Genomic DNA, 128064 nt, shown 5'->3' with positions numbered 1-128064 from the left:
GGCAGTGAATCTGAACATCAGTTAAGAGTCTCAACTCAATTTTGTTACTCATAGAACTAAGTCTAATGTGCAGATAAGAGATATCAATGCCCCAAGATGCAATTGTCTGATTTTTCCAGTCATTTTGTTAATGCCGAGGCAGAGATGTCTATGCCTTCAGACATGCCTGCCTACGCCCTATACTCCCCCTCGCTACAAGCCATGAAAATAGGCAGTTACAGGAATCAGTCGTAATGATTACTGTTGGATAAATTGGATAATGAGTAGGACAATGAATTTCACTGGTTTGTCTCTAAGAGTTTTGGGTAATTTTGATGTTTGACTCCTGCCCTGTGTAACAACTGGTATGCTTAGAGTGACTTTAAAAGGGAGCTCTTGAACTGAAATTTATTCCAAAATAACACTTTTGTGTAAATGTTTGTTCTGTATTTTCTAATAGAGGCCACACTCTCTTCCTTCAATAAACAGTTTAATGTCTTATTTGTGAATAAAAATATGAGTTGTTAAGGCCTCATTTTCCCCAAAAGTATGTGGCACCCAAAGAAATACCTGCCCAGGAGGCACCTCTTAGCAGAGGGGCGTCATCTGAGCTCACTTTCTGAAGGGGTCTCCTTTGTTTTCTTTATACATATATAGTCCATGGGAGGTGGTTTTAACTTGATGGTGTAATGGCCACACCGGGGAGGCACTGGAAGCCCATTCCTGCGATGCCCAGCGGGGCAGGGGTGGCCCAGGTCTCCACGCCCATGCGATGCCCAGCGGGGCTGGGGTGCCCAGGTCTCCATGCCCATGCGATGCCCAGCGGGGCTGGGGTGCCCAGGTCTCCACGCCCATGCGATGCCCAGCGGGGCTGGGGTGCCCAGGTCTCCACGCCCATGCGATGCCCAGCGGGGCAGGGGTGCCCAGGTCTCCACGCCCATGCGATGCCCAGCGGGGCAGGGGTGCCCAGGTCTCCACGCCCATGCGATGCCCAGCGGGGCTGGGGTGGCCCAGGTCTCCACGCCCATGCGATGCCCAGCGGGGCTGGGGTGGCCCAGGTCTCCACGCCCATGCGATGCCCAGCGGGGCAGGGGTGCCCAGGTCTCCACGCCTATGCGATGCCCAGCGGGGCTGGGGTGGCCCAGGTCTCCACGCCCATGCGATGCCCAGCGGGGCAGGGGTGCCCAGGTCTCCACGCCCATGCGATGCCCAGCGGGGCTGGGGTGGCCCAGGTCTCCACGCCCATGCGATGCCAGCGGGGCAGGGGTGCCAGGTCTCCACGCCCATGCGATGCCCAGCGGGGCTGGGGTGCCAGGTCTCCACGCCCATGCGATGCCCAGCGGGGCTGGGGTGCCCAGGTCTCCACGCCCATGCGATGCCCAGCGGGGCTGGGGTGGCCCAGGTCTCCACGCCCATGCGATGCCCCGGGTGGCCCAGGTCTCCACGCCCATGCGATGCCCAGCGGGGCTGGGGTGCCCAGGTCTCCACGCCCATGCGATGCCCAGCGGGGTGGAGATGCTGTAACTTCCCAGGGGCTCTGCACACCTGGGCCTCCCACGTGATCCAGTTACCTCCGGTTACCTCCAGTTAGTGGAGCTGAATCCTAACTTTGTTATACGGTGCTCAGGCTGAGACTGGACTCCAGTGTCTTTTGGAAACTTGGGGGCTCCAAGGTGAAGAGAGGGCAAAAGTGGGACTGAGAAGGGCGTGCGTTTGAGCTTGCAGCACTGCGCAGCCCTCCGGAGGCTGCGGTCGGAGGTCCTGCTGGCGGGGCCACGGCACCCTCCGGTGGTCACTCGGCGCCGCTGGGCTGCGATCCCCTGGCTTTCTGCTGGCCCGTTTCCCGTCTCTCTCCAAGTCCCCAACCAGCTGACTCGTTTAGGAGACACTGTCCCCAGTCAGGGCTGATTCGTACCTCAGGCTTTCTCTCTGGGCACAGGAAGGGGACAGCCAAATGCTGACCGAAGTCTGTCCCTAGGAGGCTTCCTATGTCACAGTCACAAAATGGTACAAGCTTCAGCCGCGCGGAACCTGTGGGTGCCCCTGGGCCCCGCGGACAGCGACAGCGGGCTCAGGCTTGGCTGGCAGCAGACATCGGCCCGGGAGGCCTCCGTGGGGACCTGGGGTCTTGGAGTGAGCGTGTCCATCGCCACTTCCCGATGTGTGTGTTTCGTGTGTCTTTCATGTGTGTTTGATGTGCGTATTTCGTGTGTTTCGTGTGCGTTTCATGTGCATGTGTGTTTCATGTGTGTTGTGTGTGTTGTATGCATTTCATCTGTGTTTCATGTATGTTTTGTGTGTATTTTGTGTGTTGTGTGTTTTGTGTTTCGTGTGTGAATGTGTTATGTGTGTGTTTCATATTCATGTGTGTTTTGTGTGTTGTGTGCGTGTTTCGTGTGTATGTTGCATGTATGTTTTGCTTGTATTTTGTGTGTTGTGTGCGTGTTTTTTGTATGTGTTGTTTTGTGTGTTTCACGCGTGTGAATGTGTTATATGTGTGTGTGTTTCGTGCGCGAATGTGTTTTATGTGTGTGTTTCGTGTGTGGATGTGTGTTTTATATATGCGTGTGTCGTGTGTGTGTTGTGATGTGTGGGGGAGTGGGTAGATTTATTTATTTTTGTTATCACTAAGCCTTCAGCATTCAAATGTTTATGTTTGTTTGTTTTAAAAGTCCAACACAGCCTTAACACATTGCGGATCAAGGTTGGGGATACTGTTCCCCAGTTCATCAGGGAAGAGGTGAAGGAGCTGAGTGAGCCGGGGTGGGGTGCCGGGAGGGCAGCAACAGCGCAGAGGAAGCCGGCGAGGGGCGAAGCAGCCCTGAGCCCGGCCCCAGCAGAACGCAGGGCACACGGGCACCGTGGACCCGGCCCTGGGGCTCAGGCTGGGTGGTCAGGGCAGGAGCAAGGGCCCAGAGCCGGCCTTGGAGCATCTGGTGGAAAGGCGAACGGGCTGTCCAGGGACCAGATATTTACAACTGTTATGTTGGAAAAGGAAAGCATATTTGAATGGAAGCCGTTTGTTTGATTTAATGTTCCCAGATATTATATATACATAGGATTTGTTTAAACATACTATAAATTAAGTGCACTCTGCCCATCTGCTGTGATTGTAAAATGGATCAGAGAGGTATAAAAGTGCCATCTAGTGGGAAAATGGAGAACTGGGTTGAAATATTTACCAGCAGGTTTGTCTTGTCTCTCTTTTCCACCTGTAAAACACATGGATTATGTTATAAAGGGAATAATAATAATATCTTATTGCACAGTGCTGGTGAGAAGGAGAGCCCACTGCATGGTGCACAGCGCGTCGCAGGATCCTGAAAGACGTGAATATGGCGATAGTCTTATCTGTATTCTATTTCCTATTCTTGTTAATCAAGATGATATTATTATTATTAACTATAGTAATCACTGCTGATTGGACCCACTGAATTTTATGTCCATGTTATGCATTTAACAAGCTGTTCACTTAACTCTAGAATGTCCATTTAACTCTTTTTGGATAGAATTAAATGATAATGACATGAGTGACGTTCTTATGATCATGCCTCTGCGGGGTTGTTAACTAGGCTGCCCAAGAAACTCCTAATGATGTCCACATCCACTGTTCCTAGACACTGCTGGCAGCTGCTGGGCTTCAGAGGAAGCAGGAAGGAGAACCACAGGTCCTCACTCCGAGGATGGCAGCCTACCATTGCTGTCAGCAGTGAGCACAGACCAACAGCAATACAATGAAAAGGGCCTTTAAGTGATAAGTGTGGCCTCAGGAACATGTCTCTTTCTCATAGGCGAGTAGCGGCAAAGAGAAACACAGGCCTGATAGAGGAACTGCTATTCCATGGACTCACTACCCAACTTCCCTTCTCATTTAAATTGTCCCCTGAAGAACTGAAGAGGCACAGAAGACCTACATTTCCTGGGCTCAGCATCTGCCCTAACAGGCCTTGTGAGCTGGGAGAGGTCACACCCCCACCTGGAGTTTCATTTCTATGGAATGATTGCTAAAGTCTCTTTCAGCTCTAACAGCTTATGGGTCCCCAGTAGGTCCCCAATAATCAACGTGTCAAATAACATCTTCCACAGGTCTCGTTACTTCCTGACCTTTAGCACTTTGGTCAATGCAAACAAATGAAGGAGTAGATTTGACTGGATACTAGAGCAGCGTTGAACTTATGTTATTCTGATCTCCAAGGGTAGCAGAAAGAACTCTTCACATGAGGGATATTTATTTATTTATTTATTTATTTTGGTTGTTGTTGTTTTGAGATGGAGGTCTCAATATGTTGCCTAGGCTGGTCTCAAACTCCTGGCCCCAGCCATCCTCCTGCTTCAGCCTCTTGAGTAGCTGGGACTACAGTCATGCACCACTGCACCTGGCAACATGAGTTTTAATATCCCGAGAAGGATGAGGGAGAAGCCTGGAACCTCAGATACAAATGCATAATACTCAGAATTCAGCGAAATTAGAATGAGCAAACTGAGAATCTAAGCCTTTAATTTAGCTGTATACTGAAGCAACACTAGCAGCCGACCCTCCTGGCTAAAATGGTGAAACCTCTGTCTCTACTAAAAATTCAAAAAAAATAATTAGCTGGGCATGGTGGCGTGCACCTGTAATCCCAGCTACTCAAGAAGCTGGGGCAGGAGAATCGCTTAAGCCCGGGAGGTGGAAGTTGCAGTGAGCCTAGATTGTGCCACTGCAATCCAGCCTGGGTGATAGAGTGAGACTTTGTCTCAAAAAAAAAAAAAAAAAAATTAGCTATATACTATTTTTACAGACACCAGCACAGCCATAAACATGTTGATAAATCCATCTACTGATTGTCAGATAAAATATTAAAGGCTGCCCATCACATCACAAACTGCTCATTTATAAAATGGAATCTGAATTAAAAAAACTAACTTTCAAATCTGAAAAATAGACCTATCTTGATTTTTCTTGCCAAATAACAAACACAATGAAATATCTATCTATATGTATATATATATATTGCTGAAAAATTATTTTTAATGCCTTTATTTCTTCTATTTATTTATTCTATTTTTATTTTAGATTCTGGGCGCGTGCATGCAGGTCACTGTATTGTGTAACGCTGAGATTTGACCTTCTACTGATCCCATTGCCCAGGCAGAGACCATAACACACAACAGGGAGTTTTTCAACCTTTGGACCCTCCCTTCATCTCCCCTTTTAGAATCTCCAGTGCTGGGCTGGAAGCTGCTGGAGGTGACAGGACGTTCCCATCTTGATGTCCATGAGTACCCAACGTTCAGCTCCCACTTAGAAATGAGAACATGCGGCATTTGGTTTCCTGTTTCTGCGAAAGTTTGTTTTATTTATTTGTTTGTTCGTTTGTTTTTGAGACAGAATCTCACTCTGTCGCCAGGCTGGAGTGTAGTGGTGCGATCTCGCCTCACTGCTACCTCTGCCTCCCGAGTTCAAGCGATTCTCTTGCCTCAGCCTCCCAAGTAGCTGGGACTACAGGCGCCGCCACCACACCTGGCTAATTTTTTGTATTTTAGTAGAGACGGGGTTTCACCGTGATGGCCAGGATGGTCTCGATCTCCTGACCTCATGATCCACCCGCCTCGGCCTCCCAAAGTGCTGGGATTACAGGCGTGAGCCACTGCACCCAGCCCACAGTTTTATTTTTAATGAAGCAATTAATTGAGAAATACATTCAGATTCACCCAAATCAAATATTAATTTGCTCAAGTATATAAATATTTCTGAGACAGTCACTTTTTGTCTTGATTTTTTCTTTACTGTTTTCTCACTCTAATAGTGAAGATAATTATTTCAAACGGTGGCAGCAGAAACTTATCAAAAAAAACCCCCAAACTCCCAAACCCATACTTCTGTGTCGTGTTTGATAGTGTTTTCCATGGGTTGACAAAGGTTTTCTAGTCTGTATTGTTTGTAAAGGTGCCTTCCCAACCACGCTCTTGGGAGCCACTCTGACTGCCGTTTTGACAGTGTCTGGGCATTGAAGGAACCCACAGAATCACCACAGCACGTGAAAACTGCCACCTGTGCACGGCATCGTCCTTTGAAAGTTCCCGGTGGTTACAAAGCATGCGCATGTTTCCTGGGGAGTGCTGGGCGCAGTAGAAAAGCTGCACCCGTACATATAAGATAAATTTTGACCCCTCTCTGGGTAGATGAGGTAAGACAAGCACAAACCCGAACAATTCTCTCCACCAGTGAGTCCACCATACGCTGTTACATTTGTAAAGACAATTGCCTGATACCCAAGGGCAAAAGAGAGGGAACTAGTTTGCTGAACACTCTGTGTGCCCATTGTTGTGGGAGGCAATTTGAATAGAGTCTCTTCTCTGAAAGTTAGAATTCAATGGAAAATGACAGTAAGCTATGTACTATGTGCCACATATAGCACACACTGTAAACAGCAGTTTGGGCTCTCAACCAATATTACTAGTTTTCTTATGAGAAAGGGAGAAGAAACATGGGAGAGGCCCAAGTGGAGAAGGAGGCAGCCAAGGAACGAGGAAGAGGCGAGGCCTGGACGGGAGCTGGGCTCTGCCGACACCGTGGTTCCAGCGTTACAGCCTCCAGAACCAGGGGGAGAAATCTGGGCTATTCGGCCACCCTGGTGGGTTGTGGTAATTTGTTACAGAACCCACAGAAAGTAACACAGCATCTAAAGGTGAGGAAACCCCGGGACCAGAGAGGCAGTGAAGCTGGAGTGCCCGAGCACTTCAGGTATCAGAAATGGTCGTTTTCATTTTCATTCTCTCTCTCTTTCTGTCTCTCTCAAACACACACACACACACACGGACATTCCTCACTGAAGAATTGCTCTAAACAGTTATTTGTGGTTTATGGGATTGCCTTGGAAAGGAAGAAATGCTCTCCTAAAAGAAGCTTGGCCTGCTGTGAATAATGAACACGGGTGCCTACAGCAAGCGGGAAGCAGGTGGGACAGTTGGGGTGGGGCCCACAGGGTGCGCCAGGAATCCCTGATACTGTGGCCACCACCTCTGCCTGGACAAAGGGAAGCCCTCCCAGGTGACAGGTGGCCTCACAGACGTCTTGTGGAAAGGATATTCAAAGAGAGGATTGCCCTGACCACACAGGGCCGGCGGAGCCTCCGTGCAGTCGGGAAATTCCCTACACGTGAGCTCTGGGACACTGCTGGCTGGAATGTTAAAAATCCTCTCACACCAGCCAAGGGAAAGACCCATTCTTTCTTTCCCTTTTCTTTTTTTTTTTTTTTTTTTTTTTGAGACAGAGTCTCACTCTGTAGGCCGGACTGGAGTGCAGTGGCGCGATCTCGGCTCAATGCAAGCTCCATCTCCCGGGTTCAAGTGATTCTCCTCTCTCAGCCTCCCGAGTAGCTGGGACTACAGGTGCCCGCCACCATGCCCGGCTAATTTTTTGTATTTTAGTAGAGACGACATTTCACTATGTTGGCCAGGATAGTCTTGATCTCCTGACCTCATGATCTGCCCTCCTCGGCTCCCAAAGTGCTGGGATTACAGGTGTGAGCCACCGTGCCCGGCCTGGGAAAGACCCATCCTGAATAGGACCGGTGAATGGAGTGGAAAATCACCGAAAAAAGCCAGGATGAAGGGAGAAGTGGACCCGAACAGGTGAGATGGAGACATGCCCCTTAGCAAAATGGGGAACATTTCCTCTAATGCTTTCATGAGACAGGCCAACAGGTAAGGCCATAAGTGGGTCATGTATAATGTAAATGTATTATTTCTGAAGCCTTTCTTAAGTATCTTAAACATATGATTCTCATTCCAAAGTTTAGTTTCCCTCTTTAGGGTGTAGAACAATAACCAGCCACTGGTGCCCCGGGTGCCGCAGGTGAGAACCGCAGCGTCCATCAGGAGCAGGTGAGAACTGCAGCATCCATCACGAGCGTGGCCTCATTGCTGGCTGGCCAAGAGCACCGCTCACGTCAGATGAGGCAGCTCTGGAGAGGGTCACAGACAGACTTTCTCTGAGGGTTTAGGATCAAAACTATTCAAGAACATTTCCAACTTTTAAAATTGGAAAAAACAAAACTATGTCCCCTGGAACACTACGGTAAGACGTGCCTGATCAATGTCAATTACATTTCCCTGACTGGGCGTTGTGACCAATAACCCGAGCCCTGGCACACGGGACGCTTCACTGCAAGCGGTAGGAAACCCGTGGCTTAAACACGAAACGGGGCCGTGGCTGAGGAAGAGGGAAGCCCAGAGCTGGTGCAGACCTCAGCCCCTCTATCTGGACATCAGTGACCTCGGGCGGCTTCTCACGATTAGTGCCACCACCCCCAGGGCCAACGCTTCCTCATTCACGTGGAAGGGAAAGAGAAAGCGTTTGTTCCAACAGGACATGCAAATGCTCAACCTTTGCCCGGGATGCTGACTCGGAGCCAGTCACTGTGGTGGGGTGAAGGTGCGTGCCCGTCACTGTGGTGGGGTGAAGGCGTGTGCCCGTCACTCTGGTGGGATGAAGTTGTGTGCCCGTCACTGTGGTGGGGTGAAGGCACGTGCCCGTCACTCTGGTGGGATGAAGTTGTGTGCCCGTCACTGTGGTGGGGTGAAGGCGCGTGCCCGTCACTGTGGTGGGGTGAAGGCGTGTGCCCGTCGCTCTGGTGGGATGAAGTTGTGTGCCCGTCACCCTGGTGGGATGAAGTTGTGTGCCCGTCACTGTGGTGGGGTGAAGGCGTGTGCCCGTCACTGTGGTGGGGTGAAGTTGTGTGCCCGCTGCGTTGGCCTGCACCGACAGGAACCGATTCCCAGGGCAACGAGGATGTGATTCCATCAGGGAATGTGTGGGAGTCAGGATCCACCCCTGGAGATGAGGCCACTTGCACCCCAAATTTGTGTCCCTAACACACAGGGAGAAGGCCAGACAGCCAGTATGTCTGCCACACTGAGCCACTACCAAGGTTGACTAACGTAATCTCGGAACGTTTGTTTTGTTCTTTTGGCAAGAACTCTTACCATGTTTACATGACTGCAAGGAGCATACTCTATTTTTGTCTACGTGATAAATACCAAATTAGTATTTAAGTAAAAAATGAAGTGGTGAACAATTTGGTGACTTTATACAGCAAATTAGCATAATGTCATTTATATTAATTTGTCATAGTAAGAGAACTGCAAAATAAACCACAGTGAGCTACCTTTTCCCGCCTATCAGATTGTCAAAAATTCCTAATTGTGGTGTTATGGTAGCCGGAATGTGACCTTCTCTTCCATTGCTGGTGGGAGAGACAATGGCTACAAATTTTTGAAGAGAAATTTCTTCAGTAATTCTACATCTGGACTTTATCCTACGAATGTTCCTGCATATGTGTGAAAGAGAGAAAGACTGGAAACAGCCCAAGTGTCCTTCCACAGGGGACTCTGGTTAAACCAAGTGCAGAATCCCTGCAGTGAACACCAGCCTTCCATAGTGGACAGAGGCAGCCCCTCTGTACGCACCAGAAATACCCCAAGATAGAGGAAGCTCTCTCAGTACCCGCCAGAAATGTCCCCAGACAGAGGGAGCCCTCTGCATGGCAATCAGAAATGTGCCCAGGCAGAACGGAAGTCAGAAAGGTGCCACGCAGTGTGTAGAATGGGCACTCTCCTGGCACAGAAGAGGAGATCTTCTCATTGTATATTTTATATCTTATAGTATTTTCATTAACAAATCATGGGCATATACCAGCTCTTCAAAAATTGAGACATTATACAAAGTGAAATGCTAAAAACAACAATATGTGTTTTTCTCAAATAATATGTTATCAGGAAAGACTTCACAGAAACATCTCTTCTTATCAGAAATTTCATCCAAACCCTCTTTTGTGTGACGTGTTGCTTCCAGTCTACTAAGGTAATTAGCGGGTAACAAGATAATATCGTTTGCTACTCTTGAAGGCACTCTGATTTTCAATTGCAATTTCGTTTGAACCTGTCCGCATTTTGGATCTGGCCCCGTTATGCCCTACCGGCATTGTGCTCTTTTGGGCTTTTTGTTTGTTGTTGTTATTGTTTTGTCTTTCTCAGGACAAATTCCTTTGTATCCCCAGTCTTTGAACTTTGTGACAAATGTCCTTCTTCCTTTCTCATCTCATAGAATCTGGTGCAGCCGCTCATTTCAGCTTGAATTTACATATTTTGTGTGATTATTTTATTTTGTTGCTCCTGTTAGCTAGAGTATAAGCTTCATGAAGCCAGGACATATCTGTTTGCTCACCACTGTATCCTCAAAGCTCAGCATGATGCTCTCGCGTAATTGTGCTCAGTAAATATTTTCCAAGGCCAGGTGCAGTGACTCACGCCTGTAATCCCAGCACTTTGAGAGGCTGAGGTGGGTAGATCACAAGGTCAGGAGTTCAAGACGAGCCTGGCCAACATAGTGAAACCACACCTCTACTAAAAATACAAAAATTAGCCGGGCATAGTGGCATGTGCCTGTAGTCTCAGCTACTTGGGAGACTGAGGCAGGACAATCGCTTGAACCCAGGAGGTGTAGCTTACAGTGAGCCGAGGTTACACCACTGCACTCCAGCCTGGGCAACAGAGTGAGACCTCGTCTCAAAAAAAAAAAAAAAAATTCACACTTGATGAATTGTATAGTTGTTGGCACAGGTTGAAAGCTATGTGGTGACAGTTCAAATTCTAGGTTATTGGACTAGATCACAGCAATAATGAGATAAATATTTGCACCAAACAGAAAAGCCCAGTACTTAGAATACAGGAAGCTGCTTGCTGAAGACTTCACTGTAACCATCCATTTGTGCCCAAGTTGTTTTTCTCTGTAGTACGGATGTAGTCAGTGGTGACTTTTGTCAAATAAATATGCGGTCTAGCTCTTTGGGGGCCACAGTCACAGTAGCAGCTTGTCTTATGGAGGCTTCAGCTTGCCTCCCTATCGCCATCGGCCTCCCCCTCCCAAGATATTTTAAATAAATATACGATCCATCACAAATCATTTTTTAGGAAAGTGTATCTTTAAGATTGGTCCTAAGGTACCACTCCTGGGTACATGGCTGCTTGTAATCCTCTTCCATACAGAAATTCTGGTATCTTCACATTCACTCTTAGCTTGTGTCTACTCAAACTGATTTTTTTAAACATATGTTTTAAAATGGAAATGACACGAATTCCTGACTATTCTGAAAATCTGCCATTAAATGTAATCAAATTCTTTCTTTACAAAGAAATGTGTTCACACAGGCAGAGTGCAGATTCCTGCAAAATGGTGAAGACTGTCTTTGTTCTCCTTTCTTCCAGTTTTCATTTTTCATTGAACAAATCTATTTATGGTGGCTTCTTTTATCAGTTCTTCTACCTGATCCCTGCTGCCACTACTTGGTTATTTTCTGGTATATCTGCCTATATAGTAATCATCAGAAATATTGCCCTTATGGTAATTCTTGGACTCCTTAGAAGCGTGATCAGAAACAAAGAGACTGGGTGCTGAAACAAACTACAATGATCATAGAACGGGAGTTTTGGGCATAACAGCTTGTGGCAGTTTGTTTTCTTCTGGCATTTTCCTACCAGCACCAAGCCCCGTCAGCGTGTTACTGTGGAGGAAGCATGCCGGCACAACGAACTCAACACCCTCTCCCAGCAAATCCTCCGTCCTTCAGGGACTCCTGTGGCCCCTGGGAACCCGTTCATGCTGCTTGAGTTTTCTCCAGAATCCAGTCCACGTACTCGACCACGTTGGTGTAAACGCCTGGCCGCTCCCTTTGAGCACAGCCTTCTCCCCAGCTCGTGATGCCCACCAGATGCCAGACCTCATTGTGTTTGCAGGACAGAGGGCCTCCCGAGTCTCCCTAGAACGAGGGGAGACAAGAACAGGTGCACAGATCAACTCAGACGCTTCCCATCTTCAGCACATCTTGCTCAGGCTGATTTTGTGTAAATGCTGTCTTGGACTCTTAATATACTGCAGAGAACCTGGGTGCTTGCGTTCATCCAGTCTCCTCATTTTTGCCAAGTGAAGCAAATACACTGTGTTCCCTGCTCATTGGCAGAAGACTGCTTTTTAAAATGCATTAAGCGGCCTGGCACGGTGGCTCACACCTATAATCCCAGCACTTTGGGAGGCCAAAGTGGGCGGATCACGAGGTCAAGAGATCGAGACCATCCTGGCCAACACGGTGAAACCCCGTCTCTACTAAAAATACAAAATAAATTAGCCAGGTGTGGTGGCGCACGCCTATAATCCCAGCTACTCAGGAGGCTGAGGCTGGAGAATCACTTGAACCTGGAGGTGGAGGCTGCAGTGAGCAGAGATCACACCACTGCACTCTAGCCTGGGTGACAGCAAGACTCCTTTTCAAAAAAAAAAAAAAAAATGCATCAAGCATTCCAATTTATGTATATTCCATTGGCTAAGAACACTGCATTACCTTGCAAGCATCCTTCCCTCCTTCCCTGTAGCCAGCACAGATCATCTTATGGGTTATTTTATGTCCTCTGTATCTCTTCTGGCACTCTTCACTGGTCACTAAGGGTATCTTGGCTTTCTGGAGAGTATTCTGTATTTTGTCTGAAAAAAAATTTTTTGGTTTGTTTGTGGAATAACCATGTACAATACACATAAACGCATATGCATACACACACACACACACACACACACACACACTTTTTTTAAAATTGAGACAGAGTCTCTTTCTGTCGCCCAGGCTGGAGTGCAGTGGTACGATCTCAGCTCACTGCAACCTCCGCCTCCCAGGTTCAAGCAATTCTCCTGCCTCAGCCTCCCGAGTAGCTAGGATTACAGGCACCTGCCATTATGCCCTAATGTCTGTATTTTTAGTTGAGATGGGGTTTCACCGTGTTGGGCAGGCCGGTCTTGAACTTCTGACCTCAAGTGATCCACCCATCTTGGCTTCTCAAAGCGCTGGGATTACAGGCATGAGCCACCGCGCCCAGACGCATATATTTAAAATAAAAATCACGGCCGGGCGCGGTGGCTCACGCCTGTAATCCCAGCACTTTGGGAGGCTGAGGCAGGCAGTTCACAGGGTCAGGAGATCGAGACCATCCTGGCTAACATGGTGAAACCCTGTCTCTACTAAAAATACAAAAAATTCGGCCGGGCGCGGTGGCTCAAGCCTGTAATCCCAGCACTTTGGGAGGCCGAGACGGGCGGATCACGAGGTCAGGAGATCGAGACCATCCTGGCTAACATGGTGAAACCCCGTCTCTACAAAAAAATACAAAAAAAAAACTAGCGGGCGACATGGCGGGCGCCTGTAGTCCCAGCTGCTTGGGAGGCTGAGGCAGGAGAATGGCGTAAACCAGGAGGCGGAGCTTGCAGTGAGCTGAGACCCGGCCACTGCACTCCAGCCTGGGCGGCAGAGCAAGACTCCGTCTCAAAAAAAAAAAAAAAAATACAAAAAATTAGCTTGGGGTGGTGGTGGGCACCTGTAATCCCAGCTACTTGAGAGACTGAGGCAGGAGAATTGCTTGAACCCGAGAGGCAGAGCTTGCAGTGAGCGAAGATCGCGCCACTGCACTCCAGCCTGGGCGACAGAGCGAGACTCCATCTCAAAAACAACAACAACAACAATCATGCCTATATAAAAATCTAGAAGGAAAAAATGTTCGATTTACTTCACGGACCTTTTATAATTACAAGTATGAAGAAGACATTATTCCCACTATTGCATGTACCATTTTGTTAATGTTCATTAAGTTCAAAAATTAATTATGACACTAACTGGAATGACTTCACAGAGAAAGGAATTGGATAGCAGGCTAGAACATTTACTGAAAAGTGCCAGGTTTCACATTAAACTTCATTAAATATAATTAGTCTTTAAAGAGATGTAGTCACATTTAAAATTTCCAATCGAACAGATGAGGCACCAGCCTCACTTGGGTGCTTTTGCCCCTCCATCTGTATTAAGCCGCTTCCTGCAACTGAGTAGTGTGACTCGACTTGTGCTTCAGCTACATGACTTGACAGGGCAGAAAAGTTTCCGTTCTTCATTTCTAGGCTGGAGCACATATAACAACATCATTTTTACCTCTTAATTTTCTGTACCCCCATCCAGTCACCCAGCAGTCAGTGTATATTACATTTCTATCTCCTTTTGAAGGCAGGCATATGGGTCGTTGAGAATCTAAATTTAAAAAATCATGGTTTAAATATGAGATGCAAAATAGATCCTCTTTTTCAGAAGACACTCTTCTTCCACTGTACATTATCTGTGTTTTCTTTGTTTACTATATTCATTTTTGCCTTGTTGTCATATATTTTCCTCCCTCAGGTTCAGCATGATATCGCACAAGTGCCAGGATGAGGGGGCGAGAGAGAGACAAGCCCCACCCTGGCCACTAACTCCTCATCCAACTCAGTTTGTGATCCTGCACGAGTTGCTTAATTTTCCTAACCTTCAATCCTTCATCCCTAAATTATCTTTACGAAATTATCTTTAGACTAAATTATCTTTACTATTTCAATGTATTATGAAATTATGTCATTCTATGCACCTGAAGAAGCCTCAGGAAAACGTATCTCTTCACTCACATTCCCAAAATAAGTTTCAATCGCCAGGAAAGTGTGTCAGCCTTAACAGAATGAATGACTAGTGTTCCAGGCTCTCTACTTTTCGTGATGATAACGCACGGAGAGATTGGCAGGGTCAGGTCGTAAATCTAGTAGTGTTAAACATTTCATCCAGTTCACCATTGGAGATAACTTTCCAGATAAAATTCTCCATACCTGTGTAATTCACTGTGGTTTCCAGTTTCAACAAGGCAATATCATAGCCACTTTCTGCCATTTTATATTGATCATGGATTATTATTTCTTGAACCCCAAAGAAAGATGTATCCTCTTTGATTTCAGATTGATTTAAAATGCCAGTGTAGACACGCAAAATCTTAGGTGACTCTACCCTAAGAAGCAAACAACAGAGGAAAAGAAATTTCCTTTACTGAAAATAATTCCCAGACATTGTGAAGTGTGTGACTGTTTAACTATTACTAATATTTTCTGCCAACGATGAACATTTAGGTGGAAAAAAGTGATTTTTTCCTAAGATTTTTCAGGATAAAAAACATATTCACCCTATAAAGAAAATCCATTATACACAAAAAATGAATGAGCACTCTCTCCATGCTCCAACACACACGCACACAAGCACACACAGGCGCACACACACACAAGCACACACATGCACACACAAGCACACACACGCACACAAGCACACACGCACACACACACACAAGCACACACAAGCACACACAGGCACACACAAGCACACACAAGCACAAGCACACACGCACACACGAAGATCACTGGACTTAGTCTCAATCTCGCCAGTGACTAGCTGTGACACTGAGAAACTCAGGCAGCCTTTCTGCTACTCCGTTCCCATATGTGACAGGTAACAGGGACTCTTGATTTCACATGTGTTCTTGAGTTTAATATGAGTGTGCTGCAGACTGATTAAAAAAGTAAACTAAAACTAAAAAGCACACGAAACTGTGTCTGGAAACAACTGGGAGGATACTAAAGTAGCAAACAGAAAGTCTGGCTGACTTAACTTCCCTGGAATATATATACCCCCAGCTGGAGCCTTTATGTTTGGCCAATGCTGAAAGTGGCCTAAGGAAGGAACCCAGTTTGAGGATGCACACTGAACTCTTTCTGTATTTTATTTATTTACTTAGAGACAGGGTCTCGCTCTGTTGCTCAAGCTGGAGCGCAGTGGCACTGTAGTAACTCACTGAACCCTTGAACTCTTGGGCTCAAGCGATCCTCCTACCTCAGCCTTCTGAGCAGCTGGTGCTACAGGTGCACAAACCACTGGGCCTGACTAGTTTTTAAATAATTTTTAGAGACAGGGTCTCACTATGTTGCCCAGGCTGACCTCAGACTCCTGGCATCAAGTGATCCTCCCACCTCAGCCACCCAAAGTGCTGGGATTACAGGCATGAACCACCACACCTGGCCTCTTTCTGTATTTAAACACACACACACATGCACACATGCACACACGCACACACACATATTAGCAATTTGATTCAGAGAGTGGTGAATCCTCTGTGAGTTTAGTTCTGGCGCAGTGCACAGAGCGAGGCACAGAGGGAGGTATGCTCTTGCAGGGAATAACATGAAGGCCCCTGGGAATGTGGATGTGGTTAAACGGGAAGCAGAATTGCAGGCAGTCAAGAGGCCATGTACCTGCACCTGCTCTGATGCTGGGAGACCATGAGGGACTCTTTCTGCCTTTTTTACCACTGAAGGAATTAATTAATTTTGCAAATAAGACAAGTTAATTGATTAAAGTATTTCCTAATATGCTAGCAATATTTTTTATAAATGTGTGAAGAAGATGAACTAATAAAAGCAGTCATGGTACTGACCCATAGAAACAGTGAGCGGCCGTTAATATCCACTGGTTTCCAATGATGGAGCCTCCACACAGGTGTCTCTGAGTAGGTGAGGTGGTGTGCAGAGTCACCTGCCATGGCCACTCGCCACGAACAGATGCAGTTCCTCCAACGATCCTGGGCTTGATTTTGGTGGTACACTCTGCAACAGAAGCACTGCGATGAGCAGCTTCCTACAACTTCCTTTCCATCAGTAATTATGCTCTTTCCGGAACAAGAAGAAGAAAACCGTCCCTCAAGTCAGTAGTTTATCATGACCCTGAGTTACAGAGACTTCATAATCAAGTTGCCAAAGCAAAACATGCACATGAAAAATGGAATTAACTAATTCATCTTGTAATGACACACCCCAAAGGATGTGGCCCTCCTGTGTGGTACTACAAGGCTGTCTCACCCTTCTTTAAATGATAACGCGAATGTTTATTTTAAACCAGTTGTTGTCAAGTGCAGTCTCTAGACCAACAGTGTCACCTGGGAACTTGTCAGAAATGCACATTCTTCAGCCCCACTTCAGATGCAGTGAATGAGAAACTCCAGCCTGGAAGCTCAGTCCTCTGTGTTTAAACCAGCCCTGCTGGCGTTTGAGAACTACTCTTAGAAAGAAAAGGCGAGCACCTTGCCCTCAGGCTGCAGCCATTGTCCAGTTCCTGCCCTGATCCTGTGACTCTGCTGACCATGACTCCCAGTCACTCCTGCTCCGTCCACGTCCAAAGTAAGACTGATCTGCGAACTTCCTCTGACCTTTGGCCTTGTGGACAATTTGGGATTCTCTGGGGTCCTTGGTACTTTTCAGGGACTTTGACTTAGGTTCATCCTGCATTTCTTTATTCTTGTGGCTGCCTAGAAAGAACAGTTCCCTCTCTTTCTAGTTACTGGATGCGCAACACAAGAACCCATCCTCCAGGCTGGAACCTTGACCCAGTCTGCCATGGAACACAGATGGCATGGGAGTGGGGTGTTCATACTCTAGACACGCACACACACACGGAACACAGATGGTATGGGAATGGGGTGTTCATAGACAGCAGTGTGCTAGACACACGCACACACGCGTGCACACACGCACACACACACACGCACACACATGCACACACACGCATGCACATACACACGCAGGCACACACATGCACACACACACACGGAACACAGATGGCATGGGAATGGGGTGTTCATAGCAGTATGCTAGACACACACACACACACACGTGCACACACACGCACACACACACACACGCATGCCCATACACACACACACGCACACACATGCACACACACGCACACACGTGCATGCACACAATTGCACACACTCACGTGCACACACATGCACACACGCACACACACGGAACACAGATGGCATGGGAGTGGGGTGTTAGAGTTGACACATGCACACACAAGCACACATGGAACACAGCATGGGAGTGGGGTGTTAGTAGACAGCAGTATTCTAGACACACACCACACATACATGTGTGCACACACACGCACGTACCCACATGCACACACACAAGGAACAGAGATGGCATGGGAGTGGGGTGTTCGTAGACAGCAGTATTCTAGACTTACACATGCACACATGCACACACAATGCACACATGCACACACACGTACACACACGCACACACACATGCACACATGCACACAAGTACACACATGTGCACACACACAGAACACAGATGGCATGGGAGTGGGGTGTTCGTAGACAGCAGTATTCTAGACACACACACGCACACACAATGCACACATGCACACACACGTACACACACGCACACACACATGCACACATGCACACAAGTACACACATGTGCACACACACAGAACACAGATGGCATGGGAGTGGGGTGTTCGTAGACAGCAGTATTCTAGACACACACACGCACACACATACACACATGCACACACACGCACACACATGCACACATGCACACACACGTACACACATGTGCACACACACACGGAACACAGATGGCATGGGAGTGGGGGTTCGTAGACAGCAGTATTCTAGACACACACACGCACACACATACACACATGCACACACACGCACACATGGAACACAGATGGCATGGGAGTGGGGGTTCGTAGACAGCAGTATTCTAGACTTACACATGCACACACACATACACACATGCACACACACACACACGGAACACAGATGGCATGGGATTGGGGTGTTCGTAGACAGCAGTATTCTAGACACACACATGCACATACACATACACACATGCACACACACGCACACACATGCACACACACGTACACACATGTGCACACACACACAGAACACAGATGGCATGGGAGTGGGGTGTTCGTAGACAGCAGTATTCTAGACACACACATGCACATAAACATACACACATGCACACACACGTACACACACATACACACATGCACACACACGTACACACACAGAACACAGATGGCATGGGAGTGGGGTGTTCGTAGACAGCAGTATTCTAGACACACACACACACACACACACATACACACATGCACACATACGCACACATGGAACACAGATGGCATGGGAGTGGGGGTTCGTAGACAGCAGTATTCTAGACTTACACATGCACACACACATACACACATGCACACACACGCACACATGGAACACAGATGGCATGGGAGTGGAGTGTTCGTAGACAGCAGTATTCTAGACTTACACACGCACACACATGCACACACCTATGCGACTCATACTTTTATGTGCCTGTGGGTCGCCTGCATGGCTTTTAAATTGCAGGTCCTGACTCCATAAGGTCCGTGTGGGTCCTGAAATTCTAATAACCTCCTGGGTGATGCCAATGTGCTGTGCTCAGATCACACTTAGAATAACCCGGCTTAGATGCCAGAGAGGCTCCGTGTCCCAAGCTAAGGGAGGAGTCTAAGTTAACAGAAGAATCACTGATGAGAAGCCGGATCCTAGAAGATCCACTCACTAGTTTTGTGGGTATAAAACAACCTTACTAGGCCTTTTTTTCCAAGGTAGGAAAATGAGTGTATAATTCTGGGGCGGATTTCAAATAGAAGGAGAGGAAGAGAGGAGTTTGGAAGGAAACGGCAGCCAACAGCCACTGAGGTGAGAACGAGCAGGATGTGTCTTTGGAAGCCTGAACAGGGGCTCTCATTTTGGAGCTGGTAGGGAGAAAATTTGTTTTGGAGGGCCCTCTATTCTGGAATTTCTGGGAAACCTTTATAGTTTGCAAGGTGGGAAATGTCATAAAGGTAAATTTTAGGAAAATTAATAAGTAAGCAGTAACTGGTGTATGTTAGAAATAACTCACTCAAGACACTATTAGGTACAGGTGAGAGGCCTTGATGTTCATCCTATTTTGATTCTCAGTTTAAACGAAATGCTAAAAATATGTGTTTAGAATCATATTTTGGGTTAAGAAATGTTTGTTTTAATGGTGCTGCTATCTATCTTCAGAAAGTTAAGTTACATTGTAGACCATCAACATCTCAAGACAAGACACCACCAACCTCTCACATAGCTATTCCCGTTAGGGAGTTATTTCATCAAATACAGTGCAGCAAAAACCTAGTTATCTAATTCACTCCCTCCAAAGGTGCACTGAAAAGACATAAGACTTTATTTTCCTTTATCTTACATTTTCTCCTGCAGCTATCAATCTTTATCTGGTATATTCTGTAACTTCTACAGGCCAGAGTCTATAAATCCAACGAGAAAAGCATAATGAAGAAGGAGGGGGGAAACGCAATCTGCAATGTATTAAGGTATACGTGCTCGTTCCCATTTTTTAAACCATGTCAACATTACTTAACAACAACATTCGCTAAGCATCCCTTCTAATGCTCAGAAGTAGAAGAAAGACAACAGAATGGTGCTGAAGGCTCCTTCTTGTCTTAGGGAAATTTATTGTGAGGAAAACAGAATGTATGGGATACAACTTAATCGACTTGCTTTTTAAGGAGGCTTGAGCCATCCAAAGACTCTCATCGGAGCGCCTCTGAGCTCTAGGAGGGCACAGTTTACTAGTTAGGATATCAGTGTTGGAGGCAATATGACATCTTTATGTTCTACAAAACAAGTTCTCAGAAATGAAGGATTGACTCGCCTTCTCAGTACAGCAGATAATCTGACACGAAAGGTTTTTGTGCTTCTAAAACTATTATGAAGCATGATTATCACTTGCATTTTATTCATTAAATCTCAGTTGCATCTTATAGTGTATTGGAATATTGGACATTTAGCAATAAACAGTCCAAGAACATGCAGCTTTCTGTAAATCAGTATATAGTAAAGCCATCCTAAGTTATGACGGTAATTTAGGCAGGAGTGTTTGTGGTGTGTTCTTTCCGGTTGGGGATTTTGTCCCTTAGAACAATTCTGTTTGCCTACAAACCATCTCTTGCGACTATGCTCAGAAATTGGCCACTGGGTTGGAAACACTGCTGGTTGGATTTTTCTTGCAACTTTTATGTTATCATAGGTCTTGTATAATCTAAACACTCTTATTTCCACCCTACCACACTCATTGTTATTAGTAAAGTTTTACCTTAACCTGTGCCAATTCCTAAGTCTCCAGAACCCTGCACGGAATCTGAATAAAGACCTCTAAAAAGGAGGTGTGCCAGTATTTCTTGAATAGATACATATTTTTTAGAAGAAAATGAGTAATTTGACTAAACAAGGTATTGATCGATATTTCCCTTACAAAGGATAATAGGAAAGATTACTGGCCTTGATAACAGGAGTGTTGGCAGAGTCTGGGTCTCATGAAATACCAGTTGTGGCTGGGTACAGTGGCTCAAACCTGTAATCCCAGAACTTTGGGAGGCCAAAGTGGGAGGATCGCTTGAGCCCAGGAGTTCAAGAGCAGCCTGGGCAACATGGCAAGATCTCTACAAAAAATTAGCCGGGCGTTGTGGTGCACGCCTGTAGCCCCAGCTACTCAGGGAGCTAAGGTGGGAGGATTGCTGGACTCCAGGAGTTCAAGGCAGAGGCTGCAGTAAACACTGACCACATCACTGCACTCCAGCCTAGACAACAGAGTGAGACTCTGTCAAAAAGAAAGAGAGAAAGAAAGAAAGAAAGAAAGAAGACAGAAATGCCAGGTGTATAAATGTATCAAATTAAAACATAAATTTAGTTAATATTAGGCAATGTAGAGTTTGGTCAAGCCCCAGTATTTACCTTTAAAACATGGTCAGCTTGGGTGATAGGAGTGAAAACAATGGAAAATGGCAAAATGTGTTTATTTCATGAACGTTCTCCCCTCTGCAGCTGGACCTGACAGTCTTGGTTGTGATGGATTCCGTATGGAATAATTCCTTCAGCTGTATTTTTTCAAGTAACATTATACTCACCATTATCCATTTTACACAGCCTTAATGTGTATCCAGAGATGCCTCCTCTCCCGCGAAGTATTTTAGTTGGAGATCCATTTGAAGAAAGCTTTAAGTAACATTTGCCCCTGCAGTTGGAAACAAAACTGTATAAACATAATGCGCCTCACAGGCAGACGAGACAAGGGTATCTGCATAGCGCTTCACATGGCTTACTTCCCTTCGTTGCAAGATGCTTGAGCTGGGGCATAGGTAAAAAACTGGCAGCGGGCGGCATCAGTGCACAGTTTCTGGCAGGCCTCGTGACCTTTCACAGCAACAATATCCAGTTCTTCTCCCAAGAAATCAGTGTCATGGTAAAATGAAGAATGGCAGAACACTAGACAGCAGACCACATGTCAGAGCGAGACCCTCCCTCAGCATGCTTCAGCCTCCTCAGGGCTGGTCACTCTCAGCCAGAATGCAGAACTCAGTTTACCTGGGATGCTGTGCCTGCAGCTTTGGAGACTGAAACCAGAAAGAGCTTTGCTCTTTTTAATGCGTGTGCTGGGCAATCCACTCTCAGATGTTTTAAGGAGACAAAGATTTCTAACAAAAACAAAAGGGAAGTAGAAATATATCGTATCAGACACATAAAAACATTTTTACAGCACCTAGAGAAAGTAAAGTCAGCTCATGCTGGCACTTAATTGTGAAGATTTTCCTATTTTGAAAGTATTCTTTGTAAACCATGGAGTCATACTCATAAACCACAGAGTCACACCCATAAACCATGGAGTCACACTCATAAACCACGGAGTCACACTCATAAACCACAGAGTCACACCCATAAACCATGGAGTCACACTCATAAACCACGGAGTCACACTCATAAACCACAGAGTCACACCCATAAACCACGGAGTCACACTCATAAACCACGGAGTCACATTCATAAACCACGGAATCACACCCATAAACCACGGAGTCACACCCATAAACCATGGAATCATACTTATAAACCACGGAGTCAAACTCATAAACCACGGAGTCACACTCATAAACCACGGAGTCACACTCAAACCACAGAGTCACACCCATAAACCACAGAGTCACACCCATAAACCACAGAATCACACTCAAACCATGGAGTCACACCCACAAACCACAGAGTCACACCCATACACCACGGAGTCACACCCATGAACCACAGAGTCACACTCATGAACCACGGAGTCACACCCATAAACCACGGAGTCACACCCATAAACCACAGAGTCACACTCATAAACCATGAAGTCACACTCATAAACCACAGAGTCACACCCGTGAACCACGGAGTCACACCTGTGAACCACAGAGTCACACTCGTGAACCATGGAGTCACACCCATAAACCACAGAGCCACACCCATAAACCATGGAATCACATTCAAACCACAGAGTCACAACCATAAACCACAGAGTCACACCCATGAACCACAGAGTCACACTCATAAACCACCGAGTCACACTCAAACCACTGAGTCACACTCAAACCATGGAGTCACACCCATAAACCATGGAGTCACACCCATAAACCACAGAGTCACACTCATAAACCACGGAGTCACACTCAAACCGTGGAGTCACACTCATAAACCATGGATTCACACCTATAAACCACAGAGTCACACCATAAACCACAGAGTCCACCCATAAACCATGGAGTCACACTCATAAACCACGGAGTCACACTCATAAACCACAGAGTCACACCCATAAACCACGGAGTCACACTCATAAACCACGGAGTCACATTCATAAACCACGGAATCACACCCATAAACCACGGAGTCACACCCATAAACCATGGAATCATACTTATAAACCACGGAGTCAAACTCATAAACCACGGAGTCACACTCATAAACCACGGAGTCACACTCAAACCACAGAGTCACACCATAAACCACAGAGTCACACCCATAAACCACAGAATCACACTCAAACCATGGAGTCACACCCACAAACCACAGAGTCACACCATAAACCACGGAGTCACACCCATGAACCACAGAGTCACACTCATGAACCACGGAGTCACACCCATAAACCACGGAGTCACACCCATAAACCACAGAGTCACACTCATAAACCATGAAGTCACACTCATAAACCACAGAGTCACACCCGTGAACCACGGAGTCACACCTGTGAACCACAGAGTCACACTCGTGAACCATGGAGTCACACCATAAACCACAGAGCCACACCCATAAACCATGGAATCACATTCAAACCACAGAGTCACAACCATAAACCACAGAGTCACACCCATGAACCACAGAGTCACACTCATAACCACCGAGTCACACTCAAACCACTGAGTCACACTCAAACCATGGAGTCACACCCATAAACCATGGAGTCACACCCATAAACCACAGAGTCACACTCATAAACCACGGAGTCACACTCAAACCGTGGAGTCACACTCATAAACCATGGATTCACACCTATAAACCACAGAGTCACACCCATAAACCACAGAGTCACACCCATAAACCATGGAGTCACACTCAAACCACAGAGTCACACCCATAAACCACAGAGTCACACCCATGAACCATGGAGTCACACACATAAACCACAGAGTCACACTCCATGACCCTTAGGTTGCAGACACATTTTCTAACTAAATCACCTGGCTCCATAACAATTTTCTGAGCTTGCTCTATTATCAGAGTCTTGCCAGTATCTTCCCTTTCCATTTCCTTCCTTTCAACACTCCCAGCCTGTCTTAAAGATTCAAGAGTCTTCATGCTACCTAGAAACCTCCTATCCAGGATTGCAACAGGTTTATAAGGAGATGGGTGAAGTACATCGTTGACTCTACACCCTGGAAGCATCTTCCTGGAAAAGAGTGACTTTTCCTAAGTAGACAAAACCACAGTCTAGAGCAAGGCTGTCCCTAGAACTTTCTGCAGTGATGGAAATAGTCTATGTCTATGCCATCCAATACAGTAACCGCCAACCACATGTGGCTGTTGGGCACTTGGAATGTAGCTAATACAGCTGGGAAGGTGAATTTTTAGTTTTATTTATTACTTTTTTTTTTTGAGACAGAGTCTTTCTCTTGTAATCCAGGCTGGAGTGCAGTGTCGCGATCTCGGCTCACTGAAACCTCCATGTCCCATGATTCTCCTGCCTCAGCCTCCTGAGTAGCTGGGATTACAGGCACATGCCACCATACCAGGCTAATTTTTGTATTTTTGGTAGAGACAGGGTTTCGCCATGTTGGCCAGGATGGTCTCGAACTCCTGACCTCAAGTGATCCACCTGCCTTGGCCTCCCAAAGTGCTGGGATTACAGGCATGAGGCACTGCACCCAGCCAGTTTTATTTAATTTTAATAAATTTAAATTTAAATTGCCAAGTTTTGGCTTATAGAAGCCACGTTCCTATCACATTCTGTATTAAAGGTCAAATGTGTTATTCCTAGTCTAGGAATTGGTCGGTAAGGGAATAAGACAAAGAAAAAGAGCAGTGACTAACACAAAATTACAAGTGACAATGGCATCTTTCTTATTTCTGAACTTTATAACGCCCCAAGGCTCCATCTTTGGACCTACTTTCTTCCCTGTCTGCATTTAATTCTTTGATAATTTCACTAGATTTTAAAAAATATCAGCTGTATATTGGCGACACCTAAACACAGATCTACACATGAACCTCTCTCCTAAATGTGACTTCTATTTCCAGCTGTCGGTTCAACCCTTTCCTCTAGATGTGTCATGGGCATTGCTTCTCTTACACTCTGCCGCTTGTGAAACCTTCCACATCTCTGTCATCAGCATTTCCATCTTTCCAGTTTTTTGGGCCAAAAGTCTCAGCGCTATCACTGACTACTTAACACTCCATGGTCCAATCCATCAGTATATCTTATTGGCTCTCTGCTCTAACACATATCAATCTGGTCACTTCTCTCTCATCTCCACTCTGGTCCAATCGGCAAGGTTTTCATCTATTTAGTTCACTAAATGGTATCCCCAGTCTTCAGAACAATGCCTGATATATAATAGGTACCAAACAAATTCTATTAAATTTGTTTAGTAAGTGATGGTAAGAGATATATTTTCATGTGACAGACCTGGCACTTCTGAAATTATAGCCTCACTCGGTGGAAAGTGAGGTTCGTGTGATGGGCAAGGCACACGGGGCTCCCCTTGGCTGAATTGTCTGGAGGACACCTTTTCATCAACAGGAGGCCAATCAAGCACGTGCTGAGGGCTCTGAGAGTTCCAATTCAAAAATATATACAAGCTAGGTTTTAAAACTGACTTAATTTTATGGATGTTTGTTTGTTTGTTTAAGTGAATGTTGTCAATGAAGAATAGCAAGCATGGTGGCTCAGGCTTTTAGTCCCTGAACTGTGGGAAGCCAAGGCCGATGGATTGCTTGAGGCCAGCAGTTCTAGACCAGCCTGACCAACATGGCTGTCCCTACAAAAATACAAACATTAGCTGGGCATGGTGGTGCACACCTGTGGTCCCAGCAACTTGGGAGGATGAGATAGGTGGATTGCTTGAACCTAGGAAGTGGAGGCTGCAGTGGGCTGAGATCACACCCAGTGCACCCAAATCTGAGTGACAGAACAAGACCCTGTCTCAAACAAATAAATAAAAGAGGGATAGCAACCTTAGCTAATGTCCTTTTGATAATCAAATAAATTTTTCATGCTGTTTCTGATTTCCTATGTTAATTTCCATTGGTAAGGAAACAGGAACTCAATTCTCAAATCTCCCTCCACCGCCATCCTAACCAACTTGATGGAGACATTCATTTCCACCTCTCTCTCTCCACTTTGGGTTTGACATTTCACTGACATTTTCAGCTCTTTCTGCTCCTGGTTCAATTATTTTAAACAAAGCATTGGACTGAATTGCCTTTTAGTGGTCATGAAATGGAAATGGAAATGGAATCTCTTCATTTCATTTAGAATTAGACAACTCTCCCTTTGCCAAGGTGGAGACCTCCAGCACTACTGGGTACATGTCCAAAGGAAAAGAAAGAAAAAAAGTCATTATTTCACAAAGATACCTACACTCACATGTTTACTGCAGCACTATTCATAATAACAAAGATATGGGTCAACCTAAGAGTCTATCAACAAACGAATGGATAAAGAAACTGTGGTGTGTAGAACATACTATAGAATGTTACTTAGCCATAAAAAATCATAAAATCATGTCTTTTGCAGCAACATGGATAGAACTGGAGGCCATTATCTCCAGTGAAACAACTCAGAAACAGAAAGTCAAATATTCCATGTTCTCACTTATAAGTGGGAGCTAAGGAAAATGTACACAGGCACAGAGAGAGTGGAATGAAAGCTATTGGAGACTCAGACAGTTGGAAGGATAGAGGAGGGTGGGGCAGTAAAAGCCCAGACTTCACACTACACAGAATATCCATGTAACAAAACTGTACCTGTACCTAAAATTTATTTAGGTAAAATAATATTTATTTTAAAATTTATTGACCAGGCATGGTGGCTCAACCCTGTAATCTCAACACTTTGGGAGGCCGAGGCAGGCGGATCGCCTGAGGTCAGGAATTCGAGACCAGCCTGGCCAACATGGTGAAACCTGTCTCTACTAAAAATACAAAAAAAAAAAAAATTAGCTGGGCATGGTGGCCCATGCCTATAATCCCAGCTACTCAGGAGGCTGAGGCAGGAGAATCACTTGAACCCAGGAGGCAAAGGTTGCAGTGAGCCAAGATCACACCATTGTACTCCAGCCTGGGCAGTACAGCGAGACTCCGTCTCAAAAAAAAAATAAAAAGAGTCCTCGGTAATGTCGGGTTTGTGGTAAGTAAGCAGGGAATAGAAAGGGAGAGGGGCTAGAAATTCTTTGCAACTTTTATCCTAGACTGACATTTAGAGTAAATTTTTAGTTACTTGGAGTTTTTAATGATGGATTTTGATCAGCTGTTTTTAAAAGATAACAAATTATCCTTACTTGTTAACTCCTTACCTTTGAGATTCTTTGGGCCATTCCTGGGAAAAGAAGGTAAAAAACAAGCAACCGGGATGATGAGTGCAGATTCGGCGACAGACAAAGGCATCTGGAGCCATGACACTATCGATGTTGCTGTCTGCAAACACTGTATTGGGGAAAATGTCCCTAATACAAGCTGCACAACAGAAGAACTGTGTTAGGAACTCAGTTCACCAGCTATCAGGAAAATTCCAGTCACAGTATTTGTAAATTCCATATTAAAAAATTTAAGTGTATCCCAAGATCTTTTAAATTTTTTTTTATTTAGAAGAAAATGACATGATTATTTTAAATTTGAAATTTAAATAGAGGATCTAACTGTACAAGACATGATGACATCTACCACATGAAGAAGGTAAAGGTCTTTGGGTCCATTCCATTGTGAGCATAAGCTGGTATCCTGAGTGAGATCTATTGTCCTGACCATGAGCATATTTAATGGTTGAACTACGTCATCAAGAAGTCAATAGTTACCCAGATTAGAAAGTGCACAGGATTTCAGTGAAAATCCAGACACCACTTTATCGAGCTTCATTATTCTGGTTGGTGTCCCCGTTTGGGTGTGCTTCAGTAGACAAATGTTACTGAATAAAAAGAAAAAGGAAAAGTGTCTTATTCTTCCAAGTGCAAGGAGGAGAAAACATGAGACGATAAGAACATCCCCTTTGGAGAGAGGACCTGCGAGACCCTGAAGCATCCATCTGGGAGGCTGAGTGGCTGGGCGTGGTCCCAGCAGTGCCGCTAAGCACCTGTGAACTGTGTAACTTTATTTCTTCTTCAGTACAGTGACAACTTGAGAGAGTGGCCACATGAGGAAGGAGAATGCATGAATGAATGACTTCTCAAGCCCTTTTCACTTTTTTTTTTTTTTTTTTTTTTTTGAGATGGAGTTTGGCTCTTGTCGACCAGGCTGGAGTGCAATGGCGCGATCTTGGCTCACTGCAACCTCTGCTTCCCAGGTTCAAGCGATTCTCCTGTCTCAGCCTCCCGAGTAGCTGGGATTACAGGTGCCCACCACCATGCCTGGCTGATTTTTGTATTCTTTTTTAGTAGAGACGGGGTTTCATCATATTGGTCAGGCTGGTCTTGAACTCCTGGCCTCAGGTGATCTGCCCACCTCAGCCTCCCAAAGTTCTGGGATTACAGGTATGAGCCACCGCACCTGGCCAAGTCCTTACTTTTAATGATTTTACTTTTTTTATCTTGCTTAGAAACCTCCACTTTCTTGGCTTGCAGTTCACATTCTGTTAAGTCTTAGACATAAAAGCTGTCATCTGAACTGAGCTACAGACAAGGGTTGCAAGTCAAATGCCTAAGTTAGGGGTTTGGTGTGTGTGTGTGTAACCACTGTTGTTTTTGAAATAACTTGTTGATGCTTTGTTTGCTTTCTGTTTACTCCTCTTTGTTAATGTGGTAGGCAGAATGTTAAAATCCAATGTTGAAACAGAAATATTAGGCCAGCTGCGGTGGCTCACACCTGCAATCCCAGCACTTTGGGAGGCCAAGGCAGGAGGATTATCTGAGGTCAGTAGTTCGAGATCAGCCTGGCCAACATGGTGAAACCCCATCTCTACTAAAAATACAAAAATTAACCAGGCATGGTAGTGGGCGCCTATAATTCCAGCTACTCAGGAGACTGAGACAGGACATTCGCTTGAACCCAGGAGGCTGAGGTTGCAGTGAGCTGAGATCGCACCATTGCACTCCAGCCTGGGCAACAAAGAGCGAAACTCTGTCCAAAAAAAAAAAAGAAAGAAACCCACAAATACTAGTACTTAGAACGTTTTTCACTTTTCTGTTGATTCCAGATAATTGCAGTTTACTATGAAAATCTAAATCATCCCAGTATATTTCTGAATATGCTGTATATTGTATAATGTATATTTCTGAATATACAAATTAATAATCTATTTCCCACGGAAATTTTTAAAGATGAGAACACAGATTTGGTCATTAGAGATCAGATCATTTTTAAATCCTTACACAATAGATTTATCCTTGAAATATTTCAAAATCCAGTATGCAGCAGCAGGATAAAACTTTTTACAAGAGTATTTTGTCTTAGGTAAGGAACTGTTATTTAGAGGGGGAGAGAGAGAGAGAGAGAGAGGGTTAGATTTTTATTTGTATTCTGTTAGACTGTAACATTTTTTAGACTGGGAAGGGCATTGACAATCAGACCAATTGTAGCTGTTTCAAAATCGCCAATTTAAAAGTGTAGCACTTTTGAAATGAGCTAAGCGTATATATTTTTCTGACAGTGTTATTAAAAGATAAACTCCTTACCACAAATGAAATGCATCCAAATTAGGCTTTAAGTGTGCTTTTCATGAAGAAAACCAGGAGTACTTTTATTGAAATGCCTTTTAGGGGTTCAAAATAAACTCTGGCATAAAGTTGATGACAAAAACTTTTTAGTAAATCACGATTCTGTTTATCACTGGCCACTCGAATGCCCTGAGGTCACTCACCGATGCTCCAGGCTGGGAAACTGCCTTGTGGCATACGTGAAAAAGTGGCAGTGGATGTCATCCGTGCATCTTTCTTGGCATTCTTGAGCACTCTTGGCAAGTGAGCTGTTATAGTTTACGCCCTTCATGTCCAGGTCCAAATAAATGTCTTTGTTGCAAGCTGGAAATAAAAGCAGAAAACATGAGTACCTTCCAGATTCCAGAGGCACTGACCTAAGCAACTGTCCCTCCTGACTCACCCTGAACTTTTTTACCCACCTTTCCTCAGAAGTCTTTTGTTACATGAATCTGCAAAATTCTTATTCTTGAATGAAAGCAGTAAAAGAATGCCAATGTCCTTCTTATATCGTAACAATTTTAGACTCGTAAATTCACATTTTGATCTTCTGACCTCGCCTCTCTACTCCCTAACTGCACTGATTATTTCACTAATTAACTGATTCAAGTGTCTGCTCACTATTAAGACAAGTGTCACTTCAACTTTTATATTTGCCCCTTTTGATTTGGATGAATATGTTTAATAAAGAATTTCAACTGGGCACCATGGAATCCCAGCACTCTGGAAGGCCGAGGTGGGTGGATCACTTGAGGCCAGGAGTTTGAGACCAGCCTGGGCAATACAGTGAGACTCTGTCTCTAGGAACAATTAACAAATTAGCTGGGAATGGTGGTTTGTGCCTCTGGTCCCAGCTACTCCAGAGGCTAAGGCAGGAGGATCACTGGAACCCAGGTGGTTGAGGCTGCAGTGAGCTGTGATTGCAGCACTGCACTCCAGCCTGGACAACAGAGTGAGACCTTGTCCCCCCCCCAAAAAAGACTTTCATTTAAGATTTTAGGCTGGGAAGTAGAAATAATATAAATAAATGATGAGAAGTGAGGTAGTAAGATATGTCTTTCTATGAGGTAAAGAAATTTTTAGTGTGTTGGAGGGCAGGCATGCATGTATGTTAGTTTATACTGTACACTGAAGGAACTTCATTCAGGGGGTTTATTTCCACATAGCCGTGTTTTATTTCATTGCCATAAAACCATACCTGATGTGACTATATGTATACGGCACAACTGCTATTTGTTGATTCTAACAACACATCTTACCACTTATTTGGTGTGAGCATTGCTTGAAAGAATACCCAGAAATCGCTCCTGTCCTATTCACTCTTGGCAGTGTTTCTGTAACACTGTCCTTCAGGACACAAGTAAACCTGTTTTTTAAAAAAATACATATTACTGAATAGGAATTTATGTTTTTAAACTAATGGGTCTTAAAAGTCAGCACGCAGAAAGCCAAAGAGAAGGAAACAAACTACTTTATCTCATGCCAAAACAAATATTTTCTTAGCAAGATTCTGAGTTTGCTTTTTACTTCAACATCCCTACACTTAAGAGACTACGTGGAATACTCCTTCCTAACAGGAACAAACAGGAATGGGTGAACTATGGCCTGTTGGGAAAATGCAACCAAAAATCTGTGTGTTTTTGTTTAGCCTGGTAGCTCTACAAAATGATTTTTATATTTTCAAATGGTTACATTTTAAGTGGTGACATAAATACTTATATAATATCCTTGGCTTTACTGCGGGTTTTGCCCACAAAGCCTAACATATTTACTCTGCTTTATTAAGAAGGCATTTTCCAAACCCTGTTCTAGATTCTGGAGTAGTAAATTTTATAAGTTCAGGGTGCTATATAAATGCCTGTGAATGTAGCAATAATACACAAAGATGTTGAAAACTTAATTCTACAGAAAGGCTTATTATTACAATTTCAAGCTCAGGATGGGAACACAAATGGTTGGCTCACTGTTTAAAATATTTTAAGCCTGCCAAACAACCCAAAGCAGTGTGTGACTCTTGGTAAGATTCTGGTTAATTACTCTAAATTACATTTGAGGGAAAACTGAAATAATAGAAAGGAATTCTTGTTAAATTTCATATGTCTTTTGTGTAGGATAATGCATGTTGAAGTATTTGGGGTAAAGTGCCATGTTTTAAAATTATTTCAAATGGTTAAGCATGTGTACAAATATAGGTATTGTATACTGTATTATATATTATATTGTATATTGCTATACAAATATAGCAAACATTGCAGTCTTGGTGGTGGCAAGGGATCGTGGTACTGTACTATTTTTTCAAATTATCTTTTTAAATATTTAATTTTTTTCTAATAAAATAGTTGGGAGAAGTTCCAGTTTCAAGCACAAGAAAAATTAATAATCGATAGAAAAGCAAAGTGTGAAATGTTTAAGAGCATGAAAGTTGAGACAAACAGAAGAAACATACCGTTAACACTGGGACTAGAAGAGAGGCTGGAAAGCCTACACTTGGAGGCATATTTATTCTTTTCTGAATTGCCTAAACACCATCCCTTCTTTCTGTAAGAATATTTCAACTGAAGGACAATTTCTCTTCCAGTTGTCAATGTTAAATTGTGTAAAACGGTAGATGGAGATGTGTTAAGAACAGCAGTCTCCCTGTAAAAATCTGTCTCCTCGATGTGGAAACAGAAGCATTTACCACTGGGTAGGATCCTCAGATGGAGATTCCGCCGTGAAAGTGAAGAGTAAACATCGTGGGTGGTGAGTGCAGACCACCTGGCAGTACTTGGCGCTGGGTGTGAAAACCGTAGTAATGTCCCCTCCTTCAAAGTGGATGTCCTTGAACAACCGAGTCACACATTCTGTGATGCAATACATGGCATGCTTTATTTTGGATTTCACTGGGCATATATCTAATTAGGTAATAATCTCATAAAGGCAAGGCAAGTAGCTCTACTTAACAGGAAATACACCTGAATTTGGAAATCAAGGCAATTAACACTTTTATGTGAGTTTTTTGAATGAACAGCCTCAGGTGGAAACGAAAATTACAAAATGGTACATTAGCTTCAATGGAATTGTGCTTATGAGTCATTGTCTTGGAGACAAGGAGTGCTTTGAGAGTGATTGAATCATTTCAAGGATCTTTACTGGCAAAAGCGGCTGCTTTTCAGGATCTCATCCAGGTTTGGAATGAGCCTTCTGCTTTTTCCTTTCCTAACTGTGTCTCTTCGTCCAAACCCTGTGCTTACTTGAAACAAAGGCTCCAGAGTGATCACTTTCTGATAGTATCTGATGGCCTGGGGGTGTGATAACATACATCCTCACCCCACTGAGAAGAATTTGGAAACCCCACCATGGAAATCCCCATCTTTTGCTGAAAAGCAATCTTGCTACATTAAAATACTACTTTTAAGAAGAATATTAATTGACGAATCCAATAAATGTTCTATATTTAATCATGTGGAGTGGGCGCAGTGGCTCGTGCTTGTAATCCCAGCACTTTGGGAGGCTAAGGTAGGCCGATTGCTTGAGCTGAGGAGCTCAAGACCAGCCTGGGCAACATGGCAAGACCCTGTCTCTATAAAAAAATACAAAAAAAAAAATTAGCTGGGCATGGTGGTTTCCACCTGTAATCCCAGCTACTCGGGAGGCTGAGGTAGGAGGATCTCCTGAGCCTGGGAGTTTGAGGCTGCAGTGAGCTGTGTTTGCACCATTGCACTCCAGCCTGGGCGACAGAGCAAGACTCAGTTTCTCTCTCTGTCCCTCTTTCTCACGTGCACACACGTGCTCTGTGTGTGTGTGCATCATGCACTGATTTTCTTAGAATATATCCCCCTCCTAATTGGATTATTTAATTTTACAAGACAAATTGATTTTCAATATGCCACAGGTGGGAGGATGGGAGTGAGTGAGCGTTGAAAAATTACCTGTGGGTTCACTACTTGCGTGATGGGTACACGAAAAGCCGGCACTTCGCCACTGCATAACATATGTGTGTAAGAAATCTGCACTTACAGCCCCTCAACACATAAACATTTTAAAAATTTTGGAAAATCCACATGCAGCTTCTAGTGTCAGTAAAAACTAGTTAATCTGTTTTGCGAACTAGCAAGTGCTTGCCATTGTATATTGACGTTGTATCTAGACTTCTTACTAATTTAATTAATTGGCTCAAATAATTTATGTGATGGTTAATTTTGGATTTTTCTGGGTACACGATCATACCATCTGTGTAAAACGAGAGCTTATGCTCCTCCTAATCATTTTCCTTTTATTTCCTTTTCTTACTGCACCAACTAGTACCTTCTTATAACATTAAACGCAAACAATGGGAAGTATTCGTGTCTTATTCTCAATCCCTTGGGAAAGCTTTCAGTATTCCACTATTATGTATTATGTTTTTGAAAACTTTTGGTTTGGATTTGTGTTTGCTTTTATTTAAAATGCCCTTTAATGGTCGATGAAAGTTCTCTTCCATTTCCAGCTTACTAAGAGTTTTGATCATTAACAGAATTTTAGCAAGGATTTTTCTGCACATATTAATATTTAAATTATTTTTATTTTTTATTGTGACAGATAACATACCATGTGCCATGTAACCATTTTGAGTGTACAGTTCTGTGGCACTAAGTGCATTTACATTGCTGCGTAACCGTCAGCACCATCCGCCTCCAGAACTTTCCAACTTCCCCAGCAGATGCTCTGTGCCTGTTAAACACCAACTCTCACCCCTTCCCTCACCCCTCAGCCCCTGGCAACCTCTGTTCTAGTTTCCGTCTTGATGAAACTGACTACCTTAGGTACCTCGTATCAGTGGGATCCCACAGTATTTGTTCTTTTGTGACTGGCTTATTTCACTTAGCATAATGTCGTCAAGGTTTATCCATGTGGCAGCATGTGTCAGAATTTCCTTTCCTTTTAGGGCTGATCAATATTCCATTGTCTGTATGTATCACACTTTGTTTGTGCAGTCACCTGTCTGTAAACCCATGGGCTGCTTCCGCCTTTGGATTAGTGTGAATAACGCTGCTATGAAGATGGGTGTACAGGTGTATCTGTGTGAGTTCCTGCTTTCCCTTTTTTTTTTTTGGTATGTACCCCAAAGTCACACATCTATTGATTTTGAATGTTAAATCAACTTTTCATTCCTGGAATAAGCCTAATGTTGTCACAATGTCACACTGTAATCATCCTTTAATTTGTTTAACATTCTGCTGGGTTAAGTTGGGTAATATTTTGTTAAGGATATTTAGATATGTTCATAAGATAAAAGACCTGTGATTTTATTTTTCCCCTCAGAATTATTTTCCTATGAGATTTTGGTGTTAAGATTACACTGACCTTATAAAATGGGTTGGAAAGGGATTATGTTGATCTCTCAAATATGTTTGTCTTCCATTTAATTAATTTCTGCGATTTATTCTTTCTGCCTTCTAGTTTCTTAGCACTTAAGTCGCTATTCTCTATCTTCTTGTCATCTTATATCATTAATTTTTACCTTTTCTGTATTCTAATGTATACATGTAAATCTATACATTTGATCTCAACACTGATTCAGTTACATCTCCAAGTTCTGATATATTGTATTTTCATTATTGTACAATTCCTTTTGTAATTACCATTGTGATTTCACCTCTGACTCATATTAATTTAAAAAGGTATACTCAATTTTCAGACACTTGGGGATTTTCAGTTCTCTTTTTATTATTATCTTAGCTCCCATTCACGGTGATTGAATAACATGTTCGGTATAATTTTAACCCTTTAAAATCTGTTGAGACTTGTTTCAGAGGCTTGTGTGTGGTCAATATCTGTAAATGTTCCGTATGCATGTATAAAGGACCTATATATGTACACTATCATTCCTTGATATCTGTGGGGGATTGGCTGCAAGACCTCCTGCAGATACCAAAATCCGTGAACGCTCAAGTACCCGATATAAAATGGCATAGTATTTACATATAACCTACTCACAGCCTCCTGTGTACTTTCAATCATCTCGAGATTACTTATAATACCTGCTACAATGTAAATGTTATGTAAATTGTTGTTATACTATGTTGTTTAGGGAATAATGACAAGAAAAATGTCTGCACATGTTGAGTATAATTTTTAAAAAAATATTTCACTCCAAGGTTGTTTGAACCCATGGATGTAAAACTCATGATTCAGGGGACCAATTGTTCATGCAGTTATTTGGTCCAGTGTTCAAAATATATCCAATTATTTAGCACTGACATGTTTATCAATGAAATAACAACACAATTTCCAGGTAATTATAACAAGTAAATAGTATAACTTGAGCAGTAATCTTGTCACAGAGAACATTGAACTTATGAACTGTGTAATTTAATATATTAAGTGGAATTTATCTTTAATATCTTCACCTAGATTTACCTTTTTTCACATATGCCAGAAAAAAAGAGTTTACTGTGCTTAAAATGCTAGCAATAGTATCAGAAATTAAATATAACATGTATACATAAGCTATTTTTCTAAAAGAATGCTTCAGCTTTCATTTTAAATAAAGAATGGTCGTGGAACTAAACAATACTTGTACTGATATATCCTACTTAATATTGGCTAAGTAATTTATAAACAAATTTAGCAGATGTGACATAGGGTGGAGAATTAACAGGGTAGTTAAATTATTGAAATGCATAAACTATGTATGAATATTTACATAACATTTTTCAGTACAAAATTCCTATTTTATGTGTGTGTGCATGTTCCATTGAACTGACTGCTTTATGAAAAATCAACTACTTAGTGAGGCAAGTCAAGATTTCTTCTTTTTAATATTGCTTTTAAATACCATTTAAATGAATGATGTACATAGGCATGGATGTAGATATGGTATACACAGAGACACAGATTCCTACCAATACAAACAATTTTTTCACCTCAGTTCCTACCCTGCTTTGAACACCTCTGGAGCCTTAATCAGGAAGTAAAGAAAACCATTTTATTTCCTTCCCTGGCATAAACGGTGTGGGATTCTCCCACGTGTGTGGCGACTGTAGTGTGGGTTCCCTCTCCCAGTCCATAGTTAAGATAACACTCTACTTACCACCAGAAACTGAAGTAAATAAAATGAAATGTACCATTTGATATAAGAAAATCATCCTGCAATGAGAAAAAGGTGCATGTTTTTAGAATATAAAATGTAAATTTAGAATTAGTTTACTGACACTAAGATGTACAAGAAATAGGGAGAAAGGGGAGTAGTTAACTTAATGTTGAATGTTATCTTTCCCAATCCTGGAGCATTTCTTAGTGTGGCTGTGTGTGTATCGTTCAACACTAGCTTCTGCAGAAGCTAGAACCCACCGGGAAGCAGCCCTCTCCCTCCTCCCTCCTTCCCTGCCAGCCCCGCTGCTTGCCATGATCAGATCCTTCCCACCGCCACCATCTGACCGCTCTCCCTGCCACAATTTTTCATCTTTGTTTCCTTTCCCAATTTTTTTCCTTCCTTTCTTTCCTTGAGGCCTCTCCCTATATCTTTCAAAGAGCTATGAATGATTTCCTACTTAGAAAATTTTCTATTTAAAAGAATCTGTGGCTAATACATTAATAGATTGTCTTGGTCACCTATAAATCTATTTATCCCCACTAAGCATTAAACAGGCTCTAGGAAAGACGGAGTCATCAGTGAGACAAATCAAGACTTCCGATTTTTCAGGATTGCATTTGGATGCCTTTTTAACTCATAAAACACTTGCTACTGAGTAGACAGTATTACTAATCTTCTTTCGTTCCCCATTTCCTCTCGAATTAGTTATGGATATTAGCTGAACATCGCTACAAAGCTCAATCAGACACATTTTAAAAATCGGTCTTTCTCTATTGTAAAGTGTTTTTAAATTCCTATGATTTACAAAAAGCATTTCAAGGCATATTTGCTTGACAGGAATGTTAAATAATAAGTTCTGAAACTGTACCTGAAAAGACCTTGTTGGCTTATTTGCTGCAACTCTTAATAAGGGTGTTTTTCTTCTTCCAAGATGATCTTCATCCTCCTCTGAATGAGCTTGTGTAGGAAATGGTCACTTAACTTTAGTATTTACTTGTACTGGTTCTCAGTGTTATGTAACATTGTCTCTCGGTACAGCGTATTTGTGAAAGTCGTTAAAATCTTAGTATGTCAGAAATATACCTTGAGATAATTGCTTGCTTTCTCAATACATTGAATTTATATTTTAATTTTAATTCGTATTCAAACATGTGACATACACAGAGTCAGCTGTAGAGCTTGATTTTGCCTGTGTGCCTTAGCAGTCACACAACGTGCCTGCTAGCCAAAGCTGCATTTAACCACACTTTCACCTATCGGCTGTTAACCATTAATTCCAGCTTACCTTGAATCCCAAAGTCTAAAAAGAAAACATGGAAAGTCTAATGGATTCATTGATTTGCAATATAGTGGAGGGAGGAGATTTTGGCTGCTGGGGGAGACAGGACGGGTGGGAAACAAAGTACAGACTGCTCCTAAGTGCCTGGCTCCTGTGGAGTCAGTTTTCTTTCACGGAAGGCTGCCTCTCAGAGGCCTATGCAAACAGGAGTCCTTCTAAGGCCAAGCTTTTTTTTTTTTTTTTTTTTTTTTTTTTTTTTTTAATTCTCACTTGTGAACACTAAAAGTCTATTTTCTAAAACAAACAAAAAAAGCTCTTTTAGCTTTCTCTTTCTTTCTTTCTTTCTTCTGTCTTTCTTTCTAAGATGGGTCTCTCGTGATGCAGGCATGAGTGCAGTGGCGTGATCTCAGCTCACTGCAATCTCCACCTCTCGGGTTCGAGCGATTCTCCTGCCTCAGCCTCCTGAGTAGCTGGGACTACAGGCACGTGCCACCATGCCTGGCTAATTTTTATTTATTTATTTATTATTTATTTATTTATGTATTTTTAGTAGAGACAGGATTTCACCATGTTGATCAGACAGGTCTCAAACTCCTGACCTCAAATGATACGCCAGCCTTGGCCTCCCAAAATGCTGGGATTATAGGCATGAACCACCATGCCCAGCCTCTTTTTGGCTTTCTTTAGATCCTGGGACACAGACTCAAATAGAGGGCTAGGAAGTGACATGTCTAGTGGCTGCATGACAGTCAGCAAAAGCAGAGCAGGTCACATCCCGGAAGGAAAGGGTGGTTTTGTCCTGGAGGGAGCCTTCCAGTGGTAGGAACTGTCACTTATAGGCAGGAAAGTTTGTGAAAAAATTTTGGGGGGTTTCACATAATTATATTTCCATGAAGCCTTTCCCTTTGGCCTTGAAGAAGGTCTGAAAGTCTATGGAGGGCATGTTCATCCCTGCCTGCTGTTACCCAGACCTGGTCACTGGCTGACGAGTCATGTGACTTGAGCGGAACCAGCCTGTCCACTGTCACCAGCCACCTGCAGGCTCTTGGCTTCAGTTTCCTCATTTAGAACATAAGGCACTAATTAGTGCTGAGAGTTTCTGTGCGGTCCCCTAAAAAACCTCACAACATGAGCACAAAACAGTTTTCAATGTGCCTGATTTGAATACATTTTGGAGAAAGATAATTTTGTGGTTCAGAGAAGGCTCTCAATTTTTCCTAGAGAAGCAAAATATGATCTTGTGTTTATAAATGGAATCATAATTAAAAAAAACATATTTGGAAGATCAGGGGAGAAATGACAGGGAATTAAGGGAATGTGAACTGAGAACTGGTCTTTTTGTAAAGTGCTGAAGAACTAGGGTGATGTTCTATCTGGAAGGCATTTACTCAGATATTTTTATTTGATCTGTTGCCAGTACATTTGACCTGTCCTGGCATAAAGAGTTCCTAGCTGTTTTCTTGAGTTTCCCATTTAAGGTTAAGTACATTCCAGCTACCCAAAAAGTGCATATTTATGATGCATTGCCTTTTATAAGGCTCAAATATAGAATGGCAAATTCATGCCAAGAATGGCTTTCATGGAAAACGGATATGTGAGATTATATGAGGTCCTTATATCCTTGTATTGTTTACTCCATGAAACTTCATCTCTCTTCTGAAGCCCCAACAAAAAAAAAGATAAGGATAACTCTTCAACCCTATTGAGAGAAACAGAAAGGGTGTAAATAAGAGAAATGCTTCATTGGAAAACCAAATAATATTTTATTAAGTTTGATTTAGCTAGTTAGTGAAATCTTTAAGGTCTTTGAAATAGTATCAGGATTCAAAAACTTTGTGTCTATTCAAATAAAAGTAGAATAAGAGTTTTTGTTTTGTTTTGTTTTGTTTTGTTTTTTAGACAAGGCTTCACTCCTGTCGCCCAGATGGGAGTACAGTGGTGTGATCTCAACTCACCGCAGCCACCAGGTGATCCTCCCACCTCAGCCTCCTGAGTAGCTAGGACTACAGCCACACGTTACCCTGCATGGCTAATTTTTGTACTTTTTGTAGAGACAGTGTTTTGCCGTGTTGCCCAAGCTGGTCTGGAATGCCTGGGCACAAGCGATCCACCTGCCTCGGCCTCCGAAGTGCTGGAATTACAGGCGTGAGCCACCGTGCCCAGCCTAGAATAAAAGTCTTGACTACATAGAAACTCTTTGAGATTAAATAGACCTTTCTTTTAAACTGACCTAGATATTCTTTAAAAATTATTTTCAACTAATGCATTGCAGTTTAAAATTCTGATATCAACTATTTTTATCTTAATTTTTTTTCAGTGAAATGAAAGGTTTTTGAATATTTGAAGCCTGATGAAAATCAGGAATAACTAGACAAAGTCTTGGGAAGAATCTAGAAGTTAGTCTGCAGAAACCCAAGTACAAGTCAGAAGTTAGCATTATAAACCAAAAAGTATCTGAGACAGTTCTCAATCAATTTAGAAAGTTTATTTTGCCAAGGATAAGGATGTGCCTATGACACAGCCTCCCGAGGTCCTCATGACATGTGTCCAAGGTGGTCAGGGCCCAGCCTGATTTTATACATTTTAGGGAGACATGAGGCCTCAATCAATCTATGTGAGATGTACATTGGTTTGGTCTGAAAAGGTGGGACAACTAGAAGAAGGGAAGGGGGCTTCCAGGTCATAGGTAGATAAGAGACAACAGGTGCATTTTTTCGAGTTGCTGATTAACCCTTCACCAAATATGCAATTTACAAGAACAGTCACTCATGCCTTAGTCTGGCTCAGTGAAACAATATGGCAAATGAAGCAATCAGATACCCACTTGTCTCATGTCAGCAGAGGGGTGACTCTGACTTCTGCCTGTCCTTTTTCCACAAGGAATGTCCTTGTGGGCAAATTGTGAGGAATGTAGCTTTTTAAAACCTTTTTAAAGCTTAAAAATGGTTTATTATAGCTTTAAAAAGCTATCTCATTTAGGAATAGAATGGGAGCAAGGTTTGCCCAATGCAGTTCCCGGCTTGACTTTTCCATGTGGCTTCGTGATTTTGGGGGTCCCAAGGTTTATTGTCTTTTCAGTGGATCATAGGTGGGAGATGTATTGGACATATTGTGACCTAAAGCCTTCTGCTTGGGACAGGAGTGACCACGATGGCATCAGTTGACTGAGACCCCTTCTCAGGCATGGCCCTAATCAACTCTCAGAGCCCCTTCTCTCGCCTATCAAAACCCGCTTTGAAAACAGACACAATAAAAAAAGAAGGAAATCATTCCATTTGCAGCAATGTGGATGGAACTGGAGGTCATTATGTTAAGTAAAATAAGCCAAGCACAGAAAGACAAAGACAAACATCGCATGATTCCATAAAAGATGATTTCATGGTGGTAGAGAGTATATGGTGGTTACCAGAGGCTGGGAAGGGTGTGTGGGTTGGGGGTGGGGGCTGGGGGCGAAGAGAGGTTGCTGAATGGGTGCAACCATACAGTTAGACAGAAGGAATGCATTCTAATGTTTGGTAGAAGAGTAGGGTGACTATAGTTAACAACAAGGTAGCACAGTTTTCTAAATAGCTAGAAAAGGACTTGAAATGTACTCAACACATAGAAATGGTCGGGTGATGGGTATGTATCCTAAACACCCTGCCTTGATCATTACACGTTCCATGCATATAACCCAATTTCACATCTGCCCCATGAATATGTACAAATATAATGTATCAAAAACAAAGAAGAGAAAGAGCACAGCCTGCCAGGCCCTACGACCTCTTTCTTGCTGTTCCTGAAATGTCCTCTTCTCATTACAAGGTCTTAATGCTGGCAAGAGGTCAGGCTTTCTCAACCCTGGCATTACTGATATTGGGACAGGATAACTCTCTTCTGTGAGGGGCTGTCCCACACATCTCAGGATGTTTAGCAGCATCCCTGGCCTCTCCCCACTCCAGCCAGTTGCACACCCTCTCCCGTTAGGACCACCAAAAAGGTCTCTAGACATTGCCAAATGTTTCCTGAGGGGAAGGGAGGGCAAAATCGCTCCCGGTGGGGAAACACCAGTGTCAGATGTTAATGAAGACAACAGATGGCGGTTATAAATGCTCCGTCATCTTTCCTCCTTCTCCTAGTGAGAAGCAGCAGGATATCGGTGAGAGAACGTTGTCTGGGACAGGAATGCTGAGCTTTGTTCCAGCTCTGTCCTTGCCAGTGACCTTGAGCTAATCATTCTACCTCTTCAAGTCTCCATTGCCTTATTTTTGTAATAAAGGTATATCATCATCAGCCATTTACTGAATGCCCATTATATGCAACGTGAATGAGACAGCCTTCCTAGAAGCGGCTCACAGTCAAGTAAAGCAGACAGACAGAAACAAGCATTGAAAGGAAAAGTTCCGAATTTTCAAGAGGGGTTCCCATGCCGTGGCAGGGACTGAGACAGATGTTGGAGCCCTTGGCCGACCTTGGAGCCAGATGACTTGTGCATGTGCTTGCATGCCACGTGTACACTGCCGCCGCAGGGGGGCAAGGCCAGCTCGCAGGATTGGCACTGCCACCAGCCTTTGTGAAGCAGAACTGCCTGAGACCCACACCTCCTCCCTTCACTCTTCCTGGTGAGAGTGAAGTCATCCCAGCCTCGTATTTTCTTAGCCCATTTCATGCTTTTCAGTCCCACAAGGCTGTAACTGTGTGAAGGGCTCCTCAGTTTCCCCTGGGTACGAGCACACAGTGAGTCACTGAGACACCATCTCGGTCCTACTGGACTTTGATTGACAACTTTACAATGACCGTTTATGCCTCGGGAAAGTTCCATATTTCAAAACTCTCCTCTGTTTTACCAAACTAGGTCATTCCCTGCCTAACACAGGCCAAAGGTTTACCCTGCAGGCATTCCAAAGTCCTGCTCTGACACCCTATGGCCAATACTCAAAGACTGAGATAGAAGAGTTTCATTGCAAACCATGTTTTCCCTTTTAAACATAAAAAAATCCACATGAACAAGGACTAATGTCTTCATTGCATGCAAAGGCAAACGTTTAAATAGTGCATTTTTAAAATAATTTCATGGAATCTAGCCAGATTTTACAAAAGCCATTCCATTCTGAAATAAATTTTTAACTCTTCAGTTTCCTACGGTCTGGTTTGTGGATAGCCCAGACCTCAAGTTTTCCTTTAGCCTCTCCACCTTTAACCACTCCTACCACCCGGTGTGTCTTTGAGAAGGGGTTCCCAACGCCTGGGGCACAGACCAGTACCCGGTCCATGGCCTGTTAGGAACCAGGCGGCACAGCAGGAGGTGAGTGGCAGGCCAGCAAGCATTACCGCCTGAGCTCCGCCTCCTGCCAGATCCGCGGCAGCAGGAGATTCTCATAGAAGCTCAAACCCTACTGTGAACTGCACATGAGAGGGATCTAGCTTCCTTATGAGAATCTAATGCCTGACCTCTCCCATCACCCTCAGATGGGACTGTCTAGTTGCAGGAAAACAAGCTCAGAGCTCCCACTGATTCTACATGATGGTGAGTTGCATAATTATTTCATTATATATTACAATGTAGTAATAATAGAAATAAAGTGCACAATAAATGTCATGCACTTGAATCATTCCAGAATCATCCCCCACCACCACACTGGTTCGTGGAAAAACTATCTTCCACAAAACTGGTCCCTGGTGCCAAAAAGATTGGGGACCTCTGTTGTTGAGCATTGAAGGAAAAACCCAAACTCTTTCAGAAAACCTCACTTTTCTATTTTTCTACTTAACTTATGTAAGATTTTGTAAATGGCCAATTCTGTGTAAATGTTAAACTGAGCTGAATCAAGCGAGCTGGTATCAGTTATGGTGAGCCCCAGCATACGAGGAATTTGTGTGACATAAGGATGTCTATCATCCATTCCAAAGGCTACCATAAATTTACAAGTCTGAATGTTATGAAATAATGTATACCTAACAGGGCCGGGCACGGTGGTTCAAGTCTGTAATCCCAGCACTTTGGGAGGCCAAGGCAGGTGGATCACAAGGTCAGGAGATCGAGGCCATCCTGGCCAACACAGTGAAACCCTGTCTCTACTAAAAATACAAAAAATTAGCCGGGCGAGGTGGCGGCGCCTGTATTCCCAGCTACTCGGGAGGCTGAGGCAGGAGAATGTCGTGAACCCGGGAGGCGGAGCTTGCAGTGAGCCGAGATGGCACCACTGCACTGCAGCCTGGGTGATAGAGCGAGACTACGTTTCAAAAATAAATAAATAAATAATAGTAACTTATACCAAACAATGCTTCCCTTTTTTTTGAGACAGAGTCTCACTCTGTCGTCCAGGCTGGAATGCAGTCATGCGATCTCTGCTCACTGCAACCACACTCAAGTGATCCTCCTGCCTCAGCTTCTGGGGTAGCTGGGATTACAGGTACACACCACCACGTCCAGCTAATTTTTGTAGAGATGGGGTTTCGTCACATTGCCCAGGCTGGTCTTGAACTCCTAGGCTCAAGTGATCCACCTGCTGTGATCTCCCAAACTGTTGGAATTACAGGCATGAGCCAACGCGCCATCCTTAAAAATGCTCCTTGAATTACTATTGCAATAGCCCATACCCACTGAGCCTCCAGGGCTAACGCCCCTTGCAAAGCAGATTCCTTGCCTACCACGAAGGCTGTGCAATGCTGCAGCCCTCGAGTTCCTCCGCACGTGCAGCCTGGACCCTCCTATCCATAACCCAGTAGCAAAGTTAGGAGGCCAAGAGGCACACATGCCCGATGGGTTCAGATAACCCATCTCTTTCTTATGAAAGTGGGTGTGACGCAGGTGTTCCTTCCACTCGGCAGAACGAAACCCAAGCCTGCTAGCTCTTTGCCACAAGTGAAGCAGGAAATCGTGGGTTTCAGTGGCTAACCAGGTGCAGCAAGGAGAGGAAATAACATCTTTGAGATAGACTGAGTTCCAGAAGAAGTAGTGGCATTAGAGGGATTCCAGGCACTCTGCTAGAACCTCGACCACTTACTTTCAGTTCTGTTTCACAACCAGAAGAAAACACTTGCTAATTGTGATCTTTCACCATTTTATTTTACAACACACAATCATGGAGATGCCGGTTGCGACTTCACATTATCAGCTCCCAGTTACTGAAGGCTGAAAGCTGGCTTCCGCAAACATCGTCCTCAGCAGCTCTGAGTGCACTGTCTTGTGTCCTTATGACAGGATGCAAAGTAGATGCCACTCTCCATGCTTTGCAGATGAGGACCCCCAGGCTCAGAATTTGACTTGAACCCAGGTTGTAAAAATCGCCCAGACGCTGGGCTGCTCCTCACGCTGGCGCCTGCATCCGAGCGTTTCCATCACTGCTCTGTGTTTTCTCTACAATCCAGTCCATGTACTCAGCGACTTTGGTGTAGACACCAGGTTGCTCCCTGCGGGCACAACCTTCGCCCCAGCTGGTGATGCCCACCAAATGCCATATTCCATTGTGTTTGCAAGCTAAGGGACCCCCGGAATCTCCCTGAGTCACAGGGGAAAAATAAAATGGTCAAAAGTTATGACAGTGGGATTCAAATAAGTGACCACCTCTAAAATTCTGTAGTCCACTACACAGCAACACACACACACACACACACACGCACACACTTTCTTAAAGTTCTTCAAGTATCTCATGTGCCTGTATTTTTTGTATCCCCTCTTCAATTCTGAAATAAATCTAACAAAGAAATCTTGATATCATCATCCCAATGACAAAGAAATCTAATGTTTTTATATTTTAGTGCAATTTTTGTATGTATTTTTGTCCCTCTTAAATTAGCACATGCATAGATTGTGACATACATCATGAATAATATAAATATGTATTGTATCTATTCAATTTGTTAAAAGTTGCTTATAAATTTATCAGATCATTTGTCTCTGAATTTTTTTAAAAACTATAATAAGTTATGCTATTGGAAAATATATTTTGAAATGAATTTTCTCAAGCAGCCTATTGTGTTTTTCATAATCTCATGCATTACCTTACAAGCATCTTTTCCCCCTTCTTTATAGCCAGCACAGACCATCCGTTGGGTTATTTTATAATCTTGATATCTTTTCTGGCATTCTTCATTTGTTACCAAAGGAATATTTACCTTTTGTAGAATATCTTGTATTTCACCTGTGAAGTAACCAATATATAACTTCAGAGGGAGGAAACACAATAAATAGTAAATATGGAAATAAGTTTTCAAGTGAATCAGAGCAGTGTAGTTTTTTATAAGGGCCGTATCTTTGAACACAAATAGTAAAAATTGGGAAGGTAGTGTTACACACAGACACACACACACACACACACATACAGAGAGAGAGAGAGAGAGAGGAAGAGAGAGAGACGGGGCCCTGCACTGTCCTCTTATTACCTATGTGGTGTTGGGACGAGCCCAGCACCCTGGGCTGGCCAGAGACCTGGCTTCCATGTCTTCTGCCATCCCCTCATCTCGGTAACAGTCCCCCAGAAATCCCATTTTATATTGATCACCTACAAAAATCCAAAGCCTGGAAGTTCTCACTTTTCATTTTTTTGTTTTATGTATTCAAAATTATAATTTAAAACCCTATCATTTCTGAAAAGCCCTCTGAGCTGTCGCAACAGAGGGGTCTTGGGGTCTTTTGTTTTTGAGTAAATGCAAGTGAGCGTCTCTCGTGGGGGAGAACAGTATTGGGAGCTTTCGTTGCTTGGTGAAGATTACTTTTAATTTCTTCTTGTCTCAGATTACCAGTAAAAAATCTAAAACTGTGAATTACTTGAACTAAGGACTGAATGGGGAAAGATGGAGAGAGTTTGGCAAGCTACCTTCTTCTGTAAAGAATGATACAGATATTATTCTCCATAGTGTCTATCAGGAACATAATTTTGGAAAGGGAGACTGGTCTGTTTCCTAAAAAGTTCAAGGACAATTGGAACACTCCAGATACCCACAAGCAGGAATTGCAAACCTAAGGTCCTCAGAAAGAATTCACATGGTTCATAAATTTGTGTAGAAAAAATGTCTTCATTTTCACAAACCTCCAAATGAAGCCTACCACTCCCTTCGATTACGAATGCAGACAACAAACACAGTAGTATCAGTGGTACCTATGACTTTGCCATCAACAGAGATTACAGATATTTTCATATCACTTTTCAATTGTGGCAGATAAGTGAAAATGCCATTTATGCTCACCACTGTTTCAAAAGTATGTTTGGTATTAGAATAACTTGCTATGTAGAGGACTAATAAAGGAGGCATATATATTATTGTAGTACTCTTTGAAAGTATTTTGAGAACTGTCTTGCCCTCCACTTGGTTTCTTTTGTAATCCTGTGTATTTTATTTAAGCATTTAAAAGCATTATTAGAGAAGTGGTTCCTAGGCCCTGGAAGAAGATGAAGAACTGGCCACAGAGAGAGGCAACACACCTGCCTGTGCTCCTGGCCATTAGCATCAATGGGAGAACATGGTATTGGGAGACGGGAATGCTGCTAACACTGAGGACTAGATGGTCTTGCACAGGCTCGTCAGCCTTAGATGGGGACAATCCTTCATGCAAAGTCAAGCAAATGATCTTTAGAATGAAGTAAGATGCTTAAAAGTCTCCCTAAAATTTTTTTTCAAGCCAAAGCAAAAATACATTTTTAAAGAATAACTGAATAAATATTTGGGAATAAATAGGTAGGAAAGATAAAGGGGTTTGATATAATTTCAGACAGAAGCCGATTAAAACAACCCACTCCATGTATTTTAACATGTAAGACTTGCTCTAGAAGCAATATTTAAAGCATCATGCTGTACCTTTTTCCCTCGAGAAGCCCCATCCAGTTACCCAACAGTTGGTATAAATTGTGTTTGTGTCACCTTTGGAAGGTAGGCATATTGGTTTTTGGAATTCTGAAACATAATTTTAAAATTAGAGTTCGGTCAAATAAAGTTATGGATATAGACTTTAAAAATACAACTTTTTCTTTTTCTGTCTTCTCTTTCTATAGAGTAGCACCAAGAATAACCTTTTTGCTTTCTGCCCAACTTCTAAGGCTAATGATTCAAGAAAATTTGTCACCACCATTTTTCACATGACTTTTTTGGTATTACAATTTCCTGAGTTACATTCTTAAAACTCAGAACCTAAATCTATGGTCAAAAGCATTTAGAAGTTCCTACGTCTTATTCCGTGTATGCTATCCTTAATAGTCATAGCAGGGTGTCTTCACTGTTCCAGACATGAAGTGCTTTAATGCATTAATTATTACAACAAACCCAGGAAGAAATTATCATCCTCATTTTACAGATGAGGAAATTAAGAGGTGCAAAGAGGTAAAGCAACTTGCCTGAGGTCACATAATTGTGTGCAGAGGCACGATCTTGGCTCACTACAGCCTTGACCTCCTGGGCTGATGTGATCCTCTTGTCTCAACCTCCTGACTAGCTTGGACTACAGGTGCACACCACCACACCCAGTTAATTGGTTTTTTGTAATTTTATGTAGAGACAGGGGCTCACTGTGTTGCCCAGGCTGATCTCAAACTCCTGACCTCAAGCAATCCTCCCACCTGGGCATCCCAAAGTGTGGGGATTACAGGGGTGAGCCACCATGCCTGGCCATTAATGTTATTGGATACAGTGGGTACGCAGCTCCTGGCAGCAATGAACCTCCAAAGGCAACACCTCTGATCACGATGCTCCGGCCTTTCCAGGGCTTCTTTCGGCATCAGTCTCTTTCCTACCCAAATTATACCTGGAAGTAGATATCTAGTCCCACTGGTCCTCACACATTCTAATATCCCTATGCCCGAAGCAATGACAGTTCTGCTACTCTTGTCAAAGGAAGCACGGTGCCGCTCAGACTGCACAGACGTCTCCTCCGCCCGTTATTTCCATCACCTGCACACAGCTGTGCTCCTCCCTAAAAGAACTAATTCACATTTCTTGCTCTATACGTAGAAGAGATTTCATGGCAAGTCGTGGGATCTTCACTTCCCACGCAACCCTCACCTTTCCCTCAACTCCACCAGTCAGAAAATAACCACAGTCTCTCTAGGTCTGCCCTCTTGTTCAAATTGATATGAAAATATCATCCAGTACAATTCTGCTGTCCACCTTCTTACATACGCTACATACCAGTGTCATTCAAAGGAGCCTGGAGTTTTATTAAGGCGATATCATGATTCCCTTCTGAGATTCTATAGTTTTGGTGAATAATAATCTCTTTGATTTGTGAGAAAGGTGTTTCTTTTGTAATGTCTGACAGATTTAAAATGCCACTATAAACGCGCCAAACATCCGGTAAGGGAAGCCTAGGAGAGAAAAAGAAACCCTATTTGGAACTGGGAAGGCCTTCCTTCGATACTGGCCCTTTTTCCTATCACTCTCTTTCCACGAGAACTGGGAAGGAAACACTGCATAGGACGTAGTTTCTCCTACGCAATTCCTCCTATGGGTCGTTTTTCATCACCCATAGCGGCAGACGTGAATCTCTGAAGATTCTATTTAACAAACTGAGAAGTGTACATGTATGTAATTGTATCATGCGTACTTACTGCAAGCGAGAACACCAAGAATGTTGCTGTCCCGTTTTTGAGAGACACTGTCGTGGGAAGAGACTAGCAATTGATCATGGAAAAATTAAGCTCATTCACCAAAGCTGCACCTCATTGCTCCATTAAATTCAGAACTATCAAGAAGTCAGACTGATCTTCTAATGCTCTTCTAATTAGGCAGAGTAGGAGGACTTTAGTGTTGTTTAAAATATCTCTATACGGCTGGGCACAGTGGCTCACACCGATAATCCCAGCACTTCGGGAGGCCGAGGCGGGTGGATCACTTGAGGCCAGGAGTTTAAGACCAGCCTGACCAACATGGTGAAACGCCGTCTCTACTAAAAATACAAAAATTTGTCAGGCGTGGTGGTGCATGCCTGTAATCCCAGCTACTCAGGAGGATGAGGCAGGAGAATCACTTGAACCTGGGAGGCGGAGGCTGCAGTGAGCCAAGATCCTGCCACTGCACTCCAGCCTGGGTGACAGAGTGAGATTCCATCTCAATAAATAAATAAATAAATAAATAAAATATTAAAATAAAGTGTGCGTGTGTGTGTGCGTGCATATATATATAAGTATGAACATTTAAATTGATTCTTTAAAAGATGAATACATACTAAGAACATCCAAAATTATGATCTAAAGCAAAGCCTAGATCTGTGCAGATCTAGAAATCTTTATCATCACCAAGTGGTGCAAGGCATGTGTGCACAATATTCTAGCAAAAATAATGGAGATATCATGTGCAAAGGGGCCTTTTTTTTAAAAAATGAAATCATTGTACTTTTATGTCTATTATCTCTTACAAATTTACAATACTGAGCCTTCAAGAATGAAAATTCCTGGTCTCAAATTGGAGTGCATTTAGTAAAAAAGACACCTACTGTTTCCCATCTTGGGCCTTTTCTTCCAGGTCAACCACCTTTAAACCACATGCAAGATCATGTATGGCAGAGCCCCTTCACAGTGACAAGGTGGAGGGGTCTTGCTCCACCCACGTGTACCACCAACTGCTATATTTTGGTGGCTGTATGTTTAATCCTAGTACACAGCATCTAAGCATGAATTTCACTAAAACAAAAACATTTTGTGTTTATTTTTTAGAAAAATCAAGTGTCTTCTAGTATTTCTTTTGCTTTTTCATATGCTTTGTCAATTTCTACATTTCTTATTGAATATAGAAATCATAATTTACATTTGTTGAGCAGTGTTCATGTTCTACATACAGTACTAAGCATTTTAAATGTGTCACTTAATCCTCCCAATAATCTTACAAATTAGGTACTATTATTATTTATATTTTAGATAAAATAAAGCTCAGAGAGATTTACAAATCTCCTAGGGCCACACCTCTAATAAGCAGCAAAGCTGTCACTCAAACCATGTTTTGTCTAACTCCAAAGCCTCAGTGTTTTAAGACTTACCTAACATGTCTACTATTTGACCAATAAAACTGAATAGATCAAATTATATATGTTGAAATATACGGAGTACAAAACTCTCACTTTAAAAAATTATTATTAGTATATTTATGAATCAAAAAGCAAGAAGTAACATTTCTATGGGCCTGAGAAATAAGTCTTTGAAGAACACATCAGGGATTGGTGGTGGGTGGTGGTGGGATTGGTGGTGGGATTGGTGGTGGGTGGTGGTGGGATTGGTGGTGGGATTGGTAGTGGGTAGTGGGATTGGTGGTGGGATTGGTGGTGGGTGGTGGTGGGATTGGTGGTGGGATTGGTGGTGGGTGGTAGGATTGATGGTGGGATTGGTGGTGGGTGGTGGTGGGATTGGTGGTGGGATTGGTGGTGGGATTGGTAGTGGGTGGTGGGATTGGTGATGGGATTGGTGGTGGGTGGTGGTGGGATTGGTGGTGGGTGGTGGTGGGATGGTGGTGGGATTGTGGTGGTGGTGGTGGGTGGTGGTGGGATGGTGGTGGGATTGGTGGTGGGTGGTAGGATTGGTGGGGTGGTGGTGGGTGGTGGGATTGGTGGTGGTGGTGGTGGTGGTGGTGGTGGTAGGATGGTGGTGGGATTGTGGTGGGTGGTGGTGGGATTGTGGTGGGTGGTGGATTGGTGGGTGGTGGTGGTGGGATTGGGGTGGTGGTAGGATGGTGGTGGGATTGTGGTGGGATTGGTGGTGGGTGATGGGATTGGTGGTGGGATGGTGGTGGGTGGTGGGATTGGCAGTGGGATTGGTGGTGGGTGGTGGTGGGATTGGTGGTGGATTGGTGGTGGGATTGGTGGGGGTGGTGGGATTGGTGGTGGTGGGATTGGTGGTGGGATTGGTGGTGGGATTGGTGGTGGGTGATGGGATTGGTGGTGGGTGGTGGTGGGATTGGTGGTGGGATTGGTGGTGGGTGGTGGATTGGTGGTGGATTGGTGGTGGGTGGTAGGATTGGTGGTGGGATTGTGGTGGGATTGGTGGTGGGTGGTAGGATGGTGGGATTGGTGGGATTGGTGGTGGGATTGGTGGGATTGGTGGGATTGGTGGTGGGATTGGTGGTGGGATTGGTGGGATTGGTGGTGGGTGGTAGGATTGGTGGTGGGATTGGTGGTGGGATTGGTGGTGGGGGATTGGTGGGGGTGGTGGTGGGATTGGTGGTGGGATTGGTGTGGTGGTGGGATTGTGGTGGGTGGTGGTAGGATTGGTGGTGGGATGGTGGTGGGTGGTGGAGGGATTGGTGGTGGGATTGGTGGAGGGATTGGTGATGGGATTGGTGGTGGGTGGTGGTGGGATTGGGGGGTGGTGGTGGGATGGTGGTGGGTGGTGGTGGACTGGTGGTGGGATTGGTGGAGGGATTGGTGGTGGTATTGGTGGTGGGTGGTGGTGGGATGGTGGTGGGATTGGTGATGGGATGGTGGTGGGTGGGTGGTGGTGGATTGGTGGTGGGATGGTGGGTGGTGGAGGGATTGGTGGTGGGATTGGTGGTGGGTGGTGGTGGGATTGGTGGTGGGTGGTGGTGGGATTGGTGGTGGATTGGTGATGGGATTGGTGGTGGGGTGGTGGGATTGGTGGTGGATTGGTGGGTGGTTGTGGGATTGGTGGTGGGTGGTGGTGGGACTGGTGGTGGGACTGGTGGTGGGATTGGTGGAGGGATTGGTGGTGGGATTGGTGGTGGGTGGTGGTGGGATTGGTGGTGGGGTGGTGGGATTGGTGGTGGGATTGGTGGTAGGATTGGTGGTGGGTGGTGGTAGGATTGGTGGTGGGTGGTGGTGGGATTGGTGGTGGGATTGGTGGTAGGATTGGTGGTGGGTGGTGGTAGGATTGGTGGTGGGTGGTGGTGGGATTGGTGGAGGGATTGGTGGTGGGTGGTGGTAGGATTGGTGGTGGGTGGTGGTGGGATTGGTGGTGGGATTGGTGGTAGGATTGGTGGTGGGGGTGGTGGGATTGGTGGTGGGTGGTGGTGGGATTGGTGGAGGGATTGGTGGTGGGTGGTGGTAGGATTGGTGGTGGGATTGGTGGTGGGATTGGTGGTAGGATTGGTGGTGGGTGGTGGTGGGATTGGTGGTGGGATTGGTGGTGGGTGGTGGTGGTGGGATTGGTGGTGGGATTGGTGGTGGGTGGTGGTGGGATTGGTGGTGGGATTGGTGGTGGGATTGGTGGTGGGATTGGTGGAGGGATTGGTAGTAGGATTGGTGGTGGGTGTGGTAGGATTGGTGGTGGGTGGTGGTGGGATTGGTGGTGGGATTGGCGGTGGGATTGGTGTGTGGGTGGTGGTGGGATTGGTGGTGGGATTGGTGGTGGGATTGGTGGTGGGTGGTGGTGGGATTGGTGGTGGGATTGGTGATAGGATTGGTGGTGGGTGGTGGTAGGATTGGTGGTGGGGGGGTGGTGGTGGGATGGTGGGGATTGGTGGTGGGGGTGGTGGTAGGATTGGTGGTGGAATTGGTGGTGGGATTGGTGGTGGGTGGTGGTGGGATTGGTGGTGGGATTGGTGGTGGGTGGTTTTGGGATTGGTGGTGGGATTGGTGGTGGGTGGTGGTGGGATTGGTGGTGGGATTGGTGGTGGGATTGGTGGTGGGATTGGTGGAGGGATTGGGAGGATGGTGGTGGGACTGGTGGGTGGTGGTGGGATGGTGGTGGGATTGGGGGTGGTGGTGGGATGGTGGTGGGATTGGTGGTGGGTGGTGGTGGGATTGGTGGTGGGTGGTGGTGGGATTGGTGCAGGGATTGGTGATGGGATTGGTGGTGGATGGTAGGATTGGTGGTGGGATTGGTGGTGGATGGTAGGATTGGTGGTGGGATTGGTGGTGGGATTGGTGGAGGGATTGGTGATGGGATTGGTGGTGGGTGGTGGTGAGATTGGTGGTGGGATTGGTGGTTGGTGGTGGGATTGGTGGAGGGATTGGTGATGGGATTGGTGGTGGGATTGGTGGGTGGTGGTGGGATTGGTGGTGGGATTGGTGGAGGGATTGGTGGTGGGATTGGTGGTGGGTGGTGGGATTGGTGGTGGGATTGGTGGTGGGTGGTGGTGGGATTGGTGGAGGGATTGGTGATGGGATTGGTGGTGGGTGGTAGGATTGGTGGTGGGATTGGTGGTGGGATTGGTGGTGGGATTGGTGGAGGGATTGGTGATGGGTTTGTTGGTGGGTGGTGGTGGGATTGGTGGTGGGATTGGTTGGTGGTGGTGGGATTGGTGGAGGGATTGGTGATGGGATTGGTGTTGGGATTGGTGGAGGGATTGGTGATGGGATTGGTGGTGGGTGGTGGTGGGATTGGTGGTGGGATTGGTGGTGGGATTGGTGGAGGGATTGGTGATGGGATTGGTGGAGGGATTGGTGATGGGATTGGTGGTGGGATTGGTGGTGGGATTGGTGGAGGGATTGGTGGGTGGTGGTGGGATTGGTGGTGGGATTGGTGGAGGGATTGGTGATGGGATTGGTGGTGGGATTGGTGGTGGGATTGGTGGTGGGATTGGTGAGGATTGGTGGTGGATGGTGGAGGGATGGTGATGGGATTGGTGATGGGATTGGTGGGGATTGGTGGTGATTGGTGGAGGGATGGTGATGGATTGTGGTGGGTGGTGGTGGGATTGGTGGAGGGATTGGTGATGGGATTGGTGGTGGGATTAGTGGTGGGATTGGTGGTGGGATTGGTGATGGGATATGTGGTGGGATTGGTGGTGGGATTGGTGGAGGGATTGGTGATGGGATTGGTGGTGGGATTGGTGGTGGGTGGTGGGTTGGAGGAGTAGTGTATTGTGTTCGTTTCTCTTTCTGTGGGAGAATACCCACCCAGGGCTATCAGTCTGTACAGAGACCACACTCTGTTATGATGGTCAGACTGGTCAGTGCTTGGACTCTGCTAGTTAAATGTTGTGAATACCATCCTGCTTTAACACGTCTCTATTCATAAAGTCACATGACGGTGAAGCAGCTCATCATAGACCCTTCAAAATGAAAAGTCAGGGTAAGACTCTGGATGAGATACATCCAACACTTACCCATCAAAGCAGTGGGCAGCAGTGAGGACCCACTGGTGTCCTATGAGTGACCCTCCACACAGGTGCCTCTGAGCCATCAGCTTCACCTGCAGGCTCACCTGCCAGGGCCACTCTCCCCAAGAAGAGTTTGTTCCTCCAACAATGCGTGAGCTTGTTTTTGTTGTGCAGACTGAAACGAGAGTGTTGACGCTAATGGTTGGAATTAGAAGTGAATCAAAGTCCCTTCTAACCAAGGAGAACAAGACACAGAATTCCTTAAGACTAAGCACACTATCAACATGACAGACATCCCTTACAGTTCCACGAAAAAGTGAGGTTACTCACCAGAGCGGTCCCCAGTGTTACACAATCTCAAAGAGTAACCAGAGCTCCCTTGTGTCCCATATGTAATCCTAGTTGGAGAACCATCCGAAGATAATCTTAAGAAACACTTACACCTAGATGAAATGAACAGTAGAAAGAGTAAACTTTCACTGGAGGAAAAAGAATATGAAATGATCAGGAAAAATAAAATGTCCCTTACTTCTCCTCCTTACAGTCTTCTGGGACTAAAGAATAAGTGAAAAACTGACAGCGAATCATCTTTGTACAAGTCTCTTGGCAAACATTCACTCCTTTAACGAAAGTCACGTTCAATTCTTCTCCTCCAAAGTCAACTCCCGGGTAAATTTTAGAATGGCAGGGTTCTGTGTCAATTATAAACACGAAAAGATACCAAATGAGAAAAGCAATGAACGACATTTACACAAGTTTCTGTTACCTTGTGGATTGTTTCAACACTGTTGCTGTTAAGTCACGAAATATGTTACGTTTTATGTAATATTATTATTGAATCACATTACCAGGTAAGGTTCTTTTGCAGGTTAAAAGGCTGTATCCAGATGTGGTGTTTTCTTGAGGAGTAGAGGAAGTTGGTGCGCCACTTTCAGATGTTTTAAGAAAACAAACATTTCTGTTTTTTTTAAAAAAAGCAAGAGAGAAAGAAAAAAATTTGCGTTAAAGGTATTAGGCAAATACAAAAGCAGCTCACACCCAAAAAGCAACTTGGCAAATTTTATTCTTTTGGGAAACTCTCTTCCAAGTAAATCTGACTACAGGACTCTAATAAATTGCAGAGATTAAATGTAAATCAAACCACATCGCCCTCTGGAGAAAACTAATAGGCACAGACAACCTGAAGAGAGGACAATGACGAAGTTCTACCTTCTAACTGGGAAAAACAAACAAACAAAAAAATCAAAAAACAAATTCTGGGAGTTTATGCTGCTGATGATATTCCACAACTAGGCACCCTTCTCTTAGCTCCATGCTGTGTGTAGAAGAGGGTGGGTTATCTGAGATAAAGAGAGTGAGACAGAGCCTTGAGCAGAATAAACAGAGCTCTAGTTTCTGAAACAAAGAGAAGCAGCAACAAGCTTAAGGGATATTCTGCCAGCGAGTGGCTTTTACTCCAAGCTAATAGCAAACATGAAGATCATGTTTTCAATCTTCATTCAAAGGCGTCAGGTCCTTCTTTGTTCTCATGGCTATTGCTTCCTGGATTCAATGGTAACGTGTTTTGTTTTGTTTTTTTTTTTGTTTGTTTTTGAGACAGAGCCTGGCTCTGTGGCCCAGGCTGGAGTGAGTGGCGCGATCTCGGCTCACTGCAAGCTCCGCCTCCCGGGTTCACGCCATTCTCCTGCCTCAGCCTCCCGAGTAGCTGGGACTACAGGCGCCGCCACCTCGCCCGGCTCATTTTTTGTATTTTTAGTAGAGACGGGGTTTCACTGTGTTAGCCATGATGGTCTCGATCTCCTGACCTCGTGATCCGCCCGCCTCGGCCTCCCAAAGTGCTGGGATCACAGGCGTGAGCCACCACGCCCGGCCAGTAACGTGTTTTAAAGTAAGAGAAGATAGGCAGAGAAGTCTGCTAATCTCTTAACTAATCTGCACCTGGCAGAAAAGTACCTACTTAAACTGCAGATCCAAGTGTTTTGAGGGAAATGAACGAAACTTTTAAAAACTCAGACTCTAAAATAAATCTGATGAAAGTACAGCAGCAAGTGCTAGCCATGCATACTCGCCTTTGTGACTCGATCTTCCATGCATTCGTATAGAACGTAAAGAAGAGGCAATTGGGATGATAGGTGCAGATGGTTCGACACACAAAAGCATCTGGAGTGAGAACTCTGGCAACATCCACATCTGAGAAGGCAAGATGCTGGAAGATGTTCATGTGACAACCTGTGAACTCAGAGACAGATGTTCCTTAGGAAATGACACGATGCTAAATTTGCTTGTATTTTGTCATCATAATTAAGGAAATTATGACTATTTATATTATTCATGGTACTAAACATCCTAAGTGAAAAAATGTCCTTTAAAATACCTCCAAACTGTTTGCCATTTAGAGGAAGGCAAAACGGGTCCAACTCTAAGGGGCAAATTCCTATGTCAGAGAAATAAAAGCTGTGCTCCCAGCTCCAGTCACCACGGTTGCCAAATGTTTGCATTACTCAGCATGTGTTTATGTTTCCTTTCTATTACTCTGCCTCTGAGGCCTTAGGAATGTGAGGGGTTTTTGTTGTTGTATTTTCTTGAATATTATAAAAAATTCTTTAATAAGAAGTGATTAACAAAAATGCCTTGTGCCCATTAAAATTAGAACAGGAGACAATCCACTTTTATTAACATTACATTAATATGATCTTATATCTTAGTTTTATTTTAGTTGTGTTCCTATCGTTTATGTAGTTTACTAAATTTGATAACACATAATTCTATTGATACTCATTGGTCTACAGATTCAATGCACTCTCTATCAAAATCCTGCTGCCTTTTTGTTGCAGAAATTGACAAGCAACCTACAATTCATATGGAAATGCAAAAGATCCGGAATAACCAAAGTAATCTTGAAAAAGAACAAAATAAAAGCACTCAGACTGTCTGAGTTCAAAACTGACTACAAAGTTATGGTAATCAAGACTGTGTGTAACTGGCATTAGGACAGACAAATAGGTCAATGGGATAGAACTGATGGTCTAAAAATAAACTCTTACATTTATAGAAAATTGATTTTGAAAAGGGTTTCAAGACAATGGAATAACTGAATATCCACATACAAGAATTAAGTTGGATTCCTATTTTACACCATATACAAAGTTTAATTTAAAATGCATTAAATGCTTAAATGTAAGAGCTAAAGCTATAAACCTCTAAGAACAAATCATAAGCAAAAATCTTCATAACCATGAATTAGGTTTTGGCATATTAGGTAAAGCACATGCAAGAATAAACCAGACTGGATTTCATCAAGTTTACAAACTTTTGCGCTTCAGAGAACACCATCAGTAAAGTGAAAAGATGACCTGCAGATGCACAGAAATTTTTGCCAATAATATATGTTACAAGAGTGTAGTATCCAGAGTATATAAAGAGTTCATACAACTCAACAATGAAAACAAAATAACCCAATTATTTTTAATGGCTAAAGGATTTAAACAGAGATTTCCCCAAATAATTTATTCAAATTGATAATAAGCACATGAAAATATACACAACATTATTAGTCATTAGGGAAATACATATCAAAACCACAGTGAGGCACCACTTCACACTGCCTAGAAAGGCAATAATAAAAAAAAAACATAACAAGTGTTGTTAAGGTTGCGGAGAGATTGAAGCACTCAGTTGTTGCTGGTAAGAATGTAAAATTGTGTAGCTGCTCTCAAAAATAGTTTGGCAGTTCATCAAAAAGTTAAACATGGAGTTACTGTTTGATCCAACAATTTTAATCCTAAGTATATACATAAGAGAATTTAAAATGCATGCCTACACAAAAACTGTTGTCCATTGCAGCATTATTCATAAGAGGCAAAAAAAAAAAAAAAAAAAAAAAAAATCCAGAAACAACTCAAATGTTCATCAAACTAAGTATATAAACAAAATATGGTTTATTCATACAATAGAATATTATTTAGTCCTAAATAGGAACAAAGTACTGATATATGCTAGAATATGAATGAGCCTTGAAAACACTCCAGATGAAAAAAGCTAGATGCAAAATGTGCTGCATTGCATGATTCCATTTATGTAAAATGTCCCGAAGAGTCAAGTCCACAGACATGGAAAGTAGATTAGCGGTTGCCAGGGAATTGGAGGAGTAGGGAATGGAGAAAGACTGCCAATGGATACAGTCTTCTTCAGTGGTAATAAAAATGTTCTGGAACTAGATAGTGGTGATTCTTGTGCAGTCAGGTGGATATACTACAAACCACTGCGTTTACACTTTCAAAGGGTTAATTTTATGTTATCTAAATTATATATCAAACATTTTAAATCTACTATGAAAAAATAATATATGCTATATTAAAATACCAAACTTGATAGAGGGAATTCATGTAAAACAGACACATTATTTATATACATAAGAATTCAATTTTCTTGATATTTTCAGCAGCTTCATAGTGGATTCTCAAACATTCTTCAAGTCTTCTTATAAAGTGCTATTAAACCCCATTTTTTCCAATGTGTATGTATGATTCTAAGAACTTCACATTTATCCATGTTAAATGTCAGGTCTCTGAGCCCAAGCCTGCACACATACATCCAGATGGCCTGAAGTAACTGAAGAATGACAAAAGAAGTGAAAATGGCCGGTTCCTGACTTCACTGATGACATCACCTTGTGAAATTCCTTCTCCTGGCTCAGAAGCTCACCCACGGAGCACCTTGTGACCCCCGACCCTGCCCGTCAGAGAACAACCCCTTTGCCTGTAATTTTCTATTACCCACCCAAATCCTATAAAACGGCCCACCCCATCTCCCTTCGCTGACTCTTTTTCTGACTCAGCCCAGCTGCACCCAGGTGATTAAAAAGCTTTATTGCTCACACAAAGCCTGTTTAGTGGTCTCTTCACACGGGCGCACATGACATTTGGTGCCGTGACACAGATTGGGGGGCCTCCCTTGGGAGATCAATCCCCGTCCTCCTGCTCTTTGCTCTGTGAGAAAGATCTACATACGACCTCTGGTCCACAGACCAACCAGCCCAAGGAACATCTCACAGAGTTTAAATCGGGTAAACGGCCCCTTTTTACTCTCTTATCCAACCTCTCTCACTATCCCTCAACCTCTTTCTCCTTTTAATCTTGGCGCCATCCTTCAATCTCTCCCTTCTCTTAATTTCAATTCATTTCATTTTCTGGTAGAGACAGAGGAGACGCGTTTTATCTGTGAACCCAAAACTCTGGCGCCAGTCATGGACTCGGGAAGACAGTCTTCCCTTGGCGTTTAATCACTACAGGGACACCCGCTTGATTATGCGCCCATGTTTCAGAGGTGTCTGGTCACCGCAGGGATGCCTGCCTTGATCCTTCACCCTTAGTGGCAAGCACCACTTTCCTGGGGGGCAAGCACCCCCCCCACCCCTTCTCTCCATGTCTCTACCCTCTCTTTTCTCTGGGCTTGCCTCCTTCACTATAGGCAACTTTCCACCCTCCACTCCTCCTCTGTGTTCTCAAGAACTTAAAACCTCTTCAACTCACACCTGACCTAAAACCTAAACACCTTATTTTCTTCTGCAATGCCTCTTAACCCCAATACAAACTTGACAATGGTTCCAAATAGCCAGAAAACGGCACTTGCAATGTTTCCATCCTACAAGATCTAGATAATTCTTGTTGTAAAATGGGCGAACGGTCTGAGCTGCCTGACGTCCGGGCATTCTTTTACACATCAGTCCCTCCCTAGTCTTTGTTCCCAATGCAACTCATCCCAAATCTTCCTTCCTTCCCTCCCGCCTGTACCCTCAATCCCAACCCCAAACGCTACTGAGTCTTTCCAATCTTCCTTTTCTATGGACCCATCTGACCTCTCCCCTCCTCCCCAGGCTACTCCTCGCCAGACTGAGCCAGGTCCCAATTCTCCCTCAGCCTCCGCTCCTCCACCCTATAATCCTTCTATCACCTCCCCTCCTCGCACCCGGTCCGGCTTCACACCCGGCCCTTCTCACCTGCCCAACAATTTCCTCCTAAAGAGGTGGCTGGAGCTAAAGGCATAGTCAAGATTAATGCTCCTTCTTCTTTATGTGACCTTCTCCCAAATCAGTTAGCGTTTTGGCTCTTTTTCACCAAATATAAAATCCTAGCCCAGTTCATGGCTCATTTGACAGCAACCCTGAGACGCTTTACAGCCCTAGACCCAGAAGGGCCAGAAAGCCGTCTTATTCTCAATATGCATTTTATCACCCAGTCAGCTCCTGACATTAAAAAAAAAAAAAACCTCCAAAAATTAGATTCCAGCCCTCAAACCCCACAGCAGGACTTAATTAACCTTGCCTTCAAGGTGTACAATAATACAGTAGAGGCAGACAAGTAGCAACTTATTTCTGAGTTGCAATTCCTTGCCTCTGCTGTGAGACAAAACCCAGCCACATCTCCAGCACACAAAAACTTCAAAATGGCTAAGCTGCAGTGGCCAAGCATTCCTACAGGACCTCCTGCATCAGGATCTTGCTTCAAGTGCCAGAAATCTGGCCACTGGGCCAAGGAATGCCTGCAGCCCCGGATTCCTCCTAAGCCGTGTCCCATCTTTGTGGGACCTCAGTGGAAATCGGACTCTCCAACTCACCCAGCAGCCACTCCCAGAGCCCCTGGAACTCTGACCCAAGGCTCTCTGACTGACTCCTTCCCAGATCTTCTCGGCTTAGCAGCTGAAAAGCTGCCTGATCGCCTCAGAAGCCTCCTGGACCATCACAGATGCTTTGGGCAACTCTTACAGTGGAGGGCAAGTCTGTCCCCTTCTTAATTAATACAGCTGCTACGCACTCCACATTACGTTCTTTGCAAGGGCCTGTTTCCCTTGCTCCCATAACTATTGTGAGTATTGACGGCCAGGCTTCTAAATCTCTTAAAACTCCCCAACTCTGGTGCCAACTTGGACAACATTCTTTTATGCACTCCTTTTTAGTTATCCCCACCTACTCAGTTCCCTTATTAGGTTGAGGCATTTTAACTAAATTATCTGCTTCCCTGACTGTTCCTAGGCCACACAGCCACACCTCATTGCCACCCTTGTCCCCAAAGCCTCCTTCACATCCTCCCCTTGTATGTCCCCACCTTCATCCATAAGTGTAGGTTACCTCTGCTCCCTCCTTGGTGACTGATCATGCACCCCTTACCATCCCATTAAAACCTAATCACCCTTACCCTGCCCAACGCCACTATTCCATCCCACAGCACACGTTAAAAGGATTAAAGCCTGTTATTACTCACCTGTTACAGCATGGCCTTTTAAAGCCTATAAACACTCTTTACAATTCCCCCATTTTACCTGTCCAAAAAACCAGACAAGCCTTACAGGTTAGTTCAGGATCTGTGCCTTATCAACCAAATTATCTTGCCTATCCACCCAGTGGATATATACTCTCCTATCCTCAATACCTCCCTCCACAACCCCTCCATAACTCATTTTTCTGTTCTGGATCTCAGACATGCTTTCTTTACTATCCTTTGCACCCTTCATCCCAGCCTCTCTTTGCTTTCACTTGGACTGACCCTGACACCCATCAGGCTCAGCAAATTACCTGGGCTGTACTGCTGCAAGGCTTCACAGACAGCACCCATTACTTCAGTCAAGCCCAAATTTCTTCCTCATCCATTACCTGTCTCGACATAATTCTTCATGAGAACACACGTGCTCTCCCTGCTGATCGTGTCTGGCTAATCTCCCAAGCCCCAACCCCTTCTACAAAACAACAACTCCTTTTCTTCCTAGGCATTGTTAAGTACTTCTGCCTTTGGATACCTAGTTTTACCATCCTGACTAAACCATTACATAAACTCACAAAAGCGAACCTAGCTGACCCCATAGATCCTAAATCCTTTAGCCACTCATCCTGCCATTCCTTAAAAACAGCACTAGAGGCTGCTCCCACACTAGCTCTCCCTAACTCATTCCAACCCTTTTCATTACACACAGCCAAAGTACAGGGCTGTGCAGTCAAATTCTTACACAAAAGCCAGGACCTCGCCCTGTAGCCTTTCTGTCCAAACAACTTGACCTTACTGTTTTAGGCTGGCCCCCATCGCCATGGCTGTATCTCTCTTATCCACCTGACATCCACTCCATTTCCCCATATTTCCGTCTTTCCTATTCCTCACCCTGATCACACTTGGTTTATTGACGGCAGTTCCACCAGGCCTAATTGCCACTCACCAGCAAAGGCAGGCTATGCTATAATATCTTCCATATTTATCATTGAGGCTACTACCCTGCACCCCTCCACTACCTCTCAGCAAGCCAAACTCATTGTCTTAACTTACCTCTCAGCAAGCCAAACTCATTGCCTTAACTCAGGCCCTCACTCTTGCAAAGGGACTATGTGTCAATATTTACACTGACTCTAAATATGCCTTCCATATCCTGCACCACTATGCTATTATATGGGCTGAAAGAGGTTTCCTCACTATGCAAGGGTCCTCTATCATTAATACCTTTTTAATAAAAACTCTTCTCGAGGCCACTTTACTTCCAAAGGAAGCTAGAGTCATTCACTGCAAGGGCCATCAAAAGGCATCAGATCCCATTGCTCAAGGCAACACCCATGCTGATAAGGTAGCTATAAAAGCAGCTACCATTCCAACTTCTGTCCCTCACGGCCAGTTTTTCCTCCCTTTCATCGGTTACTCCCATCTACTCCCACATTGAAACTTCCACCTATCAATCTCTTCCCACACAAGGCAAATAGTTCTTGGACCAAGGTAAATATCTCCTTCCAGCCTCACAGGCCCATTCTATTCTGTCGTCATTTTGTAACCTCTTCCATGTAGGTTACAAGCCACTAGCCTGCCTCTTAAAACCTCTCTTTTCCTTTCCATTGTGGAAATCTATCCTCTAGGAAATCACTTCTCAGTGTTCCATCTGCTATTCTACTACTACTCAGGGATTGTTCAGGCCCCCTCCCTTCCCTACACATCAAGCTTGGGGATTTGCACCTGCAGAGGACTGGCAAATTGACTTTACTCACATGCCCCGAGTCAGGAAACTAAAATACCTCTTGGTCTGGGTAGACACTTTCACTGGATGGGTAGAGGCCTTTCCCACAGGGTCTGAGAAGGCCACCGTGGTCATTTCTTCCCTTCTGTAAAACATAATTCCTTGGTTTGGCCTTCCCACCTCTATACAATCTGATAATGGACCGGCCTTTATTAGTCAAATCACCCAAGCAGTTTCTCAGGCTTTTAGTAGTCAGTAAAACCTTCATACACCTTACTGTCCTCAATCTTCAGGAAAGGTAGAATGGACTAATGGTCTTTTAAAAATACACCTCACCAAGCTCAGCCTCCAACTTAAAAAGGAGGACTCTGTCAAGGATAGAGCCCAAAAACTCACCAACCAAGCAACTAATTATGCTGAATCCCCTTAGGCACTCTCTAATTAGATGTCCTGGGTCCTCCCAATTCTCAGTCCTTTAATACCTGTTTTTCTCCTTCTCTTATTCAGACCTTGTGTCTTCCGTTTAGTTTCTCAATTCATACAAAACCATATCCACGTCATCACCAATCATTCTATATGACAAATGCTCCCACTAACAACCCCACAATATCACCCCTTACCACAAAATCTTCCTTCAGCTTAATCTCTCCCACTCTAGGTTCCCACGCCACCCCAATCCTGCTGGAAGCAGCCCTGAGAAACATCACCCGTTATCTCTCCATACCACCCCCAAAATTTTTGCCACCCCAACACTTTACCTCTATTTCATTTCATTTTTCTTATTAATATGAGAAGACAGGAATGTCAGGCCTCTGGGACTAAGCCTGAACACATACATCCAGATGGCCTGAAATAACTGAAGAATGACAAAAGAAGTGAAAATGGCCGGTTCCTGCCTTAACTGGTGACATTACCTTGTGAAATTCCTTCTCCTGGCTCAGAAGCTCTCCCACTGAGCACCTTCTGATCCCCCCCTCCCCGCCCACCAGAGAACAACCCCTTTGACTGTAATTTTCCATTACCTACCCAAATCCTGTAAAATGGTCCCACCCCGTCTCCCTTCCCTGACTCTCTTTTTGGACTCAGCCTTCCTGCACCCAGGTGATTTAAAAGGTTTATCGCTCACACAAAGCCTGTTTGGTGGTCTCTTCACACAGATGCACGTGACATCAAATATATGCAATACTTCAGCCCAATGTCCTAATCTATTAAAATTGCTTTTACTTTGCTTTTCCTATCTAATTATGTTGGCACTATTTATAGATATTTTGGCCAAGCAACCAGTTGATTTCTAGGACATTCTCTATTTCAAGTATGCCATCTGGTTAGTCTCAGAACAGAAACCATGATGTTGCTCCCACTAATTGCAATTTCATCAACCAGGCTTTTTATCAGACTTTCTTCCCCAGCGGTGATAAAAATTTAAAAAAAACCACAAAACTTTTTTTTTCCAGTTTATGTTCTCCTACTTTTGGCTTGAAAAATATGTTTATCACCTCAATTGATAAATTAATAAGTCATATGGTAGATTTTCCATATCAGAATTGCAAATGGTTTTGTTAAATTCACTGGGGAGATGTGATTATCGTGACATCTCTCCAGATCTATGCAGGAAGATGGACCGCAAGAGAAGGAAATCTGTAAATATGATGAATTCATATGAGTTGAGAGGCAGGAGACTTTAAAACACCATTAAATCCATTAAAAAATCAAAATGGGGAGTGAGCAATGTGAAATCTGCATGACCCAAGGGTCAAGTTCTGGTTCAGCTCATCAGCTCTATGAACCCCGAGCACCTTCACTTCTGCCCTCCTTCTAGGACCTTAGGGGTTTTGTTTGTAAAATTAGAAAAATCCATGGTGAAACTAAGGACAAATCTGTAGTGATGACTACAGATGATCCCTAACTTATGAATCTCATCTGAGCAGTGAGGCCAGGAGACAGCCCTACTCCAGGCTGAGGAGGCACGTAGCTACTGGGTGTTCCCTGAGGAACGGGGAACATGTACTCAGTGAAAAGCCATGCCCTTAGCAGCTCAAAACACTGCCTGAAACAGCCAGATTTTTGTCAGTCTGTAAAGGCCATTTGATCAGATTAAATCACATGTGAACTCACTGCAATTTAACAAGAAAGCAAGTACAGAGATGAGCCATCCAGGGTGCTCTCCCAGGTGTGGACAGCAGCTGCGACAGCCCAGAACCACAGCATGAGCTTGCCTGTTCCCTGGGTAAGTGCAGCAAATCCTTCCAGCAGCAGTGCTGGGTACAGAATGGAGCATGCTTGCATCCAGTCCTGCCTCCTGGCAGCTTTCAAAAACTCTCCCAGAAAAAAATAATATGAACATTAAAATGACATCACCAGTACGTGTGAACCTGGCACACACCGTGGAGAAGGTGTGCTGTCGCAAAGAGGAGACAGAAAAATAGACACCTTGTAACCAACCTTCCCAATCTTCCACAGGGAAATCTTAGCCCAGCATCCAATACAGGCCCAGGCACAGAGCCAGCACCCAGTACTGCGGAGAACTGGCAGAAAGAGATTTGGTTTCAGTAACATCTTGTCATTAACATCCTGATATGCTAAATGAGGTGGAATGTCATGGCAATTTTTTGGATAATTCCATTGAAATTACCTTTATGTGTGACATGACAGAATGTTATTTCCCTCCCCCTGGTAGAGTCATTTCCCTAGATAGGGACACAACCAAGGAATGACCTTACAGTGTTGCTACAGTATCATTGTACCTATAACAGCATCACTGTACTAGGTTCCTCTAACTGCTGCTATAGGGGCATAACCACAAACTTAGTGGTTCAAAACAACACAAATTTATTATCTTACCATTCTAGAGATTGGGTGTTACTGGGCTAAAATCAAGACATCAGCAGGGCTTGTTCCTCCAGGATGCTCCACAGGGAAACTGTTTCCTCACCCTTTTCAACTTCTAGAGGCCACCTGCATTCCTTGGCTCATGGACCTTCATCTTCAAAGCCAGCAGTGTAACACCTTCAAATCTCTCTCTGGCTCTGACGCTTCTGCCTCTCTCTCTTTCTTATTAGCCTTGTGAGTACTCAACCCTGTGAGTACACTGGGCCCATCGAGAAAATTCAGAGTAAACTCCCCATCTCAAAGTCCTTAACTGAATCCCGTGGATAGAAACGCTTTTGCCAGCTATGGGAACACTTGCACAGGTACGGGGCCCAGCACAGGGACATCTCTGGGGCTCCTACTCCGCCTACTACAATCACAAGGTGAAGTGGTCCTACAATTACCAATTTCTGAAAGGGCACAGGGCTTCAGTGAGAATCCAGATTCCACGTTATTCAGCACCTTTATAGTGGTAGGTGTTCCTCCGGGACTGTGCTTTAATAGGCAAGTGTTCCTGAATGGGAAGAAAAGAGGTTACTTTGCTTCCTGCATTTTGAGGTGGAGGTAGCAGGCCAGGTAACATTTAGTATTCAAATGGACAGTGGAAAAAAACAATGACGCGGATAATGAGTGGGTTGGGGTTTGCAATATTAATCAAATGGACATCCTTCTCCGCACAAAGGGGTAAAGGGAAAGTTGGGGTGAGAATGAGGCAGGAGACACCATGACACTAAACCCTCATTCTATAAGCAAGGCCTATGTGTGGGGCAAATGGAACTTCAGGAAAAATGACACCAAAATTCACTTCAGGAAAGCGAAAAATGACACAGACTTCAGAAAATGACTTCAGCAACAATGACACCAAAATTGAGAAGAGCATGGAGTGATCGACAGTAAGACTGGGAAGGTGATAGAGAGGTGGGAAGGGGGCGGGTGATGCAAAGCTGCTTAGTTGGTACAATGTACGTGACTCCAGTGATGGATATACCAAAAGCCCAGACTTTACCACTGTACAGTACACCAAGGTAATAAAATTACACTTGTACCCCATATATCTATGCAAACAAAAATGAGATTTAAAAATTCACAAGTTAAAATCAAATTGTGACTAGCTCTACGAATGAAATAAACAGAGCTGAATGTGGCTTAAAAGAGAGTGCTCAGAAATGGCCCTTTGGAGGGGACGGTATCTGAGGAAAGACCTGAAAGAATCAGCCTTTGGAGAAGTGGTGGAAGAGGATGCCAGGTTTTGAAGATGGGGTACAATTACCTGCCAGGGGAAAAGAGCAGAGAAACAAATGAAATTAAATGAACTATTTAATTAAAAAATGAAGGGCCGGGCACAGTGGCTCATGCCTGTAATCCCAGCGCTTTGGGAGGCCGAGGTGGGTGGATCACGAGATCACGAGTTCCAGACCAGCCTGAGCAACATGGTAAAACTCCGTCTCTACTAAAAACACAAAAATTAGCTAGGTGTGGTAGTGGGTGCCTGTAGTCCTAGCTACATGGGAGGCTGAAGAAGGAGGATTGCCTGAAGCCAGGAAGCACAGGTTGCAGTGAGCCAAGATTGCGCCACTGCACTCCAGCCTCGGCAACACAGCAAGACTCCGTCTCAAAAAAAAAAGAAGATAAAAATATAAAATAGAATAAGTAAATAAGGAAAGTGGTCAGGAGTAAAAGCCCTGTTTGGTTTTTAGTTCGGGAACAAAAGAGATTATGAAGAACACAGTGAAATCCTGGGGGCACTAATATAAAGAACAAACACCATGAATTGTACTCACCGGTAGTCTGCATTGTGAAATGTTTGTGTGGCATATGAAAAAAATTGGCAGCGAATGTTATTGGTGCACCTTCTTTGGCATTCTTCAACACTGCTGACCTTAGATACATTAAAATTGACTCCTCTCATATCAATTCCTTTATAAATGTCTCGGTGGCAAGCTGTACAAGAAAAAGTACATAGAGCAAATACAGTCCATTTTCTTTCTAGAGGTAGATTAGATACCCACTACCATTTGGGCTGGTAGTTTAGAAGGATAACAGCCCAGTTTTGGCGATTGCTATATTAATTAAGGGATTTAAAATTTTAATTGTGTCCATAAATTATCAAACTCTGCTTGAAGTGAATACAATCCAATATTTTCCTTAAAGCACTAGCTTGGAAATTGGGTTACTTCGCTTCTTAAATTGCAAGATGCATGCAGCAATACAGGTAAATTTCACGTTGAAATTAACAATGAGCAGTAGGAAATAAACAAGGCAATAATAATGAGGACACTGATAATGTGTGCTGAGGTTTGCATTATTAAAGAAACTGATGTGCCTTTGACCTTTTGCATGGAATGAAGGAGCTTCTCTATCTCCCAGTGTTATTTCTCTGTTTTCAACTTCTCCTGTCTGACTACAAATGGCATCTGGATCAATCATTACAAAATATGGAGAGTTGTTGTTTATGCATGATGAAACCACTTCCATTCTTGCTTTAAAATAGTGTTAACTTCTATTTAAGCACCCTTTCCACTGAGATTTGTCTTACATGCAAAAGATATAGATAATTCTTTTCGCAGACAATGAAGCAAAATTAGGCTCTTTTCTTTTTAAATATTCAAATTTCTTAGTTAGACTTTTGGTTAAGGAAGTAATGTAAACCAGAAGTATAAACCATAAACTTTTTTAAAGTTTTATTCCCCAAGATTATGTGGAATAAGCCATCATCTATTACAGGTAACTTTCCACTCCTAAGAAGTATGGTTGAAGTCATAAAACTAAATTTAAGGGTGGGAAAGACAGAAAATATACAAACTGTCAGGAAAACTGTATGTTGAATTGGGTAGGGAGGTGGATTATTCACAGTGGTTCTTAAACACGGGAATTTGCAGACGGTAGAAATCTCTTTCCAATTTTTCTGCATGTGAGAAAAGAATAGGCTAAGAGTTGGGATGGGACTCTTACAAATAAAAACTTTTTAAGTGTTCATGTGAAAGCTCTAAATGCTTTTGACTAGAATTGTTCCTAAAAGTAGAGATTTTATGTACTTGGGAATAATTTTTCACTTTAAGATGATGAAGTTAGAAAAAAACATTAAAAGCAAGCTAAGTGAGTAACACTGAGTTGTTTTTTTTTTGTTTTTTTTTTTTTTGAGACGGAGTCTAGCTCTGTGGCCCGGGCTGGAGTGCAGTGGCCAGATCTCAGCTCACTGCAAGCTCCGCCTCCCGGGTTCACGCCATTCTCCTGCCTCAGCCTCCCGAGTAGCTGGGACTACAGGCACCGCCACCTTGCCCGGCTAATTGTTTGTATTTTTAGTAAAGACGGGGTTTCACCGTGTTAGCCAGGATGGTCTCGATCTCCTGACCTCGTGATCCACCCGTCTCGGCCTCCCAAAGTGCTGGGATTACAGGCTTGAGCCACCGCGCCCGGCCAACACTGAGTTTTAGAATACATTAACAATAACAGGAATATTGAGAAAGGCACAATATTACTTTTTCTTTAAATTTTGCTATAAGATACAACAATTGGAAACAGCACTTCCTTGAATACTTTATACCAAATTAGATTAACATACACATTGATCTTATAAAATAGGAAATGTACCCCACCTCAGGTAGACTACATCTATTACACTGGCTAAGTCAGGCCCATATTGATAACGAAGGCTTTGCATCCTTTGATAACTGGTTAAAATGCAAACAGCAGGCTCAAAGTGTGTATGTATTGAAGGGGTGATATCAATGAGGGAGGAAAGGATGACAAATTTAAAAACATCTGAAATTTGAACCTACAAAATTAATTGTGCATAATACAAATAAAACATGATGTATAGTCACACAAAGAATCACAGCACAGCTATTTTAAGATTCCGACAACCCATCAGTTGAATCTTTTCAGCACTTTTCACTTTCTGATCAGTCCCAGTCATGTTTAAGAAATAGTTCATTTGTCTTAAATGTATTAGGATAGCGTTGGAAATTATTTCCCAAGACATCAGTAGCTTCAGATGTAAAATCAAAGTTCTCTAGCATCCTAGTCCTCAAGTTTCCTTTAAGAAGTATTATTCTGGCCGGACGCGGTGGCTCAAGCCTGTAATCCCAGCACTTTGGGAGGCCGAGACGGGCGGATCACGAGGTCAGGAGATCGAGACCATCCTGGCTAACACGGTGAAACCCCATCTCTACTAAAAAATACAAAAAACTAGCCGGGCGAGGTGGCGGGCACCTGTAGTCCCAGCTACTCGGGAGGCTGAGGCAGGAGAATGGCGTAAACCCGGGAGGCGGAGCTTGCAGTGAGCTGAGATCCGGCCACTGCACTCCAGCCTGGGGGCAGAGCGAGATTCCATCTCAAAAAAAAAAAAAAAAAAAAAAAAAGAAGTATTATTCTTAGCAAGATTTGCAGAACTCAGTTCTTCGATTTGGGCCTAATGGTAGATCAGAGTTTCTTGATGTCAGCACTGTTGACATTTTGGGCCAGAAAATTATTTGCTGTGGAGGACTCTGCTCTGTGCCTTGTAGAAGGTTGGGCAGCGGCATTCCAACATTCTGGCCTCTTCTTAGTAAATGAAAGAGGCATTCTTAGTAAATGAGAGAGGCATTCTGGCCTCTACTTAGTAAATGCTAATAGCGCCCTCCCTAGTCATAGCAACCAAAAGTGTCTCCAGACATTGTCAAATGTCCCCTAACAGAAGAGACAAAAATCACTGCTGGTTGAGAATCACTGATATAAAAATTACCCTCACGTGAACCTGAGAGAGATGTTCCCTTGTGTTTCCTTAAAAATTCTTATCTGGAAATGAGGAGACACGATTATTTGGATTCATTTTGTGCAAATCTTACACTTGAGTGCTAACCTCATAAATAATAGAGGCTCATTAAGTATGTGTCGATTGATAAAGACAACAGAAGTGTCCAGATGAATATGGGTCCCTCTTTTGTGTCCAGAATACTGCCCCATCTTCTATCTTTATGAGTGATTCCTTCCAAAAGGCTGTAGCAGTACAAACTTTTAGCAAAAGCTGTTCTAAGGTAGATCCAATATTAACTCAAATGAAGCTAAGAAATTCGCAACTTACCACTTATTTGACGACCACATTGCTTTAAGGAATGTCCAGAAATTGCACCTGCTCGATGTACTTTTGGCAGGGTTCCTGTAACACTATCTTTCAAGAAGCAACCAAACCTGTTTTAAAAGTAGCTTTATTTAGGAAGTAGAACAATAAACATACATTGAGGAAATGTCTAGCATTTTCTTTTTTTTTCTTTTTTTTTTTTTTTGACAGAGTGAGATTCTGAAAAAAGAAAGAAAAGAAAAAAAAAGAAAAGGAAGGGAAGGGGAGGAAAGAAAGAAAGAGAGAGAGAGAAAGGAAGGAAGGAAGGAAGGAAGGAAGGAAGGAAGGAAGAAAGAAAGAAATGTCTAGCATTTTCTACACACTAACAAATAAAACCAGGAATAAGGGAAATAATACAGCTTCCCCAAAACTTGCTGGAAAGAACACTCTTAGAGGTAATTTTATAACATCCCCATAATATTTAACTTCAGCATTGCGTTTTCTTTACACTCACATTTTTTAAGTACAGGAAGTCAACCATATTGAAGAGTTAATGATTTTTCCTGTGTTCTTAAACTTTCAGGCAGCTATGTCCTTAATTGGTAATTATTTTTGCAAATACTTTCATTTACTTAAAAAATTAACTTAGTGATAAGAGCTGGATCTGCATATTGTGTGTTCATCTTGCTTATTAACTCCTTGTAGTCTGCACTTAATGAAAGACTTCTCTCTGGCTCAAATGTCAGCCTTCATGTTAATTTCATTATTTATAAGAATTCTAGAACCTACCTCCACTTTTAATATGATGATCCTCACATATAATCTGGGTTTTCTCTACAAGTTTAACATGTAGGATCAGAGAATGACTATCCAATTTCTAGTTCATAAACTCATGTAGAGTGAAGATGAGAAAAGAGTTATGAATATGGAAATGGGAACAACAAAGAAAAGCTTATTCTGGATATTAATCAAAATGAAAAAACATTAAGATGAAACTGTAGCTTGTGATTAATAAGCATCTCTCTGACGTAATAAAAATTGTAATTACAGCCGGGTGCAGTGGCTCACGCCTGTAATCCCAGCACTTTAGGAGGCAGAGGCAGTGGATCACGAGGTCAGGAGTTCAAGGCCAACCTGGCCAATATGGTGAAACCCCGTCTCTACTAAAAATACAAAAATTAGCCAGCTGTAGTGGTGCGTGCCTGTAATCCCAGCTACTTGGGAGGCTAAGGCAGGAGAATCGCTTGAACCTGGAAGGCGGAAGTTGCAGTGAGCCAAGAAAATCTCCAGTTAATAATACATATTCACACAAGCACAAGCACAGATGAACACACACATACCATACATAGCATCATGCCATAGGTGCCCAAACTGGCTCACTTTAGGTGTCATTCAGATCTGCCCTGTCCCAAAATCACAAGTTCTGGATCTTTCTCAATTATATTCTCCGCAAAATGCTTGTCTTACGTTATTTTCTTCGGACTGTGCTAGCCACTATTGTGATCACGGGTCACACAGTTAAGTCTGTTTCTTTATTCAGATGAAATGTTCGCCTGTTAGATGCTTTCTGGAGACAATCTCTTAGCCCAACGATGTTCAAGCATTTTGAGGCTTTGAATAGAAAATGACTAGTTTCTACTACTTTAAATAAACACAGTGATTGTTTGAAATGCAGATTTCTGGTTCCAAGAAACTTTGTTTCAGCAAATCTGGATTGTGGCCGAGGAATCTGCATCTGTAAGAACCACTTGAAGGGAGTTTGCTGAAGCTGGTCCTTGAACCCCGTCTGAGACAGAACTCTCAGTTATACTACATCTCTTTGCACAAAACTGATTCAGTTTAGAAAAATGGCTTCTCCAATAGTGAAATATCAACTTTTACCTTTTCTCCATGTCATTGATGGAACTTGCTGGAAGAAAACTGAATAGCAAACACCTTGGGTGGAATGTGCACATCATCTGGCAGTGCGGGGCGTTCGGGGTGTACATGGAAGCTACATCCCCACCTCTGAAGAAGGTGTTTTCGTATAGTTGAGTCAGACATCCTGTGATAGAACCATAAAAGTTAATTTGAGGTAATTCAAATAATAATTTTAATAAAAAGATATCTGTTGTCTTAACTTCTCCCACTGACTGACTAAGACCTGTATAATATAATTCTAATTATGCTGAGAAAATAAAATATATTAAGGCAACCATTTGAACAATGTAGAGTGTTATTTAATTTTCTGGGCACTTCTGTATTAAAAATTTGGCTTATTTTCATTAAATTGAACCATAATTTGCACATAAGTTATCCACAATAAAATAAAATCCTAACTTAGTTTTTCCCTGTTGCCTGACATGCTATGAAAATATCATGCCTTAAAAAGAATAATATTTGCTCTATTTTCAAAACACTTTTGTTACAAACATCTCCACCAGCTTCTCACAATTCTGTAAGTGAAGTTAGAAGCAGGCTTTGTTATCTGCATCTGGATTATGTTTTTTAAAAGAAAGTTAAATAACTGAACTCAGGGCACCCAGACTTGCCCAAGATCCACACAGTTAATGAAAATCCTGGGCCGGGCGCGGTGGCTCAAGCCTGTAATCCCAGCACTTTGGGAGGCCGAGACGGGCGGATCACGAGGTCAGGAGATCGAGACCATCCTGGCTAACATGGTGAAACCCCGTCTCTACTAAAAATACAAAAAACTAGCCGGGCGAGGTGGCGGGCGCCTGTAGTCCCAGCTACTTGGGAGGCTGAGGCAGGAGAATGGCGTGAACCCGGGAGGCGGAGCTTGCAGTGAGCCGAGATTGCGCCACTGCACTCCAGGCTGGGCGACAGAGCGAGACTCCACCTCAAAAAAAAAAAAAAAAAAGAAAATCCTGAACAGTCACCCAGCCCTGACTCCCAATCCTGTGTCCTTTTCTAGCATGCAATGCTAAATATTGTTCTGCATCTCAGTATGATTCAACCAAACTGACAATATTTTTTACTCATTTTTAAGATAGTTTAAGCAATTGCATGCATATGCTAAATTGAAAGTAAATTTTGAACTATTTGCTGTTTGGAATTATTCCCAGCTCTAAAATACACTGCACCCCACCTATTATTAGAGAATTAGGTGTCTTTACTACTTTAATTTGTAAGTTTGGAGTTACCTGGAAAGACTCTCTTCCAAGTCTGCTTAATGAGCTTTCCTGGTCAGGCAGCACATTCATTTTGACCATTAACCATGGCTATTCCGATGACAACCTGTCCATTCGCTGGGACATTAACCATGGCTACTCCGATGACAACCTGTCCATTTGCTGGGGCATTAACCATGGCTACTCCAATGACAACCTGTCCATTCGCTGGGGCAGTAGTTACTCTTCAATTTAAACAGTACCTATTTTTTTTATTGCCTTTGAGGGAATGGGCAGCTTAGACCATGTGCATTTTATTAAGCACTGGAGAGTGCCATCTTCTCTGCACTATCCTACCCCCTTGGGATTCTGGCCCTGAGCCCCATTATGAGCACCCAATACAGCAAGACTTCTTCTGTCCCTCTCAGAGGTGCGGCCAAGATGACCACCTCTCGGGTAAGGTTTATATTTGGGAAGAGCACAGATCTCCTCAAGTGGAAGCTTTGGGGAATACAAGTGTATTGCCTAGATTTCATGTATACACAAAGCATGGAGGTGTTGGTTTAGTGACAATACTGGTTACAAGGAGGCCTGTTTTGTCAGACAGTTGGTGGTTTTGACTGACTCATAATTATCAAGCAGTTACTCCTCTTCCAGCACCTAGGTTCACACACAAGGATGCACACAATGGCTGGTGCTGGCCCAGAGCTTCCCATTCTGCCATTGAGCCTCTGTGAACTGCCATGTGACTCCATCAGGGAAGGGAGTGACTAGAAAGACACCAACTTTGTTGCTGAATGGACAGAAACTTCTGGTAGGTGTTCTTGCTTATCCTCCTAAGTTGGCGATCATGATGATAATGATGATCATGAAAATGATAGCCGTGTCTGTATTTTGGAGCATATGTAAAGTACTGTTATATAGTTTATCTCATAATGATGGTGGCTTTCAAAGCTTTCACATGGGCTCCCATGTCCACGGATTTTGGGCAGGTTATTCAGTCTTGTTTAACAATTACATAAACAATAAGGAGAAGAAAAGTACTCTAATTTTAAAGAATTAGTGGACAAATATGAAAAGATAATTTACAAAAGAAATATAAGTGATTAGTAACTACATGAAAATGGGAAGAATCACAAATATAGGCAAGTTAAAACAACTAGAAGCCAGTTTTTCCATGAGATTAGTAAAAATGAAAAATTAAATAACCAGTATTTGTATACTCGTTTTCACTGCAAATGACGGAAAACCTAGTACAAAGTGGCCTGAATACAAATGAAATCTATTGGTTCAGGAGCCAAAAGGCCCATGGTGACTCTGGCTGAAGGAGTAATCCCACACTGTGCTCAACGGATAGCATCCGTGGACAATATGTCTCCTTCCGCTTGCTCCAATCATGGTGTTACCATTACTCTCAAGCTCCACATAGTAGCAGCTCAGGCCTCTGTATTCTTTTATGTTTCAAGTTAAATTGGAAAAAAAAAAGTAAGAGTCCTATTTCTAGACATCTAAACAAAAACTTCGTTGCAAGATGTTGGCTCTGATTGGGTCACTGTAGCCAGCAGGATGTGTGCACTTCCTGGTTCAGCAGAAGAGTCAGGGTCACCAGAATCACATGGACCAAAACTGAGAGGCAGTAGCTCTGCAGAAATAAATTAGGATACTGTTTCCAGAGGATAATTATGTCAGGATGCAAAGCAACAGAAGCCTCTTAGAGTGGGCCTAAGTGGAGTAAATGAGGACTCTTATTAGCTGGTAGAAGAAGTCAACTAGAGAGTAACCTTTCTGAAAGATAATTTCATGATGCCACACCATAAAACCTTCTAAAATATTCATACCTTTGAATCTAGTATTTTTATTTCAAAAAATGTATTCTACAGAAATAACTAAGTGCATAAGAATGTGCACACAAACATACCATAAAAAGAGAATAGCAAGCTCCAAAAAATATTATTTATTTGCATCAAAAGGTAACTACAAGTGGAAAATGCAAGTCAAAGAGTATCCATAGTTAATAACTGTTTTTTGTAAAATGTGCAAATAGGCATATGTAGAAAAATATCTGAAAGACGAAACAAAAGATGTTTAACAACGACTGTTTCTGAATTTGGGGACTACATGCAATAGGTAGTTTCCAGTTTTTTGCTTATTTACATCCCTCATTTTCCTAGCCATAGTCATAATTTATTTTGCCAAAATAAAAAAACAAAAAAACGAAACACCACCTGGAGTTGTCATGATTCACAGCATCTCTGGCTCATGCCGCTTCTCAGTTTTCCGTGGGTTTGCACAGGGGCTGGTAAATCACGGTTTAGAAGAGCAATCGGGGTTGAGGGACAGACACGGGAGTTGCGATTTAGGGGGAATAAAAGGCTTTTTTCCTGGAAAAATCATCTCTTTATGAATGTAAACCTTCCCTGTAGACGTTTATTATAGCCATACATCTGAGGGGAAAGGTAATACTCATTGTTATGTGGCCCTCTTAAGTCACCATAGACTCAGAATCATGCCTTGTGGGGACACAGAGAAAATTCCCTCTATAGCGATTAATGAAATGTCCAGAATCATTTTTATTCTCCAAAAATTAATGAAATTAATAGAGAAAGGAGATCGAAATCTGGTGTTGAAAGCTATTCACCTAGAACTATCCAAATGCCTGGTTTGCTAAGTTAAATTTAAACCAGGTACTTTCATTTCTGAAATGGTTCCCTGGCGGTCCAGAGTAAAACTATGTATCATGCACCCAACAGATACTTGCACTGGACCCCGACACCATATAATGCCCAGCGCTCTTCTGAAACTTCAGATAATGTTTAATTTTTAATATTGATAAAAATAGAAGACTAATTTTTTGTTTTGAGTTTGCTTTGCAGAGTGTCATCTGTGAACAGAAGTTTTTATTAACACAAGTCCCAAGACATTCCCACCTCTGAGCTCCTTCCTCTGGTCTGCAATGTATGTATAGAGCAATATATCTCACAAGTCGTACTTGTTCTGGAACATTAAATAGACATGTATCCTGAATCATCAGGGACTATCTCCATCCCCGAAGCTGTATGTTCAATAGCTTTCTCCAGGGCTGGTACGACTTGCTTGGCTACTCCTGTCTTAGCCTGAATTTCAAGTTTTATAGATAATTCACTTACCACAGGAAACTGTAGCAAACAAGGAAATGAAATAAGTTGCTTTCTTGAATAAAATCATTCTAAAAAAGAAAACAGTACAAAACTCTGTTGGTTTTAGATCACATTTAACATAAATCTTAACTTAAGGTGATACAGATTTTCTTGTAAATGTCTGAATTACAAGACAAAGCACACAGTTTCTGGTATAGAAAACAAGGGTTTTTTTCTCTACATTTGTGTCTAGGGAGTTGGAAAGTTTATAATGCTTCCCGAGATACAAATTGAGACCTCCAGACTACTGTTGTGTTTATTGTTGATTGGCAAACTCTGTGGCTAGTAATGTTGGAAAGGGAATTGGTAGAGAGAGAGATTAAACAGTTATGAAACCTCTTGATTTGGGCAAAAAGAAAATTAATAAATAATGGCAATAATGTTAGTCCAAAAATCCCTAAGTAAAGAAAACCTCTGAAAATATTAAAGCCCATTTAAAAATTTCAAATCAGTCAAATATTCTTTTTGATTTAAAATCATCTTACATTTAAATATTTCTACATAAAGGAACATTAGTTCCTTCTCTACTGTCTATATACTCAGGAAATTAGAATATAAATGACTAATTTTCTCATAAAGTAAAAAATTATACTTTAAAAATTATAGTTTCTTTGGAAACAATCAGAATAATAGAAATGTGCTACCTGAAAACACAATTGCTTCTTGGAGGCGAGTCTCTTGTCACTTAAAAATGAACGGTCTTCAAGCTGTTCTAATGTGGCACTGCAGGCAATGTTTTCCTTGGCTTCGATATTGACTTTGGGTTTCTGCCAACAGTTTCAACTTTTTGTCCTGTCAACATATTCCATGAACATCCTATCTGTGTTCAGCTGTTAAGTATATTAACTATTTCAGGGAGTGATGTCAGCAAGAACAGGAATAGGAGTTTGTCAGAACAGGAGTTTCTAGTGCTCATCCCTTGCAGAAACATCAATTTGAACAAGTATCCATGCACGAAAATAACTTCACTAGAGCTAAGGAATCAGGTGAGAGGTTATACCACCCAGTTGCAGCACAGAAATAAGAAAAGACACATTGAAGTGCATAGGAAGGACAATTTCACATTACCAGTGTCACCCCACCTTCAAGCCTGGGCAGCACAGCATGGAGAGAGATACCGTCTTGCATGGAAGAGGGACAGCTAAGATAGCACCCAACTTCACCACAGATCCCAAGCACCAAGCCCACTCCAGTAAACCCCAGCACCAGGATTCAGGCCTGCCACAGGCCAGACTGGCCTCTGTGGCCTCAGCCCCATGCTCATCCCAGACCAGGTCAGCCCCTGGGGCTCTAGGCTCCAAGGTGGCCACTGAAGACCTAGACTTCAGGCCTGCACCAGCTCTAGCCTGGCCCCCAAGACTCTAGCCTCCACATTAGCCCCAGCAGCCCAAGGCTCCAAGTTAGTACCCATGGGCCTAGAATTCAGGGCATCCCCTGCAGATCCATCACCAGGTCAGCCTCCAGAGATCTTGGCCATGTGGACCCAGATGCTGGGCTCACCCCAGTGGACCTTGGTCCCAGGACAGCCTGAATAAACTCAAGAACAGGTCTATCCCCATGAACTCAGGTGCCAGGTGATCCCCGTGTTAGGCTGGCCCCTGCAGACTCAGGCTTAAGGCTCATTTCAGTGCCTAGTCAGCCCTCAAGGATCCATACTTCAAGCCAGTCCTTGTGCACAGAATACAGATGGGCACAATGAATGAACCCAGAATCCAGCCCTGCCCACCTTAGAACTCCAACAGAAATCCTGTGCATAGACTCCAACAGACAGCCCACCTACAATCTCTGGTCAATCTGACTAGTGAACGGCTTCCTCTACTGAAGCTAGTATGTAAAGACTGAAATAGGTACTTACTTCAATGCAAGGCCACACTGATCACAAATAATCAGGGAAACAAGAAACCACCAAAGGAAGAAAATAAAGCAGCAGGAGGCAACCCTAAAGAAATGGAGATCTATACTGCATGACAAAGAGTTAAAAATAATTATCTTAAGAAAGCTCAATGAGCTACAAAACAATATAGATAGACAGTAAACAAAATCAGGAAAACAATACATGAGCAAAAAAGATAGATAGGAACCGTAAAAAAGAACCAAACAGAAATTCTGGAACTGAAGAACACAATGACTGAATTGAAAAAATTCACAAACGGCTTCAGCAGCAGGCTTGATCAAGCAGGAGAAAGAATTAGCACACTCGGATACAGGTCATTTGAAATTACCCAGTCAGAGTAATAAAAGGAATGATAAAGATTGCAGAAAGCTGACAAAAATTATAGGACACTGTTAAGAAAACTAATATGCATGACAAGAGTTCCAGAAGAAGCAGAGAAAGAGAAAGTTGCAGAAACTTATTTTTAAAAATAAGAACAGAAAACTCTCAAAATTTGAAGACATAAATGAAATAAACATCCAGATTTATGAAGCCCAAAAGAACTCCAATAGATTAAATATAAAGAGATCCTCACCATGACAAAGAGAGAATTTTCAAAGAAGCAAGAGAAAAGCAATTCTTCACATACAAGGGAAGCTTCACAAGATTATCAGTGGATTTCTCAGCAGAAATCATGTAGGCTGAGAGAATAGGATGATATATTTAAAGTACTGAAAGTACAAAACCTGGCAACCAAGAATATAATATCAGGCAAAGCTGTCCTTCAGAAAGGAAGGAGAGAAAAAGAATTTCCCAGATGTATTAGTTCAGTTTCACATTGCTGTAAAGATACTACCTGAAACTGGGCAATTTATAAACAAAAGAGGTTTAACTGACCCACGGTTACCCATGGCTGGGGAGGCCTCAGGAAACTTATAATCATGATGGAAGGCAGAGGGGAAGCAGACACCTTCTTCACAAGGTAATAGGAGAGACAGAGTGTGTCAGTGCAGGGGAAACAGCCACTTTTAAATCCCTCACTAACATGAGATCACAGCACAGGGGAAACCACCCCAATGATCCTATCACCTCCCACCAGGCCCCTCCTTCAACATGCAGGGATTACAATTCAAGATGAGATTTTGTTGGGGACATGGAGCCAAACCATATCATTCTTCCCCTGGCCTTTCCCAAATCTCATGTCCTTTTCAAATTTCAAAACCAATGATGTCTTTCCAACAGTCCCCCAAAGTCTTAACTCATTCCACAGTAACCCAAAAGTCCAAGTCCACAGTGTCATCTGAGACAATGAGCCTTTAAAATAAAAAACAAGTTAGTTACTTCCAAAATACAACAGGGGTACAGGAGTTGGGTAAATGTTCCCATTCCAAATGGGAGAAATTGGCCAAAATAAAGGGGCCACAGGCCCCACGCATGTGCAAAACCTAGCAGGGAAATCATTAAATTTTAAAGCTCCAAAATAACCTCCTTTAAGCCCCTGTCTCACATCCAGGGCATGCTGATGCAAGGGGTGGGCTGTTAAGGCCTTGGGCAGCTCTGTCCCTGTGGTTCTGCAGGGTACAGCCCCTACGGCTGCCTTCATCGGCAGGCACTGAATGCCTACAACTTTTCCAGGCACATGGTGAAAGTGGTCAGTAGATCTACCATTCTGGGGTCTGGAAGATGGAGGAACTCTTTTCACAGCCTGCTGGGCAGTGCCCCAGTGGAGACTCTGTGTGTGGGCTCCAACCCTACATATTACCTCTGCATGGCCCTAATAGAGGTTCTCCATGAGGGCTGTGTCCCTGTAGCAGACTTCTGCCTGGACAGCCAGGTGTTTCCACACATCCTGTGAAATCTAGGCGGAGGCTCCCAAAGCTCAACTCTTGTTTTCTGTGCACTTACAGGCCCAAGAACACATGGACGCCACCAAGGCTTGCACCCTTGAAGCAACAGAACCTTTTAGCCATAGCTGGAGATGGAACTGGAGTGGATGGAATTGAGCTATGGAACCTTTTAGCCATAGCTGGCGATGGAACTGGAGTGGCTGAGGCACAGGGCACCAAGTCCCAAGGCTGCACACAGCAGTAGGTCCCATGAAACCATTTTTCCCTGCTAGGCCTCTGGGCTTGTAATGGGAGGGGCTGCCTTGAAGACCTCTGAAATGCCCTGGTGACATTTTCCCCATTGTTTGGCAGTTAACATTCAGCTCCTGGTTACTTATGTAAATTTCTGCAGCCGGCTTGAATTTCTCCCCAGAAAATTGGTTTTTCTTTTCTACCACGTGGTCAGGCTGCAAATTTTCCAAACTTTTATGCTTTGCTTCCCTTTTAAACATAAGTACCAATTTAATATCATCTCTTTGTGAACGCATATGACTGTATGCTTTCAGAAAAAGTCAGGTTATATCTTGAATGCTTTTCTGCTTAGAAATTTCTTCTGACAGATATCCTAAATCATCTCTCTCAAGTTCAAAGTTCCACAGATCTGTAGGGCAGGGGCAAAATGCTGCCAGTCTCTGCTAAAGCATAGCAAGAATGACCTTTGCTCCAGTTCCCAATAGTTCCTCATCTCCATCTGAGACCACCTCAGCCTGGACTTCATTGTCAATATGATTATCAGCATTTTGGTCACAACCGTTCAACAAGTCTCTAGGAAGCTTCAAACTTTCTCACATCTTCCTATCTTCTTCTGAGCCCTCCAAACTGTTCCGATCTCTGTCTGTTACCCAGTTTCAAAGTTTCCTCCACATTTTCAGGTTATCTTTATAGCAATACCTCACTCTGTCAGTAACAATTCTCTGTATTATTTATTTTCACACTGCTAAAAGATATTACCTGAGACTGGATAATTTATATACAAAAGAGGTCTAATTGACTAACAGTTCCTCATGGCCGGGGAGGCCTCAGGAAACTTACAATTATGGTGAAAGGTGAAGGGGAAGCAGGTACTTTCTTCACAAGGCAGCAGGAGAGAGAGAGAGAGCATGTGCACAGGGGTAATGGCCACTTTTAAACCATCAGATCTCATGAGAACACTCTCACTATCATGAGAACATAATTGGGGAAAACACCTCATGATCCAATCATCTCCCAACAGGACCCTCCTTTGACACCTGGGGACTGCAATTCAAGATGAGATTTGGGTGGGAGCTCAGCGCCAAATCATATAACCGGACAAATAAAAGCTGTGGGATTTCAACACCATTAAACTTGCCTTACAAAAAATGCAAAAGGGAATTGTCAAGTTTAAACAAAAGGACACTAACTAACATGAAAACATATGAAAGAATAAAACTCCATTAAAGGTATTCTTATACAGTCAAATACAGAATTCTCCAATACTGTTATTGTGCCACAGTCACTTTTAACTCTAGCATAAAAGTTAAAAAATGAAAGTATTAAAAAAGAACCATAACTACAACAATTTGCTAATGAATACACAACATACAAAAGATATAAACTATGGCACAAATAATAAAATGTGGGGGGAGAAGTTAAAATACAGCATTTCTAAATGCAGTCTAAGTTGTTACCAGATTAAAATAGATGGTTATAAATATGAAATATTTTTGTAAACCTCATGATAACCACAAAGAAAAAGTTTGTAGTAGTTACATAAAACATAAAGAGAAAGGAATCAAAGCAAATTGCTCCAAAAAAGTCATTAAGTCACAAGGGAAGACAGTGAGACAAAAAGAAGCAACAGAGGAGCTATAAAACAATCAGAAAACAATTAACAACATGACAGTAGTAAGCTTTTACCTACCAATAATTACTGTAGAAGTAAATGTATTAAATTATCCAATCAAAAGACAGAGTGGATGAGTGAATAAAAAACAAGACCTAACTATATGTAAGGCCTTAACTTTGGCTGTAAGAGATTAACCTTGGCTTTACGGACAGACATAAGCTGAAAGCGAAGGGATGTAAAAAGGATTGCATTAAAATGATAACCAAAAGAAAGCAGAGGTGGCTATCCTTACAACAGACGAGATAGAGTTTAAGTCAAATACTGTCACAAGAGACAGAGAAGGTCATTATATAATGGTAAAAGGGTCAATTCATTAAGAGGATAAAACAATTATAAGTACGTCTGTACCCAACATCAGTGCATCTAAATCTATAAAGCAAATATTAACATAACTAAAGGAGAAATAAACAGCAACATGCTTTCAACAATGAATTAGATCACCTAGACAGAAAATCAACAAGGAAACTGTGGACTTCAAAACACTATAAACCAATAGCCCTAACAGACATGTGTAGAACATTCCTTCCAAAAGCAGCAGAATGCACGTTCTTTTTAAGTGCACACAGAACATTTTCCAGGATAGGTCGTATGTTAAGCCATGAAAAACATCTTAACAAATTTAAGAAGACTGAAATTGTATCAAGTATCTTTTCCAACCATAATGGCATAAAAGTAGAACTCAATAACAGAAGGAAAAATGGAAAATTCACAAATACATGAAAATGAACATACTCCTGAACAGCCAATGAGTCAAAGAAAAAATCAAAAGGAAAATCAAAAAATATCTTGAGAAAAATGAAAAGAGAAACAAAACTTGTGGCATTGAATTTATGGGATGCAACAAAAACAGTTCTAAGGAGGAAGTTTATAGCGATAAATGCTTACCTTAAGAAAACAGAAAGATCTGAAATATCCTAACTTTACACCTGAAGCAATAAGAAAGAAAAAAAAAAAAAACTAAGCCCAAAAACAGGAAGAAAGAAAATAATAAAGATCAGAGTAGAGATAAATGAAATAGAGACCAGAAAAACAACAGAAAAGATCAGTGACACTGTTGTTGTTTTTAAAAACATAAATCAAGAAATCTTTATGATCATATGATCATCTGAAGAGAGGCACTTACAACTACATGCAGAATCTAAAAAAGTCAAAGTCATGGTAACAGAAAGTAGAATGGTGGTAGTCAGCATATGGGGAGTGCCGGCTATGGGGTGGTTTTGGTCAAGGGATCCAAAGTTTCAATTACACGGTGTGAATAAGTTGGAGGATCTAATGTATGACATTGTTTCCCATCATCCTGAAGCAGCTGTATTGATAGAATGGTGGAATGGTCTTTTGAAGTCACAATTACAATGCCAACTAGGGGACAACATTTTGCAGGGCTGGGGCAAAATTCTCCAGGTGGCTATGTATGCTCTGAATCAATGTCCAATACATGGCACTGTTTCTCCCATAGCCAGGATTCACAGGTCTAGGAATCAAGGAGTGGAAGAGGAAGTGGCACCACTCACCATCGCCCCTAGCGATCCAGTAGCAAAATTTTTGCTTCCTGTTCCCAAGACATTACTTTCTGCTTGCCTAGAGGTGTTAGTTTCAGAGGCAAAAATGCTGCCACCAGAAGACACAACAAGGATTCCATTAAACTGGAAGTTAAGATTGCCACCTGGACACTTTGAGCTCCTTTTACCTCTAAGTCAACAGGCTAAGAAGGGAGTTGCCATGTTGGCTGGGATGATTGACCTGGACTATCAAGATGAAGAAACAGAAGTCATGATGTGTATTTAGTATCTCACTTGGCCTGTGTTGCATAACCTATTGACGTTTGTGATATATTAATCTGATCTATTTGCATTATTAAAATATATGTCATCAATATGCATTTTATAGTATTTAATTAAATTTCAAACATTTGTTCTTAGAGATGAGAAAATGAGTTTGCTTAGTTAACAATCCCCTTTAAGAATGTAAGCCTTATTTATAATTTTGGAACATATTTTAAGCTGCTTTTATATTTGGTTACTGTATATATTCTCTAGGAATACTGTCTGAACCTGTTCATTGTATTCATTTTTTTTCTCCCTACAAAGAGAAATAGCACATATTGAAACTTTATAAATAGACTTGTACTCAATAGAAGAAAGAAAATATGCATACATGTCTGTACTCTAAACTTCCTAAAAAGAAGTAAAATTAAATATACCTTATTATGTTCACCATTCTTTTATTTTTACACCTGCATTAAAAATACTTTATGTTTAAAAAAAAAAAGATGAAGTTAGTCTCTTACTCCACAATGGAGGTAAGGAAGAGTATGCGAGGATTACAGGTGATCCCTTCAGGCACCTCTTAGTACCATGCTCTTAGTACCATGATCACAAAGCATAGTACCATGATCTGTGATCAAGGTCAATGGGAAACTACAATAGTTCAATCCAGGCAGTGCTACATACCACCCAGACCCCTTAAGAATGAATGTTTGGGTCACTCCACCAGGTAAAAAACCACAACCTGCTAAGATGCTTGCTGAAGGCAAAAGGAATACAGAATGGGTAGTAGAAGAAGGTAGTCATCAATACCAGCTATGCCCACATGACCAGTTGCAGAAACGAGGACTGTAATTGTCTCATTTCCTCCTTATTTTGTTAAGAACATGTTTGTGTATGTATACACTTGTACTAAGAAAATTTCTTCATTTTATTTCCTTTCTTTTTCCTTTATCATGTGACACAAGATTTATTTACTTCATATAGCATTTAAGTGTTGTTAACTTTATGTAATAGCATTTGGTTTGGGGACTGGTATATTTCTGGTTGTATGAAGGACAGCTGTATTATGTATACCTAACATAATTATGACCTTATTATTGACTTTATTTGAAGATTATATATGATTTCAGGAGATACGTATGGGTTCAAGTAGACAAGGGGTAGACTTGTGATGGTTAATACTAAGTGTCAACTTAGTGTTAGGATTGGATTGAAGGATGCAAAGTATGGTTCCTGGATGTGCCTGTGAGGGTGTTGCCAAAGGAAATTAATATTTGAGTCAGTTGACTGGGAGAGGCAGACCCACCCTCAATCTGGGTGGGCAACATCTAATCGGGGCCAACAGAGCTAGGATAAAAGCAGGCAGAGGAACGTGGAAGGACTAGACTGGCTAAGTCTTCTGGCCTTCATCTTTCTCCTGTGCTGGATGTTTCCTGCCCTTAAACATTGTACTCCAAGTTCTTCAGCTTTTGGACTCTTGGAGTTACACCAGTGGTTTGCCTGGGGTTCTTGGATCTTCAACCACAGACTGAAGGCTGCACTGTCCACTTCCCCGCTTTTGAGGTTTTGGAACTGGGACTGGCTTCCTTGCTTCTCAGCCTGCAGGCAGACTACTGTGGGACTTCACCTTGTGATCTTGTGAGTCAGTACTCCTTAATCAACTGCCCTTTATATGGACATCTGTCCTAGTAGTTCTGTCCTTCTAGAGAACCCTGACTAATGCAAACATGTTGACTATAGTTCATAATACTGTATCGTATACATGAACGTTGCTAGAGAATAGATCTGATGGGTTCTCAGCACACACACATACACACACACACAAATGATAACTATGTAAAATAATGGACATGCTAATTAGCTTGACTATGGTAATCATTTCACAATGTACAATGTACATGTATATCAAAACACTATGTTGTACATGGAAGATATATATAATTTTTATTTGTAAATGACACATCAAAAAAGGTAGAAAAATGCTGCACTCAAAAGGACCTTAATCTCATTTTAGGGTCACACAGTTTATGCACAAGTTTCCATTTTTAAAAATGCTCATAACATTCCCAGTTATTTGGTAGCATGCAGTTGGCACCTCTTCTAACTGAACTTTTTTATTAGAGTTGCTTGGAGGCACAGTCAATAATGGATGGGTATGGATAGCTGCTCCTAGAGGGATATTTTAGCAAATAGTATCTATGTTTCCCACACCCTACCAAAGAATCACATAACACTGAAATCTTAGATTTGGAAGGGACTGGGTTGATGTTTAGGTCCTATTCCCACCCAATTCAGGAAATGCAGTATATCAGGCTCGACAAACCACAGTTCACAGACCACATTCGGCTTTGCACCTGTTTTTGTAAATAAAGTTTTATTGAAAAACAGCCATGGTCATTCATTCACTTACTGTCTCTGCCTGCTTTCACCTTACATGGCAGAGTTAAGAAGTTGCTACAGAGGCAGCATGGTCTCAAAAGCCAAGAAGATTTACTGTCTGACTCCACAGATAAGGTTGGCTGAAACCTGCTGGATAACACTTCCGACATAGACTTTAGACTTTCCTGTCAAAATACTTCGACTGAGGAGAAACTGGTTTCCTAAGCAGTCTGCTCCAACTCAGGGAGCTCTAGTTTAATTTTATTTTATTTCAGAGCTCAGGGAGCTCTATTTTAATTTTATTTTTAAGAAAAGTAAAAAACTTCCTGTATACTGAAATAACTTCCTTGCAACTTCTACCATTCAGTCCTAGATTTACGCACTAGACCCTCACAAAACAATTTATCCTCCTTTTTCTGCTTTTAAAATATTTAAAGACCACAATGACTTGCCCACTAAATCTCCTTGTTTTCTATTCTTTGAAATTACAGTATATCACCTTGATTAGTAAATTAGAGTTTTCGGAGTCGATTCTTAAATAAATATTTTATGTATACTACTGGAAGGCAGAACTACATTTATTAGAAATGTAGGATAATGTTGCCAATACAATATTTTCTGGTGGAATGAAGTAGCATATTTTAAATATGCCTGTTGTGCTGTCTTTTAGATTTAGGATATCAAGTGTTGCAGCAGAGTAGTCAACAATCTCTCTACTTTGTGCAGAGTAGAAAAGAGTTTAAATTTTAAATTTCATCTGTTACCAGGCAGAAAACAAAAAACAAAAAGCAGTTGGGACAAAAGCACCCTGCCTGCAAATCACAGCAGAAACCCTCGGGGCTCGTTTCTCTAAAAGGTGAAATTACAGACTTTTAACCTATTTAAATATGCTTCTGTGTTTAGTTCGGAGTTTTCTTACAGTGAAACATGTTACATTCTAGTAATACAATAAAACTAAAAAAAACTCTATAGATTCAGGTGAACCAAATTAGAACTAAATTGAAAAGAGGCGTGGTCAGTAGAATTCTAAAATGTTCTCCCAAATCTCCCACTCAAATCCTGGGGACAGTGAATAAAATGAGATTTCACATCTGCCCATGATTGTTACATGAGAAAAGCAATTCTGCCGATGGCATTAAGATTACTAAACAGTTGACTTTGTGCTCATCAAAATGGAGTCAATTAGAGTAGGCTGAATCTCATCACATGAGCCCGTTAAAAGTAGAGTTTTCCCCTGCAGTCAGCATAAGGAGAAGTCAGAGAGACTCAGAGCATGAGAGCGATTGACAGCAGGGAAGTGCTCCAGCACTGGCTTTGAGATGGGTCACGGGGCCAGGACCTGAGAGTCATCTCTGGACAAGAGCCAAAAAGAACATGGGGATTTCACTCCTACCATCAGAAGCTCTGAATACTCCAACAAACTGCACGTGCTTGAAAGAGAAGTTTTCTCCAGAACCTCCCCTTAGACACTTTCCAGGATGGAGTCCTCTCCACCTCCCCTTGTCCCAGATCTCCATGTGACTCACTTCAATCAGACCACTGCTCAAGCATCATCTCCTTGGGATGCCATCCTCCAGCAAGCATCTCATCTGAAAAGGCACCTTCCATCTCTTCCACCTCCTGTCTCTTTACCATTCTTTGTCTTTCTGCATAGCGCTTCTCACTCCCTGCCATTCTATTGCCTCCTTGTCGATTTCTCTGTTGTCTTTCAGATGCCCGCTGTCTGTAACACTTTGCTGGAAGGATTGAGGCTTGCGTGTTGTCTTTCCCTAGTTCCCTGAATAGCATTTGGCAGACTTTTATGAATGAAAGAGTAAAATGATAAATAAATAAGCACATGAATAAGGAATGAAATATTTTTAAAAAACAAGAGATTGAGAACTGGAAGGCTCCTTCACCCACAGTTGTGGAACATCTCATTCTCATATGAGAGTCACAATCACACATGTAAGCTATGACCTGCTGGTGTCAGACAACACTGAACACGATTGTCGGATGAATTCTGATTGGTCCTTGCTCTGCTGAATGCCCTTTGGTGGGAGCAAATGTCCTCTTGAGGTTCTGTCCAATTGCACTGCGTGAGACACTGCTGTCCTTGTGTTTCCAGAACAGCATTGCTTTTGGTAATAACAAACCAACGCTGGCTACAACATCAAGCATTATTGATGGGAGTCACAATTAAGGCATAGACAGCTGGAAAGACTGAAGCACAATCCCACTCCTAGGAGGATGTGGCAATATGAAAAAATTAGTTGTGCCTGAGTGATTTAGATATCTTAATTTAGCCCAGGAAACACGGCAAAACCCTAACTGTAAAAGAAAAAATACAAAAATTAGACAGGTGTGGTGGCATGCACCTGTAGTCCTAGCTACTCAGCAGACTGAGGTGGGATGATCCATTGAGCCCAGTAGGTGAAGGTTGCAGTGAGCCACGATTGCATCACTGCCACTCAGCCTGGGTGACAGAGTGAGACCCTGTCTCAAAAAATAAAATTAAATAAATAAATAAATAAATAAATGCCTTAATTTACTGTATTTCCATAAGCATAAAACTTAAAACTTGGGCTTGACTTGAGCAAGCAAGGAGGCAAAGCCTAGAGGTAGAAATTTTTTTTTTTTTTTAAATGCAGCACCTGCATCTAAAATATAATTTATTTTTCTTGAGACACGTCTTTCAAGCAGAAGAAAGGTAATGGGCACACAAACAGATACTTGATCATCTTCTTACAAAACAAGGCAGCATCCACACTTCAATACTGCAGCACATGAAATAATTTCTCAATTCCTATTCTGTCTTAGCTTAAATGACTTACTGATTAAAATGTGAGTAACAATAATTCTGGAGCTGAATGAAGTTCTCAGACCAAAAGGTAACATTAAGCAATGTTTTATTTAAATTTAATGTCATGTAGGGTCACTAAAAACAAAATGTAAGGGATAAATGTAAGTGCATAAAACAGAGATAAGACCAATTTCCACAAATACAACTTTTATTATCCAAAATCATCTTGGAAGGAAATTTTCTAATATACCCATTTTCTAGATAATAAGATTAACCATTTGACGGGAATATTTCCAACTGTATCACCTCCTTCCTTGACTTTTTCCTCATCAATTTAGGGCCTGGGTTCTATGCACTGTGGCTCTTTGGGATAGTTAAATGGGTGCAATGGCTGAGATTACCCCTGCCTTAAATGGCCCAGGCTATAGGACTTGCCAAATGGCTTTGGTTTGCAACCTCTTCCTCTGATATCCATTGAAGAATACGTATCCTACCCTCTTGATTGCATGGTTCTATCTGCTATTGCCTACTGGGAGCATAACCAGGAAAGTTCTAAGGTCCTTCCAGTTCCAAAAGCCATTGGTCAACCCTGTGAGGCACTATGAGAGACTGGCAATTACTGAGGAATCTCTTCCAAAAATACATGATTAAGGTAATTGTGATTCTATGAAGAATAAAAATTGAAAACAAAACCAATCTTGTTTAAATTATTAAATGAAGTTTTAAAAAAAATAATGGAGTGGGTAGATGTATTGCCTATCAAATTAAAATTCAGGGAATATGTGTCAGTTACCAGCTTGATAAGTATGATCTGTAGGGTTGAATTAACTAAAGGTCTAACCCTCAACTAAGTGAGATATTACTGGGTTACTAAATACAGAGGAATGGCTTCCTTTTTCCTTTAAAGATGGAAGAATCCCAGAAGTATACCTAAATCAGAAGCAGAAGACTCATGTTCTAATGACACGTCTGATCATCACCCTGAGTTCCATATACATACTGTAGTAGAAAGTATATCAGCATGTGAGTGGAGAGATTTAGAGCATAGATCTCTATGTATTTCTGGCTCTGTCACCAAGTGGTAACATGACTTTGGGCAGAAACTGTCTTATTGATTCTATTCCCTTACTTATAATATAAAGGAGCATAACTAGACACGTTCTAAAGTCCTTCTAGCTCCAAAAGGCATGATTAACCTTGTGAGGCACTGTGAAAAATTGGAGATTATGAAGATGAATCTCTTCCAATAATATATAAAGGTGATTGGGATTCTATGAGGAATTAAATGAAGATGATAAGTGACAATCAAAAGAGAAACTGTAACAGAACCTGTGAATCAACTTGTAAATAATCTGCTCTGGGTTATAAAATCTGAAAAGTACTATAATGATTATTCTTGTCATAACTGATGCCACTAATACAGTTTTTAAAACCTGAGAGCCTAAGTCAGAGTATTTACCTCTTTCAAATTATGCTGTGTGTGTGTGTGTGTGTGTGTGTGTGTGTGTGTCTGTGTCTGTGTATTCCTGAGTCAACATGAATACCTTTAAAAAATTCTAGAACTTTGGGCCAGGCGCAGTGGCTCATGCCTGTAATGCCAGCACTTTGGGAGGCCGAGGTAGGCAGATCACGAGGCCAAGAGATCAAGACCATCCTGGCCAACATGATGAAACCCCATCTCTACTAAAAATACAAAAATTAGCTGGGCGTGGTGGCATGCGCCTGTAGCCCCAGCAACTCAGAAGACTGAGGCAGGAGAATCGCTTGAACCTGCGAGGCGGAGGCTGCAGTGAGCCGAGATGTCACTACTGCATTCCAGCATGGGCAACAGAGCGAGACTCCATCTCAAACAAACAAACAAAAATTCTAGAACTTTGATTAAATTATATTTTTGGGGTCTATCAATTGAAGTGGAATTGGACTGTGGATTCCTCTGTTGAGAAACTGGTTAGATGTTTATTTGGGTACTGACACACTGAACTCTACTTTTGAGACCACAGCCAACTGTAACATCTATGATGGTGATGAAAATACAAAACTCTGGCCGGGCATGGTGGCTCATGACTGTAATCCCAGCACTTGGGAGGCTGAGGCAGGTGGATAACTTGAGGTCAGGAGTTCGAGACCTGTCTGGCCAACATGGCGAAACCCTGTTTCTACCAAAAATACAAAAAAATTAGCCAGGTGTGATGGCAGGCACCTGTAATCCCAGCTACTTGGGAGGCTGAGGCAGAAGAATCACTTGAACCTGGGAGTTGGAGGTTGCAGTGAGCCGAGATCACACCACTGCACTCCTTCAGCCTGGGCGACAGAGTGAGACTCGGTCCCAAAAAAAAGAAAAGAAAATACAAAACTCAAAACTCTTTCTTTGTTAGACTTGATGTCAAGATCAGTGAGATCAAGGAAAAATTAGGTCTAGGAGATTCAAGCATACTGAACTCATGATCTACAAATTGTAAATGCCAAGGATCTCTTAAAATAAAGACCTTTCTCATGATAAAGGCATGACCCAATAATATAGTTAGGGTTCATCTGCATTTCTCCTCTTCAACTTGATCCAGATGCCATTACTTGGACGAAGAATCAACTGTCCTTCTAGACCAAGTTCTTCTCTTTTCTGGTTGGATTCTATCCAAAAGTGCCTCAGGATGCATGAAAGAATGGTCTTTTCTTCCATCACAGCAAACTTTTGACCTTCAAATCAATGTAGATACCATCGCTTTAGATATAGATTTACCCCAAATGTGAGAAACAAGAGGTCCTATCACAGGAAGCAAGCCATTTTACATTTTCAGAGTAGGCGGAAGGAGAATCAGAATGGCTTGGGACACTTGTTAAAAATGAAGAGTCTTGAGTTTCCCTCCCTGCTCCCACCTTGCATGTCTATAGCTGGGGAGGATCAGGGAATTTGTACTCCAGCTGATCCAGATAAATCCTGAGCTCATTCAAGCTTGAGACTCACTACTCTAGATTATGTCTTAGTGGGTGTTTAATTTACTATAGATTCACCAAATAAGCTTCAGATTCACCCATTTCATTCTGTCCTCATTTTACCAAGGTCTGCATTTACATAAATGACAAAATGCTAGAGATACTAAAACCAAAAGGGTTTATAATGCAGGGCGGTGATGTGCATTCATTTTGCTTAAGTACTTCAGTTGGCCATATGGCAAGCATTTTCTGTTTTGATTTGCAAAATGAAATTCTTAAAAGCAATAAACACAAAAATTAGGTTAACCATAAGTAATCATAAATAAAGTTTTTACCACAATAAGATATCCTACTGTAATTAAAAATCTACATTTTGAAACTCTACCATGAAACTAATTATGTCTTATGTCTAATTGTGTCTCTCTCCAAATTCTAAGCCCCCCATATCTTAGAATATGACTGTATTTGGGGACAGGTCATTGAAAGAGGTCAGTAAGTATAAGTGAGGTCATTGGGGTAGGCCCTAGAGTAGTCTGACTGGAGAGAAGATCAGGACACAGACCTACACAGAGGAAAGACCAAGTGAAGACACGAGGTGAAGACAGCATCTACAAGCCACGGAGAGAGGCCTCAGGAGAAACCAGCCCTGCCAACACCTTGATCTTGAACTTCCAGCCTCCAGAACTGTGAGAAGATAAATTTCTGCTGTTTAAGCCACCGAGTCTGTGGTATTTTGCTATGGAAGCTCACGCAGGCTAATATACTAATATACATTTTGACCATAATATTTTAAAACTACAAAGCACAGTAAGTGAGGGAAAAAAGAAACCAGCTATTTTTTTAAGGCTGTTGCATATGGGCAATGTCATATCACATCTCAAAGAAATAACTGTGAGAAACCCACTATCAAGTGGGCCTGAAAGGTCAAACCAACTGAGATGGATACAAACCTATACAGTTCCTGGGGCCAGCAGAGAAGGGCACGTAGGCATATGGATGGCGCCCTTGTGCATTCTCGGGGAAGAACCGCTCAGGCTGGAAGTCCTCGGGGTTGGGGAAGTATCTTGGATCTCTGTGCAGTGCATAGGGAACGATGACGGCTTCAGTGCCTTTCAGAACTCTGTAACCCGCTGTCAAGAAGTAGTCAATACGTCATGAGACCACAGCAAGACAGACATTAGAAAGTTTCCCTCTCCCTTCTACTTTAGGTATAGCATACTTACCCACTTCACAATCTTCACTAACACTGCGGGCAAATAAAGGAACAGAAGGAAAAAGGCGAAGGGTCTCCTTAATAACACATTCCAGATACCGAAGTTTCTTCAGGTCTTCTACGGTAGCGGGACGGTCAGACCTCCCTGATGAAAGCAAGTAGATAAGATGACCTGAAAGAGCGGTGGGGGCCAGGGGTGCACATATCGAAAAAGAACACGTGGATCAAGGCAGGGGATGTTAAACACCCATCAAATACCCAGCAAAGAAGAACACGTGGATCAAGGTACAGGATGCTAAACACCCATCAAATATCCATCAAAGAAGAACACATGGATCAGGGTACTGGATGCTAAATACCCATCAAATACCCAGCAAAGAAGAACACGTGGATCAAGGTACTGGATGCTAAACACCCATCAAATATCCATCAGAGAAGAACACATGGATCGGGGTACTGGATGCTAAATACCCAACAAATACCCATCAAAGAAGAACATGTGGATCAGGGTACTGGATGCTAAATACCCATCAAATACCCATCAAAGAAGAACATGTGGATCAATGCACTAGATGCTAAATACCCACAGCTAAAGCAGAATTTCTAACACTATGCATAATCAAAATAAAATGAGGCAATATGCCAAGTAAAATGAATAGACACTAAAGGCCACATATTGTGCGAATCCATGTATAAGTAGTACTCAGAACAGGTAAATCCACAGAGACAGAAAGTAAATCAGAGGCTGCCAGGGCCGGGGGAAGGAGGAAGCAAGAGGGACTGCTTAATCGCACCAGGTTTCCTTTCGAGGTGCTGAAAATGTTCTGGAATTAGGTAGACGTTAACTATTGTACAACATGGTGAAGTTACTAAATGTCACTGAAATGTACATTTTTAAATGGCAGATTTTACATTATGTGACATTTACCTCAGTAAAAAAATAACATAAGGAATTAATACTTGCAACTCACTACACAAAGATTAGTTGCTCAAAAAAAATTTCTTTTTTTTTTTTTTTTTTGAGATGGAGTCTTGCTCTGTCGCCCAGACTGGAGTGCAGTGGCGCAATCTCGGCTCACTGCAAGCTCCGCCTCCCGGGTTCACGCCATTCTCCTGCCTCAGCCTCCGGAGCAGCCTGGACTTCAGGCGCCGCCACCTCGCCTGGCTAATTTTTTATATTTTTAGTAGAGATGGGGTTTCACCGTGTTAGCCAGGATGGTCTCGATCTCCTGACCTTGTGATCCGCCCGCCTCAGCCTCCTGAAGCGCTGGGATTACAGATGTGAGCCATTATGCCCAGCCTAGTTGCTCAAAAATTTTAGAACTAGGATTGGGGGTAGAAGAAAAAGTGAGGCACAATAAGCAGAAAACACGAGAAGCACAGAGCAAAGATTCTAGTAATGACGACTGTGTCACTGATTCTGCAGGACCAAAAACCTCTGTGAAACTGGCAATGAACTAAACATTGTAGGGGATACAAAAGATTGCAGCCTATCCCAAAAGAACTTGTGAGCTTTTAGAAGACTAAATTCACCCACTCAGGGCAATCTAAGCAAAACTAAAATCAGTGTAAAACAAATAAAATGATGACAAAAATGTTGCCAAAAGGTTTAGAAGGTGTCCATTCTGCAAAATAAAAGCTTGCCTCTTAATATGAAATTCCAGTCCCGGCACAATCTGCACACAAAACTGCTTTGAGGCGAGAGAATGGCATAAACCCGGGAGGCGAAGCTTGCAGTGAGCTGAGATCCGGCCACTGCACTCCAGCCTGGGCGACAGAGCGAGACTCCGTCTCAAAAAAAAAAAAAAAAAAAAAAAAAAAAAAAACTGCTTTTCCATCCTCATCTCCCAGTGAATGAGAGATGAGTTCTCGCGGTCTCTCACTCTCCACTATTGCCCTCCAGACCAGAAACCTTTCCATTTCTGTGCTGTTGTTCATCTGCTTCCTCTCTTTCTAGAACGCCTTCTCTCTCCAGCTTTATACCTTTAGTTTTCCTTCCCCTCTTCTCGCTATAAAACTGCAGCAGATACCACTTGCTGCTTGACTAACTCAACTTAATTCCTCTTCACCTTGCAGCTATTGGGGGCCATGTGAGGTGTGATTTTCAAAAAGGGTAAAATTGATGGAAGCCCCTTTGTGGCAGGCTGATAATGGGCCCCAAAGTATCAGGTCTTAATCCCTGCAATCTGTAAATGTTACCCTATTTGGAAGAAGAGAACTCTTGGCAGATTTGGTTAAATTAAAGATCTTATAGTGGGGCAATTATCCAGGTGGGCCCTGAACGCCATCACAAGTATGTCACAAGTATGTTTGTGAGAGAAAGACACACAAACACACATATGCACACACACACCACACACGCATGCACGCATGTGCACACACACACACGCAGAGAAAACAGAAGGCAATGCAGAGACTGGCAGAGATGCCAGCAATGCAGCTGTCAGCCAAGGAACGCTGGCAGCCACCGGAAGCTGAAGAGGCGAGGAGGAGCTCAGCCCCACCCACACGGTAATGTGGGCTCAGTGACACTGATCTTTGACTCAGGTGTCCAGAACTGTGAGGGAACAGACGTCGCTGCTGTGAACCTCCCCGTCTGTGGATTTGTCACAGCAGCCACAGGACACCAAGACACCCGGAACCCCCACCCCGTCTTCCTGCCTTGAAGATGAATGTGATGCTTGGAACGCCAATCAAGAGAACAAAAGCCAAGACGGTAGGGATGGCAGGGAGCAAAAGGGCAAGTCTGGGACCCTGGACATCCTACTGGCAGGACTTTTCCTCCGGTTGCTTGCTATATAATAGAAATGTATCTCCTGGTAGCTTAATCCATCTCTTCTCTCCTTTGTGGTGAGATGCGATCTGTGAAACAGCTTTCCTGTACCCTTCTGAATAGTTTCACCAGCTCCTCCTTTCTCCCAAAGAGCACCTCTTCATTCAAATGCACAGCCCATGACTCAAAGCTTCACGTAGGTGTCTGTTTTGCCCGGGAAGCAGTGAGACCCTTGAGGACGGCAGCACGCATCTGTGCACTCCAGCATCCGGCCCAGTACGGTCACTGGCCAGGCGACTGGCAGAGGCCTGTGGGTGGACGGATGAGGCCTTGCAAAGGGGATGGGACTGGAAAGGATCCGCCGGGGAGCCTTCCTGCTCATTATGCTGTGTTTACAACACAGGGACATCTCTGCAGGGGACTTAGTATCACAATATAACCAGTGAAGGGGCCAGACATACCAAACACGTCATCCAGCTCATGGTCCACTTTTTTCTGGACTTCTGGGTTAGACCCCAACAGGTATAAGGACCAGTTCATTGCAGCTGCCGTTGTGTCATGGCCCTACAAATGGAGAAAACAGTAGCTTAAAAAGCAGAGTTACCCTGCGATGATTAGGAGGGACCAGAAACCTCTTTTGAATTGTCTCCAGATTTGATGGCTGCACTGTGACTGCAGGACATGAGAAATGAATCCCGTGCAGCACCTTACCTCGGTGATAAACAAGGAAACAGTCCCTGAAAAGTGGAGGTTCATGCCTAGAGATGATAGTTCTGTGCCGCACGGTGGTGCGCACTGGTGGGGCGTGCCTGTGCTGTATTAACAAAGGGGGCGTTCCACAGGCGCTAGGCGAGCTGGGCCTTTGTGAATAGAACGAAGTCTGATTTTCATGAGCCTGCTTGTCAGGTCTGTACTTCTCTGCCTTACCCCATCTGTCAGGTGGGCCTTGCCTGTTGATGGCGGGTACCAGCGGGGTACAGGTGTGGTTCTAAGTCATATCCTCTGCATTAAAAATTGACCAGCCTGTGGAGGAGGCCACAGTATCACACTCACACCTGCTATGCCTCCCTTTCAATGCAAAGAAGAAAAGAATTAGAATGTTAAGGAATGTTAGAGATGGAAGAGAAATCATTAGTCTGCTTCTGGTTGTTTTCGTGAGATTGAGAGGTTCCTGGTAGGAGATGGATGTGTGTGTGCACATGTGTGTACATGTGTATATGGGGGTGTGTGCATACATGCATGTGTGTACGTGGCTATGTACATGTGCTTGTGTGTGCATTTGTGTTTATGTATACACGAGTGTACATGGCTTTGTGCATTTGACCGTGTGCATGTGTATTTATATGTACATCTATGTATGTGTATGTGTCTATGTGCATGTTGTATGTAGGTGTGTACGTGTTTTTGTATGTGTGATTATTTGCATAAATGTACATGAATGTGTGCACGTGTGTGGGGTGGTGTGTGCATGTATGTGTATGCATCCATGTGTGCATGTGGGTATATATGTGTGTGCATGCATGTGTATTTGCATGAGTATCTGGGTGTGTGTATATTTGTGTGTGTTTGTATACACGTGTGTGTGCATGTGGATATACACGTTTGTGTATGTGTGTGCATGTATGTGTGTATGTGCATGAGCATATGTAGGTGTGTGCATGCATTTGTGTATGTGTGTATATGTGACTGTGTTTGTGGGTATATACATGTGTCTGTGCATGTGTGTGTATGTGCATGAGCATGTGTGTGTGTAGACGTGTGCATGTGTGTTTGTGCGTGTGTGTGTATGTACATGGGCAAGGTGAAGATGTGAGAAGGTCTCTCCACTTCAACATCAAATGACACCTGGTATGTGCTGCATACTTCTTACGGGCCAATCTCGATTCCCAGGGCACCTTTACAAATCTAATCATCATAACTATTCCATGAGGCTTGTGCTATTAAAATAAGAATATTCAGGCCCAGAGCGGCTAGGTGAGGTGCTTGAGGTCATGGTTCCAGCATGTTAGCTGGGATGTGGTCTTAGAGCCCACACACTTAACACCTCTCTACTTTTCAGCTAATTCAGATGTCCATTTTCTGCTTAAGATTTATTTTCAGTAAAGTTTTCTGCTTTAAAAGGTTTAAAACTGCCAGTGTAGACCATCTCTCTCTTTACACATAGGAAAATTGTGAAAGAGCTCTGGAATGATCAGAACTATCTTATTTGGCTAATCAGCACAGAACCTGAACTGGAACTCGGATCTAAAGACCCTTCACACAGCTTTTTTCTACCGTGTCGTGGAGCCTCACACCAGAGTGCACATGCTTGGCACTGCTGCCAGAGGCTGCCGCAGAGCAGCTAACACGTGGGTGGCAGGCAGAGCCATTAAAAACTCAGGTGCCTGGCCGGGCGCGGTGGCTCACGCCTGTAATCCCAGCACTTTGGGAGGCCGAGATGGGCAGATCACGAGGTCAGGAGATCGAGACCATCCTGGCTAACACGGTGAAACCCCGTCTCTACTAAAAATACAAAAAACTAGCCGGGCGCTGTGGCGGCGCCTGTAGTCCCAGCTACTCGGGAGACTGAGGCAGGAGAATGGCGGGAACCCGGTAGGCGGAGCTTGCAGTGAGCCGAGATCGTGCCACTCACTCCAGCGACAGAGCGAGACTCCGTTTCAAAAAAAAAAAACAACTCAGGCGCCTTTCACTCTGCTCCATGTGGAGGATATTACTACATGGCTTCTAAACACCATGCTTTATCTATGTTGCAATCCACATAAAGAGAAAGTCTCTCTTTGTAGTATTTAATATTTAAGCTATCTTTGTAAAAAGCACTTCATATATATGTATAAACTTGAGATCAGAGGTCTCTTCAGAATCATGAACTGGCTGATTCTCTGTGGGAGGGCTCTTGCTGTCCTCTTTAGGTAGAGCAGCTCATGGCAGTAGCTAAGCACTCATCTGCTGGAACCTCAGAAAGGAGGTGGTGAGGAAGTGGACTTGCGGGTCTCGGGGGTTGGCAAGAAGTCTGAAGCCATGTGGAGAACTGAGAGCAACAATCTCTGGCTGCTCTTCTGCTTGGGAAAACTCTGACAAGTCTTAGGTTTTCCTGAGGAAAAACAAATGCGTCTACTGCTATGCCCAGCACTAGTCAAAATCGTTTCCTGAAGAAGGAAGTTGAGTTAATCAGTTTCTTAAATTTTGTAATTTCTAATAAAAATATAATGAATCTTCCTTAGTTACAGTAAACTACTTTAATATTTGATTAAGTTTTAACAAATAATGGTAAAGATTCTAACAATAACTGAAATTTGTTTAATGATATCTGAACATAACAATATGCAATACCTCAAACATGAAGGTGTCAACTTCTTCTCGAATATCGTCATGACTTAGCCTGTTCCCTTCGTCATCAGTCACGCTTAAAAGCAAGTCAAGAAAGGCCCTGCGTTTATTTTTGGAAGGGGCGGAGTCCCTGCCATCACCTCTACAGTCTTCATCTGCGTTCATTTCATTGGTCCGTTCAGCGATAACCTGTACAATTTGAATGATAATCACATGCTTCTGTTTGAACTTGGATGCACGCTGGTAACACATTTTCTTATAAAATATGCTAGTTTCTTTCATTTATTTTTTCCAAGCCTTTCTATTTCAACATTTCGACAACATAGGCTCTTGTGAAAACACAGTAAATCCTCATTAATATTTTGGGGATTATTTGGTGAAACTTTTAAAAACAAATGTAATGTCATGCAAATTCCTAATTTTCAAGCGCTATTTTTGCAGTCTTTTCAACACAAGAATAGAATCATAGTCTATTAGATAGTACCCTAGAGATTTGATCGTGCTAATGAGAAAAAGTTTAAGTGGTGGAGTGAATGCAATCGTTATACGATACTCTAATTATAGACTTAATTACATGTTGTAGGGGAGAAAAGAAACAGCAAGTAAATTAGTGAATTCACCCTCTATGCTTGCAATTCCTGCTGCCTGAAATGCTTTCCTCAGAGGCCTGCATGGCTGCCCCTTCCCTTCTTCCAGATCTCTGCTCACTGTCACACGATCAGAGAGACCTCCCTCATCCTTGCCACCCCCGTCCCTAGCATTGAGACGCTTCCTAACACTGCTTTATTTTTCTCCATTTCCCTTGCCACCTGACATTATGTGATACTTGTAATATGCTTATTATTATATGTGATATTATACTTATGTTATACTTCTTACTTAGCCTCTTTCTCTTCCAACTCAAACTCTGCCATGCTTGTGCATGTCTTTGTTCATTGATATATAGAGTACGGCTTGGCATTTAAAAAATACTCACTAGATATTTCTTGAATGGATAAAAGAATGAAGACCCATACACTTAATTTTGTTGTACATTTCAACCTTCTTTTCCTACCAGGTAATTGACCAAACCTGCTACTAAGTGGCCTAAATAGATTCTAAGCTCTTTGAGGGCAAAACACCATGTCTTCTTTTATTCTTGGTGGAATTCTTACAGCCTAGGCCTCAGTAGGCAATTCTCAATGTTTATTAAATGAATAATATTGTCCATTCAGTCAGGAATTCATTTAATTATTGCTATTAAATATTAATGCGCAAAATTTAAGGAAAAATTTAACTATGAAATATAACCTGCTGGCTGTTCTCCTATAACCAGGTGATCACACTCCACTGTGGCCAGCTCAGCCAGCATTGCATTCACACAATGGCAACTGATTTATTTATCATTTATTCTCTTGGGGTAGGGCATACTTTACCACAAGGACGTAATTCCAATAGATTTTAACCAAAATTTACAGCAAAGAAAGGACACATTTATATAGGCAGTTTTTTCAATACACTGAAATGATAATTTGATGTATATTTTCAATTAAATCTTGCTTTTTCAAAACACATTATTAACACAAAGATTGACATCCTATATTCAAAACAACATCACTATCTTCTGGTCACTTTTGAATTGGAAATAAAATACTAATATCTAGTTAATTTTAATGTTTTCCAAGTTAAGATACTGCTATCAAGGCCCCCTGCCTTTGAAAATGACTGCCAGATCCAAACATTTTCCAGAAAACTCCTATACACAGACATTTGTTTCTTTATTCTTTCTTTCTTTTTTTTTTTTTTGAGACGGAGTCTCGCTCTGTCGCCCGGACTGGAGTGCAGTGGCCGGATCTCAGCTCACTGCAAACTCCGCCTCCCGGGTTTACGCCATTCTCCTGCCTCAGCCTCCCGAGTAGCTGGGACTACAGGCGCCGCCACCTCGCCCGGCTAGTTTTTTGTATTTTTTTAGTAGAGACGGGGTTTCACCATATTAGCCAGGATGGTCTCGATCTCCTGACCTCGTGATCCGCCCGCCTCGGCCTCCCAAAGTGCTGGGATTACAGGCTTGAGCCACCGCGCCCAGCCTTGTTTCTTTATTCTTTCACACAGCACCCTGTTTGTTAATAAGTGTTCATAGCTCATACCACATGTTGTAATTATGTGTTGATAGATCACCTCTCCTACTAGAATAACTTCCTTTCAGGTAGGGACCATATACACATGCCCTACTCATTACTAAATTTCCAACATTTGGTATGGCGTCTGGCACTTGGTGAGCACTTAATTAATATTTGTCAAATACATAATTTAAGTATAAATATGCTAAATAATTTTTTCTATTATTATTCAACTTTTATTTTCTGAGATATAGGCTCAATAGTCCTACACCGGGTATGTTAACAAAATATCGACAGCATGGACTTACCAAAAGTTCTGGAAATGGATGGTGGGGATGGTTGCACAACGTCGTGAATGCACTGAATACCACCAAACTGTACAGTTAAAATGGTTGTAAAGGAAAATTTTATGTTACGTCTATTTTACCACAATTTTAAAAGTCAGGGACTTACATTGTTGGTAAAAGTATGGAGGATCTTAAGGCTCTTTTTGTGTTCCCATCCTTCTTTAAACATAAGGTACCAGAGATCAAGCCAAAGCCAGGGCATCTTTATTCTTCGAAATATCATCTCACTCATTCTATAGATGGGAAAAAAATACACCAGCTGTTGTATCAGAAAGGTGTATTTCCTGAGCACTTCTTTGGTACCTAGCCTTGATGAAGGCAATCGTGGAAATGATGATGACTGTCTTAGAGGCTACTAAGAGCTCCATGCTTTATGCTCAACAGTGAAGGTATGGGCTATTATGCATCCCATGGAGCTCAGAAATAATGGGTTCTTTAAAGGAATGAAGAATCCATTATAAAACATTCTCACTAGATAGCCCTCTGGCCTCTGCTTCTGTTTCTCCAGGGTGAGTTTTCCACTCTGCCTAGGGCCTCTGACCCAGGGGCTGAGATGAAATCGGCCTCCTTTTAAGGTCCATCATTGGTTTGACCACTCCTCTGGAGGGACAGAAGACAACTGGCTGCCCTCTTCTACAAGCAAGGGCCCTGTAAGTACCCATCTGTCACTTGCCTGTTCTGGCACCTCCCTTTCATGTCCAGCCATGGAGCAGAAAGACCCCTACATGATTTCCTGCAGGACCAGTTAGATGCCGGTTCTTCAGAAAGACCTTTCCTGGCCTCTCACTCTGTAGGATACTTTCTTGTTTTCCTCTCCGATATCAATTTGATCTTCTCTTCCTGAGCAATTATTACAACTCATGAATTTCTTTGTCCAATGCCTGACTCCTGTGTTATTCTGTTTTGTGTACTACTACAAAACCAATCAGTACGCTGTGCAATGATTGGAAGATCACAGATGCTTAATAAATGTTGGTTAAAATGAAGTGAAATGAGCAAGAGACTTAAATGTACTCAGCTCAATGCACTTCTCTGTACTTCCTCAAGTCCTTGCCCTGCCTCTTAACAGGTGAATAATTGCAAGCAATTTTAGAGTAAAATTGACTGTTTTGATGACTAAAACAATACCTACTGGGTGCAGAAAATATGAGAAGAAGAATAACAACAAAAGGAAAGCAAAAAAATGAGAAACACATACACGAGACAATAAGAACCATGGCTAACATTTGGTTATAGTATCTGCTAGTTTTCTTTGAATAATTTTTAAATATAACAATTATCATAGTGCAGAAAACTGTATCTTTCTTTTCTCAGCATCACAATGTAAGCATCATTATCTACAATATAATGTAATCTCAATGTTAGAGAATAATCATTTTAAATTACTGCATAATCTAGATGTGCCATAATTTACATAACCTTTACTCTGCTGCTTAACACATGCTTACATGATGAGGTTAACTTCTAGTTTAATGGTTAATTTTGAAACCATAAAAAGATACAACACAGAAATTGTTAGCGATAATTTTTAAAGTCCAAATCAATAATTTTCGAAATAACTGAAAGGATTCCATTTACCTATAAACTGCACGGACATACTCGGAATCATCATTACTTTGAGCACCAATAGTCTTCCCCATAGCTGTTTCTATAAAATATGGGTGAGAAGCAACCGTTCAGTTCATGCACGTTAGTTATCTTGTGTTGATTTTGCAGTGGCAGACACTAAAGACGTACATCCTGCTTTGTCCTTGTACTTTTCAGAATTCTCCTTCCTCGCTTTACCCCCTTCTCTTGTATGGGCCACTTCTGCTCCCTGTTCCTGTTCTTCCTCCCCTTCGCCTCCCTAGGCAGTTGCTCCGTGCCTGCCCCGCTCACAGCCCTGGGCATGGCTGCTGCTCCTCAGAAGGCTGACACGGCAGGAGAACCGCTCTGAAGAGCCCACCACCCTTTCCAGTCCCCCATTCGCCTTCCCGGTGGACTGTCATTTCCTATTTGGGCCATTCGCTCTGTATGTCATACATTTAGAAACAGATCGATGAGACTCACCACAGATGATATCTAAGGCACAAAGAGTGATGTAAACAAAGCAGTTAAACGCTTCTTGGTTAACATGTTTTTCAAGTTTCTTAACCAATATATTTGCTTGTTCATTCATGATATCTAAGAAATCTTCCAGAATGGTAAAATGGAAAGTGGGTGTTAACATCTTTCTCCTGGAGCGCCATTTGTTTCCAGTACTAGAAATAAAATATGTGGTTACAAAAAATATACATATAGAGAGAGACAGAAAGAGAAAAGTAACATCCAAAACGATTAAAGCATAAATATAGCAAGTCAACAAAATTCTCCTGAAACATCTTCATCTACAGAGTCTCCAATGCTTTTGGCAGAATGACAAAGATATACACGTATCTATAAAATATTCATCTATAGTTACAAAGTATGAATATTTTGGATGTTGTTCTACAATATTTATGTTCAAAATAGCATTCATAAAATTGAAAAATTTAAGAATTTTTCTCAATTTCTGAGTTCCAAGTTTCTAACAAAACTTTTTTCTCCTGCCATCAATACCTCAGTCCTCAGATGATCCTCACTCTCCACGGTTCTACCTTGATCTCTCCCCTGCTCCACTTCTCCAAAGTCCCTACTGGGCTCCTGCCTTGCCCTTGTGGGGACCTCTCTCAGAGGGTGGAACCCTGTTTCTAGATACCAGCTCACTGAGGCTATCTTTTTGATCGGATTTTCAAGATTTCCCTGCTCTAGACACTCCTTGCTTTACTGTGTCCTCCATCCTGCCCAGTCCCGTCCATCAGGAACTTCTGAGTCTTCCTGAACACAGGCGATAGTCACTATTGAATACCACAGCTGGAGATAACCGTTCACCTCGACTCTTGGCCTCTTGGCGGGCAAAGGCCAGCTGCCAGCTGGACCTTCCTTTCCAGCCTTTCTCCTCCCTTCTGACAGCACAGTCCTGCTACAGAAAAAAGCTACCCTGTGTCAGTTCCTGAAATAACAAGTTGCAGGTAGAAGTAACCATTTCTATAGACAGCTTTACAAAGGTACACTGGCATACCTTGTAAGAAGTCCTAGGCCAAGCCATGGTTCTAAAAACTTGTACATAGAGGATTTGTCAATTTGCTTTGAACTAGTTAAAATTACCTTAGGAAGAGAAAAACATATTTTAGAGACATACAGACATCAAACAACCTTCCTGTAATTATAGGGTACCTGGCTAGAATACAGCTAATTTTTAGGACATTCACAACATTTATTTCCTCCGTGGTTCATTTTCAGTCCTGTGCCTCAAAGACTTTCAATTAGAGTTTTGAACATAAAACTAGCATTCAGTCTTGGGGACTCAATGCAGTCGGGAGAAAGAAAGATGACCCAGATGGTTCTCTAGTTCCTGCCATAAACCAGGAACCGAGTGGAGTTATTTAATGGGGGGAGGGGGAAAGTGAGGTGGGGAGGAGGCACATCTGGAGGGTGAGCACATCTGGGGAGATGGAAATCATGGGTGTCTTTTCAGGCGATGTTGACTTTGAGGCATTCAGGTTGCTGTGGTCTGAAAGCAAATGAGACAGCCAAGATAAGGCCTGAGCTGGAGATGCCTGTTTGAGTGTCCCCAGCATAGAGGCAGCAAGGGAAGCCATGAGTGTGATCGGATCACCAAGAGTCCAAGTGAAGTGGGAGGAGGGATGGGGTCTAGGGCTGAGCACAGAGTGCTCACCAGGCTTCTTGTTCGAGTCGCCTACTCTGGACAGCTCTCCATCTGCATCCACCACACCAACTTCTATTAACACTAGGCCAACAGTGGCTGAGATGCTGTCTGCCCTTCTCGCTCTCTTCTCTGAGCCAGATTCTGGAGCAGCATGAGAAACTCCAACACTTTCACCGTAATTAGAAAGACGTGTCCTGGCACTACTTCCTAGGGAATTTGGCCTTTAATTTTGGTCAATGGTCTGCTTACCCCCTCTTTGTTTCCTCACCTGAATCCTTTTCTCACCATACTACAAGATGATTTCCCCAGACCTTTCAACTACTAAAAGGACTACAGTTTTTTGGAGGACTAATTTCAATAGCATGGGTTTGTGATATTTATCCCATAAATATCAAATTTACCTTGTCTTTTAAATTTGGAATAATAAGTTTATCATTGATATAATATGAGACCTGAGCAACTTGAGGAAAACATATTTTATTAGTCATATATTTTTGAAGTCTTAAAATAGTATCTGGTGGATAACAAGTGCTCGCCTTGTGGAATAATTTATTTATGTTTCTAAAAAAAGATATCCTTTCAAAAAAATAATAAATATAACGGGACCTGATAGCAGTTGTGCACTTATATCTGGAGGGTGTTAATCTCCCAGGATTCAGGCTACATCTGGAAAGCATTAAATTGCACCTATATAGTCTAAAATACTTAATGGAATGTTTTTTGCACTGAAATGGTTGAAATGTAAGGATGCATTTTATTGATTCTGATGAGATTCTCACACTGTAAGATACACGGTGCAATAACGATCATATTCACACGTACCCACCTCCACATTTTCTGCATTATAAAGGGCCACCATGGGCACCGGCCCGACCCAGAGCTTCAGCAGTGGCATGTGGCGGTATTTCTCGGTGTACTCAATGATCTGCTGAAAAAATTCTGGGGAAAAACATCAAATTTTTAATTCAATCAAGATGAGAATGTTGTGACCAGTATTGGACAAATATTTGTTTTCTCATTTTGATAAATATACTAATTTGGTAATGTGTTACTGTTAGAGGAAGCCAGGTAGAGAGCATGTGTGAACTATCTGTAATACTGCAACTTTTCTGTAAGTCTCAAGTTTTTTTCAAAATAGCATTTGCCACAGCAAATAAACCTACATAATGCATGTTAGCTATTAGAGAATAATAATTATTAGGTTTTGATGTCCCAGAATGGGCATTCTTTCTAACGACTGCCTAGTATCACAGAGCTAGTCAACGGTGGAAACTGGCTTGCACCGAGACTCCAGAACTTCCCCATACACTATGCTGCTTCCAAATGTCTCTCAGATGAAGCAGTTGTCAAAACTGGTATGAAAGGAGCTGGGTCAGATCACCAGTGTCAATCATCCTGAGTCATGCTAACATACTGCCTGCCCTGGTCTGGTCTACCAGTGTCAGTCATCCTGAGTCATGCTAACATACTGCCTGCCCTGGTCTGGTCTACCAGTGTCAATCATCCTGAGTCATGCTAACATACTGCCTGCCCTGGTCTGGTCTACCAGTGTCAATCATCCTGAGTCATGCTAACATACTGCCTGCCCTGGTCTGGTCTACCAGTGTCAGTCATCCTGAGTCATGCTAGCATACTGCCTGCCCTGGTCTGGTCTACCAGTGTCAGTCATCCTGAGTCATACTAACATACTGCCTGCCCTGGTCTGGTCTACCAGTGTCAGTCATCCTGAGTCATGCTAACATACTGCCTGCCCTGGTCTGGTCTACCAGTGTCAGTCATCCTGAGTCATGCTAGCATACTGCCTGCCCTGGTCTGGTCTACCAGTGTCAGTCATCCTGAGTCATGCTAGCATACTGCCTGCCCTGGTCTGGTCTACCAGTGTCAGTCATCCTGAGTCATGCTAGCATACTGCCTGCCCTGGTCTGGTCTACCAGTGTCAGTCATCCTGAGTCATGCTAGCATACTGCCTGCCCTGGTCTGGTCTACCAGTGTCAGTCATCCTGAGTCATGCTAGCATACTGCCTGCCCTGGTCTGGTCTACCAGTGTCAGTCATCCTGAGTCATGCTAACATACTGCCTGCCCTGGTCTGGTCTACCAGAGGGGACAGCGAAGTCTCAATGTGTGATTCTAAGGAGCAAGGCCCACAGCTGGGAGTAGCTGGGGAAGGCAGACATTGTCACTATGGACTGGAAAATGCTAGATTAGAGTTTAGAGGCCAGTTGGAAGCCAACCATAATCTTCAAGGTGAAATGGCTGAGGCCAGCGTTTGGACATTAGCTACAAAACGAAAGGCAACACCTCTTGCACGCAAAAGACAGGATTCCTGAAAACAACGACTATATCTTAGAATATTCTGATATCCCCAACTTTGTTGAGGTCAACACTGGGCCCAAAGCAGGGCCTCAATAAATGCTTGATTGACAACTACAGAACTTAGTTGTCAATTCTAACCAACTTCTAACCAACTTCTAGACAGTGATCTAGCAACTTTGCAAGCAATACATTTAATCCTTAAAGTAACTGTAATATAGTCACTTTAACAAGTAAAGGAGGGAAAAGCCCTCTAAGTTAAAGAGTTTTACATAATTTCCCAAAAAACTTGGATATACTGTTGGAAATTGAACAGTGGTTTTCCTGATGCCAAAATCCAGAATTTGTTGGTGGAATAAAAAGTCCCTTTGTAAAAGACAGTATTTGTCATTGTCTTAACTCTGAAAGTGACTGCAAGGAGAATTACTTTAAATAGTCCCGCCAGCTCACAAGTTGTTTTGAAACAGGTCTTATTCACCAGAGATTTTAATTACTGGAATCCCCAAAAGAATATGATGAGACTTAAATATATTATTTCCAGGGGTAAGGGATACCGTTACCCCATATTTTTCTACAATTATTTTTTAATACCTTAAAGCCTTAGGACAAAAGGGGTGGTTAGCTCTGCTTTTAGAATTAACTGAGATGATTTTTACCAGTGTGATTTTCATATCTGGACTGGATTACTTGTTACATCAGTCATGATGATATTTGGTTGGCAGAGTTCGCTTGATTTTTTTCTGACAAAATATTTTTAATATTCTGGTAAACACTCTTCCATGAGGCCTCATCTTGTGAAGCTGAAATTGTAGCGTTATTTTTATTAGAGAAAACAAGTGAAAATGATAAAAAGTCCTTCAAGCTTTGGAGTTAGTTAATGCTCAGCCTGTAAAGCAATCACTGACAAATAAACCCAGAGGAAACTGGGTTCTGGTCGGGGCCCATTTTAAAATATGTCATTTTGGGCAAATCTTTCCAGTTCTGGGTACCTCAACTTAACCCCTGATGAAAATGAAGCGCTGAGATCGAGTTCACCGTCCCTGACGGGGGGCTGTAAATACCAGGCACTTTTGAGAGCTTTCCAACTTCGAGTGATTTTTCTCCCATCAATAAAATGTTCATCTCTGTTTTAAAACATGATTTTAATTAAGAAATTCACTTTTTAATAAACGAGGAGTTTGAAACCCTCCAAAGAAGTCTGCCTGATGGCCCTGCCGTCAGTTTCTAAACTGTTATTATGTAACCTCCTTTAAATCACAGTTTCTTAACAGTTATTTGTAACCTCCTTTAAAGGGCTAAAATATGAAGGTCAAGCGGGAACCGAAGCAGCGGTCAAGTCTTGTGATGCTGGGAGGAAGCCTCCAATGAATCTCTAGTCTCTTATTTTCCAAAGTGGGAGCGAGAGGAGGGCGGCTCCAAGCGTTAAGGTGTTGGCCAGTTTACAAGCGCCTTGCGCTCCCGGGGAGCTTCTGTTCCTAAGGCTTCCCAAGCCAAGGCAGGAGGAAAGGCAGGGCTTTGATTGCTGAGCAGCAGGGAGGTGGGAAAAGACTCGGGGGGGCTTGGAAATACCGCATCCTGTGCTACACACAAAGAAAAGGCTCACTTTGGGATGGGGCACTAGCAGTGTCGGCGGGTGCCAAGGGGCAACGAATAGAACTGGGAGCGCATTCTCCACAGGGTGACAGGCTCCTCTCTCCTGCGGCCAGCGCCACAAGCAGCGGGTTCCTGGCCGATCGGAGGGTGGGGACGGGGCTGCGGACCCCGGTGCGCTTCAGGAGGGGCGCCGGCCCTTACCTCGCCCGTCCGGCTTCATCAGCAGCGCGTGGCCCACCAGTGGGTAGGCGCGGGCCACCGTGGGGATGGGCCGCATCTGCTGCCATTTCCGCACGTAGCTCGCCACCCTCTGCAGCAGGCTCAAGACCAGACTGGCGCCGGCCAGGGACACGGCACTCGCCGCGCCCCACAGCAGCAGCTTCTGCCACACGAGCCCCAGCCAGACGCCGGCCATCGCCCTGGCTGGCGATCCCTGGGTGCGCTCCGGGCGAGTGCGGGCCCGCGGGGACGTGATGAGAGGCGGCGCCGGCCGCGCACCGCCCCCTTCCCCTCGCAGGCGTGGCGCGCTCCCCGCTGCGGGGTCGCCGGGTCCCCGGAACGACGTTTCCTGCCTGGGCGGCGGCCAGGGAGGGCGCCACGGGGTTGTTCCTGCGCCCGGCCGGGGCTACGCAGCACCGCGGCCTCCGCGCCCCGCGCCAGCCGAAAGCGAAAGACCGGAAAACGGTTTCCGGGCCCCAGGGCGTGGTGACTGCACGAGGCCCGGAGGCTGGGCCGGGAGGAGGCCGGCGACAGACACTTCGGGCCGCCTCGGGATGGGGGGTCGGGGGGCGTCGGAACGGTCACCGCGGCAGCCCGGCGCGCCCCAGCGGGGCTGGTCTGCGGGTCCTGCGAGGCCGCTCTAACGTGCGGGGTTCCGCGGGCGGGTAGCCTGCCCTGAAGGGGAAAGGAAGCCGCATCCGGCCCCAGCTCGTATCCCAGCTCTGCCGCGCAGCGCTCGCTCGCTGCGCGACCTACAGGCCCCGGGAGGCCGGGCGCGTCCTGGCTTCGGCGGGGTCACACGGAGCAGCGGGCGCTGTGATCCAGGGTGGCCTCGGGGACGCAACTTGAGGGAAGTCACCTACCCGTGCGTGTGCGCTGGCCCCCTGGGACACTGGGAGCGAAATGAGGTGGTTGTGAGCCAGTTATTTTCCAAAATATGCACCAGGCACCAGACCCAGGAAGCCGGAGCCCCGGAGAGCACGGAGGGGCGGGTGGGGGAGGAAGGCGGGTGAGGCTGCTCAGCGGGTGCCGGGAGACCGCAGCCGCGGGGGACTCGCAGAAGAGCCAAGACTAGCCACCCAGCCTGGGAAGGGAGGGAAGGACCGAGAGGGTGCCCGATTTCAGCCCGGGGAGACGCGTGTCCTGGCTGCCAGTCTCTCTTCCCGCCAGAGGGCCCCAGTGCTGACCCCAGCCCCTTTTCCACGCTGGATGCTTCTTACAAAGAGGCCGGGCGAGGAGGGTCGCTCTCCAAGAGGCCAGGCCCTTAGTAAGCACTAAAGTGCCAGGAAGATGAAATAGAATGTCCTGGATGCCCGCTTTGCTTAATTACTAATTACGTTCGTTTACTCGAAACCACTGCATAGGTTGCCCACAGCCACCTGCGGCGCCTCTTTAGTGCAGAGAACAACATGCCTCAGGCTTTTCTCCATCTGAATTTAAGTCATCTGCATGTGCTGACGTGAAATAGTAAGTGAACAAAACAAAACGGCCGGGCGCAGTGGCTCACGCCTGTAATCCCAGCACTTTGGGAGGCCAAGGCGGGCGGATCACGAGGTCAGGAGATCGACACCATCCTGGCTACGCCGGTGAAACCCCGTCTCTACTAAAAATACAACAAATTAGCCGGGCGTGGTGGCGGCACCTGTATTCCCAGCTACTCGGGAGGCTGAGGCAGGAGAATGGCGTGAACCCGGGAGGCGGAGCTTGCAGTGAGCCGAGATCGCGCCACTGCACTCCAGCCTGGGAAACAGAGGGAGACTCCCTCTCAAACAAACAAAACAAAACAAGTTGCAGAATGGAGTGTGTAAAGTAATGCCTTCTTTGGAAGAAAAGGTTTCTTTCTCTACGGCTCCACTAATGTCTGGAAGTAAAAACACTGATCAGCTCTAAGGAGTGGGAATGAAGATCGGGAACTTACGCTTTATATTTCATTCACGTCTACATTGTTTAATCACTTTAATACTTAAAAAAAATAAATATGTTCACTTAGTATCTTTAAGCATATCTCATGGGCTTTAGTTTCCTCCTCTCTAAAGGGTTGAGGCTGAACTACAATAAGGTTAATTACAGCTATAAAAGTAAACAATTTGCCTACATCACACTGGGGATTCCAAAATAGGGGTAGAAAGGAAGGGGAGTAACAGTTGAAAAACTGTGTGTTGGGTACTGTGTTCAGTATTCAGGTGAGGGATCAATAGAAACTCAAACCTCAGCATCAGGCAAATTTAACAAACCTGCACATGTGCTCCTTAATCTAAAATTAGAAAAAAGGTTTGTCTCTGTCAGTCTCTGCTAACCTCTGTGGACAAAACAAGGTGGGTAACATACAACCCTTCCCCTCCAGAAGCAGAGAAGGGAGATTGCTCTGGGCAGCAGTGAGTCTTGGACTGAGTAGAAATGGTCAGAAATGCTGCAGAGCCAGGAGGGGTAAAATGAGCTCAAGGGGCAGTGAGGGGCCCCTGCCTGGAGCACAGGGTCCCACACAGTGACAGGTGCAGGATAAGGTGGGTGGGTAGGGTGGAGCCAGCTTAAACAGACCTGGACTGTCAGGCTTAGACGCTTTTATCTTTTTGTTGTTGTTGTTGTTTGTTTTGAGACAGAGTCTCACCTGTGGTCCAGGCTGGAGTGCAGTGGCGCGATCTCCACTCACTGCAAGCTCTGCCTCCCGGGTTCCCGCCATTCTCCTGCCTCAGCCTCTCGAGTAGCTGGGAATACAGGCGCCCGCCACCACGCCTGGCTAATTTTTTGCGTTTTTTTTTTTTTTTAAGTAGAGAACGGGTTTCACCGTGTTAGCCAGGATGGTCTCTATCTCCTGACCTGGTGATCCACCCGCTTTGGCCTCCCAAAGTGCTGGGATTACAGGCGTGAGCCAGCGCGCCCAGCCAGACGCTTTATTTTGAAGGCAATCTGTGGGTGAAGAACAAAATAAAAACCTTATCCCTTTGTTCCCTTAGTCATCTTTCTTATGCCTTGTTACCAGATAGGGCCTTTCTCATACTGCCTGGAATACTGAAATTTCAGACTAAACCAGTCAGGTGGCTGGGAGTGCAAGAAATACTTGGCAAGACCTTCCTGCCGGAAAGCCTCCTAACAGCAGAGTACACAGTGTCACACCTTAGAATGTCCACCATGAAATGTACTGGTGCTCAGTGTAGCAGATGATTGCAAGGCCGATGTGAAGGCAATCTACCCACAACATTTATAAGCCTGCGGGCTGTCAGCTTCATGAGCTAATGCAGCTGAGTAGGAAGGCATCTCCTGACTTTCCCTCCTCAAGATCCATTCTCTATGATGCCCTTCCCACTTGAAAGAGCGTTCTTTAGTCAAGGTCTTTCTTTGATACTCTCTCCCCCTAGAAACCAGTGCTTTTGAAAGTCATGGCCAGAATATGTTATAAACAACAGAATGGTTTTATAAATGTTAATACTTTGATTTCCCAAATGTTCTGTCACTTGGAATGATTCTTAATACAAAAAAATTACATTATAAAAATAAATTCATAGCTCAGTATAGAACTACATTATCTGCAAACTCTACTTACACACATCAAATCATAAAGGGTAGCAGGAAATCGTTGTGAAATCTTGAATCACAAGTACCAGGATCAAATAAAGTATACAACACTCAAAGGTCCAGTTTCATAGACAAACACCATCACTTCCATGTAACCACAACCTAGATCATGCAATACAATGTGAAATGATACAGCATGCACTCTTTCATATCCGGCTTCTTAAACTCAACACTGAGTTTAGAGGAATTTGAAAAACAAGTTAGATAACTTATACCAAGAAATATCAAGACTTATAAAATTATTAATTAAAATCATGTAACTGGCACACAAATGGAAAATAGCAATAGATCATATGTATGTGTACGATCACCTGATTTATGACACTCTATATTGACTATTTTGCCACGTGTAGTATTTTCCCTTATCTTTCACAGCTGTATATTATTCCATTGTTGGAATATATTATAACTTATCATTCATTTTACTGCCAATGGATGTTTCAATTGTTTCCAGTTTTCCTATGTTGTGACGAATTTTGTATGATCACTGTTGTAGATGTCCTTTGATACACATACGTACATATTTCTCCTTCCTGTAAATATGCCCAGGAATGGAATTATTAGGTCATAAGGCATGCATACATTTAGACTTAGTACTTCTTGCCAGTTTTCCAAATTCGTACCAATTTGCACACTCATGAGTAATCTCTGATAGTTCCAGTGGCTCCATATACTTGTCAATGTTTGGTATTGTCTTAGCTGGAGTCTTGTAGTAAAACTGCATTGAGTTTGTTTATTTCTTTAACTTATTTATTTTTGTGAGACAAGATCTCACTCTCTCACTCAGACTGTAGTGCAGTGGCATGATCTCAGCTCACTGCAGCCTCAACTTCCCAGGCGCAAGCAATCCTCCTGCTTCAGCCCTCTGAGTAGGTGGGACAACAAGTGCATACCACACCAGGCTAATTTTTGTATTTTTAGTAGAGACAGGGTTTCACCATGTTGCCTAGGCTGAGCATTGAAATTTTAGTATGAATTTTCCTAGCGACCTAGGACAGTGAGCATCATTTCAAAAGATTATTGGCCATTTCGGAGAGTACCTATTAAATCATTTTGCCATGTTTAACATTGTAATTGTCTGAATTTTTAGTGATTTGTAGGAATTATAAATAATGATGAGCAATTATTATATAATAAATTATATATGAATACAAATCCTTTGCCAGCTATGTAGTGCAAGTTTCTTCCTCTCCGTAGTTTGCCTTATCACCCTCTTAATGATGTTGTCATAGTTCATTTTGTGCTCCTATAACCAAATATCACAGACCAGTATGGTTCTGGAGGGTGGGAAGTCTAAGACAGAGGAGCCACATTTGATGAGGGCCTTCTGTTGCATTATCCCATGGCAGAAGGTGAAAAAGCACAAGAGTAAACGATAGAGAGCAAGAAGGGGGCTGAATTCATCATTCAATTAGGAACCCACTCCCACGATAGTAGCATTAATCCATTTGTGAGGGCAGAGCCCTCATGGCCTAATCACCTCTTAATGGTCCCACCTCTCACCACTGTTGCATTGGGGATTACTTTCCAACACCTGAACTTTGGGGGACACAGTCAAACCATCACTGATGTATTTGAATGAATAAGAATGTTTTAAAGTTTAATGAAGTCCAATTTATTTATCTTTTTCATTACGGTTGTTTTATGCATCTTAGAAAATCTTTGCCTACCACAAGTTAAAACAGATACTCTCTCTTATATTAACATCTAAAAGCTTCATAATCTTCCCTTTCTAATTTAGATCCAAGAACTTGCATCTGTAATGTATTTGTGTATGTATGTGATAGTGGAGTTCAACACCCTTCTAAATAAAAATATGAATATCCAATGGATTCAATACAATTTAATGAAAAGACCATCTTTTAATCAATGCACAGAATGTCACCTTGTCATAAATCAGGGGATTGTACACATGAATATGATCTGTTCTGTTCTATTGTTATTTGTCCATTTGTATGCCAATAACAGGTAATTTCAATCAAAAATTTTATAAGTCTTGTTATTTTTTGGTATAAGTTATTTAACTTGTTTTTCAAATTCATCAAGACTATCTTGCTATTTTGGGTGCTTTTCATTTCCCTGTAAATTTTAGAATAATAACACACACACACACACACACACACTCCCTGATGGTATTTTAATTGTGATTGAATTAAATACAAAAATCAATTTGAAGAGAACTGACATCTTTATAATACCTGCACTGAGTCTTCCAATCCACGAACATGATATATCACTTCATTTATTTGGGTCTTGGTTAATTTCTCCCAGAAATGTTTTCTAGATCTCTTTGAGGAAGTCTTACCTATTACAATGGATAATTTTATGTGCCGATTTGGTTATGGGGCCAGGTTGTATGGTCAAACACCAATCTGGATGTTGCTGTCAAGGTATTTTTAAGATGTGGTTAACATTTAAATCAGTAGACTTAGGGTAAAGCAGTTTGCCCTCCAGAATGTGAGTGGGCCGCATCTAACCAGTGAAGGCCTCAAGAATAAAGACTGAGGTTTTGGCCAGGCTCAGTGGCTCATGCCTGTAATTCCAGCACTTTGGGAGGCCAAGGCAGGTGGATCAGTTGAGGTCAGGAGTTCAAGACTAGCCTGACCAACATGGTGAAACTCCGTCTCTACTAAAAATACAAAATTAGCTGAGTGTGGTGGCATATGCCTGTAATCCCAGCTACTTGAGAGGCCGAAGCAGGAGAATCGTTTGAAACCAGGAGGTGGAGGTTGCAGTGAGCCGAGATTGAGCCATTGTACTCTAGTCTGGGCGACAAGAGCAAAACTCTGTCTCAAAAAAGAAAAAAAAAAAAAGACTGAGGTTTATTGAAGAAGAAAGAATCTGGCCTCAAGATGGCAACACAGAGACCCAACCACAATTTCCAGGCCGCTTGCCTTGTCCTGTGGATTTCAGACTCAATACTGAATTCTTACCTGAATCTCCAGCCTTCCAGCTTGCTTTACAGATTTCAGCTTTGCCAGCTCCCTTTTCCCTTGAAAGAAATAACTCTCGAAAATCGAGGTTCCAAGATGGCTGAATAGGAACAGCTCCAGTCTACAGCTCCCAGCATGAGCGACGCAGAAGACGGGTGATTTCTGCATTTTCAACTGAGCTTTGAATAGAGTAGTGCTTCTCCCAGCACGGAGTTTGAGATCTGAGAACGGACAGACTGCCTCCTCAAGTGGGTCCCTGACCCCTGAGTAGCCTAACTGGGAGGCACCTCCCAGTAGGGGCCGACTGACACCTCATACAGCCAGGTGCCCCTCTGAGACAAAGCTTCCAGAGGAATGTTCAGACAGCAACATTTGCTATTCTGCAATATTTGTGGCTCTGCAGGCTCCACTGGTGATACCCAGGCAAACAGGGTCTGGAATGAACCTCCAGCAAACTCCAACAGAACTGCAGTGGAGGGTCCTGACTGTTAGAAGGAAAACTAACAAACAGAAAGGACATCCACACCAAAACCCCATCTGTACATCACCATCATCAAAGACGAAAGGTAGATAAAAACCACAAAGATGGGGAGAAACCAGAGCAGAAAAGCTGAAAATTCTAAAACCAGAGTGCCTCTTCTCCTCAAAAGGAACACAGCTCCTCACCAGCAATGGAACAAAGCTGGACAGAGAATGACTTTGACGAGTTGAGAGAAGAAGGCTTCAGATGATCAGTAATAACAAAATTCTCCGAGCTAAAGGAGGATGTTTGAACCCATCGCAAAGAAGCTAAAAACCTTGAAAAAAGATTAAATGGCTAACTAGAATAAACAGCGTAAAGAAGACCTTAAATGACCCGATGGAGCTGAAAACCATGGCACGAGAACTACGTGACACATGCACAAGCTTCAGCAGCTGATTCAATCAACTGGAAGAAAGGGTATCAGTGATTGAAGATCAAATGAATGAAATGAAGTGAGAAGAGAAGTTTAGAGAAAAAGAGTAAAACGAAATGAACAAAGCCTCCAAGAAATATGGGACTATGTGAAAAGACCAAATCTACATCTTATTGGTGTACCTGAAAGTGATGGGGAGAATGGAACCAAGGTGGAAAACACTCTTCAGGATATTATCCAGGAGAACTTCACCAACCTAGCAAGGGAGGCCAACATTCAGATTCAGGAAATACAGAGAATGCCACAAAGATACCCCCCAAGATGAGCAACTCCAAGACACATAATTGTCAGATTCACCAAAGTTGAAATGAAGGAAAAAATGTTAAGGGCAGCCAGAGAGAAAGGTCGGGTTTCCCACAAAGGGAAGCCCATCAGACTAACAGTGGATCTCTCAGCAGAAACTCTACAAGCCAGAAGAGAGTGGGGGCCAATATTCAATATTCTTAAAGAACAGAATTTCAACTCAGAATTTCATATCCAGCCAAACTAAGCTTTATAAGTGAAGGAGAAATAAAATCCTTTACAGACAAGCAAATGCTGAGAGATTTTTGTTACCACCAGGCCTGCCTTACAAGAGCTCCTGAAAGAAGCACAAAACACAGAAAGGAACGACCAGTACCAGCCACTGCAAAAACATGCCAAATTGTAAAGACCATCGATGCTAGGAAGAAACTGCATCAACTAACAAGCAAAATAAACAGCTAACATCATAATGACAGGATCAAATTCACACATAACAATATTAACCTTAAATGTAAATGGGCTAAATGTGCCAATTAAAAGACACAGACTGGCAAACTGGATAAAGAGTCAAGACCCATCAGTGTGCCGTATTCAGGAGACCCATCTCATGTGCAGAGACACACATAGGTTCAAAATAAAGGGATGGAGGAAGATGTACCAAGCAAATGGAAAACAAAAAAAAGCAGGGGTTACAATCCTAGTCTCTGATAAAACAGACTTTAAACCAACAAAGATCAGAAGAGACAAAGGCGGCCATTACATAATGGTAAAGAGATCAATTCAACAAGAAGAGCTAACCATCCTAAATATATATGCACCCAATACAGGAGCGCCCAGATTCATAAAGCAAGTCCTTAGAGACCTACAAAGAGACTTAGACTCCCACACAATAATAATGGGAGACTTTAACACCCCACTGTCAACATTAGACAGATGAATGAGACAGAAAGTTAACAAGGATATCCAGGAATTGAACTCAGCTCTGCACCAAGCAGACCTAATAGACATCTACAGAATTCTATACCCCAAATCAATAGAATATGCATTTCTTCTCAGCACCACATCACACTTATTCCAAAATTGACCACACAGTTGGAAGTAAAGCACTCCTCAGCAAATAGAAAAGAACAGAAATAATAACAAACTGGCTCTCAGACCACAGTGCAATCAAACTAGAAGTCAGGATTAAGAAACTCAATCAAAACCGTTCAACTACATGGAAACTGAACAACCTGTTCCTGAATAACTACTGGGTACATAACGAAACAAAGGCAGAAATAAAGATGTTCTTTGAAACCAATTAGAACAAAGACACAACACACCAGAATCTCTGGGACACATTTAAAGCAATGTGTAGAGGGAAATTTATAGCACTAAATGCCCACAAGAGAAAGCAGGAAGGATCTAAAATTGACACCCTAACATCACAATTAAAAGAAATAGAGAAGCAAGAGCAAACACATTCAAAAGCTTAGCAGAAAGCAAGAAATAACTAAGACCAGAGCAAAACTGAAGGAGATAGAGACACAAAAAACCCTTCAAAAAATCAATGAATCCAGCAGCTGGTTTTTTGAAAGATCAACAAAATTGATAGACCACAACAAGACTAATAAAGAAGAAAATAGAGAAGAATCAAATAGACGCAATAAAAAATGATAAAGGGGATATCACCACCAACCCCACAGAAATATAAACTACCATGAGAGAATACTATAAACACCTCTATGCAAATAAACTAGAAAATCTAGAAAAAACACGTAAATTCCTGGACACATACACCCTCCCAAGCAACTTCAGAAAAGTCTCCAGATACAAAATCAATGTACAAAAATCATAAGCATTCCTATACACCAGTAACTGAAAAACAGAGAGCCAAATCATGAGTGAACTCCCATTCAGAATTGCTTCAAAGAGAATAAAATACCTAGGAATCCAACTTACAAAGGATGTGAAGAACCTCTTCAAGGAGAATTACAAACCACTGCTCAACAAAGTAAAAGAGGATGCAAACAAATGGAAGAACATTCCATGCTCATGGATAGGAAGAATCAATATCATGAAAAGGGCCATACTGCCCAAGGTAATTTATAGATTCAGTGCCATCCCCATTAAGCTACCAATGACTTTCTTCACAGAATTGGAAAAAACTACTTTAAAGTTCATATGGAACCAAAAAAAGCCTGCATTGCCAAGACAATTCTAAGCCAAAAGAACAAAGCTGGAGGCATCGCACTACCTGACTTCAAACTATACTACAAGGCTACAGTAACCAAAACAGCATGGTACTGGTACCAAAACAGAGATATAGACCAATGGAACAGAACAGAGCCCGCAAAAATAATGCCACACATCTACAATCACCTGATCTTTGACAAATCTGACAAAAACAAGAAATGGGGAAAGGATTCCCTATTTAATAAATGGTGCTGGAGAAACTGGCTAGCCATATGTAGAAAGCTGAAACTGGATCCCTTCCTTACACCTTATACGAAAATTAATTCAAGATGGATTAAAGACTTAAATGTCGCCGGGCGCGGTGGCTCAAGCCTGTAATCCCAGCACTTTGGGAGGCCGAGACGGGCGGATCACGAGGTCAGGAGATCGAGACCATCCTGGCTAACACGGTGAAACCCCGTCTCTACTAAAAAAAACCTAGCCGGGCGAGGTGGCAGGCGCCTGTAGTCCCAGCTACTCGGGAGGCTGAGGCAGGAGAATGGCGTAAACCCGGGAGGCGGAGCTTGCAGTGAGCTGAGATCGGCCACTGCACTCCAGCCTGGGCGACAGAGCGAGACTCCGTCTCAAAAAAAAAAGACTTAAATGTCAGACCTAAAACCATAAAAACCCTAGAAGAAAACCTAGGCAATACCATTCAGGACATAGGCATGGGCAAAGACTTCATGTCCAAAACACCAAAAGCAATGGCAACAAAAGCCAAAATTGACAAATGGGATCAAATTAAATGAAAGTACTTCTGCACAGCAAAATAAACTACCATCAGAGTGAACAGGCAACCTACAGAATGGGAGAAAATTTTTGTAATCTATCCATCTGACAAAGGGCTAATATCCAGAATCTACAAAGAACTTAAATTAATTTACAAGAAAAAATCAACCCCATCAAAAAGTGGGCGAAGGATATAACAGGCACTTCTCAAAAGAAGACATTTATGCAGCCAACAGACACATGAAAAAATGCTCTTCATCACTGGCCATCAGAGAAATGCAAATCAAAACCACAATGAGATACCATCTCATACCAGTTAGAATGACAATCATTAAAAAGTCAGGAAAAAACAGGTGCTGGAGAGGATGTGGAGAAATTGGAACATGTTTACACTGTTGATGGGACTGTAAACTAGTTCAACCATTGTGGAAGACAGTGTGGGGATTCCTCAAGGATCTAGACCTAGAAATACCATTTGACCCAGCCATCGCATTACTGGGTATATACCCAAATGATTATATATCATACTGCTATAAAGACACATGCACATGTATGTTTATTGCAGCACTATTCACAACAGCAAAGACTTGGAACCAACCCAAATATCCATCAATGATAGACTGGATTAAGCAAATGTGGCACATATATACCATGGAATACTACGCAGCCATAAAAAAGGATGAGTTCGTGTCCTTTGTAGGGACATGGATGAAGCTGGAAACCATCATTCTGAGCAAACTGTCTCAAGGACAGAAAACCAAACACCGCATGTTCTCACTCGTCGGTGGGAATTGAACAATGAGAACACTTGGAAAGAGGATGGGGAACATCACACACCAGGGCCTGTCGTGGGCGGGCGGGGGGGGGCGGGGAGGGATAATATTAGGAGATACACCTAATGTAAATGACAAGTTAATGGGTGCAACACACCAACATAGCACATGTATACATATGTAACAAACCTGTAGGTTGTGCACACGTACCCTAGAACTTAAAATATAATAAAAAAATGAAAAATAAAAACACAATAACTTTCTCCCTCCATATATATATTAGATTATAATACATAATCTAGTGTCTCCTAATAATTCCAATGGTCTGAAGAACTCTAATACACTCATTTTTATTAAATTTATTCCTAGGTATTTGATTTTTGAGGCTACTATATTGTATTTTTATAAACTATTATCTAATTGTTGTTAGTATACAGAAATGCACATAATTTTTATATTGACTGTTTTCAATGATGTTGCTAAAATCGTATTAATTTTTAAGTGTATTTGTAATTATTTTGGATTTTCTATGTACACAACTATGTTTTCTGTGAAAAACCAAATTGTTTCTTTCTTCCTAATTCTTTAGATGCTTTAATAATTTAATCTTGCCCTGCTGGGTTGGAAAATATATTCTGTATTATGAATAACAGTGGCAGTAGCTGACACTTCATATTATCTCATCTCAGGAAGTATAGCTTCTTGAATAAGTAAAATCAGAATAAAATTACCAATAAGTATGCAGTTTGTGGTGGTTTTTTTCCCCTAGATGCCCATTAAAAGATAACAGTGATATTTTTATCTTCCTGGTTGACTAAGAATTTTTATTATGGATTTTCTTAAAGACATTTTCTTTATCTGTTGAGAAGATCACGCTTGTTTCCTTACATCATTTGTTGCACTGAATGATTTTCACATGGTATATCAAAATTGCATTTCTGAAATAAATTTAATTTGGATAGTATATATTATCTATTTCATATATTACTGATTTGATTTTGCTTAAGAGGTCAGAGATGATATTGGCCTATAATTTCCTTTTTTTGTTTTTTAATTCTCAGTTACTTTATTGTAATTTACTTTTTTGGTTTTTGTAATGTCCTTGTTAGGTTTTGTATCAGGGTTGTGGTAGTCTTACAAAATGACAATTATTTGAATAGCTTTTTTATTTTGTTAGTTTTTTGGAGAGACAAGGTCTCACTCTGTTACCCAGGCTGGAGTGCAGTGGCGTGATCATAGCTCACTGTAACCTCGAACCCCTGGGCTCAAGCAATCCTCCGCTTCAGCCTCCCAAAGTGCTGGGATTATAGGCATGAGCCACCATGCTCAGCCCTGAAGAATTTTTTGATACTGCTACTAGTGGTATTAGCTTTTCCTTAAATATTTGGAAGGATTAACCAATGAAGTCACCAGGACTTGGAGTTGTCTTTGTGGGAAGGCTTTTAATAATATGTTTAAGTGTTAGACACAACCTTTTTCAAATTTTCTATTTCTTCTTGAGTGATGTGGTATTTTTCAAAAAGTTTTAATTTTCATCTAAATTACCAAATCAAGTTATTCATGGTATACTGCTTATGTCTTTTCACACCTATAGAAACAGCAGTGGTATACCCATTTTCATTCCTGATAGTATTTTGTGCCTTCACCTTGCTATACCACAAACACTGCTTTATAAAACTCTTACCTTAGAACAGTATTCCTGGGCAATGTAATGAATCTGTAACACTTTAACAACAATTTAACCCTTCCCAACTTTAAGCTATTTCTATAATATTTTAATCCCAAATATATACTGAACTCTATGATACATTACTCATTGTTTTATGTATTTTCTACTTTCCCACATATTTATCCATGCTGATTTTTATTATTTCTTCTTTTATCATTGTATTTGCTGCTGGCATAATTTTCCTACTCTGTGAAGAGCTCTCATTAGTATTTCCACTATTACAGATTTGCTGGTGATTAATTCCTGATTTTGGTTTATCTGAAAACACTGCTCTTTTGCTCTCATTTTTGAGGTATATGTTCACTATGTATAAAATTCTGGGTGGGCAGTTTTTTTTTTCAGCACTTTAATGATGTTTCTCCTGTTGCCTTTCATCTTCCATCACTTGTGTTGAAAAGTCAAATACTAGGGCTTACTGCTGCTTCTTTGAAGATGATGAGTCTTCCCTCCCACCCCAACTGTTGTTTTGTTCTTCTTGATTTGAGGTTTCTATCAATTTGTGATGGACCTAAGTATGTTTTGCTTTGTATCTATCTTGTGTTTCGTATAGCTTTTTGAATTAAATGTCTTCCATCTATTTTGGAAGATTATTTCGTGGTATCTATTCAATACTGCATTATTCCATTCTCTTTTTCCTCTTTCTATGACTATAATTACATGGATCTTAGATTTTTTCACATGGCCTCACAATTTTTTCGGGAATATCTATTTTTTATGCTTGTTCAGAGTGAATACTGTATATTGACCTGCCTTCCAGTTTACTAACTCTCTTGTCTGCTATGTGTAATCTGCAGTTCAACATAGCTAGTGAATTCTTGAGTCACTGTATTATTCATTTCTAGGATATCAGTTTGATTATTTTCAGATTATAGTTCTCTCTTGAATGTATCTGTTTTTAAAAATATATTTTTGAATGTGCAAATCAAATCGTTTCTTAGCTTGTACCTGATAGTGCTACTATTTTAATCACATGTGGGCCCATTATAATTTTGTTTGTTTTCTCTCTTGGCTGTCAAGTCACTTGGCCCTATATCCTGGGCTGTCTCTTAATTTTCTATTGAATGCTGTACATTGTATATAAAAATTATAGAAATTCTAGGTGATGCTGTATTTCTTTAAAGAGGATTACTTTTTCTGGCGGTCATATAAGTACAGGCATATAACCTGGATGTAAACAGAGGTTTCATTGATTCTAGGTTCTGCTTCCAGTGTTTTAAGCACTCGTCTGTACTGAGTTTGCCCTGACTCCTAGAGTCTAGTGCTTCAAGGTTGTCAATTCAAAGTCTGAGACATTTCCCAACATCATTCCTTTTGGCAGTCTAGTGAGCTTGTCACAAATTTTGAGGGTATCCCTTTTTCTTGGTCTCTATGCCCCATTATCAGTCTAAAATATATGGATACAGGGAAAGAAAACAGTAGCAAATATGGGGTTCACCTCAGTGTATTATTCCTGTTGTCTCCCAATTTGCTTTGTGAAGTTATGCTGCTTTGTGCTGGGGGGTTGGGTGGGTGTGGGTCTGGGTGTCCACGTGTACCTCCAAAGAGCTGTTTCTTGTCCATTTACAGCTTTTATAGTTGTTCTCAGTAGGTCAGTTTCACATGAACTATTCTTCAATAAACAGTAGTGGAATGCCGCCACGTTTATTTCTAACATCATTTTGATTCTGTGTATTTTTGAAATGTTTTGCCCTCTAAGCTAAAACTTTCACCCCCACAATGTTCTTTTTGTGAACTCTGAAGATGTACTTCACAAGGTGTAGCCTTCTCTGAATGTTGCTTCTGAATTATAACTTACTATTCACTCGGCTCTGTCAGCTTTTTCTTTAATTTTCCAGTGGGAATACACCCCACACGTCCTCCAGGGAACACTACAGCTATCTTCCTTTTTGGATCAACATTTTTATACTGAATGAAGACATTCATCAAGATGAACCTTACTAGGAAACACACGTGCATGCACATGCATACACACACACACACACGCACACACACACAAATTACTCTACTCCTCTGTACAGAAAAATTCCCTACAAGACTTGCCCATGACTACTGTCTTCAATTTCTCTCCTTTTCTCCCGAACCCACTGCAAGCAGACTTTCGCCTCGTCCATTCACATAGCAGAGCTTGTCAAGGCCACCGGTAACTTCCATGTGGCTAAACCTTTAGTCCGATTCTCAGACTCTTAATTGACTCATCAACAGCATTCAACATACTTAAGTCCCTATGGCTTCCTTGAAACACTTCCCCTGTGCGCGCGCGCACACACACACACACACACACACACACACACACGCTTTGAGGATGCCATATTCTCCTAACTCTTATTTCCCTTCACCAGTCAGTCTTTCTCAGTCTGCTTTGCTGGTTTTCCTTCACATCCCAGGCCTTTAGATGTTAGAAGGCACAAGGCTCAGAACTCCTTTTTCCTCCATTTCTCTACACTCATTTTCTTGGTTACCTCATCCATTTCAGTTCTTAAATACCATCTACATGCTGGCAATCCCCAAATTTATACCTCCAGTCTATACCTCATCTCTACACCCAAGTGTGGATATCCAAATATCTCAATATCTCCACTCAGGCATCTCATTGGCACCTCACACATAACATGTCCCTCATGTTGCCAAACGTGTTCCCCTTGCAGTCTTTCCAATTTCAGTGAATGTCAACACCATCCTTCCAAGTGTAAAGCCAAAAGCCTTGGAGGCATTCTTGATCTTTTTGTAGACACACTCCAATTCTCATCCAATTGCAAACCTTTTGGCTCAAATTTCAAAACACATCCCCAGTCCTGGGATTCTCACCACTATCATTTGACTGAAACATGATCATCTCTTGTCGATTATATCATTCTATCCCCAAAACTCAACTGTTCCAGTGGCTTCTTATTTCAGACTACTTAAGATTTCCCATAGTCCAAAAGGGACCTCAGTCCCTCAGCTCCTGTTACCTCACTGAGCTCCTATTATTCACTCCCTTGCCAACTGCATCCCAGGCACTGGCCTCTCTGCTGTTCTTCAAACATTCCAGGTGGACTCTTGGTTTAGGCACATGTCTTTTGCTCTGTCTACAATTCTTTCCCCCTAGATACCTCCAAGGCTTCTTTTCTCATCTTCTTTGGGGTTTGCTCAAATATCACCTCTGCAACACAGCCGTCCCCAACCGCTCGATGGAAAGTTGCAGCTCCTTTCACTCCATCACCTTGCCTCGCTATGTTTCTTCATAGCACTTATTGCTACCTGACCTGTATTATGTTTTTATTTAATTGTTTATAGTCTGTCTCCTCCACTAGAATCTAAGTTCTTTTAGGCCAAAGACTATCTTGTTCAATATAATGCTTAGAACAAAATCTTACACCAAG

General features: G+C 42.7%; 3 protein-coding genes and 1 pseudogene across 7 annotated transcripts; 1 reads left to right on the top strand and 3 right to left on the bottom strand.

Moving 5' to 3' along the window:
* Positions 1–11418: 11418 nt before the first annotated feature.
* On the bottom strand, positions 11419–38289 carry F11 (coagulation factor XI). Of its 3 annotated transcripts, none has more exons than XM_033215930.1 (15): positions 37919–38289; positions 37048–37103; positions 32674–32836; positions 31253–31359; positions 30158–30317; positions 28161–28270; positions 27663–27822; positions 22144–22253; positions 21882–22044; positions 21687–21793; positions 16333–16501; positions 14684–14859; positions 13986–14081; positions 12360–12499; positions 11419–11780 (listed from the first exon to the last, which is right to left on the bottom strand). In XM_033215930.1, the coding sequence occupies exons 2-15, from the start codon at positions 37100–37102 to the stop codon at positions 11619–11621; spliced, it is 1878 nt and encodes a 625-aa protein (XP_033071821.1). In that variant the 5' UTR covers position 37103; positions 37919–38289; the 3' UTR covers positions 11419–11618. The 3 variants fall into 3 exon arrangements, with proteins under 3 accessions (XP_033071821.1, XP_033071822.1, XP_033071823.1); XM_033215931.1 differs by having other exon boundaries at positions 21882–21996; XM_033215932.1 differs by lacking the exon at positions 13986–14081.
* A 7068-nt stretch (positions 38290–45357) lies between these two features.
* Positions 45358–79311, bottom strand: KLKB1 (kallikrein B1). Of its 2 annotated transcripts, XM_033215928.1 has the most exons (15): positions 79104–79311; positions 78430–78488; positions 74055–74217; positions 72198–72304; positions 68917–69076; positions 67540–67649; positions 57355–57514; positions 56134–56243; positions 55815–55977; positions 55616–55728; positions 55292–55460; positions 49430–49605; positions 48107–48202; positions 46313–46452; positions 45358–45810 (listed from the first exon to the last, which is right to left on the bottom strand). In XM_033215928.1, exons 2-15 carry the CDS (start codon positions 78485–78487, stop codon positions 45619–45621), a joined length of 1917 nt encoding a protein of 638 aa, XP_033071819.1. In that variant the 5' UTR covers position 78488; positions 79104–79311; the 3' UTR covers positions 45358–45618. The 2 variants fall into 2 exon arrangements, with proteins under 2 accessions (XP_033071819.1, XP_033071820.1); XM_033215929.1 differs by lacking the exons at positions 67540–67649; positions 68917–69076; positions 72198–72304; ... (1 more) ...; positions 78430–78488; positions 79104–79311 and having other exon boundaries at positions 56134–56256; positions 57337–57475.
* Positions 79312–91101: 11790 nt separating this feature from the next.
* LOC117086225 (cytochrome P450 4V2) lies at positions 91102–112317 on the bottom strand. 2 transcript variants are annotated; one of them, XM_033215926.1, is made up of 11 exons: positions 111535–112317; positions 108256–108368; positions 106782–106867; positions 105752–105942; positions 105281–105350; positions 103809–103935; positions 101260–101445; positions 98391–98493; positions 95167–95301; positions 94894–95073; positions 91102–93706 (listed from the first exon to the last, which is right to left on the bottom strand). In XM_033215926.1, the coding sequence occupies exons 1-11, from the start codon at positions 111746–111748 to the stop codon at positions 93534–93536; spliced, it is 1578 nt and encodes a 525-aa protein (XP_033071817.1). In that variant the 5' UTR covers positions 111749–112317; the 3' UTR covers positions 91102–93533. The 2 variants fall into 2 exon arrangements, with proteins under 2 accessions (XP_033071817.1, XP_033071818.1); XM_033215927.1 differs by lacking the exon at positions 101260–101445.
* On the top strand, positions 111807–113098 carry LOC117084983 (annotated as a pseudogene).
* The last annotated feature ends 14966 nt before the right edge of the window (positions 113099–128064 follow it).

This window comes from Trachypithecus francoisi, unplaced genomic scaffold, assembly GCF_009764315.1.
Source record: "Trachypithecus francoisi isolate TF-2019V2 unplaced genomic scaffold, Tfra_2.0 Lachesis_group1, whole genome shotgun sequence".
Lineage (NCBI taxonomy): Eukaryota > Metazoa > Chordata > Mammalia > Primates > Cercopithecidae > Trachypithecus > Trachypithecus francoisi.
The sequence above is the reverse complement of the archived record's forward strand: the minus strand, read 5'-3'. Positions and strand labels throughout refer to the sequence as shown.

What these genes read in the sequence shown, in the direction of transcription:
- F11 (XM_033215930.1), bottom strand. Translation starts at nt 37,102, where the DNA reads ATGATTTTCTTATATCAAATGGTACATTTCATTTTATTTACTTCAGTT. An exon ending in TTTCCCAGCCTGGAGCATCG is followed by an intron (nt 28,271 to 30,157) that starts GTGAGTGACCTC and finishes CTTTTTATTCAG; the next exon opens with TAACATTTGTCTACTGAAGC. An exon ending in AACCACAGTGAATTACACAG is followed by an intron (nt 14,082 to 14,683) that starts GTATGGAGAATT and finishes TTTTAAATTTAG; the next exon opens with ATTCTCAACGACCCATATGC.
- KLKB1 (XM_033215928.1), bottom strand. Translation starts at nt 78,487, where the DNA reads ATGATTTTATTCAAGAAAGCAACTTATTTCATTTCCTTGTTTGCTACA. An exon ending in TTTCACAATGCAGACTACCG is followed by an intron (nt 67,650 to 68,916) that starts GTGAGTACAATT and finishes CTTCCCATTCAG; the next exon opens with GAACACTTGCCTATTAAAGC. An exon ending in GGCTCCTTTGAATGACACTG is followed by an intron (nt 48,203 to 49,429) that starts GTATGTAGCGTA and finishes ATTATGTTTCAG; the next exon opens with AATTCCAAAAACCAATATGC.
- LOC117086225 (XM_033215926.1), bottom strand. Translation starts at nt 111,748, where the DNA reads ATGGCCGGCGTCTGGCTGGGGCTCGTGTGGCAGAAGCTGCTGCTGTGG. An exon ending in ATAATGCAGAAAATGTGGAG is followed by an intron (nt 106,868 to 108,255) that starts GTGGGTACGTGT and finishes TCTCTTCCTAAG; the next exon opens with GTAATTTTAACTAGTTCAAA. An exon ending in TGGCCCCAGGAACTGTATAG is followed by an intron (nt 93,707 to 94,893) that starts GTTTGTATCCAT and finishes ATTGATTTGAAG; the next exon opens with GTCAAAAGTTTGCTGTGATG.